This window comes from Aplidium turbinatum, chromosome 1 (genome assembly GCF_918807975.1).
Source record: "Aplidium turbinatum chromosome 1, kaAplTurb1.1, whole genome shotgun sequence".
NCBI lineage: Eukaryota > Metazoa > Chordata > Ascidiacea > Aplousobranchia > Polyclinidae > Aplidium > Aplidium turbinatum.
The window spans coordinates 58381947-58526125 of record NC_137472.1 but is presented as its reverse complement, the minus strand read 5'-3'; the positions used below and the strand labels follow the sequence as shown (position 1 = coordinate 58526125).

General features: G+C 38.3%; 5 protein-coding genes and 1 pseudogene across 5 annotated transcripts in view; 1 reads left to right on the top strand and 5 right to left on the bottom strand.

Moving 5' to 3' along the window:
- The window catches only part of LOC145774661 (uncharacterized), an 11758-nt gene extending 2549 nt beyond the window's left edge, over positions 1-9209 (bottom strand). The window contains exons 1-11 of the mRNA XM_082585959.1: positions 9050-9209; positions 7325-7565; positions 6719-6842; positions 6229-6429; positions 5525-5743; positions 4016-4165; positions 2946-3106; positions 1912-2010; positions 1268-1541; positions 459-768; positions 1-293 (exon numbers count right to left, since the gene is read on the bottom strand). The exon at positions 1-293 is cut by the window's left edge and continues 2549 nt beyond it. Coding sequence (XP_082442085.1) covers positions 1-293; positions 459-768; positions 1268-1541; positions 1912-2010; positions 2946-3106; positions 4016-4165; positions 5525-5743; positions 6229-6429; positions 6719-6842; positions 7325-7565; positions 9050-9209 — 2232 coding nt within the window. The remainder of the gene's footprint in view (positions 294-458; positions 769-1267; positions 1542-1911; positions 2011-2945; positions 3107-4015; positions 4166-5524; positions 5744-6228; positions 6430-6718; positions 6843-7324; positions 7566-9049) is intronic.
- Positions 9210-12281: 3072 nt separating this feature from the next.
- Positions 12282-23750, bottom strand: LOC145773734 (protein YIF1B-like). Its single transcript, XM_082584870.1, has 8 exons — positions 23668-23750; positions 22701-22903; positions 19400-19504; positions 17680-17758; positions 17349-17406; positions 15424-15579; positions 13697-13790; positions 12282-13288 (listed from the first exon to the last, which is right to left on the bottom strand). The coding sequence occupies exons 1-8, from the start codon at positions 23687-23689 to the stop codon at positions 13109-13111; spliced, it is 897 nt and encodes a 298-aa protein (XP_082440996.1). The 5' UTR covers positions 23690-23750; the 3' UTR covers positions 12282-13108.
- Positions 23751-57339: 33589 nt separating this feature from the next.
- LOC145784010 (BRO1 domain-containing protein BROX-like) lies at positions 57340-73619 on the bottom strand. Its single transcript, XM_082595769.1, has 12 exons — positions 72869-73619; positions 71727-71941; positions 68512-68596; positions 67817-67912; positions 67241-67313; positions 66622-66727; positions 66030-66119; positions 65404-65489; positions 64856-64937; positions 64139-64289; positions 63332-63494; positions 57340-62576 (listed from the first exon to the last, which is right to left on the bottom strand). The coding sequence occupies exons 1-12, from the start codon at positions 73150-73152 to the stop codon at positions 62490-62492; spliced, it is 1518 nt and encodes a 505-aa protein (XP_082451895.1). The 5' UTR covers positions 73153-73619; the 3' UTR covers positions 57340-62489.
- A 3237-nt stretch (positions 73620-76856) lies between these two features.
- Positions 76857-76957, top strand: LOC145785270 (U6 spliceosomal RNA; annotated as a pseudogene).
- Positions 76958-78173: 1216 nt separating this feature from the next.
- On the bottom strand, positions 78174-83715 carry LOC145774959 (tRNA (adenine(58)-N(1))-methyltransferase catalytic subunit TRMT61A-like). Its single transcript, XM_082586231.1, has 5 exons — positions 82723-83715; positions 81437-81578; positions 80308-80450; positions 79083-79206; positions 78174-78773 (listed from the first exon to the last, which is right to left on the bottom strand). Exons 1-5 carry the CDS (start codon positions 82903-82905, stop codon positions 78253-78255), a joined length of 1113 nt encoding a protein of 370 aa, XP_082442357.1. The 5' UTR covers positions 82906-83715; the 3' UTR covers positions 78174-78252.
- Positions 83716-83810: 95 nt separating this feature from the next.
- Positions 83811-131828, bottom strand: LOC145784000 (E3 ubiquitin-protein ligase HECTD1-like). The gene is made up of 50 exons (XM_082595759.1): positions 131624-131828; positions 130154-130388; positions 129452-129556; positions 128658-128780; positions 128199-128320; positions 124120-124276; positions 123750-123808; positions 122980-123206; positions 122096-122172; positions 121406-121628; positions 120851-120998; positions 116417-116603; positions 114868-115120; positions 114035-114286; positions 113486-113661; positions 112996-113145; positions 112516-112663; positions 112083-112228; positions 111810-111934; positions 111140-111323; positions 110419-110555; positions 109165-109334; positions 108352-108505; positions 107051-107258; positions 106475-106583; positions 105758-105966; positions 104931-105182; positions 103604-103729; positions 102975-103133; positions 102412-102551; positions 100228-100423; positions 99782-99877; positions 99253-99424; positions 98820-98969; positions 98425-98552; positions 97918-98134; positions 93653-93866; positions 93324-93369; positions 92420-92608; positions 91873-92136; positions 91283-91410; positions 90688-90937; positions 90261-90398; positions 89227-89376; positions 88630-88755; positions 88048-88178; positions 87279-87601; positions 86519-86669; positions 85542-85686; positions 83811-85320 (listed from the first exon to the last, which is right to left on the bottom strand). The coding sequence occupies exons 1-50, from the start codon at positions 131761-131763 to the stop codon at positions 85183-85185; spliced, it is 8253 nt and encodes a 2750-aa protein (XP_082451885.1). The 5' UTR covers positions 131764-131828; the 3' UTR covers positions 83811-85182.
- Between the last annotated feature and the right edge of the window lie 12351 nt (positions 131829-144179).

The window sequence follows — 144179 nt, the reverse complement described above, 5'->3', positions numbered from 1 at the left end:
GGGTGCTTTCGTGGCTTGTTTCTCAACAGAAACTTCCATCGCTTTCGTCTTCGTCATCTCTTCTCCAGAATCTTCTGGTTTCACTTCCATATTAGGATTGTACACATGACGTAAGCTTTTTACTCGAGGCTTCCTGACTGGTTTCACAAGCTGCTCTCCAGGGGAATCCCCTTCCGACGCCGGCGTACTCCGCTCGCAATCTTTAGGAAGTTGGTGCTCATCTAATCTCACAGATGTCACTGGATGCTGATCTCCGGAGCCAACGGCTGGAATATTCTCCTCAGATACGCGACCTAACAATACAAATGATAAGCGTTGAATATGACTATTGCTCCTTGACTAGACATTCGTTCCAGCCGATCAGTCAAGATATAAAGGAGGAGATATAAGAAGCAGATATACTCCGGTTAGCTGAAAAACAGTTTGATCAACTGCAAAAAAGATTACAAACTCCTTACTGCTCCTATCCGGTCTCCTCTCAGAGTCACTTCTGCTATCCGCATTCGGTGATCCGCTGTTTCGACTTGCCATTCTCATCCTTTCTTCAAGAAACGCATCATCCTCATGTAGTTCCGTGGCAGCATGGCTCTCCTCCTGGTGGTCGTTCAATCTCCGTAATGACGGTCGCATGGTGGCGTCGTCGTACGCCTTAAAGGTCATCTTTTTCATTTTTGACCGGGGAGCGTAGAATATCTTACCCCTGTCATCAATGAAACACTCCACAGCTCTACCTTTCAAACGGTCGTTTCTCACCACGGTGTTGTAAGTCTGCGTATATCAAGCACATTAGGTAAAATCACAGACAGCAAAATCCGTCATTTTGATATTGATTCAACGTCTGCAGGCGTTGAATCAATGTAAAAATGGTGGGTTTTGCTGTCTGGGATACTATAGACATAAAAACAATCAGTCTTGTAGAAGCAGCACCTGACGAAGAGAACATTTCTTATTCAACAAAATCCATTTTCAATCACTGAATTACCTCAATCATATTTGGTCTGACTAAAAAAGATCAAAGATGACTTTTAAGATTAAGCGTAATAAACAATATGGCTTATCTGTGAACATTGTTAAATAAATAGCAGTAATAAACTACTTAAACATTCCTGCCAAACGGTAAAACATACGTTTCGTTTTTTAAAGTTTTTTTTTGTTTATTGCTGAAGAAATCCTTTGCAGAGAATCAAAGCATTTTGAATGATCAGTGAAACGTCACCAATCGTAAACCAACAAACCCGCTTTCAATCTGCTCATCCCTTGCACACACCTGACGGAAAGATTTCAACTGGACTTTAGTAAGGAAAAAGAGCTCGCTCGTTTCAGCCTGTTTGCAGACCGTCCACTCCTCTCGCAGGGGCAGCCAGTAGTCGAAGTCATCGTCAGCTTGGGCGTGGTAGCAACAGCAGCATAATGCCTTTGCTGCCACGGGGTAGGCGTGTGCTGTGTATGCGCGCATTTTATGCACGGCCAAGTAATAAGTGCAGCAGAAAATTGATCCAATTATGCACAGGATGAGCTCAGTAGCAAGTAGAGGGTAGTACCTACAAAAAAAGATTGCTCAATAAATTGATTTGCTCAAGGTTGGAACATCAGTCATGCGCTCAATACAAAGAACTATGACTATGTGACAACGACTATGATTATTCCGGCGAACAGAAGCTACAGTGCGTAGCTTGTAGACACAAAAACTTCGAAAAAAAGTACAACAAAAATGCAAAACAAAAAAACGCGATATCAAACCATCACGAATTACACAAAGTGTTGCTTTACAAGAACAAAAAAAAAACTGTTTGAAAGGGCACGGGGTCATCATATTTTACACGGAATTAAAAGTAAAGCCTGGAAACAACCACAATCACTGATGCGATCTTGTTGGACTGCGATCACAATGGAACCTAGAAGTTCACTTACTGGTAAAGGTCCAAGCTCACATCAAATCCGTTCATAGACATGATGATGCCGGGCAGAAGAAACAACACGACGTTCTCTGTCACGTAAACCATGTAGTACCTTGAGTGAAATTGGAAACAAGTTAACAGTGTTTTAGTAGGTGACTTTCAACTACGTAAAGTCAAAGCAACATAAAAATCACGACTGACTATCACCTTTAATGATGTAGCCCGTGTTGCCATTACCAAACATGTGCAGATGGATAGAACGAGATGGAGAAAAGAATCGACCACTCTTACTAGTGGGGACAAAACTGAATTTGGATGATTATGATGATGCAATTTAAAGTTACGTCAAAACATCTATCTCCAAAGCATCTAGGCTGCAAGCCCAACACTAGGCCTAATCTTGTAACAAGCCTAGTAAGGTACCAGTTTGCCAAGGGTTTTTTGTTTTGTGAGCCGGATTAAGAAAAGCACACATTTATTCGTAATTTATTTTCTTGATTTATTTATTTAAAATATTTAGTAATTCTACACTACAGTGTATGGAATTCTCTAAGGACGCAGTTGGTAGTATTAAGAAATACAACACTAGGTGCGATGCAACTCGTACGATACCAAAAGTTATCGAAAAAACAAATTTTGAAAGCAGATTGTGCACGTCATGTCGCCCCGATGGCTGCTCAGTTGGGTGAACAACTTTCAGCACAAAGAAACCTAAAGATCAAGCGGCGCTGGTTCGGTTCTCAGGGAGTGCGTTGGAGCACCGTATTCCATGGACTGCACTCCATTCAGCGGCACCTAGTGGCTGGCATACAACATTTCGACAACTGGAAACTTCACTCTGTGGATCTCGGTAACCGGCCCTGCGTCGGTGGTTCAAAGCCTTTACAAGTATGTAAAACTACCAGGAATAACCTATCAAGGCTTTGTCAGTCCGAGGATAAAGATTCAAAACAAAACCACATTTCGTTGCCATTGATCGTTGTGATCGGTTGTTGTTAACTATTGCATCCGGCTCACAATAAATGAAGTAATTCATTACCACCTCACCAAAACATGAAACAGTAGGGTTGGTCCAGGAAGGTGTGATAGTAAGGACGGACATGGATGAAGATTCCCATCAAACTAGAGAGGAAGACCGACATGAAATCGTGGCTTAGGAAGATGTAGGCGCGGTATTTATAGTCGGCTTGCCGAAGTTGCTTAGTAACCTGTATGGATATGAACATTGAACAAGTCAATTTATGAGCATTCTGCAACCGAAATTATACATTGTGAAATGGCCATAGAAATAATACAAACAAATCTATCTTCACACGAGTCAGTTTAATCATAAATAGCTTAAAACCGATTTCGATCAGCCAGCAGCTAGACTATTTTCATAAGCTTATTGCATAGAATATAGAATTGTTGAACCATAGGCATACGAAGCCGAGCAACGTGATCAAGTTTAACATCTTCAAGTTTATTACATTTACATAAACATAAAACTACGCAACAAATTAAGTATAATATCGAACGTTTTCGACATCACAAGATGTCCTCTTCAGGAATAACATACATACAAATTAACTACATCTGAAAAAAATACAATGGTTAACTAAATCTATAAACAGAAAAAGACAAAAAACTGCACAGTACTTCTGACTAGCTCAAACTAAACGATATAGGCTCCACGAGAATCAAAGGTAACTGCATCAAAAGGTGTTAAACAGGTCACATGATATGGTAAAAAGGCAAGGTGCGAAAAAACTAATTTTAAAATACAGAGAGCAAGAAAGACGAGCCGCAAGCATACAATTGTCTGTTTAAAAGTGGATTGTGACGTTTTATGTACAGGGCTTCCAAGATCTTAGTTTGATACTCAGACCTGCCTCAATATAGAATTGATTAGAAAACTATAAATAAAATTGATTCTATTTGAATAAGTTTGCCTGAAGATAATTCAATTAAAAATGACCAATTTTTTTATGTTGTATAGGACAAATGACCGAAAAGTCTCAAGAGAAAAAAAACAGCCTGTCAGAAGTTATCTCATTTTTATGATTATATATAGTAGTATCTAATATAACATCAATATGTACTACACAACATTAACAATCACATCAAACTATATATACCTTAGCAAAGTCGGGATACCACCGGTATACGAGATAAACCAGTAGCACACCCCAATGCAGTAGTATAGGGACGAGAATGTACCAGGAAAAGTATATCGTGAAATAAACAAAAGCCAATATCCTGGCAGCCAGAAAGCTCCCTTTGTACGTCTGAAATGTGTTTTCAAAACATAACTTGACAAAAATTTGTAATTAGCTGTATTTGTTAAAGATAATAAACCATGGTCGTTCTCGCTGCGGTAAATAGGCTAGTAGGTAAGTAAGGCATATCATATATAGATAAGTATTAAGTAGTATGACTAACATGATTATTGTACCACGAAGCATTCTGAAACACATTGCACATTTTACAAACACATGATACGTCACTAGTAACGCAACCAACCGCGAAACTCTTCAAAAAAAATATCAAAAATTTCAACCAAAAGATACTAAAAGAAAACCAATTTTAAAATTCACAGTGTATTTGAAGGCGTCACTTATCAAGGTGTTAAATCCGATCAACGTCTGTGACCAAAGTGGTTGAAATGAATATCCTTTTCAATTTTTTTTCTTTCTTATTCGTATGAGGGTCGGAGCCACAGGTGGGCATCCGCTTTTTTAAAAGTAGCGCGCTACCCGTTACCACTACTCGGGCTAAAGTAGCGCGCGCCACCCGCTACTTCTCTCGGTACTTTCGCTTGAGGGGGCAGTTCTACTTAGAAAAAAAAGATTTCAATCTATTTTATTTTATTGGGTGTCTCTCTTGTCGGTATCAACGTGGCTTGATGTTTCCGGCAATAGGCGAATGATTTCTGCTTTGATTTTTTCACGCACTGTTTCCACATAAAATCTCCAAAAACGAGTCATATTTTCACTTTAAATTGGAAAGCAGCGGATAGCGGGAGTGCGACTAAAAAAATGTAGCGCCTCTCCGCTATATTAAAAAAATGCAGCGCCACTACTGCAGCCGCTACTCCAAGAAAAATGCTATCGCAACCGCTACTAAAAAAGTAAAGGCGCCACTTCTGGTGGCAGCTGATTTCGTTGACTATGTGATCTTTCGTTGTCATCCTAGTACCAGCACCATATTCAAAGCATTTATTTATGTACCGGTATACACAGTATGTGTAGCTTAACTGATGTATATACCAGTGGCGTACGGTAACCATGATTTAGGTGTTCACTTTTTTTAGAAAGCTTCAAAGACATGTTTGATTGGCATAGTGACTCTTTATATCATAGCCTATTACACCAGTTTATTTTGATACCGTATGATATGAACAGTTATTGAACAAACTGCAAACCTAATGGGTGTTTAAGCCTGCTGAAAAAAACTGAATACCCAAAAAAATGGTCACTGTACGCCACTGATGCATACGTGCTGTATTTAGTATACTAATAAAACCTACTGCTAAAACTAACAAAACTAACATACGAATGTAAAACAAATAAAACAAGAATCTGAATTATAAAAATAAAATCAGCAAATATAACGGTTTGTTGCCACAAAACCTTCAAACCACTCACAGAAATAAGAAGCAGCTGAGGCCACTCCAACCTTGTGTAGAAGGCTCTGGAATGCAACAGGGTTCTGTCTACCATCCACCTGTCTGCTTCATTGTCCTTACGCGTTTTGTCGTAACGGACCACCCCTCCACAAAGCGAGAGGTACGACAAGATGGCGGAAGCATACTGGATACCAGCAGTGTTGGAATGGCGAACGATCAGGTAAAGGTTGAGCAAAAGCTAAGGAAAACATACACAGTGGAAATATTTGCCCACAATGATTCCAAAACGCAAATAACCTGACGTATATGTTATATTGAGAAGATGTTGCCCTTGTCTCAACGAATCGAAGTTAACAATTTCAATCACCTAACCACACAATCCAATTCTTATAACGTCATAGTTTGAACAAAGTTAAGTAGAAACTTCGTTTGGATCCAGATTCGTCTATTATCGTGGCCAGCACTGCAGCCTGGTATACGGTTGTCACTTGATTGAGGAAACGCGGTTGTATGAATTTAAATGTGATTAGTAAGCAATTTTTACCGTAATATGTATATTATGTGTGAAGGGCCGAAGACGTTGAACAGTACAAGTCGATTTTAGTACAAGCGGTAAGATCAAGAATTCGAGATGAAATTTGAAAAACGACTCAAAATCACGAAATAATGCAACAATTTATTAGTAAGAAGACAAACTATAAACTGAACGTCTTGCGGCAATACCTGTGGCAGTGATTCCAACATACTTTCGGATAGTTTCAGCTTATTAAGATGGGAGAGCCACTGTTCCTTGGTCAGGCGTTTCCACCAAGTTGTTTTTTCTTTTGATGATGTTTCTTCATCAATGGCGGCCAAAGAGTGCATGCTTTGGGATAATCCCTGATGACGTGGTCCTCTAGGACTGCTCATCCTATCTTCTTCTACCTGTAAAGAAGATTTTTTTCGTTTCATAGACGCATGACAAACTTTGTTGAATCTTGAACAGCAAAAAGGTTACACACAGCAACCCCAAACACTAGAATCTCAATTGAAAACTTCCGCTCTTAAAAACATAGTCTAGTGATAGTGCAGATGACATAAAAAGTAAACCCAAACATTCAACGTTAGCAATCACTATATAATTATATAAATGTCACATAACTCCCAAATTACATGTAACAAGCATGGTGGTATCAAAGAACATAAGACTTGGAAATACCTCTTCAGTCGGAGCGCTGTGATAGTAATCAAGTTCATTCAAGCTGGACAAAGAAGCACCTCTGGATCGTTCCAGGGTGGTAGGATCGTACCACTGGGAAGTCGATGTGCCTCCCCTTCCATCAGGTTGCTGAACCCCTCTGTAAGAGAAATAATAGAAACATTTTTGTCATTTTAACAAGCCCTTTATAGGTGCCTCATTAACCACAGGACTTGCTTGAAATTGAAACTCTTCCACTTTTGCTACATTCATTAGTATGTTGCGAATTATGGTGGTATATTATACTGCTTGTTGTACATGGCAAAAATAATATGAAATTTATATATATCATGTTTATTTAAGAATGATAAAAAAGTGTCAAAATTGTTTAAAAGCAGTAGAATCTCATTAATGGTATTTGTGCAACCAACATAGCAAATATTTACCTAGTGACAATTTTAACATACCATATATATAATATATATATATATGATTGTTAGCAGTGATCAAAAATATAATCTAAACAAAACATTATTCACACAAGTGGTGTTGATTCATGCAATATTGACTTGAAATATAATGCTGACACAATCATTTACACAGAAATATTAAATGCCACATCATTTAGTTGATGCATCATACCTTATATGGTCTAGCCAGTTCTTTAAAACTGAGTACGTCAGTTGGCAATGATACCATACAACAGTGAGTTGAAATGGGACATTTAAAACTGTCCTAATTGTAATTGTTTTCCAAGAAACTGCTTTTCCATAAGTCCTTCTCAAAAACTGAAACTCCAACACAGCTAGCAATATTGAAGGAAGAACAATAAAAGCAATAGAAAAACCAAATGCGTAGTACCACTCACGTTCGTAGTACATTTCTAGAAAAAAACAGTCAGTCAGTCATGTGATAGTAACATTTGACAAATGACACATATGAACTATAAGTTATAAGTTACAGTAAATTTCACAATCATTCACTTTTGAATCACAGTTTTTAATGACAATATATACAAATGATTATCGCCTAACATCACAGATGCGCTATCTAAATCTCAAGTAAAGTCTATCTAATCAGTAAAATACGCCTAGTACGGTACGCCTAGTTGAAAATCTTCAAATATATAAATATTCCTAGGAGATACTAGACAGCCCCTGCCAAAAATATTCTGGTGAAATATTCAAATATCTATCCTGCATAAGTCCTTTAGGAGATATACAAAACTACTAAAATGTGTTTATCAAAAGGATGTTTCAGTGGTGATAAATGACACTAGTAATTTTGTGGTATTGATGACAATTTTTTTTTTGACAAACAACAATTAAGTGAATGTGATGGTGTGAAGTAAGCACTTGCAATGAAATAATAGGCTAAATAATCCATCAGTGATTTAATCATCATTGGTGGGCCTATCAAGTAAAGATATCATTAATTTAAAAAGAAGTTATATTTAGTGTAACATACATCATAAGCATACAAGTAGGGTGCAACCTAATTCGTACCGTCAGTTTGTACCTTGAAAACATCGAGAGAAAAAATTAAAAAAAGCCGAAGTTGCTGATCGCAGTATTCGCAAACATTTCAAAGGGTTAGGATTAGGGTATCGGAAAATCGGTTAACAGAGTATCGGTTAACGGTATCCGCAAACGAACAAACTAAAAAGATCAAGAGAAAAAAATAGAACATCGCTGATTGCAGTTTCCGTAGTTTCCGCAAACATTTTAAAATTTCTGATAATGATCCTAAGAGTTTGCCGAAGTCGCTGATCGCAGTTTCCGCAAACATTTTAAAAGGGTTAGGGTTGATCGGAGTTTCCGCAAACATTTTAAAAGGTTTAGGGGTTAGGGTTGATCGGAGTTTCCACAAACATTTTTAAATTTCTGGTAATGATCTTAAGAGTTTTTGTTTGTTTGCGGAAAATTTTAAAATGTTTGCGGAAACTGCAATCAGCGACTTCGGCTTTTTTAATTTTTTCTTTCGATCTTTTCAAGGTACAAACTGACGGTACGAATTGTTCATGGTATGAAATAGGTTGCATCTATACAAGTATACTAGAAACACCAATAAACAAACAACACTCATTGATTTACTGGGCCAGTGGTCCACTCGAATAGCCCTTTGAAGCTGTGGCCACCACTGTTTTAAACGCTCTGTAGCCTGCTATACTCTTGGTTGTAACTTTAATCTCAACAAGCAAACCAACTACATACTATACAAATTAAACAGCACAACTTAAAAATTACATAACTTACTCAATGTAATGTTGTTGTTGTTGTTTACAATGTTGTAACTTTAATCTCAACAAGCAAACCAACTACATACTATACAAATTAAACAGCACAACTTAAAAATTACATAACTTACTCAATGTGATGATGTCTGTGACAATATCCGCGAAATATACTACAGTTGTTCCAAACGTAAATGCAAACTCAATAAACAGCAGCCAAGGAGCTGGAATGTCAGGAAAATTGAATGAGCAGCACCTGCTAGCATTCTTCTTTCGGTCACCCTCTTCAGTCATATTTTAAAAAACATGAAGCAGACTAAGCCTACGTAATGTACATCAGTACTCCGACGGCCTGCAGAAGAACAAAGCATATGATAGCGTACAGTAGACAGTCAGACAGGTTGCAAACAAACAGGAAAACAACTAATTCAACCGAGAATCCGAGATCAAGAAAATCATCGTAAGTTCATAAGCTTTGAAGTGTTGCCAGACGCCGCTAAAACCATTTTCCCAAAAACTTTGTGTAAATTGCTAACGCAACTGTACAGTCACAGTGATCATTTTTTTTTGGGTTTCGAGCACATCCTTGATTTGGACGATGAGTTTATATCATATTACATCAGTATATTTTGATATGATTTGAAAAGCTATTAGCTCAGTTGGCTGGCGCAAGACTTCATGAACGAAAAAGCTTCAAAATCAATCGGCACTGATTAGACTTTGATTGATTCTTTATCCTCGGACTGGGAAAGCTTCTTGCAGAGCTTAATCTTGGCAGTTTCGCATGCTTGTAGAGGCTTTGAATCACTGGCGCAGGCCCGGTCACCGAGATTGACAGAGTGAAATTTCCGATTGTTGAAGTGTTGTTGCCGAGGAATTATTCCATCCATTAGGTGCCGCTGAATGGAGAGCAGTCCTCAACATTCCGGTGGGCACTTTTACATCACCCACCCGTCGAAGAGCGCCTGCTTTTCATTGTGAAATTGCTTTGTGTTTTGTTTAGTCACAATTTTCCTTATAAACTCCATTGATTGCAGTCATTAAGATCCTTCTTGCACTCAGTTCAGTTGCAGAAGGAAAAATAGTATTAGCAGAGGGTGGGAATCGAACCCACGAAATCGAAATTAATACTCTTCTGCCCTAACCATTAGGCAACGGTGGTTGTGGCAAAGCATTCAGTTAAATTTCTTTGTATCAAAATTTTTCGATCAGAATATCACATGTCGAGTGACATGACTGAAATCAGCTGAATCGCGAGTGAACATGTCACGCATGATTGCGTACCTCTTCGACGAGTGGGTAATGTTAAAGTGCCTACCCAACATTCCTAGCATTCTCAAGCGCACACCTCCAGAGTCGAACCAGCGCCGCTTGATCTTGAAGCTTCTTCGTTCCAGAAGTCACGCGCTAACTAACTGAGCCATCGGGGTGGGAAGCTAAGCTACCTTTGTCAGTCCGAGGGTAAAGAATCAAACCGGCAGTTGAGCAAACCTAGCAAGCAATGTGTGTTTAACCTTTTAGGAATAATTCGGCAGGAAGAACCAGGGGGTACTTTTGGACTTGGTTGGATTTTAGGGTATCAATAGCCTACCATATCCTTTCTAATATGCCCAGAAACTTGAGACAACTAAGTTAATTGTCTATTCTTTGAATATACAGTAGGCTACGGTAGTCTGTTTTTCTTGAAAGTAGGCTACCTTCATTGGTAGGCTACTGTACCAAAGACTTTATTGGCACAGGACCAAAATATGCTTTCAACGTTCCTGGATATAACTTAGCTTAGGTTTATTCCTATCAACACATCAAACTGCGGCCAGTCGACCCCGAGAAAGCAATAGTTTATTCACTCCTTTATTAGGGGAAAGTGGTGTAATTTGGACCAGTCCCCTAACTCAAAAAATAAAAATTGTTTTTTCAATATTTTTAAACAGTTTGAAAGAAAAAATAATAGCCCGGATGTGAAAAACTCAGCTCATTAGGTTTAGAAACGTGGACGGAAGATTGGAATTTGTGGTTTTGGGTATGCTGATGTTATTTTGGGGAGTTGGTTGCTAAGCGCTGAGGCGTTATTGGCATGACGTTTGAGTCTGATATGATGTTGGTATTATCTTTAACCTATAAGGAGATGTTGTGCTCAATTACAAGACTTGTAACCAAGTGTGGAAGTCATAGTTGGTAATTTTTAACAGTGCATGACAGTGTGTAATTTGGACCAGTCATCTCACCTATGCAGCATCGCGTCAGTTCAAAATTCCCAAAGCTGTAGTGTTAAGACATGTCAATAACAGGCTACCAATAAATATGCTACACAAGTGTCAAAAACCGTTGGTCGACAACTTGATCTTCCCGAAAATATTGAAGATCAACTGGTCAAACATGTTTTGGAAATGGAGTCAAGATTTTATGGTTTAGGGGCCATAGACTTAAGAAAGCTTGCATATGACATTGCGTCTGCCAATAATATCAATACCCGCTTCAACAGTGAAAAGGGTCTGGCTGAAAAAGATTGGCTTAAGGGATTCTTGAACCGTCATCCAGAAATTTCATTGCGAAGACCTCAAGCAACTTCAGTTCAAATTACATACTCCAATGGTCCAAAATACACACCATATGTGTAATTTGGACCATTTTTGAACATTTTTTATTGCTTAATTATTCTGTAATTTTTTTATTGTATGTGATTTATATTTTCTACACTGGTTTGCAAGTACCTAGACTGTATCTAGGTGAAAAATAATACACATTGACCGGAAGTTGTCTGAGTTGTGCTTATTATTCTTTAAGGGGTTCAAAATCCTATTAAGCGAACCCTATTAGACTATAATCAATAATCATTACCGAACCCGATTAGCCGGGAAATTATTCGATTCACTAGGTGCCGCTGAATGGAGAGCAGTCTTGAAATGCGTTGTTCAAGCGCACACCACGAGAGTCGAACCAGCGCAGCGTGATCTTAAGCCAGGCGCGTAACCACTGAGCTAACGGGGCGGACTAATATTAATTGCTTATCTTTGTTATGTCATCTTTAGACTGAATCCAATGCTTTTAGTCGTTTGTGTCCAACAGCTCAACAAATGCCCACATCTCCTTAAAATTTGCGAAGTTATTTTTTTGAATGAACTGAAGTAGCAAAGGGCAGGTTGGCCAATACAAGATTAGCGGAATCAGGCCCGAATTAAGTTATTTTCAAGCAAAAAAAAAGGGTTTGAGTTTAAAAATCGGCCCCTTGTTACAAATTTTGTCTGTAAGCCTACACATGATGGCACACAAATACTGAACAACTACTGATTGTGATATTTCAAATCTTTGCTTTTCCATAACAGCAAGCTTCGCATTGGACAAATGGACACCATTGCAATACACATATGAGAAACAGAGATATTTGGCGTTATCTACATAAATAGATCAAAAAAGAGAAAATAAAAAAACGATTATTCGTTATTAACACGCGTGCTGTCTTTTACAGTTTCAAATACATTATTTCAATAACTTCATTACAGTATAAAAACACATGATATTTCAGCAGTTCTTTGCACCTGCATTAATTGCACCTACAGCCTCTCATGGCAGTTGCAAGCTAACACGCAATTGACGTAAAGCAACTAATATAAAAACAAAAATCTTTAAATAACTTCTTAGATCTTATAAGCGCACCTTATAGCAGACAGAAAATAACACGGCAATAAAGCAAAACACCAAAAACCATGACCCAACCTTTATAATCCTAAACTTTACAAAAGTGATTGCTCCTTCGACTACAGGCGTTGATTTCTCTGATGATTATGAACAGTACGCTGCTCTAGAGAAATTTTTACGACTCTTGTTAGGGCTATGACCTGCTGAAGTGAATAGCATCCTCAGCTAACAAACTAAAACTACCAATCCATCAACCTGACAGTAGTAACGCAAATTACTGGGATAAACATTGCTTCCTAAAAATAACCTAAGCGTCCATGAACTTTAGGCAGGGAAACCATACACCTTGCGAAAGTATGGACTTGTACTTTTAAGATAAGCCAATGCAAGATGCAAACTTATGACAAAGATTAAATTTACCACAAAATTGCATTACAAACTAACTTTCAAGAAACAGGTGAAGATACGCTTTCGCTAAATTCGTATCAAAACATAACGGCATAACGCAAGGCTTTGGAAAAACACCGATAACTCGCATTATTTCATACAAAGTAAACTTAAGTGGTAATATTAGATTTCACATTTAGCATCTGTCCACCCAAATGCCTGGTCAAGCAATACATGAATACAGGCTGAATAAGAGCAATTAAAAAAGTTAAATACATCCTTGGAGACTTGTCTTGTCCAAACCCTTCAGTGGTTGAATGAGGCAATATCTTCATGTTTAAACTTTTGAACTAAAAATATAAAGAAATTGAACAAGTCGTTTTTTGCATTTCATTAAAAACCACAAATAACAAACAGCGACTTCTAAAACTTTTTTTTTCATGAACTGTTCCCAAGCCTCATTGCACGTTAAGGATAGACCACACAATTACCTTATGTTCCACGAAGACACGAATCAAATAAACAATTCTAATACAACAGTCAGTATATCAGGAGCCAACTATCACCTGCCATAATATCAGCACTGTCTCTGCGCTGATAAAATTATTTCAAATTCACAGACCCAACAAGTAAATTAGTTACTTTAGCAATGATTCAACGCCTGCAATCAAGGTTGAATCAGTGCAAAGACAGATTTTATGGTGAAGTATTGCTACAGATTATAGATTATTAAAATGTAGGTAAAATTAAACTATTACCACAAAAAATGTTATAGTTGCACTTGAGTATGCCAAAGCAATCCAATATCCGGTGGAATAGAAGAAAAGAGCGGACGATAGCACCGCTATCATTCTAGAAAACAAAGTCCATTTAAATGTAATCTAAAAGGAAAATTTCAGGCAAGCAGCAACCAGCGATGTCCAAGCATAATAACAGATTTTTGTCGCAACCCGCAACAATCAAGTTTATTTAAAGACATACTAAATGAAATTTTCAAACGGGAATTAAGCATGAAAATGCGTAAACTGAACATTCAAGAATACATTTAAAAAAAAATTACCGAAAAAAATTTGTTTTTAATGGCGCTGGCAAGGCCCAAAGTCCAATGTTTCATTTATTTTCATTTTTTTTTAAATGACCAAAAGTGCAAACACAGCTCGAGAATACGTCACAAAAGACAGCAATAACAAAAACCACGTTACAACATCTGATGTTTTAACATCAGATCTGAGGTTTTGAGCAAACTGTCTGATGTTTTGGCGTTGAAATCTGATGTTTTGATGTGCATACATACATAGCCTTCAGTTAAATCGCCGGCAGTAACAACTGTTGCGTGATCAGCTGATTGCTCGTCTTTTGTTACGTAGACTGTACAGTCGCACGCTTCGCTGCTCAGGCCCATTCTGGTTATGAAAGCTCTGACAAAAGCACGCGCGCAATGATGGTCAGACCGCAATGGGGCAAAATTTTATTGAAAATTGTTTTATGGTAGCAAGTTAAACACAAAGAATGTGGAAAATCGCCAAGTCAGGTTTTTCCTTTAGTATCCCTTTAAGTATAGCCCTACCCATAATCCAAGAGCCTCTATCCAATTTGGCAAGCAGGAGTATCCCTTTCCTAATTAGAGGACATTCGAGATTCAATCAAAGATTCCTAATTATCCTAATTAGAGGACATATGTGTCAGAAGCGTAATGCTTTATGCCAGTGAGACGTGGCCAGTCATTGCGGAGGCCATCAAGCGTTTGAGCCACAATGACAACGCTATGGTGAGGTGGATAATGGATATGCTCAAAGCGACTGGCGGACAAAGTATCACGTGAAGTATTGAGAAAAAGGCTTGGCATATACCAAGCAGAAGAGGTCGTGCGGTGGAGGGGACTCCGTTGGTACGTCCACGTACAACGAATGGAAGAGGACTCCTGGCCTAAGAAGGTTTAGTCGATGAAAGTAGAAGGGCGTAAGCCACGTGGACAACCAAAAAAGTGGTGGTGCGATGACGTGCGGAGCGACCTCCGAAAGGGGAACCTTGTGGCGGTCAATGTTCAAAATAGGAGTGCGGTGGAAAGCCGCCATCAAGCCAGAGAGAAATTTAATGACGTCCAACCCCCACCCAATACGGGAAACGAAGGACGTAAAATCGTGCATTAACTAAATAACTATAGCCTACATTCACTGCAACGTACAAAAAGAAAATATGACAAATCGCATTTACGATTGAATTGTAGTTACACAGTCATGCACTGAAATTTCGTGGCTGACTGAAGCATATTTGACAACTACCCTTTCTGCTGCCAAACTTCTCAAGGTTAAACTTACTCGTCACCATGAGGCAGTTGAAATGTTTTGTGCAAAGAACATACTTAGTACTTACCCTATTTCTATTTGATTCTATTTGAATAAGACCTTCTGATGATCCGTTAGGTGAAACAATTTGTAAAGGCTTCAGATAGTAATAACTATATTTGATTTGATTTAGTACTTACCCTACATATTTATAACCGGAAAACGCAATCACATCCCATGTAGAAAGATTTGTGCGAGCATTCACCAAATACAAAATAAATAAAATAATGGCCACTTCAATTGTCAGCCAGACTAAAGCGCTGCTGGCGTGCATCCCCAGTTCTTCGGGTGAAAATCTGAGAAATAAAGATATCAAAAACACTTATCTTGATATCTTCACATTACTATTTCATATCACGACGCTGAATATCTGCAGTTTGAACTGTGGAGATGCACACAAATAAAGTGCACTAAACAATACAAAACCTACAAAATATCGTGTAGGCCTAAGTGTTTCTATAACCCTTTTGTTGCCTTACAAGTAAGACATATACAACCAAGCAACCACACGGCATTTAACATAATCCATTACAATTGAACATAAACTATAAGCTACAAACGTTTTCGGCCATACACACGTTAGCCCTTATCAAGTAACAAAAAAAAATAACTGCTTATCATATCTACAATGAAAATGAATAACTGATCTAAACACTGAATTGAAAAACAAAATGCCTAAAATGAAACGGCTAAATTGGAACTTTTGCAGTTTTTTCGTAATTTTGCGATTTCAAAGATGAAAAACGTAAAATTATAATTTTAACTTTATTTATGTAATCCTTACAATCTATTTAACATAATTATTCAATATGATGGTGGTCCTTTGCTTCCATAATTTTAGATATTCTCTAGAACAACTTCTCTTCACTTCATCGGTATCGAGATTTCGGAATTGCTTTTGGAATTGCTGCTTTAAGAGAGTTGGGGTTAGAGTGTGGAATTGAGTTAGACTGTCCTTCAATCACGCTGGTGAATAGAAAATAGGCCGATAAGTTCAGATCTGACGAGCCACTAGGCCAAATGTCTTTCGGGACAAACATGGAAGATTCTCTTTCAGATAAGTCCACTTTTTTTGCTTCATGCGCTGGTGCAAAGTCTTGAATAAGCATGACTTTGGTAGCTTCGTAATTTCTACAAATCCAGGGCAGCAAAATATCATTTAGAATTTTCAGATGCTCTGTTGTGTTGATTCTAAGTTCAACTTTGATGAAATGAGGAGGCATCGCCTTGCCATTACTTGCCATGGCTGCAAAAACCATCACAGAAGCAGGATTTTTGCTTTGAATCAGATAAGGAACTTCTGAAGGGTTACAGCCAATAACTCGTGTGTTGTGACGATTGGCAACCTCGTTGACAATGAACTTTTTCTGAACGACAAAAATACGAACATGTCCTCCTTTGTTCTTGAGATGATTGAAAAGCTTTGGACATCTTTCAACCCTGAGTGATCTTAAGCAGGCAGTGAGAAGGTTGCGATGTGTTTTCACATAAGACTTCATCCCAAGGTCTTCATTGGCTGCCCTACTGATGGTTGTGTGAGTGATATGGCGTCTTTCGGCCAGTTTTGTCATCGACTGTGTTGGGTCTGCCTTTACTGATCTTTAAGCCCTTTCAGAAAAGTTTTTGTTCGCTTTCGATCCTTTCGAAGGCTGTGAAAGTTTTTTTCAATTTTTCCTTCGGCATCAAATTTGGCCACAACTTGATAAACCATCGTCTTTGAGTACTGCTACCAAGTGCTCTTAATATCATCTGAAGGAGTGTTCCCAACACATCTCAATTCGCATATAGTTACCCCATTTCATTATTTCTGCTATGTTTAAAGAAGTTTGTCTAAATATTTATACTATCTTTTAAAATACCTTTAAAGGTTATCTGCAAAAATTCTCATCTTGATTAAAGAAATAAAAAAAATATTATAAAAAAAAAATGAAGAAGTCCCAATTTATCTACGGTACCCTGTATAATATATACAAAGTTTATTTAAGATTTGTGGCTTGTGCTTTCTCCATATATGGAAAATTAAATTGATACAATTGCTAAGTGAAGATCCATTCAACCAACTTACTTGTCTTTTAGTCCAAGAGAGATCCCAGATATTAAAATGAAGGTAACATAAGCCATCACTGTAATATATGTTTTCTTAGCATAACACCTGGTCAATACAAAGCACAAAATGCAAAAGTTCATATTCACAATTAACTCACAAAACACTTTGAAAACTACATTGGTATTATATTTGATTGTGACAACCTTTATTATTTACACAAATGAAGTTCTAAATAGAGTTTGGTTATTTTAGTAAACAATAAACATGCAATTATTAAAGAAAGCATACAAACAGACATTTTCAAGTTAGCTTTGACATCTCTAAAATACAAACTTTACAACCATCTTACCAGGAATATATAAATCGGGAGCATTGACATTATATCTTGGAGTTATGGGAGCATCACGGTGATAATCAACACTCCATTTCTGAAATGTTCAATCAAGGAATGTAAAGATCAGGAAGTAAAATCCAAGAATGGCAACTCAGCCAAAAAATATGTCACTTTTAGATCATTCTGACATTGTTCGATGTTTAAACCTTGTAAAAAGGTGACTTTTGTTAGCTTGGAATTATTGCATTGTTAGTTGCAGAAAAAACTAAATTTTTAGATAAAAATGAAAATTACTTCATGTTTGGAATCAACCATACGCGCCGACTTCCAGGGGGGGGGGGGGGCGGGGTCAATTTATGGTTGAGGGGCATAAAAATGGTCATTACAAGCGGTGTTTCAAAGATAAAACACTTCGCAAAAGAGATTTTGATCATTTAAACGGAATAATGCCGAAAGCGAAAAATAGCCTACGTTGCTCTTGCCCGCAATACACGGAATGGCCCGTTTCGGTGAGTCCGATTCGGTGAGTCCGATCCCTTAACGGGGGATTTTTTTAATTTTTTTTAAATTATCGGGTACCGTAGCCTAATTATCATTGCCGTTTTAGGGTTAGGGGTTAGAGGTTAGGAACTCACCGAATCGGACTCACCGAATAGTAGCAGACCCCGCAAAACAGCAGCTGATCGCATGGCTTTCTCATACGGTATAACATGGAAATTGCAAAGTAGATCGTACAGTAACTTACTGTGCTGGAATAGTCAGGTAATAACTATTTACACAATTAAGTAAACTAGCTAAATTTGACGAGCTATTTTCAACGAGGTTTTTCCGTTGTGAGATCAATTATATTCAATTATGATTCAACAAAACGCATTGTTTTGTTGGCAAGGTACGAGAATTAAATCGAAAACCGATAAAAGAAAAGGTGTTTAATGGTCTGGGTCGCAGATATTGCCTACATTAACGACGTCTCTTACCGCTATTATCACCTAACCAACCTGACATCATTGTTTTATGCGGCCGGTAAGGTTTGACATCAACTTCAACAATCATCGCATGTTACATAATTAGAACGATTATATCCTATGCGTAGAAATAAAAAAATGATCTCTTAAATCAGCTCTTTCTGCTGTTTCGTTTCGTGAGCTATGCATATTGCTCAACAAGAGCATAAAGTTTAGAATTGTTAGAATTGTTTTTAAAGTTTAGTTTTGAACCTGTGTTTTTGAGGTGAAAATCACTTGCGAACATCTCAAGTACGGTACATACGGTATTCGATAAAAGACTGTAACGAGCGAAACGAAGCTTATAAAACTGATAGCGGGTTTCCACTCTGCTTGAGATCATGATTTTTTGCGTTTTATTTTGATAACTTCACTGCCTTGATCGTTGTTATTCACTCGCGCGAAAAGGAAATGAATCGGCTTGTTTTCCAACTGTTCTAATTATGAGCTAACAATATCAAAATTTTTACGACTAGGCGTGCTGCATGCGTAAAACTTATCCTTTCAAGCAGCGGATCTAATAAATTCGGTTTGCGACTTAGGTGTCAATATAAACAAGACATTAAGCTTAATCAAAGACTATTTTAATTGAGTAAAATAAAGTTATGGTTATGACGTCATCACTCATCACCTTTCTCGCCCCTAAGGTTTTTTGAAAAGTCGGCACCTATGGAATCAACTGTACAAAAAATAAAAGAAAATGTAAAAAGAAATCCCATCCACCAACTAACCTTGTGTACAAATGGAAAGGAAATAAGAGCAAGCTTTTTCACAACATAACTGGTGTCAACAGCAAAGTAATATTTCAACTTTGACACTGAGATGTATTTGTCTACCTGTGAAAATAAAAATCAGGAAGTATCATAATATATACATTCATCGAGCAGCAATCCTCGAGTGATGAAACTAATTCATTATGATACAAGTAACCCATAAGTTTCACACATCCTATCCAACAGTAATAAGATCATCTTTCATCTTTATAGTTTTCTCCCTGATAGTTGTCAGGCATTATATCCCGTTGACAAAAAATATATAAATATAATAAATACATACAAATACAACCATATAGATATTCATCACACGCTCCATGCAACATGCTTCGTTGATGAGTCAAATCTGACTAATAAACATCTATTTCTTTGAAGCAACTTTACTTTACAAATGCTAGGGGTAGGCAGTACAGGGTGGATTTTAGGCAATAACTTTGGATTTTGCATAGGACTCTTTTTTAGACAATAATATGATATGACAATGCTGAATCAGCAAAAAAAATTGAACTTTAGGCGTTTTTGGCGGTTAGCACCACAAAAAACTGAAAATTGCTTTTTTCAGATTTTAAATTTAACAAAAATCACAATTTTCTGAAATGAATGGTTTTCAGATGTAAAACACTGCATGAACTTGTCGTTTTTTTATGCAAATCAGCTCTGTGAAAATAGAACAATAACTCAAGACTAATTTGGAATAATATTAGTCTAAGAAAAGTCCAAAAAATGGTAAAAAAAGCATAGATATTGAGGCAAAAACACCTAAAATTGAGTTTAATTTCCAAAATATGAAGTAATGATATTTGATACTGCCTGCTATACTTGAGGAATCTTGCAGAAATACTTCTTAATTCCCTTCTTGGGAAACATCCCACTCACCATCAATAACACAGTGTAACAAAACAAGAAAAAAATTTTGTCCTTGAGAAATAATTGCTGTTTTCTGTTTGATTTTGCCAAAAAAATACAAAAAATCTTTATTGTACCACAATAACTTCAGGTTTGTGTTCCTCAGATTAGTTTGAATTTTTCTCATTTCTCATGAAAATAGGCATAGCCTATACATAACGTTGAAAATTTACTGTCAGCTGCTTCCAGCAATAGTTACCTACTAATGTGTATAATTAAGTAACAATTGGATTCTGTTTGCACACAAAGCCTTGCAAGGTTTTACTTTTGTGATGAAACAAAAAGGGCTGAGCATTTTTGCAGTCGCATACCTTACTTGAGCAAGTTATTTAAATTTACTGCTTTGCGAGATGCAACCCCTACACAGTGTGTTTGTCTTGTCTTCAACTCTGAGTTACTGGTGAAAAGCGCCCTTACTATCGCCATTAAAAAGACATAAACGATCATCATCATCAACCAATTTTGATTATACAGGCTATGAATTAATCCTCATGAGGGTGTGGCCTGTCTGTCTGTCAAGAACTAAGTCTTCCCCTCCACACCTCGCGATTTATTGGGTTGGCAGAGTCCATTGTTCAGGGCTACAAGGTCACGTTTTACAAGTTCTTCCCAAGAAAGTTTTGGTCTACCTTGTGTCTTGTGATAGTGTCGGAAAATTGTCATTGATAAAGTCCAATGCTGAGCTACTCATTTTTACAACAGAGCAATGGGACTTATTGGATGACAGTGTTCAACTTATTTCACAAAGAAGCTTTTTAGTGTTCTACACATTTAAAGACGGTTTATGCTACTGCCATGATATAGAAGTCTTTCAGGCTAAATAGGCATTTCCTGCAATCCTTGACTGGAAGCTTTTCATCGACAGCTCATCTAAAATATCACAGCTGGATTGTTGAGTAACGCAGACAAGTGTCCCTCCATTCTTCCGGCTTACTCAGTTTATATAAAGGAAGAATATTAAAACATCAAAATCGTGATGAGTGCATTGAAGTAGGACCTCTACAATTGGGAGGTCGTTGGTGATTTCAAGATGGTGGCTTTCATAATGGTGCTTCCGGGTGGTTCTATCAAGTTTTGATGCTGTCTTTGTCTCTGGGATAACAGAAACACCGTTTTTCACAAGAAGAGGAATTGGCCTCCAAGAACCACCTATGAGATTGGACCTTATAATGTAAAACAACAACCTCCGGTAGATGCAACAAAAATACTGATGTCTTCTCTGCACATAAAACTAGGTCTTAAACAACTCTACAGAGGGTGGAGCGGAGCATTCAAGCAATTAAAGAGCTGTTTTAAAACTTTGCAAGATGCAAAAACCAAAGCTGGAATATTTACGTGATCTGAAGTGAAGCGACTGATAAACTCCATTTACTTTCATGATCGAGATGCTGTCTAAAGTATAACAGACAGCTTGGACCTGTTTCATGTCTGTAGTTAACAGATTTTGGGGCAATCACAAGACAGAGAACTATAGGACAGGGTACTTTTTGATCAACTTAGGGATGCATATTAGAATATGGGATTAATATTATATCATTATTATAATAGGCTATTATATGGGATTATTATTATATGAATTAAGGTATTTACTCGCAGAGTCAGTCATGATGGCGGTCATTTTCTGTCAGTTCAGGTATTTTCCCTCAGCGGCACGACTCTGGAATAAGATACCCAAATCCTTATTTCATCACCCTAACCTCCCCCCCCCCTCTGAGATGCCATCAACAGTTCAAGAAGTCCATTAAATGCATTAACCTCGAAAGCTTCCCCATTTTATACCATAATATTCTTTATCTCTTCTAGTGTCCAGGGTTTTGCAATAGGCCTGTCCTTTTCTGAACACTTTACCATAAAAAAATTGATGCTTTTTTACCATTTATTTGTGTTTTTTTGACTTTTCTTTGACTAATAAAATTCCGAATTAGTTTTGAGTTATTATTCCATCTTCACAGAGCTGATTTGCATAAAAAATGACAAGTTCATGCTGTATTTCACATTTGAAAACCATTTATTCCAAAAAATTGTGATTTTTTGTTAAATTTACAACCCGAAAAAGCAAATTTCAGGTTTTTGTGGTGCTAACCGCCAAAAACGCCTAAAGTTCAAATTTTTTTGCTGATTTTGCATTGTCATATCATACCGTATTATTGTTTAAAAAAGAGTCCTATGTAAAATCTGAATACCTTCATTTTTACTGCCTACCCCTACAAATGCATACATAAATTAAACAGACTTATTTAAATATATACATGTATATATTTAAAATTTTCAAACAAGCACATGTACTTTTAACTTGTTTTAAAAACTGAAAGTTTATAACAAATGAGCAATCGCAATAATTAATATCACTAACATTTTTTTCCAACATTTCTTTTCCTTGGCCAGCCAGTGATTGTCCATACTGCATTGCCATGTTAGCTACTACTGGATCTTGTAGAATCTTGGTACCTGAAAAACCATCAACTACTTGTGCACCCCCGCCATACATCCCCGACTGAGAACCTTGACTTGTGTCTTCAAACAGCTGTGACTCTTGCTGTGGACCTCTCTGCCGTGCTGAAAAAATCAATATGTTGTTAAACTAAGGGCTAGTACTAAGACATAACAAAATCAATAGAAAGACATAAGGAGCTGGTTTCCAAGCAGTTTCCGCAAACATTTTAAAATTTCCGGTAATGATCCTACGACTTTGCCGAAGTCGCTGATCGCAGTTTCCTCAAACATTTTAAAAGGGTTAGGGTTGATTGCAGTTTCCGCAAACATTTTAAAAGGGTTTAGGGTTAGGGTGCTTCGCTGCTTCCGCAAACAAACAAACTGAAAAGATCGAGAGAAAAAATAGAACAAAGCCAAAGTCGCTGATAGCAGTTTTCATTTTTCCGCAGTTTCCGCAAACATTTTAAAATTTCCGGAAATGATCCTAAGAGTTTGCCGAAGTCGCTGATCGCACTTTCCGCAAACAGTTTAAAAGGTTTAGGGGTTAGGGTTGATCAGTGTTCCCGCAAACATTTTAAAATTTCTGGTAATGATCCTAAGAGTTTTTGTTTGTTTGCGGAAACTACGATCAGCGACTTCGGCTTTTTTTAATTTTTTCTCTCGATCTTTTTAAGGTACGAACTGACGGTACGAATTGTTCATGGTACGAATTAGGTTGCATCCTAGAAAAAACACTTCTGTGTTTATCAAATGTTTTGTGGCCTTGCAGGCTTTAAGATTCCAACCACATCACATAAAGGAAAAAAGGCAATATCTCAGGTGATGGTGGCTTAAAATCTATAAAATCTAGAATCTCGTTTAATTTTTCGATAGAAATAAGAACTTACTAAGATCTACAGAGACATCCATGCTTTTTGCTGATTGACGAGCTACTGTACTAATGTTCTGCCAAAAAACGCAGAAAAATAATGCTTTGAATAGAAGGGTTGTTGTAACTTCAACAGAATGCATGAAAAAAAGTAAGAAAAATGTTGATTATTTACTTAATAATACACAAAAGGTCATCTTTTGAACAACGTATTCAAGCTGCAAGGGCCAAATGATGAGAAAAACAATGCAATTTGACACAACATTATGTGCTACTATAAGTTTGGTACAGAGGTTACAGACTCAAGACGTATCAGCAACCCATTCCATCTGTCTATTTTATCTCTGGTTTATCTTGCTACAAATTTAGGATGTGTATCCAAAAAATCTGAAAGTTGAAACTTGGAATTATTTGAAATTGAAAAATAACTCATCAAAATTAATACCGTAGCTACCGGTAGTATTAGCTACATGCGAAAGTTTTTCCCACGGTATCATCAGAATCAGTGTTTCCCAAACTTTTTTTAATAGCGCCCCCTGGACAACGAACAGAGTATCAAAAGCCCCCTTTGACAAAAACAGTAAAACCAAGTTACGACTCAACAAACTTGTAAGACACTGCGAAGCGACGTTGCCAAGATAATTGCCACATATCTACCACAGAGCTCTTATAGTCACCCTTTGCTATTTTATTTCTTTGAAGCGTAGCATGACAAAAAATGCTTTGCAATCCTCTTCTTGTAACTGCCCCGATTTACTCTCACCCAATCACCCACTTTGTAGCCAGTGATCCTTCCTGCTTGTAAACGCCCCAGGGGGCGCTGGCCCTTATTTTGGGAACCACTGATCAGAATGATGTCTTTTCTCTTTTTTTGCAGTTTTCTAGAATTTGATTCTGGGTTTTCATCAATCAATCAATTAATCAATGATTTATTTGCCAGCGACAGGAACAGTAGCCTACATGGTCGAAATATGTAAGTTATATAGCCTATACACTGCAAAAGTGGCACAAGTTCCCATACTAATAGGGAAACAACAAAACAACCATACAGTCTACTAGACTAGTCAATAGACCTTTCCCGCAGCTCTGTGCAATGAAGCGTGACGTTGAAAACAATCACGCTGGCTGCTTCATTGGCAAGCACCAAATTGCTTGTGAATACTTGATAACTTGTTGAGTAGTTAGCAGAATCTTCGTAAAAACATGGTATCAACGTTAAAAAAACAAGGATCTGACTGTTAAATTTTATTCAAGTTACTTTTATATGAAAAACAAGCCAATTGATACAATAATAAGCCACTTATTTAATGGGCTCTTGTAACTGCGCATAAGCTATGGCGCTTGAAGGAACTGCTGGTAGTGTGTTAATGTCTAAGCAAAACGCTGTTGATCTGCAATTCTGATAGACTTCAAATTTCTTTCTGCTTTAGCTAGCCTACTATGTCTTTATAATGATAAGTGTGAATTACTGTCTTATTTGCTACAATAAGTAGGCTAAGTGGGTTTCATTTTGTAGCCTTTTTTTGCTTCTTTACTTGTGAAAGCAATGCAGCTTATCACTTATGGCCTACTTGCACTGAATATGAATCAACTGAAGTAGGCTAATAAGCTGGACTGCCATTCAATCAAAGCCGTAGCCTAACTTCGTCAGTTGGGGCTCCGATACAATCATGAGGCCTCCATTTGCTTCTGTGCTTAGGCTATTATAGAACGTAGAAATGACATATTATGTAAAGCTCGCACGAGCTGCAGACCACGAAACACCGGGTGGGTGTCTAACTGTCTATTGCTATCAATTCTTGCTACAATCAGCTGCTGACAAACGTTTATCGTTACTATAAGCTTATACCTTGTTTTGGCCGCTTTTTGGCTCAATTGCCCAACAGGTCAACCTATTGACGAAGACGTATGGGCACACACTTCGCATTTGCCCAAACTCATGCAATAAAAACTGGATTTCCGCAGAAGTTTGGTGATTACTTTAAATATAGCTTCGGTAGTTACTAGTTTAGATATGTTCGGTAGTTTAGTTTGGTAGTTTATATATTTCGGTACTTTAGATATGAAATCGAAGTTACGTTTTAATCTTTTTTCCGACCACAGAAGGATTTCAATTATTTGTTTGTTTAGCCTACCCAGTTTTATATAAGCCACCCAGTTAAATTGACATGAAGTCCAGTAGGCCAATAGGCTAGCTTAATCACGTTTTTTTGCTCCCATTGCAACAACATATAGAGTACGTAGCCTTCACTGCGATCACAAATGCAACACAATAAGAAGCAACGCAGAGATATATAGCCTATAGTTGTCGAGTCAGCTGCTATCCTTATTTTAGCATGCCGCCTTTGCCGAGACACAACGGCAAATTCTGGAGCGGTGTCGAACCGACGTCCTTTGCGAACGTCGCGCAAACGTTTTCACCACTCAACCATGCAGTTGCTACATGACCATAAATTGTTTGTCTTAGTTGATTAGAGTTTTATAATGTTTAGAATATAATGTTATAGAGTTTTATAATGTAGAGTTTTATAATGTTATAAAGTTTACTAAAATTTTAGACTACAGTTAGTAGGCTAATAATTTAATAAAATTGTATTTTCCTAACCAAAAAGTATGGTATTGGGGATTCCACTTGCGTTGTAGTCCAATTTAAAATGAATGCGTGTGTGTTGCAAACTTGTGATGTGATTATTCCTATTTCGACAGAAAGTAATAATTGCCAAAAATACATAGGCCTATGCTGTCTCATTCTGTGTTAATATATTAGTTCCATAAAAATAAAAGAAGCCGGACCAAACACAAACATTAAGTGACTAGAAACCTGGAGTGACCAAAAGCATAGGGTAAGCTAGGACAAAAACATCAATTAATAAACGGAAATGCTGCACGAAAAAATATAAGTGTAGATTCTAAAAATGAAATGATAATACGTTTAGGCTACCTACTTTAGTTGTTAACTCAAATATTTTTGAAATAAAATTTATCAATGCGATGTTCTTTCCTTCAGTGGTCCCGTGCAGTAGGCTATAGCGCTGTGCCGGCGGTAGTTAGGCCCATGGGCTAAGGCCCTGTACTGTAGTAAATTCAAATATTTTCTGAAAAATAACTTAATTATAATACTCATTTAAAAAAAGTACTTTTAGTACAAAATGTACGACAGCGATGGTTCGACCAAAAATGATCAAAACGTTCAAAAACTGTGCTTCACTACTACGATTGCAGTTCTTGAAGTGGTTTGTTTTCAACGTCACGCTTCATTGGTTGGTTGCGGGAAAGGTCTATTGTCCCCCTATAGAAATGATAATCAGAGAATTTATAGTTCAGTTTGTTTTTATTTCTGAACATCACACTGAAAGACAATATAATTATGACAAACACAGCATAGGTCTAGAAAAAGGTAGGAGCGACAAAACTCGGACGTTATAACGTGCATGGTAGCCTACTAAAGTAGGACAATCAGTTCAAAATATTAAACGGTGGCAACACCTATTCCGCCCCTTTAGCTCAGTGGTTACGAGCCCAACGCAAGGTCAAAGGGCGCTGGTTCGGTTCTCGGGGTGTACGCTTGAGCAAAGTATTTTAGGACTGCTTTAGATTCATCGGCACCCAGTGGATGGAGAAATTCCCCGGTAACAGCATTTCAGCCACTATCAGAAACTCCACTCTGTCAATCTCAGTGACCGCGCCTGCGTCAGTAGTAGGCTACAATGCCTCTACAATTGGCTATGCAAAACTGCCAGAATTAAGCTGTCAAAGAAGTGTGGCGACACGTTGCTTGTTAGCATTCATGCTCCTAGTCTTGTGCAGTCGTCGATGGGACGACAACACTTCTGAGCTTGGTTATGGCGAGCGCAGAGAAGTGATCAGGACACAATGATCTTCATTATTGATACGTTTATTGATTCATTCCAACATAACAAGCTTGACGTTGAACGACAGAAACCAAGCAACAAGAGCACGGAGTGAAAAACGCCGGAACGACTGACAATCTCACCACCAGAAGTCAACACAACGCTTTGTCGTCCTACATTGCCTTGACTTCAAAATTTAAGAGTTTTTCTTGAGTGAATAGAAAAAAAAACAAAAAATGAGTCAGAAATCATGGTTGTAGTTACTTAAAAAGGGCCCTAGTTTTAGTTGGAAAAACGCCACGATAAGTATTGCAATAGGTGCTAAACGCAATCACACAGTGTAACATAACGACAAATAGGCTATACGTGTGTATGAAGCACTAGCCAAAAAGCGATTATGCATTCGTACAAAATTTCAGTGCTTATAATCCCCTAAATTCAATTCCCTAGATTTCTAAGCAAGACTGAAATGCGCTAAAATCGCGGTATTCAGCTTGGCCTAGCGCTTGCATTGTACTCTAACCAGTAGTGGATAGTAGTAGCCTACACTGAGATGTGTAGGGAAGTATAGTCATTTCAATGATGTGGGTTTGATTCCCACCCCTGCCCAACTCTTTTTTCTTCCGTAATTACTAAACAAATTTAAAGCAAAAGATCAACTCTCTGGCTGAGTGCTACAAGGGTCACAATTGGACGGGGGCCACATAAACATGTTTAGATTGGTTGCCGTAATCATTGCAGTCATTGGGATGTGGCAGAATTTTTTCATGTTAAAAGTGGCTTCCTATGACTTTAGTAGTTTATGTCGAGATGAAGCATTGGAACTAAAGGAGGGAGGGGGCCGGGTAAGCTTATTTGGATAGTAGTTTAACCTTCCATAAGCAATCAAAATCATCCCAAAAGCAAATCTTAATTATTTCAGCGATCCTATCTTGGTTCTTAACTTAAAGGAGGAACGAAAAGTTCCATAAAATCGGCGAAGAAATGTGTGTAGCAAAAATGTTTAGGAACCGATGCCCTTGGCTATAAGCCTACTAGTGTTGGCCATAAGGAACATTTTCCCTCATTTTTCTATTAAGGTTAATTTATTTGTTAACTAGTTGAGTTTTTTATTTGTAAAGGTCTGACAGGTAGTGTCCTAACAGTGCAAACAAATATAAAGTTCTATTGTTAAATTAACTTTCTTTGCATCACGTCAGTTTGAAGTTTTTGTGAAAAACGTCGCTTTGTTTTACTTTAAACGTCTTTGTTTTACTTTAAACGTCTTTTTCACATTAACAAACTGTATTTTGGAAGTTAAGCAGCTACGGTACATCCGGTGCTACAAGTCTCCAAGATTAACCGTAACAGGCCATAGCAACGGAAGCACAAATGACATTTTGAACGGTTTGATCTCAGGCCAAATTAAAGTGTAGGGTGTAGGCCTACCATGCTGCCTGATTTGCGTATCGCCACCGGAGATTACCACATTTCCGAAAATCAATTTAGCAAAAAAGACATGAAATATTCGTGTAGGAAGCTGGGTGTTCCACAAACAATTAAGGTTATGCAATATTTTACTTAATGGCTTTTGTACATTATGTAATTGCTTCTTCTCTAGCGACCTCTAAGAAGCATAGATTTTGATTAGTTGATTGTTAGTGACCGTGTTGCGACTGTGCCATATTGTAAACTGATTATTGTCCTGCTTTGGTATCAATATCATGCACGTTATGACGTCCGCATTTTGCCGCTTCTACCCTTTTCTAGACCTCTGCTATGTTTGGCATACATTGCTTTTTCGTTGATGGTCAGAAATTAAAACAAACTCAACTAAAAGGCAATTGTTCAGCAACACATTGCCTGAAGATTATCTTTGAATTGCGGTGTAAAACGCATTCGGAATCTACTTGTAGTTTTATTTGTCTTTGTCTTGTATTTGTCTGAATTATCATCCGATTGAGGGTTGCTCACTTTGTGAAAATAATCACTAGCGCAATTTGATAAACATGCTTAAACACTTAAACAACTCTCTGGTAAACAAGCTAAATTGAAAAGTAAACCCTGGTTGACTTGAGGATTGCTTGTCCTCATACAAAACAAACAAAAGGTGTACAAACTCACTTTCTAATAGGAAGCGAGACAGAAAAATATATTTACAAAAAAATACTCAAATAAACTAAGATTAAAGGTATAGGCTAGCAAAAAAGCAGTATTTTCAAAACTAACTGAACATTAACAATAATGAACCGACAAAAATTGTAGTAAGTTATTATAAATTCTCTTTTGCCCAATAAAAAGAAAACAACCCAAAATGTTAATTGTGTTTGCGTTGATGATAAACTGGAAAGCGATCCAAAAATAATAGGCCTATAGCTGAGAGTTTTAATTCCTTTTTTGTCAGTATCGGAAGCCACCTCGCGGAACGAGTCGAAACTGATAAAACAAAAAATTGTACAGACTTTTGAAGAAATTGTATTTTTTCTTCTATTTTCCTTGACCTACCAGACGTGAACGAAATAATAGAAGAAATACACCATCTAAAATTAAATAAATCAACAGGAAGTGTTGGTATCTCGCCTTATTTTTTTCGAATCGTTTTGATTATCATAGCCTCGCCTCTACCCTTTTCGACCACTCATTTTCAAATGGCTCATTTCCAGTTTGAAAATAGAATATATAGAAAAATTGGAATAATATACTATTTGAAATTCGCAATTCCTCCTTCATAACTTTTAAAAGAATGTACAAAAGAAAGTTATTGACACATATTAGGCAAATGCTAAATTACTAATCAGACTTGCAATTGTAACATAAATCAGCTCAGTGGCCGAGTGGTTTCGCCTTCGGCTCTGGTGCTGGTAGATCTGAGATCGATTCCAGGTCGGGTCAAACCGAAGACTTTAAAAACGGTACCGATTGTGTTCTTTCTTGCATAGCGCAGTGAGAATGAGTCGGGTAATAATGTGATAACATCGTAAACCTGATACAAATTAAAAATGAGCCCTGTCACTAAAAGACCTTAGCTGTTGTAGAGCGACAATAAATAAAACCATAACATTATTATTAATTGTAACACAAGCCCACCTAAACTTTTAATTTCTTATCATCTTGGACAGCTTCACTCTTATTCATTTGTCTCAATTAGTCAATCATAATTATCATTGATGAGTATAGGGGCGGCTGCTTGACTTGAAGACCTTGAATGGTCACTTCGCAGCCTCCCGCTGCTGTGATGCTATTATTATTTTACTTTTTTAATTGTGATCTTTTCAACAATTTTACTGTACCTGTAGCGCACCCAGCATGGGGCTAAGGGGGCTCAAGCCCCCCCCAAACTCGCCTCCAAAAATGAAGTTTTTGTATATTCTTCATTTATACCTTTTGCTTACAGGTTAGATATGAATAAGACACAACAATACAACAGGGCTGAGCATTATAACAATATATTTTACATATTTACAAATAATTTTAACAGTCGAAAGTTTTCGGTTTAACTTAAGCCCTCATCAGAAATTTGAAATTATTTATAAAAATGCAATAAGTTTCAACTTCTAGATTCTAGAAGGTAAAGTTGCATTAGGAAAAGGCAACTACATAAATAGCTACAAAAATATTGTACCACAGGAAACGTGATACCAGTACATCAAGTAGGCCTACATGTTGAGGAGAATGGACGCGCCTCCAGCAAATAATTATTTGTTTAAATTTGGGTTGTAGCGTTTGATTAACAGTGCTTCCTGAATTTTGGTGTCAAATTAAGACTTGCCTTTGCATAAAATTATGATCCAGCAGAGAATTTTCGATCTGTGCAAAAGAACACTCCATGGTATGACATGTAAAACTGCATACGACATTTGAGCTGAAAAGTCCACATCAAATCTAATGTTTACAAAATTAGTGTTTTGTTTCAAACTGTTTTCGTGCTAGTTGTTGTTTTCGCACTTATTTGTGTTGGCAAACGGAAAGCTAATTCTATTTTGTCATACATGACGAAAAAGTCGAGATCTATAAAAGATTGTGAGAGTGGACCTAGGGATGAGGATGCTGATGGTGGTACTGCAGTGGCTCCGAGAGGGGGGGGAAGTCGGGCCAGTTTCCCCCCTAGCAAAATATTGTAAAGGAAAAACGAGTAGTTTTTTGCTTTTGCACTTTTGAGGGGGGCCCATTTTTAGTACTAAAGTAAAAATGTACCAACTAAATAATCAACAAATTCTTAAATGAAGTGCGTAGTTCCAAGTATTTCTCAATCATTGTAAATGTCACTCTCGATGTTTCTCATCAAGAACAAATCATTTTCGTGTTAAGGTGAGCGATGTTGAACAGATTCAAGACGTAAAATCTGAAGCTGAAATGATTTCTGTATCACTGAACGGTTTCGATTGTATTGATAGTGTCAACTTGAAAACTGGTGCTGTCTTAGCTAAGCGGGAACTATTTTTGCTTGACAACTGAACGTTAACTTCAAAATCTGCGTTGGCCAGGCATAGGATGTTGTATCCAACATAAGTTATCTGGGAAAGTTAAAGGTATCAGTCCAAGCACGATTAAAGAAAGTAAATTCTGTATATTTTTTGTTTATGGATCATCATCAGTCATCATCTCCGCACTCCGCCTGCAGCAGATTGCGCATCATGAGTTATTTGCTTCCAAGAGTGGCGATTTTGAGCCAGCTCGCCTTGTGTCGCCAAGTTGAGTCCGGTCCATGATTGGATGTTGTCTTGTCATCGTTTTGGTTGTCTGCCACGTTTCTTTTTTCTTCTACTTTGCCTTCTGTGCAAACTTTGCTGATTCCGAATTGTGATCTTTTAGTGTGGCCGAACAGTTTTAAAACTTTTCATTTTATTAACTTATTGCTGCAATTGGATGTAATTTTGTCATAGTTAAAAGATCTTCTGTTTTCGTGTGGTCAAGTAGCCTTCTGTTGGTCATGCTTCTCATGATGTGATTTTGGAAGGTAGTGAGTTTTTTCTTTATTTGAGTGTTTTGTTTATGGATGTTGTTGCTTAAATCTAGTTGGAATTCATAATGTTGCCTACAGACTGCGTTGTTGAAATGTTTTATCATTTTGGAGTAATTGATTATCTGTAAGCTAGTGGCATCTTTAAAGTTATAGCCCAGTCAGAGGAAAAATTCTGAAAAATCTAAAGAATCTGCTGTCCTATCATCTTGCAAAGAAAATTGATTTCGAGAGGGTAATCAAGGCGTGGTGCAGTCAAAGCCAATGCTTTACAGTACCCTTTTGCAATTGAAGCTCTAAAGACGTTTCTTAAATGCATCGAGTTGGAACCAACAAGAGCTTGATCGGAAGCTGAGTCAATGGTAAAGTAGCCTACAACTAGCAGTTTTAAATTTGTGACTGCTTTTCGTTGTGTGGATTACCGAACGGTCCTAAACAAGATTCACTGATGAATTTAATGAAATTAAAGGAAGATGTAATCTAAGTAAGAGAAAGCTGAGAAGAGTAGGCTACTACTCGCAAGCTAAAGTTGCAGTGGCAATTATAAATTTAAAAGAAAATGATTTTTTTTCCGAGGACAGAACGCTTTTATAACTCCACTTAACTAGCTGAATCATTCGAAGGAAATGTATTCTACCGTAGGCTACATTGCAAAAGATTCGATAGTTGTTGGAATTGGCAAACGTATCAACAAACTCAAACATATCTTCGATGAGTTTGAAGTTCCATGAAAATTTCATCGTATGTCTGTTGTGCATTTGCGGGCATGTGGGACAAGTTTAAACCATTTGTAGGCTACAACAATGACATTTTTCAAGACATTTTGGATGAGTTGGTAGGCTACTTTTGACAGAAAGCCACACAGCAAACTTCAGCTGCAAACCACAAGGAACCACCCCATAATCTCTACACAAGGAATCATTGATTGCAACTTTCGAAAGGTTTTTTCAAATAGTTTTGTGATGACTTTTTTGTGTTCCGGTAGCTACCTCCAATTTTGTGATGACTTTTTTGTGTTCCGGTAGCTACCTCACTAAAGCCACGTTCTCAAAGTTGCGCTTTGAGAACGTGGCTTTAGCAATTACTGAAATTTGTAAAAAATTGTTTGCGCTTCGGTAGGCCTATGACTCAAAACCGATTGAAAAACTTAACTAGGCTTATACACGTTGTGCATCAATTCAGACGTCGCAAAATTTTATCATTTGATGCTGTGATCCGTAACTTTGCATTGCAAAAAGTCCAGAAAGGGTTGAATTAAATCAGGGATGTCCAAGGTCTGAAAGTGAAAGCCCTGAAACGTTTTTGTACGTTTTTGTATGGCCCGCGCCTGTTGTTGTACAATGTGTTATTTTTGGCCTGCAGACACACAAAATTCATATAAATTCAACTTGCAGTTTTCAGAAAAATTATTGTGGCTGTTGGCCTGCGAAGATTTATTATCAAATCTGGCTCGCGTGGAAAAAAGTTTGGACACTCCTGAATTAAATGCTTGGTTGAACTATTTTCGTTGCCTGTAGGTTATAGGCCTATTGTGTGTTTACCAAGCTTTCTAGACAAAATAGTTAGCCTCAATGGCATTTTTGCTGCAAGTGTAATCCAGTGATTATTATGATTGTTACATTGAAGGAAGTTCTTTTCATGCTGAGGAAAGTAGGCTAATTTCAGCTTAACACGAACATGCAACGCAATATTTGCTAACAAATATTATGGGGCCCATTTTTCGTATTGTTTCCCGACCAGTGCTGAATTCTCTCGGAGGCCCTGGGTGGTAGTAGCATGTGGTTCATTAGGCCAACTTCTAATTGGATTGAGAGTACGAATCCTGATGTATCGGCAACCAGAGACGTAGCCAGGGGGGGGGGGGGAGGTTGGGGGTTTCAACCCCCCTTTATAACGCCCTTCTTTATGTCTCTAAAACAAGGTTTGCTTAATTTTAAATAAAACTGCATTAAAAGAGCGAGTTTTGCCAATACCAAACATTCAAATATCTCAGCCAGGAATTAGTAACAAAAAAACATAGAGACTTAGCTTGATTTCAGAAAAATGCGAAAAAAACCACAATGTTATCCTTTTGCTATGCCACCGGACAGCACCAAATATTCATACCCACATTTTTGTTGAAAATGCTCTCAGAATGCACCGAATTCAAAGTAATTTTTCAAAATTTTCTGGGGGACGCTCCCAAGACCTCCACCGCTGGGTGTCGTCTTAGGCAAACGCGCTGTCGGGCTTCGCCCACCAGCTGTCACAATCCCCTCTTTCAAAATTTCTGGCTACGCCTCTGTCGGCAACCGGTGGGTTGTGGGCCGTGAGTGCCTTTAAACATTATTCAAAGGTATGGGCATTGGCCTATTGTCGTAAATCACTCGGCCGACATTTCTGAATTAGCCCCCCCCTAATTTTTTTTCTGGGTGCGCTACTGTACTGTACATTGCGTTTTGATTTATCGCACATCTTTTTCGCAGCAACCAATAAACATCTATCTATCTATTAGCCTACATGTATTTGAAGTACATGATATAAATCACCATCCGAGTTCAGTGATAATTGTATCACGGGATTGTCTGTAATCTCATCTTAGCACCTTTGAAACTGAAAAAATGCTTGACGTATGCCTACCGGTTCACAACCAGTAACAGAAGTTTAACAAAGTCAGCAAATAGGCTTTTTTACATAACGAAGCCTACGTAGACGTTTGTACATAGGTTTACACGTCTGCCAGTAGCGTAGCCAGGAATTTTAAAAGGGGAGGTTTTGACCAGCCAGCGGCGGGGGGTCTGGGAGGCCTCCCCCAGAAAATTTTGAAAAATTACTTTGAATTTGGTGCATTCTGAGTGCATTTTCAACAAAAATGTGGGTACGAATATTCCTGTAAAATGGTGCTGTCCGGTAGCATAGCAAAAGGATAGGATCATGTTTTCTTCGGCATTTTTCGGAAATAAAGCTAAGTCTCTGTGTTTTCTTGTTGCTAATTCTTGGCTGAGATGTTTGAATGTTTGGTATTGGCAAAACTCGCTCTTTTATGCAATTTTGTTTAAAATTAGGCAATTTTTTTTTAGACTGAAAGCATCATTCTCAATATCGTGACGTCACACGCATGCCAAAGGGGGGGGGTTGTAACCCCCAAAACCCCCCCCCCCCCCCCCCCTTGGCTACGCCACTGACGTCTGCACACGTTGAATCAATGCAAGATTGAAATGATTTGCTGGCTGAAAAACCAAAAAGCGGGTGGCTAGCAAACAGCTGGTTCGTTTACATTGTTTCAACGTCTGTAGACTTTCAACATCAACGTAAAAACAACGGACTTTGCTAGATGGGTGGTTTTCAATTGTTCCTTTCCTGGCCTATTTCAAATTACTAAGCAAATTGAAAGACAACAAGTGTTCTGAAAATCTTGAATGAATAATATTTAATGTAAGCAACTACCATTGTAATTAAGATGCACATACGTACATCTAGTACTGTGATCCGGCTAATAATTATAAGTTGGGAAGCATATACATACAAGCAAACGATACAAATTGTGATTAAGAATAAATACAAAAACAGCTCCAAATAAATAAAAAGAAAACAAAACAGCCCGGAACCGAAAAAAAACATATTTACATTTTTTACAAGTAACACTGAGCGATAAAAATACAAAGAAATAGTTCAACTATCATACAATTTACTGTTTTAACGTATAAAAGCAGTGACGATACGTTAGGGGGAAGATGTTGCTCTTGTCCCTTCAGTTACGCAATCTGTAGACTTCAATTCTCTTGTCAAGTCATTTCTCCCAATTTCCGCTAGTGCTTTTTCCAATTGCAGACACATCTCTTCATAAGACTGTGACTGATGAGAACGAACCCAAAACGAAAATACAAATCTCATTTCCTCGCGGAAGTTATCGTAGACGTCATACTCAACGCTTTGAATTATGACGTCACTGACGCCGAGTTCTCTAGCGACCGCACGCCACTCGTGAAGAGCAAGGTGGCTGCAGAGGAAGTCAATTAAACAAGAAGACACCCGAGAAAGTTCAGCTTGATCTTCTTTGCAAAGGTCAGGAAGCAGGTTTGGATATTCCTCGCTCTCTCTCATCGACTGAGTGGACTTGGTGTCTGTAGGAGAAAAGGAATCTTTTGAACACGTGGACCACGCTTCATCGTCGGTTTCTCCTTCCACCCCGCTATCTGTATCGCTCAAATGAGATTCTTTCTTTTCTGAATGGCAGGGGAACGTTTCCTTTGTAACTGGGGTTCCCCCTCTACTAGCTACTTCATTAATAAAGTCACTGTGAAACAATTCGGGAGACGATCGGCCGGAATTTGGGTGTTTGGGGCAAGAATTGTCTTTTGCTTCGTTGGCCTCTTGGCTGCATCTGCATTGATTCATTAGTCGACTTGGGGGTGTGTATGGTCTACTGAGAGGGTTTAGGCCAGAGTGAGGGGCAGATTTCTCTGAAACTTTGACAAAAACCGGGGAAGGGGCTAAAGCAGAGACATAGCCTTGATTAATGCTCATGGCATTATGATTGACTCTCATGGCAAATGGCGCACCAACATTAGCCATAGGTAATGACGTCGCATTTTTCCTGTTGTAGTAGACATACTGAGGCTGAACAGTCGTGTAAGTGTATGCAGGAACATAACGGACCTTGGCTGGTGATGCTGATGTTCTTTCGGTGACTTTCTTTGGTTTGCATTTGACGTACTGGACTGGAGCTTGAACGTAAGGCACTAACACGGGCGACATAACTACATACGCCCCTGGATTATACCCGGACACCTTGGCGCAGGTGGCTATAGGTGTTGTGTCTATACTTTCTCTGTGTTGACTTCTTTGCCTTACCGATGGAGACGTCATAACGTGTGCATATATATTGCAGTTACAAAGATGCGTTTACTACGTTGTACACTTTCTGCAAAAGAAAAAAAACATGTCATTCCACGAAAAAGCAAAATGTGAACTCATATCAAGAAATCCGTCCAACATCAAGCTCACTCAAGTTTGTCGTTACTTGATCCGTGGATTTAACATCTAGAAGATGTCAGTCGTATCAGTTTGACAAAACGTCGAAATAGATGCGGATTATTACTTAAAACATCACGGGTTAGTTTAGCTTATTTTACACCTGAAGAGCGTATCATGCTATTGACTAAATCTTATTTTGCCGTTGTTCAGCGGTTTGTAATTGCAAAATGCAACACAACAAACAAAACACAACAGAATGCAAGTTAATTTGCTGCTTCAAATGTACATTGTTATACTCCGCATTATATCACGGAGGAAGTTTAAGCCAGCGTTGTTTTGTGTGTGTCAACATCGGGTACAGTACGTAAGTAGATGAATGGTAAAAAGGTAAAGGTGAGTCCCATACTTGAATCCAAGCGTCGGGGGATGAGAAGATAAGGTTCTCATTATACTAAGCCATCGGCACTAACGAGAGTAGGGTGACCAACTGACCAGTTCCTTTCTCTCGACCGCCTTTACTTCAGCATATACGCCCACCCAATTTATTACACCCTGGGTAGAGGTGAGCGGTGTTTGTCAACAACCAGCATAAGCGGGGAGTCGAACCAGGATAGCATAGCGCCATACCAGCTGCGCTATTCCACCTAGATGGATTGTAGACCATGCTTTAATTAATATCAATAACATAGAGTTTAGCACAGCTACTTCAGTGAACAAAATTGGTTTGTTTCGTGTTAATTTAAACGTTAAATCAATGTAAAAAGGATCAATATTTCTAGCAGAGACCAGCCACAGTGCAACATTTCTTGCGTAACTGATATAACCTTTCAGTACTTCCTTCAACTCTGCTGATCATCACATAATGCTCGACCAAAGTCCTTTTACATAACGAATTAAACACGAACTATCTGTTCCTGAGCTGGTATGGTGAACACAAGCGCAATACACGTCACTTATACCAACTAATCCAACCAATTGTAGCACAACATGTTGAGGTTGATAACTGTAATTTAGAGCCTTTGCATTCACTGACTATTTAGCATTTATTTCACACTGTCATAAAACTATAACATTCAACCCAGTCACGTGCGCAGACACTCAGAAAAGAAATTATGATGCAACACTCGGTAGTTCCACACAAGCCAGAATGACGCAACGCACAGTTAAATTTATACTGATGTTTTGCTTGGTCAAAAATGCTTTTTCGAAGCTTGCCTACCGCGAAATTTCTTCAGCGAAACAGCTGAAATGGTCCTTGTGATGGCTGATATACATTTCAGAGATTTGTTATGGATACGCAAAAGCGATCTTAAAGCAAAATGCAACCCGATACGTTTTTTCTCGATGGCGTAATTAAATAAGAATGAAGCTTTTTAAAGCTGAGATGGTGTCAAATTATTTATACGGATTGAAGCTAACGTAAATATATACAAAAATCAATGTATTTGTACTGAAAGTATGGGCCAAACAGCTGTCTCTTCCAACATAAAATACGTTAGTCAAAACACTAAAGTAGTGACTGACAATTGACTACAACATACACTGCCGCAAATTCCGAGCTTAAAATTTTTGGCGAGCAAAACAGGGTAGTCAAAATATGAACGGTTTATGTACAATATATTGTTTCTAGCACTAATTACAACGTTCATCTCATGAAAGTAAAAGCAATGACAGACAAGTTGGTTTATGGCTTCACTGACGTTTCGCGCATCATGACAATGCAGCATCCTCCCTGCTCTGAGAATGCGGATTGTCATGGTGCCCGAAACGTCAGTGAAGCCACAAATCAACCTGTTTGTCATTGCTTTTACTTTCATGAGATGAACGTTGCAACCAGTGCTGGCCTGGAAACCATCATTGTTCTGATGAACTCCCAAACTTTTCAGTATTCAGTAGGCCCTACTGTATATTCTTGGAGTCAAAATTGTAAATTGAAGCTAGTTTGTTACATTTGCATTCATAAACAGTGAATTGTAATGTTTTTTCACCTCGCTTGCATATATCTAACAAAAATCACGGCTCAAAAATTTTAGAAATCACAGTTATGACCTTTGTCTTCTACTGCAGCCTGAAACAGTTTCTGATAATATCTCGCAGTCCTTAACGAGTTAACGTAGAGACTTTAGACTGGCTACAAAAGTGAGAAGAGTCACTTACTGGCTCGCAACCATGAAGAAAAAACATTTGAGTAGAGAAAAAGCTGAGCGTAACTGACAGTTCTCAAAACAAAGAATGATCTCAAAACTACAGCACATTTCTACCATGACAACAAAATCTGTCATTTTTACATCGTCTGCAGACGTTGAATCAATGCAAAAATGACAAATATTGCTGTCTGGGTACATCTACCTTGAAAACGAACAAAGTGCCTCACTGCCTCATATATGCTTCAACGTGGCCACAACTTTGCCAAAGGTCCCGTATTGAAATACAATATAACCAGTGGTCTATGACTACAACCGGTTTTTAATTCAACATCAAGCAGGGATCGCCCTGTCGGTGCAATCCGTTCCGAAATTATTGCGCCACAGAAGACTTTCCACTAAATGAGAAAGTTTGGCAGAAGCACTTTTTACTAACACGTTTTTTGTCTAAATCTGTCTTAACTTACTTCTGTACCCTAGGTAATTTCTTTGCTAATATCAGCGCCCATACAACAGGCTCTGTCAGTGATGAGAATTGAAACAATCTAAACTTAGCGCAACAAACATAAAATAGTCTTGTCATATCACTTTGACATCAGGCAACGTTGAAACAACATCAAAGTTAAGTTTTAATGTTACTATCGCCAAGCAGATGCTCTCTGGTTCTTTGGCGGTTTCATGGCCAAGCTTTTTTTAACTATCGAATAAGCCTACGGTTGCCAAGAAATTCTTGAATGAAGAACTTGGCCTGCTTTTCTATGACAAATACATTCCCGCCCCCGTTGTCAACAGATGATTATACAACGGCTACGCATGACTGACCGTGTAAGCCAAGGCTTTACTATTTCTGTTTAATTATTGTCTATGTTTGTAAAACTGGCTATAAAAAACTCTCTAAAATTAACTAGAAAGGTTCATTCTTGTCAGACATCAATCAGGCACCCTCAAACATCACACTGACTGACCAAGCACGCGAACAAAAAGTGTTATTGCGACACTCATCTCGTGATTATATGTATCGCCACGTGGTAGCAATGATGTCATAGACTACTATTGTTTGGATAGTTCCATGTCGCTTCGTGTGTAACCTCATTGTGTGACGTTTTTCCTGTTATGCACTGAAACTAAACCAAAACCAGAGGTATGCCGAAGGACTTCTCGAAAGCTTTCGAGTTACATACCAAGTGTTAAATTTCATTGAAAACAAAACAATGTCAAACAATACTTGCTCTAACTTGCAGACAGCACACGAGTAATGGAGTAGACGCTGATGCTCTTTCAGTTCAGTTGTGTATCAGTTTCTCGATAGTATTGAAAATGAAACGTTACAGAAAAGATCCTTTATTTAGAATAGCAACTAAACGATTAACACTAAACGTTCATTGTGTAAAAACTGAAAACAGTTACATTTTTTATAATGCCAACTGACAAGCAAGGTAATGCATTATTTCTAACTGACTAAGAAAAGAGGAAGTCACCTTCCTCCGGCTAATTGCATCTTTGCAGACTGCCAGAAAGAATTCTATTTTCTACACACTGCCGGTCTTGTGCGTTTGTATGTTTCAGCAATGTATCTGGTGGGCCTGTTTTATGCAACAATTTTAAACTTTTCTGTAATGCCAGAGCCAACTAAGAAGCAAGGCAATGGGTAATAGACTATTTTCAAACCAATGTATGTGCGTTTTCGTCTATCTGTGCGTTCCTCCATCTAATTGTATCTGCTTGTCTTCTTCTGTCAGTATTGTGTTCGATGGAACTGTTTCATCTAATAATTCTAACTTACCTCCCTGTTACTGCCATTAGGTTGTATAACTTCTTAGAACTTCTCGCGTTTGCCTGTTAACAATTTTAATATGCTAGTTAAGAATTTTGCCAAACATACACACAGGCGGTTTCCTATGAAAAAACACCAGCTGACAAAATTGTTCTTTGTTTACATTGGTTCAACTTTTGTTTACATTGGTTCAACTTTTGTTAAATCAATGCGTAAAGGACAATTTTATCATCGCGGATCAAACAGGTGCCTTGTTTCTCATATCCTCTGATGTTGTAAAGGATTTTTTTAATGATTGAATTTAAAAAAAGCACGTGGTCTATTGACTATTCCTGAAATGCGTCACACTTCATGTTTCACTGGATTGAATCATGCCAGTTGTTTTTCCACGTTATCATATTCTCGGCACAGGTTAAACATTTACCTTGCTGATATTCAATTTATCGGAATAGACTAGGCCTACACGCCTCACAACTTGCAATTGATAACAATAAAAGCAGAGGCAGCTGCTTTCCAGCGACATGACAACTTAATAGCGGAAGTATCTTTTTCCGGGCTTGTTTGATGCATTGACGTGTGCGTTGGGAGGCGTGTTAAACCAATTAACTGACATGTGGGCTGCACCAGTTTTGCTGGCGGGTGAACATGTCTTCAATTACACATTAAGAAAATTGGTCCTTTTCACATTGATTCAACATGTGCAGACGTTGAATCAATGTAAAAAGAACCTATTTTGCTACTGGGCAACAAACGTTACCTTTTTGCAGACGCCCAATCGCTATATCACAGTGAGAGTAAGCAAACCATTCCTTTTTTACATTTACGTTTTCTACGTCTCCAGACGTTGAATCAAGATGAAAAACTATTTTTTCTGATTTGCCTTTTGTAAAATTTGTAGGTCATTTTCACGTCATTAACGGGTTGGCTGACAACTGAAAGGTGTGATAAGTGCTCGACAGGCAAAGGCAAAACATCTGACTACTACACTTTTACTGCGTACCCCTGCCTAAACAAACATAAATACGGAGTTTCAAACTTGATAATGATGTTTCAAACTTGTTGAATGCTGTAACTACTAACTGGAACTATCTTATTAATTAAGCATGCGTCCACGATAAAAAATTTGAATGGGAAATGTTATAAGCAAATATAATATAAATCAGAAGCATAGCTAAAGGTTTTGGCCAAGGACTGTGGTGTGGTGACTGTCAAGCATGGGTAAGAGTTGTCTACTGGCTTCACGTTTAAAAAAAATATAGGCTATAAGTAAGTTTTGGGGTCCAGTTTCGGTATTTTGCTTCAAGGAGTTTGGGTCGCATCTCTGGTTGTGACATCCCGACCAATAATCCTACTGCTGCAGCGACCTGATGGGCAAGGCTGGGAAACATAAAATGGCCACACAAATTGTAAGCTACTTTAAACATTGTGAGACCTACTGCTGACCCAGGGGCGCATCCGGCAAGTAGCCTGGGGGGGGGGGGGGAATTTCAACAAAACACAATGATGTGTAGGTCTACATTCATCCCATCTTGCCAATAGTACATCATAAATAAAGTTACTTTTCTGTATTTTAAGGAGGGCGATCCGCGACTGCTGCTAATTAAAACATTTGATTACAGATTTAAAGGTTGTAGTTCAAGCAATTGATTCTTGGTTAACTTACTAATCGGCTGCTTATTAAATCCTCTGTTCGCACATTTAACCCTCATTATGAACACAGCCAATTGTGGTTTGTCATATTTTATCTAATCGATTCATTGTAACAAATCTGATGACAAAAACAGATTTTTCTATAAGCTTTGTGCAATCGCATTGCTCCATTGTTCAGCAGGTCTAACTGTACGTGAATGTAAAATCAATGCATTTAACAAAATCTTTGTCCACGCACAATGTAATTGTTTCTACGGACGCAAGGCCTACCTGAATGTAGACGTGTGGACATTTACACTAGAGCAGTGGTTCTCAACCGGGGGTCCGCGGACCCCAAGGGGTCCGTGAAGCGATTTCCGGAGGTCCGCGAAAGTTTCCGAGTTTTCAACATGACGGATAAATTAAGAAATTTAAAAATTGTTTGTGCTTTGTATATGTATTAGCCTACAGTGATTCTTAAACTGTAAGTCGCAACGCACTGGTGCGTCGTTTGAAATTGCAAAGGACATTGCACAAAGGTTTGGTTTCTTAACTAAAATATCATATAAATTACTTAAACCTTTTAATAAGGCTATGTTGGCTATGTTCAACTAAATTATTTTAAGACAACAGATTGATGATCAATGATTAATTTAGAAATACAAACGTTAGTCAGCAGTCTATCACCACTCACAGTTTTGCAATGACTGTGATTATAACGAATTAATATTGATTTCAAATGAAAAAAGGGAGAAATTCTTTGTAACAGTCGCAAGTATTCTATTAACTTTTGATAAAAGTTATAGAAAAACATCAAATGAGCATATAGCTTACCGATATTTGATCCTGTGTGCCAACATATAGCTCATAAGTCATAACATAATTTCGTCAATCTCATCAATCGTCAAGTGCGTTGCGAATTCAGCAAATTCTTTTAAGTGTGTTGCTTTGAAACTTATGTAACATATGATTCCATAAGGAAACGCGATATACCAAAATTTCAAATTGAAATTTTTAGGGGTCCGCGACCGCTTCGAAGACACCAAAAGGGGTCCACCAAGACAAAAAGGTTGAGAACCACTGCACTAGAGTGTATTTTGATGAGTTTTCTGGTGAGCGTGATCGTTGAATATAACTTTTCTTGCGATCCAGACCAGCACTGTGCGAACTGCTCAAATGATATACTTTGTCTGAACTGAGTTGACAACCTTGGATTCAAGAATTCAAACAAAAAAATCAGTCATTTTTTACATTGATTTAACGTCTGCAACGAATGTAATAAACGACTGACTTGCTGTCTGGGAACCTAAAGCAAAATCTTGGAAAGTCTGCCCGGGTGCTTGGATTCAAGTATGGGTCTCACCTTTAACTTAACTCGTTTTACTGAAAGTATTTGATAGTTCAAATCATGTTGATAAAAAAAGCATTTTGCTAATCTTTAGATTTCTGCAATTTGGGTAGAGATGTTACTTTTTTAAACCATAAACAGACACAACTAAGCAACAACACTACATTTAACATTATAAAAAAACAAAAAAAAACTTTAGACTTCAGCCTGTAATTTACATTCAAATTTGATTTGATGGGCTGGAATTCTGGTTTATTTGATTCTATTTCTAGTCTGAACTAATTTGGCAAATATGCATTATGCAAACACTGAGCTGATCTAAATTTACCTTCACCCGCCGTCGATTCAAAAAGCTACCAAAATATCTTTATTTAAATATGTGTCAAAAACTGTTTAACAATTTCGAATGATTGGTCTACTTCAAGCTGATTGGGTACAAGAGATATTTTAGGAGACGCTGGCTAACTAAAAATAGGCCACAACATCAAATGCTTGCTGAACATTATCAAGCGTTGCAGAATTTGTTTACATCATCAGGCGGAAATCCGTTTGTAGATTTTACCAAGAGAATTATCTCAGCTCTGTACATGACTGGTGAGTACCTGTTTGCTCTCCTGAAGCGTGTAACCTTTTCAGCGCAGCTGTTACAAAATTGTCCAATTTAATCTAAACTTTTTCAATTGAGTTGCAACTTGGAAATAAACATATTTTGCATACAAACTAGTCCCATTTACACATTTCTAAAACAACAAAATATATATAAGACAAAATTCTCCACAAACGCAATAATATTATTGAAAATTTAGATTGTAGCTAAATTTTGCTTCGACAAAAATGTTTTGAACGTCCGCAAACCTGAGTGATTGACAATTAATTCACCAAAAAATATGCAGCACCGATTTTAAATTTTAGGGTGCTTTTTTAGTTCAGGGGCTATCGTGCGTCCTCTTTTGCTGTGTGCACGTTGAACCTTCAAATAGTTAACTTTATTTTCAAGCATACGTTTAGACATAGCCTACCCGAGTTCTTCATATAAAGCTGGCACCAAGAAACAGTTCAACATAAACCCTGATATCTCATGCTATAACTACTAGAAAAGAAACATGTTGAATTATTTCACATTAGTAGACTATATTGTTGAGCACGCATCAGCTTAGCACACTACATCCTTTACAGTGTTTATAAGCAACATTATGCAAACAACTTCCGACAAACTTATCCAAATGCGTTTAAACTTCATACCCAGACCAAAAAATTTGTCATTTTTACATTAATTCAATGTCGAGACATCAAATCAATGTAAAAACTACAAATTTTGTTGTTGGATTTTGATGTCTGGGTAAAAAAAAAAATTGAAGTTTTGGGCAAACGGGGAATCTCAATCGGAAATGCCATGAAAGTGACGTCATCAAACTCTGTCGCGGTCAAACAGCGATCGTTGATGACTCAGACAACCTTCCAACATGTGGCGCTTTTGAATGAGCCTTTCTCATAACTTGTAGTCACAGACGCGATCATCCCCAGTTACAGAGGAAGTATTGAATTCACGCGTTTGCTGACGTTAAATCAATGTAAAAAATAACTGCTATGCTGGCTGGGTTGATTGTGGAAGTGATAGTTGGCTATTTTCAGCCGATCGTTCCAAATTTTCACCTCAAGACTGAATGTGATAAAAAAGATGCTTCGTTAATTAGAAGAAGGTTGTTTTGGAGAGTTGTTGTCGCTTTTACTTATTTCTAAACCACTGCTGTGTCTGGTACTGTACAGTACAGTATATAATTGTTTCCGCTGTGATGATCAGAAATAAAACTAAACTGAAACAAATTGAAAGTTGGGAGAGAAGTAATTTTCGCCTTACATATTAGCCTGTGGCACGAAACAGCTTAATCCGCTTTCGGGATTTTGCTCTATTTCGGTACCACAAACCTAAGTTGTTTCAGGTAGAACACAAAGGTCGACTTGCTTTCGCCGAGCAACCCAACATCGGAGCTCCCAAAAAAGAAAAAAAAATCTTGCATGTTAGGCAACGCCGACCAAGTGGTGTGAGGACTAACGACCTTCCCGGCAAACCGTTCTGATCTGAAAATTAGTCGCTCATCTTCAACACGAGGAAGGGACATGATGATAATCTGAAAACAAATGACGGCAGAAGGACCATTAAGTCGATTGATGATTTATGAAATGTTTCGTGAATTTTTGGTACATTTTGCGCAAAACCCTGTTTTTTTTAAAAAAGCTGGATTAGTTGTAAAAAAACAACAGATGGTAACTTGTGATACAGCACTGATTGCAAAACTAACTGCCATATATGATATAGACAATGGATTGTAAACCGAAATTCTAGTAATAGCCTTATTTTTGAAACTATGTTAAATGAACCGAAATAATGTTTTCTGATTGGCACTTTGAGGTGCAACAGAAATTTTGTGACTATTATAGTAATGCAATATCACATTTTCAGAAGCTGTAGTCTAATCGCTGTTTTTACAACTGATACACGACGAAATAAACTAGGCCTATATACGTTCTAAAGGCTTTCAATGTTATCTTTGATAAACACCTGATCTGTAATATCTTGCTATATGCTGTCATTGGATTTATCCATTTTAGTACGGAAATACCTTAAAGGTGCACTGCAACGAAAATACATGGCTTTTGTATTTGTAGATCTTTCTGAAATAAAACGTTTTTCAACAATTTTTTTATTTTTTGTGTTACTATTAATTAAAAAACATAAAAAAAAACATTTTGAATTGAATTATTCTAATTGGTCAAAAAAATTTATGACGTCATTGGCTGACAAAGCCGTATCCAAGGTCTACTGTTTTGCGTGCAAACACAAGGAACAAATCGCGTAGGCTATCGAAACAGCGAACAATTTTGTGCTAAGGGAGTTTTTACGCCCTTCATATGGTGGCTTCTTGTATGGCTCCCGGTTGTACTAACCGGGGAATCGTCAAAGGGGTATCCTTTCATCGTTTACCTCTGAATAATGACGACAAGCTGGAAATGGATCTCGGCGATGAAACTCAAAGACCCACCTGTAAATAAGCACTGCCGTGTGTGCACCAATCATTTTCTGGCCAGCAATTACCAACGTGATCTACAGACAGAGCTACAAGGCACCAAGTCCAGACACCTGTTCATCCGTGAAGCTGTTTCTTCTGTCTTTGATTTTTCAAGATATGTGAAAGCCACTGTCAATACAGTACAGTGCAGTACCCACAAAACTCGATCGACCTAGGTACAGGTCTGTGAGTACGATCGGGCGTTTGGATCGAATAGCAAAGCGAGAAAACAACAAGACTTTGAAATAGGTCAGTAGGACAGTAAAACATTGGCAGGGTAGGCAACTCTGAATACATAGGCTACTTTTAGTTGATATAAACCACTTGGTTCAAGCAAATTATTTTCCAGCATTTTTTTCAATCCAAATTTTGTCGCAGTCAAGTCGCCGTCTTTTTGGTTCAAAGAGAAATCCTTGTCTTGTTTCAGACATCTTGTTTGTGCTGATCTTCTATTACTCAATATGCAATGACCTATGCGACGTTTCTAAGGCAAATGCATGAAGCTGTTTACTTGGCTGCCCGCCGATGACGTAACAAGACACACATCAGGTGGCCGATTTTCATTTGGTTATGTCTCCCAAACAAAAAGGCATATCAAAAATTTTTTTCGAAAAATATAATACTTAAACACTAAAGGATCACCAAAAAATTTTTAATTTTTCATTTCAGGTCCCCTTTAAGCGTTTTTTTATTTTCGAAGCTTATGTCGAATGGAGATATTTTTGGAGAGGTATAAAACTGTTGCTGTAAGCTGTTTAACTCTCAAGTTGAAATTAGTTTTAAGAGCAATAAAGTACAATTCTTAACTACACCCAGTTCTTTGTGTGTTTGCGACGTAGTTGTTTTCTTACATATTTTTGCGTGGTGATGACTGCTTTATACCATCCCACGGTTCACATGGTAAATACAATGGACTAATTTTCTGAAAACAAACTTTGTTAAGGTTTTAAAAGCGTTTAATTTACAAACATGTTACATCACAAAATGATATGCCAATAAATACAACAGATCTGCTTGAATGACGTCACTGAGTTAAATGTTCCAGCTCACTTAGTTTAATGGCGATTTCACTAATGATCCATCATTAGCAAGCCTCCTTAATTAGTATTTGATAACACCAAAAATTATTGATCGATGACACTTTTGCTTTTCGCTTTCTCCTTTACCACCGTCTCTTGTTCATGTAAAATGCAAACCTTTGCTTTTTCAGCAAACAACTTCTGTGGACTTTAAATCAAAGTACAAAAGCACTGATGCTAAATGGGTGATAATTTTGATCTCAATTAGCTTTTCCGCAATCGGTGACAAAACTTCATTTGATGTTTAACGTTTGCTTCTTTTATAGAACTATCCAAATGATGATGATGGCGTATGAGCGATCTTTCCAGGCTAGATTGGAGGGCAGGAAATTTTCAGCTACTCAGCAGTCTCGTCGTCCAGGACCCTCAGACCATGCGCACCGTGTGGAGGCCGGTGGGTTAAGCAGTGGTGGATGACATGGTCTGCGGTTTGTTCCGTGGCACCACACTCGCATTCTGACCAAATCATTCGCTCTTTTAAAGAACAACTTATTTAAATAGTAATCTTCCAAAAAATACCAGCAAAAATACCGACTTCTTGATACTGAATTAACGTTTCGTAAACCGTTGCGACACTCATCCTTACACACCAGCAAGGTTTGACGTTGTCTTTGAAACTGGTGCAGCATTAAAACTGAAGCAAGTCGCAGTTAAAAGTCGAACTCCACATTACAAGGAATTGTACGCTTCGCTTCTACGGTATCGGTGATCTTAACCCTTAAACGCCTATGTGGGTCTCTAGTGACCCGAGCTGTCTTTACTTCCCCCATATCTCTTGGGACGTCTAGCCATATTCTGTGTGACTTCCAGTATTCTCAAAGCATTTATTCTTCTCCCATTTCACATTTATAATTTTAAAAATATTCCACTGGTAAAATAGTTACTGCTGTTTTAGAAGAAAAAACTTATAGGGTCTCTAGAGACCCATGTTAGGTAATAGTGCAACTTTTTTTGAATAACAGTTTATTTTGCCAGCAGTTACTCTGTGTAGTAGGCTACCACAAACATTAAACTTAATTCGTATAATAAATAAACCATAAAGCAACTTCCTATCTTTTCAATTATTGGTGAAAGTTGTGTATAGTTGAAAATAGGCGAGAACTTCCCGTTGAATTTGCAACAAGAAAGACGAAAAGGGTTGGATCAAGCTTGTTTGGTTTTAGTGACAGGCAAACGTTAGTATCGTATGTGCCAAGGAAAAACAAAGTTGTAGTTTTACTATCAACTATGCATAATGATAGCCAGAGCCGGATTTAGCTGATGGGGGGCCTGGGGAACTTTTAGATTGGGGGGCCCGCGCAAAACAAAACGCCTCTACCTCTACAGTAGCATTAATCCAGCACTGCACTGCACAGCATTTTGAAGAAACTTCAAAGGCTAAAAGAAAAAAAACAAACATAAAATCAAATTTTTTCCACGTAGGGGGGCCCTTCAAAAGTCGGGGGGCCCGGGGCACCTGCACCCTCTGCCCCCCTAAATCCGGGTTTGATGATAGCAAAGTTGATGCAGATAAAGGTTTACCTGACATGATACAAGACTATAATGCTACTAAAGCAGCTGTTGACAAAGTTGACCAACTTTGTCACAACTACAGTGTGCAGAAAAGGGCAACTCGCTGGCCACTTGCCTACTTCTACAACTGCCTCAATATTGCGGGTATCAACAGCATGGTGGTCTTCCGAGCTAAATTTCCAGGAAGGAAAAAAGAAGCAAGTCATCGACGCCGAATATTTCTGGCAAACTTAGGTATGAGTTTGCTTCCTCCATGGCTACAACGTCGAGTGCAAGTAAAACAGTTTCCAAGAGCTGCTAACCTATCGCTGCAAAAATGTGGATACAAAATTGACATCGACTCTTCTCAATCATCAGCTACACATGGGGGTGGAAAGCGTAAAAGACGGCGGTGCCACATCTGTCCATCTTCTCTGGATCGTAAAACACCTCATGTGTGCGAGGAATGTAATGAGCCGTGTTGTATCGATCACCTACCAGTCACGGTTTTATGCCCCTATTGTGCAGCATGATTCTTGTGCTTAGCGTCATCATGGCTAGGCTACCACATTAGAGCACCTAGTAGCCTAGTAGAAAATTGCAATTAATTGCTTTTCTTTCACTAACTTTAGCATTTGTTGAGTTTTGAAGTTATAAGTTATAATATTTGAAGTTACATTATTTCAATTCTTTTCTGTTGTTAACAGTTTGCAGTGTTGATCTTAAATTCGGTTACTTTTGCACCAAAAAAAGAAATGTTACATTTACAATTATTGCAAATTTTGTTAGTTTTTTTCGAAGTAGTATGCTTTGGAATGTATAATAGTGAAATTGCAACACAGTGATTTGTTTCATAACCATATTTAAGAAAGATGTACAAATTGAAAGATAAAGCAATACCCTTTAACAGGCCGGGTCGTTTGAGACCCAGATAGGTAATAACGGTTGGTGAAACACATAGGCGTTTAAGGGTTAAGGGGTCGTAAACATGAAAGAAGCTCGTGAAATGGTTTATCAAATTTTTATCGCCGGCAAAGCAAACCTTTTAATGAAATTTTTGTATGTATTTTTTCGTGATCGATTACCTAATTGGGGTATCTTCCACTCCGAATGGTTTAAGAGAACGAAAATTTAATAGGCTTGGTTTATGACCACATCCTCACTCACACCACTATTCGATGTAATGTTTTTCTTCAACAACTGAATCAACTGTAATTTGAAAAATATATTTTTATGCATTTTCTAAATAAGACAAGCTCAACCCTCCTAAAGCAAAATAAGTGCACAATTGCACAGCCTTGCTTGATGCCCCTAGCGATGTGCCTCCACAGATCAACAGGTAAACACCCAGCACTGCAAACAAAAAACTGGCAAGATCAGAAGACGGCTGTTCAAATCCCGGCGTGAGCAAGTTAGTAAGGCCTCGTACTTCGGACAGCTCTCCTTTTAGCGTCAATAAGTACGCTAACTGAACTCATACACAACTGCTGTCTAAATTCTATGAAAAATTGTAGCAATAGGCTTATAGGTTAGTACAATTTTTGCCGTACTAAATCTGCAATGGTAAAGTGGGGCTACAACACGGGCCCAGTTACATGTATCTGTGGCACCAAACAGCGGATCATCTTCTTGTGTGCTTCCTGCTTACCATCCAGTGTGGAAAGTGTGACCTTTCAATATACAACTCCGTCACACAAGATCGATCTGTGGTGTATCAACCAAATTTAGAAGACCCGATAAAAGAAGAAGTACCGTACATACAAAGCCATTAAACCTGGGTATAGAATGTAAAACAACGTCTTCAGTCTGGCTTATCCCGAAGGATTGCCCTATCGCATTGAATGTTAAAGTCACAAATATATATTTAATTTTCCAAACTTTCTTACCAATGATGATCACACCTTTAACAGTGACTTTTACAGTTTTGTTTCAAACTAGTTCTATTCTTCTGTCATTAGGCAAACGAGAAACCAATTTTAACAGAACAGTGTCGTTATAAAAATCAAACTATTCGTTGGTGGAGATGACTGATAACTGCAGCAATACTCTGTGTCAAATTGTCAACACTACTGCAGTGCAGTATACTGACGACATATTCTAATCGGTTCTCTTTATTTTGTTGTATGCTGATATGATTGTTATAGCTGTTCTATTATTGCATAGCTACAGTCCTCCATTGTTACAATTTGTGTTCCACAGTGTTTGATAACGCGCGCACAATGTTATGCAACGATGAAACAGTGCATCGAAGCGACAATTCTATAATTAAATATTGCTCACCAACGTGAGGTGGCTTAGTCAGCGATTGTTAGAAAAGTTAAGAATATGCTGCAAACCTGGCAATTGTCTTGCCTTGCTAGTTTGTCTTGAACCCAGTCAGCAAATCGGTTCTTTTTATATATTGATATAACGTCTACAGACGTAATGAAAAGAAGGATGATTCGCTGGTTGGGAATTTGACCAACCATCCGGTTCAAACTGGTTTGAAAGATACGTTACATGTGTACAGAATGTAACTGCAAACTGCATGGGAGCAAAACAGACTAAAACAAAAGGCAACCTTTACCGATGGGGGATGACAAACCAACCAAACTGTCCAAAACGCAATGCCCCAAATCATTCCATAGAGTTACACAGTAGACCATCTATACTGGAATGTCCAGTAACCCAGCTTCAAGGTGGATTAAATATCTTGAAGATCAAGATTCCTCATTAAACCTATTCAATGCAACACGTGACGAATGGCCCAAGCATTCTTGAATAAAATGTTAACTGCCAACACCATCAAGCGCTTTTACCAACTTTGCAGAGAGAGAGAGGGAGAGAGAGAGAGAGAGAGAGAGAGAGGGAGAGAGAGGAATGGCTGGAGGGAGATAGAGCACTTTCAAGTTACCAAACAAATGAAACATGTTGATGTTGTTCATTCGAAAGTTATATGACCATTTTCGAAAATAGGCTACGCGTTTTGAAGTATGAATCAGACCGGTTAAAGTTAGTCACTTATTTGTCCCCTGAAATCATTGCGTTGTATTGATGGAGATGTGTGTAGACAACTTGATAGCATTGATGGCAGTGCCAATTAAATGTTATTTGGACAGCTTCCTAATCATTTCCTTCATTATATCATTTCCTAATCCGATGTATTTGAGAACAGATTTTGTAATGTTTTCGAGTCGCTTTAAAATTAAAATATGCAAATGTCTTGATAACTACCACATGTTTTGATCAAAGTTAAATTCTAGCATCGCGCAACCACTTTGTCAAGAATATATGACGTTTGCAGGTGTTGAGACAAGCCAGCAGCTCCAGCATGAAAAAAAATCGTCTATTCAACCACGAAAATAGTGACGTAATGAAAATTTGGGGCTGTGGGAAATATCCTCATCACAAATGATTATTCGAGATTCCAAAAAGAAAATCTACAAATATCTACACAACATGTATGAAAACCTTTGTTAAGTTATTTTCCAAAACGTTTCCTAAGAATTTCTTACAAATATTCAGCAAAATTTAGTTTTCAGAATTAACTTTAAGAGCTTTTTCAACTTTGGTTTTCTTTTCTTTAGGATATTCTGTAAGCCTAAAAACAGTTAAATGCAATGTGCCTGAAAATTATTATAACAACTTTCCTGGGATATTCACTTGCTGCTCGTAACTGAACAAATCCACACGACTAAACTGTTACAATCTACCCTGTGACTAATTTTGCCTAAGTGACACTGCTCCTGATTGCTTATCACCTTTTTCTTTGTAATGCAGCAGGGTATGTTTACATAATTTTGTTTGTTTATGTTATCTGTTGTATCTACTTCAGGTGATGCAAGAGAAACAAAAACAATTAAGAAGTTGTTAGCACGATCGCGATGGAAGTGTGACATCACACCTTTCTCCGGAAACCAACTTTTACTTGATTAGCTCACAGGCTTTTTCACTGAAATATTGGATTAGTAAGAAGCTCAGGATAATAATAAGCACTTGCCTCATGTCATTTGAAGCAAACCAGAAACCAAATTTCATATTACCGCTAAGGGAAACATAGAATTAGGTGTTTGAACTTTAAATTTTACGATGTCCATTGACGACAGGTCTAAAAAAAGTTAATAGCTTATTGTTGGCAGTGACAGAACCAGGGTGGGCGATTGGGGCAATTGGGGCATGTGGGCGATTGGGGAAACCGGCTTCCTAATAGCAAAAAAAGTAACTTACTTTATTCACTGTGTTTTTGCAACGTTGGATTAATAAAGACCCCTACACAGTACACATCATTGTGTTTTGTTTAAATCGACCCCCTCCCCCTACGGTCACTTGCTGGATACGCCCCTGACTGTAGGTATCTTCATAAACATCAGTTTTGTAAAGTTTAATATGTCGGACAAAGAATTTTTTTGATTTTTACAAATTTTTTCTCGCTCTTTATAAGTCAAATAATATTTTTTCTCCGACGTAGATATTGCTTTTGTGCTGGTAGCTACATTGATTGATGGCCAATTGGACACAGTTCTAGTCCGACACTCGAAAGAGCGCGGGTTCAGCACAACTCAAGTACGGTACGCAGCTGTGTCTTTGATTAGACACTTACGTGGCAAAATGTCCTGAAGGCGGACACGAAAATTTTCTTTCTTGTTATTATTTACTTAAACTAAAACTTCAACCAAAACATATGCAACTTCATGCAACAAACAGTGTATTTTACTGCAACTAAGTTACAACTAGGCTGGTTTAATGTTAGTGACTATACCTAAGCAGCGGTAGACGACCGAGCAGTCAAGCACTTCAACTGTTTTGATTGGCAATCTACATAGTCTTCTTTAATTCCTGTATTTAATAATTTCCTACATTTTTCGATACAAAAGCTTGCTATTATTTTTACTAAAGAGACAAAATCGTTTAGCGATTTGCCATTTGTCTTCCGTTTCCATTTTTTGTGCTCATTGCAAAATACAAATCCAAAACAACGACAAAACAGGGCGATCTAGAGTCTCGAGCACTGCTCTCGACCAGAGCGCTAACTCTTATGTGTTTACGGCAGAATGGTGGATAGAGTGCATTTCTAACAAGGCCATTGAAACGAATTAATTTACCTACCTTTGTATAAACGGATGTAAGCTATCTCAGGCATCAGATGAAATCACACATCCTACATACCATAGAAGAAAACCTTTTTGTTTTCATGCAAGAGAGACTATCTGTTCGTAGGCCTGCAAACTGTCTTGTAATAGCCTATTTTTGATACATCACCCTAGCCGGTAGCGATTTTTATATTTTTAAATGGAAAGAGGTGGTGGCTACATGGTCAAAGATGGTGATTTACCACGACAAACCTGTGTTTTTTCTCTTCTCAGAACCATCAACATCCACAGCATAATACGGTAAGCTGTGTTGCAAGCGTATTCAATCGGCTGTTGTATGAACAGATATAATAATCTGAAAGTGAAACTATGACTTCGTAGAGCTAGCACAGACACTGACAGCAAATTAGTAATTTTCCCCACGATGGCTGGTCAACAAGTATTGCGGTTAGAGTTGGAGTGCCGAAAACGATATGAAATACATCAAAATATTTTGTAATTGCTTAATATTGGAAATAAAAGTATGAACAAAGTTCAACATTTTCGGTTTCTTCAGCACTTTGCTTATTATAATTTGCAGATAATTTGCAACAGATTTCATACATTAATTAAATGTGTTCTACTGTTCATCCATGGCCGCCTATCTTTAGGTAGCCATGGTTCATCACATCAACTTTGACAACGTGACTAGTGTTGAACACAATAGTATTGTTTCTTACACCAGTCTATCCATGTAGATTTTAACTTACCGCAGAAATTTCTTCATGATCTGCTAAATAATGTGATCTGGTGTAGCCTAAGTCCTTTGCAAACAGCTGCATCAGGAACAGTGTTCTCTCAATGAACCAAACAACGAAAATATTTTGAAACTAGTTTAGGCTATTTGTAAACCAACCAATCCTACGCTCAGTAGCAGCCTAATTTACATTTCAACTGTATCGAAAGTTCACGACTTGTTGAAATGTGTAAATTGTAGGTCGAAGACAAATGTCTGTTTTATTTTCCTGAAATGCTGACATACATCTGCGCTTACTAATTTTGACCATCAAAAGTTTTTTTCTGTGTATCCTACTGCAACAAAACTCTGCCAATCTCGGTAATCGGCCCTGCGCCAAGAACTTCTACAAGTATGCGAAACTACCAGAAATAACCTATCAAGGCTTTGTCAGTCCGAGGATAAAGATTCAAAACCAACCAACGAAAACATTTCAAACACAGTGAACTTTTCAATGACGACGTAACTGGACATTTGTGCCAGTGCAAGCCTACTGGCTACAATTGGCTACAATGCTGGCTACAACTGGCTACAACAACTGGCACTGGCTACAATTCTTGAGTTAAACATCTTATAAACGTACTGCCTGTTGTTGCCCTTAGCTTACCATGAGATGAGGTATAGCCTACTCTTGGTCATTCACCTATACCCCACTGCAGCAGCAGAAAGAGCATTTAAGAGTTCTTTGGTTTTCAGTGCTTCAAATAAGCTACCAGCTCAGTGGCCGAGTGGTTATCACCTTTGGCTCTGGTGGATCTGAGGTCGGTTCCGTGTCGAGTGATACCGAAAACGCTAAAAACGGCGCCGATTGGGTAACAAGGACAAGTCTGGTAAAATGTGATGACGTTCTAAACCTAACATGAAATTAAAAATGAGCCCTGTCGCTAAAAGACCTTACCACTTGTAAAGCGATAATAAATAACCATAAAATTGTTATTCAAAAAAGCGGATCTTTTATTACTTTTCCTTTCACTTCACCATCTGTTTCCAGAAAACACATAGCCCATGTTTGAAGAAACGTGGCTCTCAATTCGTTTTCCTATAGCTAAATATAGGCTACTGTTAATTTACATAGTTTACAACACGTGAATTTAGGGGTAGTCAATTTGAATTTATCTATAAACAGCAACAGTTGTTGGACAAACAAATGACAATTGCGTGTTTTGGAGTATGTAAATCTAAATTAGGGTACTATGTAAAAGTATTCTTGTTAAGTAGTCGCTGGTACTAATTAGTAAACAAGAAAACAAACCTTTCATTAGTGGATGTAAAAAAACGAATAAGTTGGAAAACATAAACAGTTTTTTAACAAGTGAAACCTACTGTGCACCCTTCCCAAGCCATATAGGCTACCGCCTACCAGAGCCCCTACCACGGCCCGGTATAGGCCTAGTTTGCCGGAGAATCATGCAGGTAGGCTACAAACTTTTGATGACGCGTATATTACTATTCCTCTCAAACATGGTTCAAATGGGGAATAGCATCTTCCTCTTCTTGTAAATGTGGTGCTGAGGTACAGACCGTAGAACACATAATCAATAATAATAATCAAGTTTTTATTTGCGTTCATTGCGATAACATACAGTATAGGCTATACTGCGATCACAGATGCGATACAATAGACAACAGGAAGCAGCGAAGTGACATATAGTCTTCGAGTCAGCTGCTCCCCTCATTTTGGCTTGCCATTATAGTCTTTGACGAGACATAACCGCGTGCTCTAGAGCGGTGCGCTAGAACCCACGTTCTTTCGACTCAACCAAGCGGTGTTTTATGTGTTTTGGATAATGAAACCAAAATCTGGGTGCTTTCCAGTGTAGTTCCGGAGCATCGTGAACCTGAGGTGGTAAATGAATTAAACCTCGGCCCAGAAGCTCCAGCGAAGAAGTTGAGACTAGAAGGGCTACTCCACAAAATTTTGAAACAACAAACTTTCAAAATTGAGCATTGTGAGAATACTTTCAGCCCAAATCAATAGTAAAACTTTGTCAAATGATGCTGCACCCTGGGGTAAAAAGTTGATTAAAGTTGGGTAGGCTACCCATGCATGAAACGAGAACAGCTGTAAGAATAAATAGTGGTTGGTTCAATGGCAGGCTTCAATTTGTCAAATATATTTCGCACAAAATACAACAAAGTGCTTATCTACTGTATGTATCAGGTCTGGGGTGTAGGTTACTTGTTCATTTGGGATTGCTGTTCTGTTTATTTATACCATTGTGAGACTTGACACTGATAGTGTATCAATATCTATAGGCCAATTGCTAAGTCTGTACTTACTGTATATGAAACTATTTCAGGAGGTGGGGCAATGCCCCCTTTGATGATGTGTATGCCTACATTAACCTCAACTTGCAAATGCATTGTGAATAAACTCAATTTTCTGTGTTTTAAGAGGGGGAGCGATTACCCCTCCTGGATCCGTTACTGAACGGAATCGGAAGCTTTTCAAACGCCCTGGGGACTGTGGTGTATTATGCTGTCAATCAATGGTAGCCTATATGCAGCCTTAAGTTAGGGATTAATCAGTCTAAGCAGAAAAGTTATTGTCTGTTATAAATAGATGTTTATCTTTCGCAGGAAAAGAATGTTTTGTTTCCAAGCAACCATGTCAGCTTAACTTGATAGACAAAATATTGTTTTAATCATAGATACCGGAAACAATTTGTTATGAAGAATAAACAATTCGTCACCATCAAGTAGCAAAAGGGCCCAATAGCATTTGCGAATACTCTGCTGATTATATTAACTATAGTCACACTGTGTTTTTACACCACTAGACTTGTTAACTTATGACGAAACTGATGTTTGCCCGCGCAAGACAAAAACATGTCAATCATAGCAATACCTTTTAGAAATGTGCTGACCTAGGTAATACATTTGTGGTAGGCCGACTGTTGGTATTGTAAAAAAATCACACACAATGCATATTAAACGCAGAATGGAACTATTTACCAGGCATTTAATTACTGAACAAAGTTTCTATTGTTATTCTGGTGACTGTCAGATCAGGTGGTGACTTGCAGGTTGCAGACAACAGAAGAGCGCAAGAAATTTTACAACTTTGAAAAGCATTTTGTAATGTAATGGCTCGAAACAGCGAAAATCTGCTTTAAATTACGTCTACAAACGTTGAATCAATAAAAAAACAACGGATTTTGCCGACTGTGTTAGCCTTCCACAAGCCATAAGATAGCATTCCAAGTAAACGAGATTTCTTGGAAACAACGATACGAAATTTGATTAAAAGGTCTCTGTTTTAAAACAAATCAATCACCTGACCTTTTAGCCCAGCCAAATCACTGGCACCAGTGTTGCTACACGTGGGAATTTATCCCCACGGTAGAGATTTTGGGACATATTTAGGGAATTCCAAGGAGATTTTTTACAATATTGTTGCGGTTTTCGTCTTGACACTCACCATAACCAAAGCAAAAGTTAACATTAAAAGAATGATCACATTTAGTTATGAAGGGGAAATTCCCCACACCCAAAATAGTTTGATTGAATATTTCACACTCTGTTACAGCATCATTTAACAAAATTTTGTTATTGATTTAGGCCGAAAATACTCTTAGAATGGTAATTAAGGTTTTATTTGCAAATTTTCCTGGGAGGAACCACACATCCTGTGAAACGCAATGCGGTAGTTTGCATTTATTTCTGTACAACAAAAATATGGTATAATCATATAACAGCGCGGCAGGTACAATAAAAGCCAGTAATTACTTCATGCATCAGCACAACACTTGGTTATATCGGATTAACGTTATAAGACGGGAGCACAATCTCCCATACAATGATAGCAGCCAGCAAACCAGGTCCTTTTTACATTCTGTGAACTTGGAATCACAATAAAAAAGGACTGCTGTGCTTGGACCAGTCTGAGAAGCCGTTCAATCACCATTGCAACTTATACAGACAGATGTACGACTGTACGTATTTCACTGTTAACTTTCGATTTTCTTTTAGAGTCTGTTTAGTTTCCAGAGTTCTCCAACAAGCCGCAGAAATAAGATATCGTAGCCCGTAGGCTACAATAGTCAAATAGAGACATTATTAGTCTAAATAATTAAAAAAATTGAAAGTAATTTTTTTAAGCCATAAAATGGCTGTTTCACAAACAAAGCCTGAAAAACCAGTTGTTTGGCGACAATCTCGCACGAGAGCTCAGTCGAGACTTGTCCAAAACGATACAGGCGTCAAGTTGCAGAAAATTCGACAAGTAAATGCGCTGCATTCGCACGCTGGATGCCAGCCTGCAAACCCAATTGCACAAATGTGATAGTAGTTGACTGCAAATGTGACTGATGACCCTGCCAAGTGCATGAAATACTTTGCTATTATCATTGCATTAATTGCGCCTAGCTACAATGAAGGTTCACCACACACTGACGACAAATCTCATGCTTTCATGGAGCTAATATATGACGACAAGGAACAAAGGAGCTAAGCCAAAACTGCAATGCTATTAAATATCTGCTCCATAACGTTGGAATCTTTGAAATTGAAATAGCATCCCTGATAGCCAAGACCGTGACCAGAGGTAGGACATAACGCAATCATGCGTGAAGTAAACTCAATTGATTGCAGTCATTAAGATCATTCTTGCACTCAGTTCAGTTGCAAAAGAAAAAGAATATTAGTAGAAGGTGGGAATCGAACCCACGCAATCGAAATGACTACTTCTTTGCCCTAACCCATTAGGCCACGCTGGTTGGGGCGATGCATTCAGTTAAATTTCTTTGTATCAAAAATCTTTCGAGAAGAACGATCAGAATATCACGTGCTGAGTCACATGACTGAAACCAGCTGATGCGCACATACGTTACATATGATTGCGTTATTGTTTTCGAAGAGTGGACTACGTTGAAGTGCCTACCATGACCAGAGCTAAGATTAACGGAGCAGAAGATTGTGAGGCTTTCTGTAGGCATGAGCAATGAGCATGACTATCAAATGTTTGCTAACACGAATCTGAGAATGTGGATGAAGTTTAGTCTACGTTACCCCGGACAGGAAAATCCGTCATTTTTATCGATTCAAATAACGGATTTTGCTGTATTGGACGTGTCTAAAAATTACGTAGACATATTGAATGATGTAAAACTACATTGATAAAACGTTTCGTTTTGACTGCACAAGAAAATCAAACCGTTTTCATAGAAACGCTGTTGGATTAATGCAGAGCACGAAGCGACCATTAAAATAGCAAAATGAAACATCATTCTAAAGCAAATACGAATGGCAACCCTGTATCTCATGCGGTCACGTGACGATTACACAAATATAACATTGTCAGTGGTGGAAGGTGCAGCATCAAGACCTGCTCCAACAAACAAACTTTTACATCGCTTCGATGTGCTTCGTGGTTAAAGTGATGCAAAAAAGATCATCTTTGTTGATCAGCGGGAAAGAAATTGTGTAAAATGAATGAAATTATAAATGTTTTTCTTGAAAGTAATAACCGCCTAGGACTCAAACAGCAAAAATCATTTTTTACATTGATTCCACGTCTGTAGACGTTGAATCAATGCAAAAATGAATTTTGTTGATTGGGTATGCTCAAGTGCTGCTGGGAAATTTCTTCAGATTGTGGAAGAGAAAATTCTTGGATTGATTGAATTTGAATTTCTTCCAAGTAAATACAGGCTTGAATAACAACAACAACGATTTGTTAAAACCGCAGAATAAGACGATGTTTACGTTCCAAGCGAGCATAATCCAAACGAGAGAGTTGCTTTTACATTGAATTACAGCAAAAGCAATCATTTTTTTTTGATAAACAGCAAGGCAGTATAAAATGCCTGGCAGCCCTACAATATTACGCAAAACAAACAAGATCAATACAAGAAAAAAAATGTTCTAGCCCAGCTAGCAAAGTTGTCGTCTACGGTTGCATTGCTCATGCAGCCCGGCAACGTTGCATCAATTTCATAAAAAATTGAATGCTAAAAAGGTTTTGTCGTAGCCAACAATACCCAGACAGCATCAGTCGTTTTTTAAATTGGTTCAACGTTTGCAGACGTTCATTCAATGTGAAAAACGACTGATTTGTTGTCTGAGTGGGTGAAGATTTAGATCAAGAGAACGGGAAGGAAACAACTTTATGCATCCAGCTTGGAGCATGTCAGCTCAGGACGCCTTACACGCTCATAGGGCGGAGTGTTAACAACTTCAAGAAGGAATTTGCTGTTGGCTAACCTTCGTGCGTTCCGGAATTGCATGGCGCCACTGATACGCGTTTTACTAGCGGTGGTGTATCAGGTGTCTCTACCATTCTTCTGATAGTTTTCATGAATTTATGCGAAATGCCGCAAGAAAAAATACAAGGGCGCCGGACAGGAGTGGACAAAAATGCACGAAACAAGGAGGCTAACAAGTACTTGTTCAAACCTAATGAATTTTCAAACAAAATATATTTTTTGACCTAATTAGGTTCATTGAAGAGCAGAGAAATACTTTCTGTCACAGTTGGTGTGGAACAAAATAGTTAGGTCAATTTACATCAAAACGTCAAAGGAAAAATGAAAATTGTGCCCACTAGACCCTTGTACTATCGTCGAGGGGTGCCTGAATGTAATCACCCAGCCACTTCTGCAGGCCGATGGGCTGGTTACAATACACAGACCTCACAATTTGTTTCACAGATTACATTGCAAAGACGTAACGTTTCCACAACGTTGTGTAGACAGAAAACAACGTTAGCTCGCAGTTTTCATGAAACGATGCATCCGTTGTCTCTGGTGACTTTGATATCCGGTTCATTGATCGGCTGTACTTCACCGCCCTTAGGCTTCGCATTCTGGAAAGCATTGGTCACTTAAAAGCAGCGGAAATTGTCGTTTATCCGGGTAAGTTTAAAAGCGGAAACGAGATAAATACAACGTATCAGATAGCAGTTTAAGCTTAAACCATGGCGACCTCTATACACAGGCTATGACAACGTGCAGCTTCAAACTTAACTGGAGACAGATCTGTTAGTAGCCAAAATCGCAAGTATAAGTTGATAGTTTGAGTAGTAGTTGATAAATATAGATTTTGTGTATATTTGTGTGACTTTGAGCTACTTTTGTGCTATTGTTGGTACACAAATATGAGACTAAATCTTAGCACTTGAATCGGAAATCTAAAAAGCGTCTGGCAACACAGGTAATAGGAAGAGTTGTCGTTTTTTTTACATAATATTAAGAGTTTTGCAGTGACTTGAGATTCAATGATCACACTTTGGCAATTCGGATTCTCCAAACTATCATTTCAAAGAGATATAAAATAAATTTAAACTACAGTTTAAAACTGAAATTACAGTACATTGGCCTCCAGTTCGCACGTCGACAAGGTCTGCGTAAATAGATCGCTGCAGCATAAAAAAAACTCAACGAAATCTAATCATTACAGATTGCATGGGTCCACTTCTATAGTCAACACCTCTCTAGTGTCATATAGCGGGTATATGTTTCCATAAAACTTGTCCTTTGAAATATTTTAAGTTTTTAGCTGATACCATATTTTTGTTACAGATACCAATGAATTGCCAATGAATAGCGATTTCTGCTTTACCTTTTTATCCTCCTTGACGTTCTTGCTGATGCTGAAGCCAGCATACACTGCGCTTGTCCATTGGTCGCTTGTGGAAGGGACGGAGTAGGGGGTGGGGTCGACCAACCCATGGGTGGCTTGTAGGTTCATACTTGGGGGTACAGCGGGGACTTTTTGGTGATATCTGTAGAAGGGTGAAATTGAATACTATACCACAGCGATGATCAGACAAAGAGCAAATAGACAAATAACAGTTAATGGCTTCAAGGTTTATAATCGAAAGTTAAAGCTTTGGGATAAGTGGACCGTAGGGCAAGAAAGCTATTTTCGCCGTGTCCACTTTAAACCGTGTTATTGAATTTTTTTTAAGAAATAAAAGCTTGCTCTCATCGAGGGTCGAACTCATGCCCTTTCCACTGTAAGATGCTCTCACCACTAAGCCAAGCAACTAAGATGATGACAAAGGATAAAATCGTAAAAGACGTGAAAGAAAGCTTGACTGGCGTTCGATACGAGACATATTAGAGTTAAGAAACCAACTATGCCCGTGCGCTTGAGAGCATGAAATCATCTTTAAGCAGCCAATACGCAGAAGCCAAGGAAAAGCGACACTGAAAAATAAGTATCGGAACATTGATTGATTTTAAATGTTAATAAAGAAGACCTCTGACCACTGAATATGTTTGCATATCTTGTAAGCAGTTATGATTTCATGCTAGTTTCTATGACTCAAAAGAACAAAGAAACATATAGCTGCGAATTAAAACATGCATTTATTAAATGCAACAAAGAACTAATAAAAATCAGCACGCAGTAGAAAACACTCACATGAAGCCGTTCTCTGATTTACTTTTTTCAAATTTCCTGCGAAGATTCTTCTCGAAGTTCTTGTAGAACTCATGCTCGTGAGGGCGAATGGTCGAGCCAGCGCCTCTAGTGGATATGTACTGCTTGCAAAGGGAGCTCGTTTTTTCTAGATCTGCAAATAATTCGATCATAAAAAAATGAAATCAAACTTTTAAAACGCATACAAATCAATTTTTTTATCTCATCAAAGCAGATATTACACGAGGTTTCTTTAACTGCATGAAACATAAATTCCTGCTTTGTAGAAACATATTCAAGAAAGCAAAACAAACCCAAACTGAAGTAGTAAACGTTTTGTTTCATGCACAGAATAAAAAAGAAACACCATTATAAAGCCAGTCAAGAAAATTCTCAAAACAGCTAGTTCTGTTTCCTTCAGATAAGGTTACTGAAAGTAGTTATTGTTGTAATTTTTTCGTTCACGCCAGTCGCTTCTGCACCAAATTTATTAAGAGTTATAATAAATTGATCACGCCACAATATCAACACACTATCGCAACATGGACATAAGCGGAGTATCTGGCTTTCAATCAGAACGAATAAGTTTAACGCGCTGATGCAACCCCAGACAGTAAATAAGTCGTTTATTACATTGATTCAACGTCTACAGACGACTGAAAAACGACTGATTTGCTGTCTTGGACAGTGGCTAGAGTGAATGATAACATTGTCACTTACTTTCCGTGCTATCCTGTAGGCATCTGATTGAGTCCCCACACTTTTCATCAGCGAGCAGTGCCTCTCCGTAGTAACACAATGCCTGGAACAATGTGGTTTGTTCTTATTCAACTGCGATGTTCTTGTAGTCATTTCATAGCAAAGATAGTAACTACCTAGCTTGCAAATCACTTTTTTACATTGATTCAACTCCTGCAAACGTTGCATCAATGTAAAAAAGGAAATGATTTGCCAGCTGGTTAATCCCATGCTAACCAACTACCCAGACAGCAAAATCCGTAATTTATACACTGTCTTGTTTTGTTTCTGTTTGTCGTGTTCAGGCTTATTTAGATTAAATGGACGAGAAGGCAAGGAAGCCAATCTTCGTGACCACCTTCTTCAGGCATGCTTTTAAGTGTCCTACCAAAGACACAGCCGCATGCTCGTGAGCGGTGTCGAACCGGCGCCTTTCGAACGTCGTTGCAGGGCTCTCACCACTCGGCAATGCAGCCGACGGATTTTGCTGTCTGAGTTCATCACAGAACTCCACATGCAAATGATCTTACATATGATTTATAGAAAGCTTCTTTCAACTGCAGATACTTCCTCCATTTCCCGACAATCTCTTGGTCATGTGACTTTAAGTAGTCGTCTGAAAAGTAAAGAATTATTTCATGATGAATAAAGCAGTTTATTTGTAACAGCAAAACAATACGATTTTGACCGCAACATCATTTATGAGGATTGAAAGATATTGTTTCCACGACAAACGAAGCTTCTAACTTACTTGAAGATTCCGAATTTTTTGTTATATAAAAATCGGAGCTGCAAATTCAATCATTTTTTTTGTTAATACTTTTATTATCTTTATTACTTTTGCCATTTTAAATTTCAGATCGAGTTCGCTAATTTCTCATCAAATTTAACAACTCCGTGTTTAACAAAGAACAGTATAGTTTTACGGAAATTTTCCCAACTCCAAATGTTTTCAACGATTTTTCCTTTGACGAGTTCAGTGAAAAAGAGAGAGTTTTTAAGGTTGGATTTTGTAACTTGCACCCAGGCAGCAAAATTCGACAGTAAATCAATCGTTTTTTACATTGATTCAACGTCTGCAGACGCTAAATCAATGTAAAAATAACGGATTTCGCTGACCCGGTACTGACCACCAGAGAAGAAACCAAGCACTTACCAGCCATTTGAAAGTACTTGGAAGTCTCGTTCGCAAGACCAGCTATTAGTCTCGCCTTGTGTTTCTTTTCCACCGCTCTTGCTATGGTCACTGTCAAGTCAGTGAAGCAATGGTTAAACAAGAAACCAAAAAGTGAGCAGGAAGACAAAAGTTAGAACAGATTTACTACACTGTCACTGCTACGCCAACGAGATAGGGGGTTGTGTGGCAATCGCGGACGAGTAATCATTGCAAGGCAGTTTTTAACTGATGAGAAATCCATTTTGGTAAAAGACGATAAAAAATCCTCCAGAAAGAATAACATGGTATACACTACAACATATATAATAATGAGAAAATCGTCTGTGTGGAATAAGACCAAATAAACTACTTTCTACTTGGCTATGCTAAAACTGTATAAAGTACGAAGTGCTGAGAGTATATCTGCGAAAGACAAATCTCTGTATAACAGACACACTATGTACAATTGTACATTCATATTATATGAAATTTATAAGCGTTTAATTTCCTATGAGCTCTTCATTTTTGTTGTTCCCATGCAGGTATAATGAGCTGATGGAGATCCCTTATGAATCTAGGTGATGGCCCTCACCTTCTTGTGCCTCAGCTTGGCAGCACATAATGTAGCATTCAAGCACATTGGGATCCAAATCCGAACATTTCTCTGGAGGATTGGACAATCGGCCAATATGGTTATCCTTCACATAAAAATTTATACTTGCATAGAAAATTCACAATGTCAGCAATGTACTTATGCGAAATCACTACCCCACAAGTAGTTTTCAATACACAAATCAAATTGATCGAGCCATATAAAAATAGCTTAATAAGTTGCCATTCTTGCTTCATTTAGGCACATTATTAGATTGCAATTGGTAAAAAACGTTTCAGGGTAAAAAGATTTTCGGTGCATATCTGCGACACCTACTGCAAGTAATTCCTGAGCAACTAGCAAAACTTGATTAGTGTTTATTCGGAGTCTGCTTCACCGAAAGCTTCCTTGGTCTGTCAGCTTCCAATACGTGCCAGCCGAGTTGTCAAAAGAGTGACAAATTGCATTAATATATGTTCAACTCAACAATCCAACTTTGGTCATAAGACTTTAATGTCTCGTAACATCATGCCCAATACCAATGATTAGACAATAGACATTGCGCAGTAAACTTGCCAAAAAAGAGTATTGATGTCACCAGTCAACATAAGCATCCCACCTTAAATTCTTTGAATATCCCAGCGGCTTTTTTCAAACTCGTGTGAATTTCTTTTGCATCTTCCATGTTTACTCTAAAACAAAAAAAAGTTCTTTAAACACAGAAAAAAACAGTTGATAGCTGGTCTATCTAGAGCAAACGATGGTTCGAAAAAAACTGCAGAAAGAGCCTTCAGGATCTGAAACCTCAACGCACTGAGTATGGTTTTTGTCGTAGCTAGACTTACACCCAGTGGTTGAAGATTTAGATTAAGTGGACGTGAAGACAAGGAAGCCAAACTTCGTGTCCACCTTCAAGCATGCCTTTAAGTGTCCTGCCAAAGACACAGCTGCATGCTCTTGAGCGGTGTTGACAGAATAGCTCGATGGAATGCCTAGTAGATGGGGTAGCTTACTGGATGCAAGCAGACAAACTTGATATAAATCATATGATGAGTCTACCATGCACAAGCTTCAAATGAAGTTTTCTCAGTTTGGTGGTAAATAATCTCTCAGGTATTCATGAAATATCTATCAGATATCAAATAATCCAATGAAGAATCATGGTTAAAGCCAAAAATTGTTTTAAACAACATACTCTGCTTGCGCTGCAAGTTTGGCTGCGTGCTTGGTGTACCACAGGGCTATGTTAACTCCCATGTTGATGAAGTCAAATTCTGCATTGTTCTCAGCCCTGTGAAAAACATCTGTTGTAAATTGACTGTTTCATTAGCAAACCGTTACATAAAGCTCTGGCTGGATACGAATTGCAACCTCACATCTATGGATTGGACTTCCTCTGCGACCTTCTATTAGCTGAAGGACCTAGTTCAGTTGTTCATATTCAATCAGGTTAACCGGTCAAAACGCAAGGTCAATATACGCAAACACGGTTCCATTCAAATAGCAGTTAGAGAATAACAAAGTATCCGATAGTTTTCTAAACTCTCACTGCGCCAAAATGTCACCACAAAATAAGAAAAAACAAAACACTGTTTAATGAAGATCTACGCTACGCTTAGTGCACCAGTTAGTTACGGAAAACACTCACGCAGGCTTGCCCTGGTGGAAAGTACTTTGAAATTGTTGCTCTTGATAGACGATAGTAACTTAACGACCTTTATATGTTTACAACATGTGTGTTGCAATAATGAACCTAGTATTCTGTTCTGTAGGCTTTTGGAGCATGCCCTAAAACGTTGCAAAAGGAAAGACTAGGCATCAATAATACAATGAAAAGCCAAAAATAAATCTATATATAAAATGAAAAGTCACGCCAAGTATGCAACTCACAAAGGAGACTTGCCAACGAATAAGGTCTGGGTCCATTTGAATTGGAAGAATGTTTTGAGGGTTGTAGATGCACCTGCAGGTACGTCTGCAAGGGAAAACAACATTGGTTTTGTAAAAATATTCTAGATAAACTCACAATGTTACAAAAGTAAATAAATTCAATATTGTCCCAAAAGAAGCAGTGAAATAACCAAAAATGCTGTAAACTTTGAATCCTAGTTTTGAATGCAATGTAATTCTTCGAAAGATCTACCGTCGGCCATCGCTATTTGCAGTTCACAATTTGTGCTTTCAATTATTCGAGCTTTTTTCGTCTTATTCTAGTGTTACTAGGCCTAATGGAGACGCATGTATGCTTGTGCTATACCTACCAGCATATTATACATTGTTATACAATGCATTACTAAATAATAAAACATATGTATATTGTACATTTTTAGCAAAATGTCTCTGAAAGTGTTTAGGATGATAGCCTCTGGTGTTGGAAGCTGGGTTTTTTTTTTCGCTGACACTTTTCGGTCATTTGTCCGAAATGACTTGAAAAAATTCGGTCATTTTTTATTTATTTCGGTCATTTTTTTCTGAAGAAAATATTTCCTTTCAAGTAGCTGATACAAACCAAAATTTGCACTTCCTGACTAGCTACAACATAGGCGCCAACTTTTTATGCTGTATTGATACATAAAACAATAGAATAATAGATGAACTAGCGATCGGCAGCAGGACAACATTTTTTGAATGCAAACCGCAACAGCTTCGCGATAAATAATCACTAGAACAAGTAGGATGCTACAATTCCACACCAGACAAAATCTGTCATTTTTACATTGGTTTAACGTCTGCAGACGTTGAATCAATGTAAAAATGACTGATTTTGCTGCCTGCGACATAGCAAAAATCTACCATTTTGTGTCGATTCAATGTCATCAGATGTTGAATGCACCCAAAAACAACATAATTTGCTACGTAGACGGAGCGTGCGTTTAGCTTTACGCGCTTGCAAACAGACTCGATGTTGCTTTCGAAAGTCGAAACCTCTGCAGTGAATTGTCGCGGCACTGAACCGCTCGCTGTGAAAATGAACTTGAAGTCTCGACACGACGTAAACACCAACCAACGCAACAAGGGCTGGTACAAACCGCATTGCGCACATGCGGAATAATCAACGCAACAACGGACTCGCGCAAACTGCATGGCGCACACACGACCGTTGCCATAGAAACCTGATCAAAGACGGGAATATGCGCATCTTTTGTTTCATCTGCAACACGAAAACAGGTTAACCATAAAGTTGAAAGCAGGTCAGTCATAAGTTGCGATATTGTAGTGAAAAGGGAGCTATAATCAAACGTCTCTCCGCAACTATTTTTCAAGAGCTGTTTACGGATGTCAGCAACTTCTAAATTTATTCAAGGTGACGTGCTGTTGAATTGATGTAAACGTGAATGATTTTACTTTCAACAGGTACATTTTCAAGCGTATAATCAAGTTAGTACTTGCATTCCATTTTCACGACATTGTCATTCCATTTACAGTACAGTCAAACTTCGATACTATGCCACCTTGCTATTATGCCACCCTCGCTACTATACCACCTTTAATCGTCACCAGCTGAATTCAATAGAAAATATATTTACTATGCCACCCCTCACCCTCGCTGGTATGCCACATGAGAGTACAGTATTACTGTATTAACGAAACAATTAACGGTACGAACGAAGCGATTAATGTGTTCTCTCAAGTTATCTACTGTAGCTCAGCCCAAAACTATGAGGAATCGTCAGCTGGCGCATGTTCTTTCGGCGAATTTCGCACACCCCGTTGTCTAGCTAGCCGATCACATCACACTGGGCTTCCCGCTTCTCTGCTGCATGAACTTCCAGACAGTGCTCCATGCCCGCTGGGCTTCCTCGAACAAAACGATTTCCTCCTCAACAGTTATCTCATCATCTTCGCTTTCAACCGGCTCCTCGCTGCGCAACATCTCCTTCGCAATCTCATCCAGTGTGAAAGATCCACCAGTCTCGAAGCGCTCATCAGCTTCAAGAAAGTCAGATAGCTCGATCTCTTTGTTCTGGTGCATCTTTTCCTCGGCAGGCAGCGCTTCCCAGATCTCGAGCAGATTAACATCATCTGGCTCAGATTGGATTTCCTCGTACAATTATAATCGTACAACGCAACGTGGCATTACATTGTCACGTCACAAGGCTGGTTTTACAAACACTCGCTACTATGGCACCCTCGCTACTATGCCACTTTCTCTCGGTCCAAAAGGGTGGCATAGTATCGAAGTTTGACTGTATACCTTTTACTTTTTAGTAAACCTTTTCGTCTCTTATTTCATGGTAATAAATCTAATTCGTTGCTAAACTTTATGTTGTGCTCAGCTTAAAGAGTCGCAGTCCATCAACCGCTAGTTTACGCAGACGCATGACATGTGTTTGCTTAACCGCAGTGGTCGAGTTTTGTTTATAATAATTAACGGTACCGGTAGGTCGAACGTAGCGATAACTCCGAGTGTGGCAATAAAAGCAATCCTAGTGTGACGACATAATTATGTCATCCATCTGCGTGACATTTTGCTGAATTTACGTTGCTGCTGATGAAACACGCTTTCGCCCCCACGGCCAAAAAAATAGTTAGGCGCCTATGAGCTACAACATTAAGTTTCGCTGAGAAACGTTGTCGTGTTTTATCTGAGAAAACTTTCTTCAACGTTCATCAGCGAAACTCAACCTTGCAACACCCGAATTGACTATATATTTTTCGGACATTTTGACCGAATTGACTATATTTTTTTCGGACATTTTGCTAAAAAATCGGTCAATGACCGAAAAAAAAAAAACCCAGGTTGGAAGTGACTTCACTTAGACATTAAAATAAGAAGTACCACTACCAATGCATTTTAAACAAAGTTTCTATATACACGGTCGTACTCGTACATAGAGAATCTAGTACAAGAACCTTATCTTTTTATCACTAATGCACAATTTAATAAATATGCAACCACCTTTACCAGACTGGCTAACCTAGCGGAGAAAGTAGAGGCCATGAAGTTAGATACAGAAATGAACATGCATGATGTGCATTTGTTTCGTACAACAAGCAGTTGACCAACTAGAGGAAATTAAAAATCGTTTTTAACAAAAATGCATGGCCAAAGATCTGGGTGTGTTAGCCAAAAGAAACTAAGTAAATAAAAATCAATAAAAAACCTGATTTTTGTTTGTCGTCTTTGCTTTCTTCTTTATTTTCGGCGGCTGTGTCTTGTTGGCTAGTCGATTGCTGATTCTGTAACTGGCCGACAGGAACATTAAATAATCCTTGAATTAGCGCAAAGTATTGAGTGCTAGCTTCTTCCATTTTATCAGGAGACGCAGCCTGGTTGTTGAAAAGGGATAGAAGGGCATTCCGAGCAGTCCTCAAATCACTAAGAACAAATTGAAATCCATAAACACTGTACAAAACTGTAATGAAGTCTGTGAGCCCAATGTGACTAGTCAACAATAATTATGCTATACGAGCAGTCGAGCACACACAACACATTGCTATTGGTGTGACTAGCAACAAGCAATGCTAAAATAGCTGAAAAAAGCTGGAATGGCCCGTTTTGGTGAGTCCGATTCGGTGAGTCCGATCCCTTAACAGGGGATTTTTTCAATTTTTTTTTTTAAATTATCGGGTAGCTTACCGTAGCCTTTATCATTGCCGTTTTAGGGTTAGAGGTTAGGAACTCACCGAATCGGACTCACCGAATAGTAGCAGACCCGAAAAAAGCAGCACCAAAATACACTTTTTTGAACAAAAGAAAGAAATAACGAAAGTGGTGGCTTATAATAGCATCATCAGAGCTTTCATTTTTAACAGTTAACTGCCAATGCACATACAAATTACTAATAAAACAAATTAATATAATTATTTTGTTGGTGAAAGGGAATGAAGAATTGGGAATAAATTTTAGAGAGAAACTTAACAGACAGCATCCTCCAGCCAAACAAAAGAGCCGCATAAAGAATGACTCACTGACTTCAACACCATTCGTCATAGCACACGACTATTGACTAAGGAACTGTGGTCCGAAAGCAATTTGCTATTACCACAGTAAACTCGCAACATCAGGCTAAAACAGGTTGTTAACATCTACATTGTAAAGTAAGCAACGATCATGTTGCTAAAAGCGAACTCAATCTAATTGCAAAGGGAATGAAGTCTGAAAGCATAGCTGTCAGAGATAAAAAGCTGTTGCTACATGAAGGGAAATTAGTTACATTTGAGACATTATAATTGAACAGTCCTGTTTACTATACACTTTTCAACAACAGACAAATCTTTTTGGAACAATAAAAAGTTGCAAAACCTTATGATCTTGTTAAAATCGCTCTTCATAGAAATCTTTCGAACATCAAAGTTTTGAGAATTTGTTGCTTTAAAAGGATTCCGATGAAACCAATGAGCCATAGTGTCGCTAAATGTTAATGAGAAATCAGCAAATATGTAATTTTCTTTAATAATGTTGAATCTGAAAAAGGTAGTGGAAAATAAATACAAATTACACAAATACCAATATAATAACCTTTCCACGATTGAACTGTTAAACTTTCCAACCAGCAAAAGACTCATCTTTTCACATTGATTTAACATATAATATAATATGTAATTAGTCACATCTGTGGAACACAAAAAGTTTCTTAATTTTTTTCCCTGGTCATATATCCAATTTGGCAGATTGTTTCCTTGTTGCCCTAATTTAAATTGGAAATAATACACCAGTCTAGTGTATACACATAGACTCAGTAATTAGATGCTAATTGCTAAGCGACGATATTGTACAACTTTGACAACAAAGACCCAGTAAAAACTGTGGCACAAAAATTTGATTGTAATCCTTCGTCATTATATGTAGAAAAAAATATTGGGTTGGAATAGCGCAGCGGATAAGGCGTTGGCTTTCCAATAATGCAAACCTGGTTCGACTCCAGGCTTAAGCTGGTTGTTAAAAACACCGCCCACCTCTACCTAGGCAAGGGTGATATAAATTGGGGTCTGCTACTATTCGGTGAGTCCGATTCGGTGAGTCCGATTCGGTGAGTCTGATTCGGTGAGTTCCTAACCTGTAACCTGTAACCCCTAACCCTAACCCCAAACCCCTAACCCTAAAACGGCAATGATAATTAGGCTACGGTACCCAATAATTTAAAAAAAAAAATTGAAAAAAATCCCCCGTTAAGGGATCGGACTCACCGAATCAGACTCACCGAAACGGGCCATTCCGTATATATAAATTGGGTTGGCAATATTCCTGAAAAAAAGGTGGCCCAGAGAAGGAAACTGGCTGCCCTACTCTCCTTAGAGTCGAAGGCTTAGGACGATGAGAATCTTATCTTCTCATACCCGACACTAGAATCAAGTATGGGACCACCTTTAATAATTCATCACAAATTAGTAAGGTCTCAATTTGACCACTTAAGGGTCCAAAAGAATTAAAAAGAGTTAATACAAATGACAAAAGTAAACAGTTTTCTATGAAGATAGAAATAAAGCAATGCATAGGCAGTAAGAAATGAAACTTAACATTTCATCATTGTTGCTATATTATATGACTGAAGCTGTCAATGATTCACAGCCCGTCAGCCCAATGCAATAGCTTTTTTTTTTGTTTAGTAGAAATATATATACCACGCCTTAAAAGTTTTCACATTCATTATCACAACCTGTGATTTCAGAAATCGACTAAATGGGCACCAATTTTTTTTCTAATTTAAAAGCGATCAACTAGAAAAATTGCCTCTATCAAACGAACAACATTTAACTTAGATTTATAAAAAACAACCACAGTTTTTGACTTGAAAACTGATTCTTCAAACAGATTTGATGTTATTTCCTTCAGAAGTCTATGACTTTTTGGTATTGCTTTTGATGATACACTCTTTAAATGCTTTCACTTGTGTCTGGCATTTTCTCCAGTCTTTATTTTCAAACATGCAATCCTGCACAGCAAAGTTTTCAGCAGAACAACCAGTTTTTTTAATTGCAACATCAAGTTTATCTTCCTCTTCTTCCTCAGGCACTGGATTTTCTGAATCCATTTCACTTGATATCAGTATAGTTATGAATTAAAATTGCAGTTTACAGAGTCAGTAAGTCTATTGCTAAAATAATTTGCAACAAAAACCTTGGAATGCAAACATAAGACTGTTAATATTTAGCCATTTTTTATTTAGGAAAATATATACGGCGGTAGTATATAGCATCTAGCTATAGCATCTTTTCATGTTTGTGTTTGTGACAAATAAATAAATGAACTAACTAACAGCTAATGTTCCAAGAAGTAAAAATATGGTGAGACAGGTTTAAGGCAACAAGACTTCAACAATCGGAAACTTCACTCTGTCAATCTCGGTGACCGGGCCTGCGTCAGTGATTCAAAGCCTCTACAAGTATGCCAAACTGCCAGGATTAAGCTCTTCAAGAAGCTTTCCCAGTCCGAGGATAAAGATTCCATCAGTCAAGTTTATTATTATATTGGCTGTAGCTATATTTACACTATATAGTGTAATAATAGCCTCAATAGTGTTGCCAGATAAGGAATTCTGCCCTAATTTGAAAAAAGGTTAAAGCAGTTGAAAACAAAAACATGTCTTTTGGAAATTTTTTTAGTCCTGGGCAAAGATCAAAACCCTAATCTTATTCCTAACTCTAACCCTTCCTAACTTAAATCCTAACTCTGGCAACACCTGATTTTAACCATGGCATTAAGTGTGAAAAAATAGCCACTTCCTATTACAGTATATTCCGTACAATGCGTACATGCCTAACTATTTAAGCAAGGTAGCTACAGCATTAGGTTTCAAGGCATCAAAATCTTATTGCATATAACCTAGCACTTTGAATTTCGATCTCCAAGAGCATTTCATCAAGCAACTTTAAAGTAAATCTGCCCAGAGCAGTGAGCACACGCTAAAATATTTCTATAGGCTACAATGAATGTTTGAGCGATTTTTGTTTTTACTTTCCTAGTGCACCTCTCTTAAAGTAATCGTGTTTCTGATGCTCTGGTGACTGGTCTGCCAAAGTTTTTTTTACTGATTCAGCAGCGTTGACAGGTAAAGAAACATGGATGCAACCTAGTTACGAACTAGGTTGCACCCAAGAAACATTGGCCTAGTCCAGTGGTTCTCAACAGGGGTGCCGCGACACCCAAGGGTGCCATTTACGTTTTGCAAGGGTTCTGCAAGTTATTAGAGTAGCGTTATCAAATATGCGCCACGACATTAAAAGGATTTGCGCTAAAACTCAGCACAAACTTTGTTTGAAACGGACTTCATTAAATTGTACATGATATGATATGGAGCTCTAGTTAGTTTTGTTTTTGAGAAAACTTTTTTCAAAATTATTATTATTTAATGCAGAACATTTTTGGTTCGACTGTGTGTGCCGCCAAATTATTTGGTTGTTTGCAGGCTGCCCTAAGCCGAAAAAGTTTGAGAGCCACTGGCCTAGTCTAATAAATTTTCATTTAACAATTGTGCATATTCTACCACAAGGTCTTTCTTTTTCTCTCTCCTTTCTTTGCAGTAAAATTTCAATGTACAGTTGTACACGGTGACACAAGTGTTAGGTATCCAAAGTAACAGTCAAATAGATAGGCTAAACCAGGGGTCACCAACCTTTTTTGCATGCGGGCCACTTTGGCACTAAGGAGAGCTGTGGCGGGCCGCACTAATAAAATGTTAGGTAGGTTGACTCTTATGCTAAAAAAGAACGCATTTCGTACCTTGTATCCAACGTTACATGTTGTTCATATTTATTTTAGAATACCGCAGCAACAAAATTAATTGAACAACGCTACTGCCAGGCCAAGCTCCTTTTACAACATTTTTGACTTTTTTTAACAATGCCTAATAAATGAGGCCACTAGTTTTGCGCACTTATAGCGAGGCGAGCGGTTTCATCAGAATATTCATCGCCAAGCAAGAGTGGTGTAGTCACTTCGCTTCACAAAAGATATCTTGCAATTAACAATTTTAGTAAACAAGGAAATGTTTGACACATCGCAATAGGCTACAGGCAACAATAGTGACCTACAAACATATCAGCGAAAAATAGGCTCCAATAACAGGGAAAAAGAAACCAGGCACCATGAAACAAATGTTTGTAGAAATCACCCAAAAATTGTAATTCTATCGTAATTCATGAACAGTCTTCCCTTTAAAAAAGCAATGAGTTGCTTTTTCATCCTTTTTGTGAGAGTCTATAAAACCGTCTTTCTTTTGTTACAGACAACTGTCACTTGCGGTGCTTATCAGCGTGGCAAGAATTTGTTGATTAACAACATTTTGCAGAACTTGCTTCGGCAGTAGATATACTAAAATTGGAACGATAGAGAAGATCAGCATGGCCCCTGCGCAAGGATGACACGCGAAATCGTGAAGCGTTCCATATTTCTTAAAAAAAAAAAACATTTTGCAGTAGCCTACTAAGCTAAATATTTTCATAATACAATCAGAAAAAGTCTTTAAATTTGGCCAATTTATTATAAATTGAGTTGGCACACCGACCTATTTTGCCAACAAAAACTTGCATAAAGAGAACACTGGTCGTGAAACACAATAACGGTGAAACGCACACTAGTGTTTACATGACATTTGCAAACTTAAAATAAGCAACCCTATGCTCGACATTTTCGAAATTCGAAAACAGACGTTTTAATCAACCACTGGGACAGTGTGGCTGGACATCGCATTGGAATAGCTTTAAGCAACTCCCACCTAGAACTATAATCTGATTGGTCGGTCGGTGGAATCGTATGCAAAGCGAAAATATGCTTCTCGGAAAGTATTTTTTTGCCTGTGTGCTCTTTAACTCCTCAAAAAAAGTATTTTTGGTTATACTTGTACGCTGATACCTTCTGCGGGCCGCAGCGATACAGCGTGGCGGGCCGCATGCGGCCCGCGGGCCGCCATTTGGTGACCCCTGGGCTAAACCATTGATTGTATTCAGCCTAGTCATGTGAGTATGGATCATATTCACGAGATATTTAATTTATCCAAAATTGTTTTTAGCAATTACGTCATTATCAGAGTTTCTGATTAAAATTTGATAAAGACCACTGCTTCGGCAAGCACAAAACGAAGTGGCGTGCAGTAATGTTCCAATAAAACTGATAACAGCTTTGTAAACAAAGATATTTTAAAATCAAAAGCCTCTGCCTCAAAAATGGTTGTCGTTGAGCCATTGGGGTAAAAAGTTTTGCCTTTTTCACCTCAGATTGTCGATTTTTGTACAAACTTCAATCCCCGACTTCAATGTAGGCTACTGGAGAACAGTCAATCTTTGGTACCATCGTCCAAGACACGCTGATCTTGACAAACTAAGCTTAATGTACTGGTTGATGCGATCATATTTGAGTGTGGTTTGTCCCTCAGCACAACACAAAAAGAAAATGTCATTCCCCTTAGCCAAGGACATCCATTGGCGAACAAGGCAGCCGGCTGAAGCTTGCTTTTTATTCATCAGTTTTGTAACTGTTTTAACCAAGCTCAAAAAATCCGTCACAACAGTATACTGTGGGGCTGCTAAAAATGTAGTTACGGTATAAAAAAACAACTTCTTTTGCGTTGACTGTGTCGTATCTGCTTAAAACACAATCAATGGAAATGAGTTCTTTATTTTTCGCCCAAAATAACATTATAAACAAATAACTTACAGACCAACGCAGCAACGCTCATTTGGCTAAGAAAACTAAAGTGGCACGCAAACAGACGGACAGTATGTTGCAAAAGTTAAATAACCAGTGTGTCCATAGATTTCCTTAGGAAGAACGCAAGTCCGACAAGCAAAAGCATGCTTTGTGGCGGCGGGGGCTGTTTTTCCTTTACCAAGTAGACCCCAATCTGGGGTTTTAATTTCGGAATCAGCTGAATCAGTTTTTCTGCGTTTAGAATTTTTATGTGAAGCTTCAATGGTACCAGGGTCAGGCGTTGTCCTGACAACAACATCTCCTAAAGGAAGTTGATCTCCAGTCTCGTAAGCGCACGGAAGGATAGAGGACTCTTTCTTTCCAGGAGATAGAAGACGATCCTTTACTTCAGAATTTCCAAGACCAATGTCTGCTACTGGAACAAATATCCTCTTGACATTGTAAGACCGCCGAACCAGCTCCACAGTCTCAATGTCATAGAAACCACTGCCAGTCTTGTGCAAAGCGGCGCAAGTTCTTTGCGTCTGCTCCATGCAAGGGGAAAATGAACAGAGTCTGCCTCCTGCAAAAACAAATCAAAAGAAAATTGCACTTTCATCAAAATTGAACGGTTTACTAAAAAAAATTCATTGTATTTCAACGCATTGTAGGCCTAATGCAATTCGGATCAAACCTTTTTAAGCACTCTGAAGCTTACACGAAGTGAAACAGAAGGGTTTTAAGGGAATAGAAAGGTAAAAAGCTAGACTACCAAATCTTGTTTTTTCTACTACTTGCATTTCACTAGTACGCTCATCAATAACATGAATCAAAAACTAAAATGTGATAAGTTACTATAACATAAACAGTTGATTACTCAAAAGAAACAAACCAGTTTTCTTGAGAGCTTTGGCTGCCTTCAAAACGGCCTGATCTGGCTGTGGAATGTCAAGAAAAACTGCATCAGCAATGTTTTCAACCGGAAAACCATCATTCAGGACGTCTCTGTGGTATACCTTTGAGGAAAAATAGCATTTGCTGAAAGATCATGATGACAATGCTCAATCAAAAGAACATACAATATTTTTGTAGCAACTTTCAATTTAAAAATAGCGTATAATTATCTTGTTCTTAAAAACTGCTTGCGGTTGACAATGTAAAAGTTTCAATATAAAAAATAGTTTTAAATTCGTCACAAAGCAGAACACTCAATTGATTGATTGATTGAATCTTTATCTTCGGACTGGGAAAGCTTCTTGCAGAGCTTAATCCTGGCTGTTTCGCATACTTGTAGAGGCTTTGAATCACTGACGCAGGCCCGGTCACCGAGATTGACAGAATGAAGTTTCCGATTGCTGAAGTCTTGTTACCGGGGAACTATTCCATCCATTAGATGCTGCTGAATGGAGAGCAGTCCTTAACGTGCGTTGCTCAAGCGCACACCCCGAGAGTCGAACCAGCGCCGCTTGATCTTGAAGCTTTTTCGTTCCAGAAGTGACGCGCTAACCAATTGAGCTATCGGGGCGGAAACTTTGCTTTTTGCTTTTTGAAATTCTACTTTTGAAAATGCTTTTTGAAATTCTACCCTTACTATCTTCTACAACACAAAACGTTTGTATGCGCTTGAGACTAAGCATCATCTGTTTTACACTGCACTTGTGTAATATCGGCCATATAGCAATACAACGTATTACTATGTTGTTTGAACATACAGCAAACACGTTACATCTCAGCAATTGCATTGTACCGAAAGTCCCGGATGTAGCAGGCAGTCTGCCATGCCATAAGCGTTGCAAGAAATAATGATATTTTTGAAAATAGTGCAAACGTTATTTTATCAATCACAGCGACGGAAAAAGTCATTGAAGACGGTGAATTGCAGACTACAGTCGAAAAAGTTGAATGTGCCTGAGGAGGAGTCAAACCTGCCTGCTTAACATGAAGCAAAGATTTTCATCCAAATTTTTTTTTTTAAATTCTAAAAAAAGGGCAAAACTGGAGGACGATTTCTAAGTTGAAAACAGTAAAATACTGTGGAAAAAATTATAGTAATATGTGAATTGGTCTGAATATGTTCGCGCTATAATGCATGCCAGTGTTTTAGGCAGAAAACTCACAGTGACATATTCTGATAGACCGTGTTCCTCAAATTCAGTTTTTGCTCTTTTGTAACGATCAAGATTGAATTCTACTGTATGCAGATGCCCCGTTGGCGCCACTGTTCGAATAAGTGCGTGAGAGAGCGAACCGCTGCCAGTGCCTTGAAGGTAAAAAAATTGTGACTACTTTAACAATACAAGCACCCTCCACAGGTGGAGTCCACACCTAATGGCTTAAATCACAAAGTTTACTGCATGATTGAGTTATTTATGGCTATTGATTTCAAAATCTTCACAATGTTTAAATTTTATTTATCAACAAATTTTAGGATTACTCCTAACCATTAGTTTATGATATTTCTATGAGATTACTGTTATATTGAAAAGTTTGGGTGTTCATCACGAAAAGTATCGTTTCCAGCACTAGTTGCAACGTTCATCTGATGAAAGTGGTAGTAAAAGCAAAGACAGACAAGATGGTTTATTGCTTCACTGACGTTTCGCGCACTATTACAATGCGCATCCTCAGAGCGAATAACATACAAAATAAAACTTACAAAGTCATACACTGCAGTGCGGTTGAAGGCAAGAAGAAAAAGAAGCATACATTATTTAAACGCTAGACCAAAAGATGTGTGAGCGGTTACTTTCATCGATATCAAACGTTAAAACTTCCAACATTAAACATTTTCATAACAATACAAAATATAACGAATAACATACAAAGCCATACAATTTCGAATAACATGCAAAATATAACTTTGTAAGTTTTATTTTGTATGTTATTCGCTCTGAGGATGCGCATTGTAATAGTGCGCGAAATGGCCTTGGAGCAACAAATCAACTTGTTTGTCTTTGCTTTTACTAACACTTTCATCAAATGAACGTTGCAACTAGTGCTAGAAACGAATGCTGTTGATGCGATGCATTTTCTTGTTTGATCACAATCAGTTGCAACAGTGACATGAAACTTCAAATATGATAATATCATAACATTGACATTTCCAAACTGTCGATAATATGGAAAAATAGATAAGACTCTTAGAAATGCCAAAACAAACGAGAAATAATACGAAAATCAATCAATAAAATCTTCGATATTTTTTCACTTCACCCGACATGCTTAAATATCTGAATTAGAACTTACCAGACTCGCAGACCACAGATCCAGGTTTCAATTCAAGTTGTAATGTAATCATCGCTATATCAGTCGAGTACAAGATCTGGGTGCGGTGAGGTAACGACAGGGTCCATAGCTCTGGCGTAGGCTGCAGGACATGCACCCAACCCTGTAATATATATTCGTGTCTAAGTTCCAAGCGCGAGCAAGAAAAGGTTTACGAATTAAAACTACATGGAAATGTGGGAAACACTAGCCATGTTCGCAAGGTAACAAACACGACTTATTGTTGCAATTACCCAGACAGCAAATCTGTCATTTTTTTACATTATCCAACAACAATGTAAAAAACGACCGATTTGCTGTGTAGGTAACATTCAGTTGAAAACGAAGATTCGCTCCTTGAGGATAATCAGTCAATCACACTTACAAGTTGGTTTTGAACAAAAATCTAATCAATGTCGTCAAAGCTCGTAGTCATTACGCTTTAGTTACAATAATGCATCATTCGTTAGCAACCCACTGGTGAGAATACGTCTGGTCATCAAGGAGAGCGTGGTTAGCCTTATATTAGATATTAGCTCAGTGAACGATCGGCGATCCTTACCCAAGCCAGCTGGTACATTTGTTAGCAACCTACTGGTGATATGCTAACATCACGTGACATGTTTTCTAACCTTCTGTACGTTTGTTGTGAACCTGGCTCGTATAAATTCTGACAACATTGTCTACACGAAGTCATGTGATACTTGATCGATCCTTCAGTGTTAAACGAATCCCCACCCAGACAGCAAATCAACCGTTTTTCACATTGATTCAACGCATGCAGACGTCGATTCAATGTAAAAAACGGTTGATTTGCAGTCTGGGCTGCAGACTTCACACAACTTGACTCAAAAACTTTTCAAGTATGTTCAACAATTTACAATAACGCGAAACAATTTGATTTTTCTAATATGCGACTGAATCGTCTACTAAAAAATATTGGGCTAATGAAGCTCAGAAAAGATAGTCCTGTCAGTTTCGTGTACTTGTAAGAAGCTTTGTCCATTGACGCAAGCCTAGCCACCGACATTGGCAGATTGAAGTTCCTGCTTGTTGTTGAAGTGTGGCCTGTGGATTACTCCAACTAGTAGAGGGCAGAGGCAGCTTCCCTTCTAGTGCGTTGCTCAATCACACACCCTAACAGTTGAACTATGTTGCTTAACACTGCAGATGGTTCGTTAACAAAGTTTACCCAAATGAGCTATCGGGAGTGGGGTATTTCTTGCATTAAAAAAATGCAGTCGGTTTGTTTTTAAGCTGCAACTAACCTTTGAACAGGAAAACTTAGTCCCATATTGATGCCCTATTAAATCATCATGCTTCATAGCTCCATACTTGGTCTGTGTTATATCTCCAGGCTTTACTGTGACTGGGAACATGGAGTCGTGGCCCAGGAATACAATGACGACGTCGCCTGTCCGCACGTGAGCGCTGCACTCAACGAAACTCATAATGCAAATGTATCAGTAAATCAATCCACCTAGATGGTCTAAACATACAATTAAATCATTTTAGCGCTCAACAGTTCAATGAATGAAACACAAAGAAACAGCTGAAAGAAGGTTACTGTTCGTAAGGTATTTAGCATGTTAGCGTTTTACCCCATCACTTATAGAATGTTTGCTGGTCTTAGAAAAACCAACACAGATCGTAAATATTTGGAAGCACATTCCGTGATGGAATACGTCTGCAAACGTTAAATCAATGTAAAAGCGACGGGTTTTGCTGTCTGGGACTGTAGATTTCCAATCGTGGCTTTGAGCATAAATGTAATTGGAACAGTATTATATTTTCATCATTAAGTGGAATTGTTTTGAATGGTCAAACGGGGAACAAATTCTTCTCACAAAAATAGGTATTTGCTAACAAGACTATACGCCACAGCGGCGGATCTGCAGTGCAGGTTTACATCACTTTACACCAGGTAGCTTAACTCAATACTTGTTTCCAAACTAGTCCACAAACAGCCTGGTATTCACAATAATTGAGGATTATCACCCTGTGCATTTTGATTATAATCTGATAAAAAAACGCATTTCATTTTCACATGCTTTTTCTTGAAGGGGCGGCAAAATCTGAATCCGCCCCGGGCGGCACATTCCCTAGCTACGCCACTGCCGTGGAGTCATACGAAAATAATGCTCCACGTAGGTTAAGTGTTTTCTTAATTAATATTATTATATTATCAAATAAACGTGTATCTGTTCAACGCGTCAACAAATTAACTGCCGATGGCCCTAGAATGTTTGCTCACAGTTGGAAAGCTGTTCGTCAAGTGATCCAACGAAAGCACGCTTGAGTGAGCAATGATGTCAAAGGTCAGTCAGCTGCACAACACTCATTTCAAACATGGACAAAGAGTGACGTAATGTTGTATTATGCGACGCCAAGCAATGCAATCAAAGAAACCGACGTTTTATGTTGTCACAATGTTGTTAAAAGTTGCGACAACATTTGAAATGCAATTGTTCAAGATACAAACTTGAAAACAATAAAACATTGATCAAACCAAAAAACACAAACAAAAAAATAGCAAAGAATTTTCTCTCGTGATTATTGCTGTATCGACTTTGCCCAGCATTACAAAGGCAATATGAATTACTTGCAAAGGATAAATTGTGCGAGGTGAAAGAGCAAACGTCTCAATTCCAAAAATTGCCAACAATTTTTGCCATGAATTGGAGGCTGCATGCCCATCAGAAAAGACATAAACAGCAATCTTTTTGGGCTCCTTGATGGAGGATTTCGTATTTGCAGTAACATTGCAGAAATTGCCATAATAGTTCAAAATAACTTTCCCAGAACAAAATCTGTCATTTTTATACTGATTCAACGTCTGCAGACGTTGAATTAATGTAAAATGACGGATTTTGCTGTCTGGTTTGTCAGTTTCATGATGAAAATGACATCTTAATTTTGACGGCTTGTATAAACAATCGAAATTTCAGATCCATTAACGTCAAATGACAATGCGTTAAAGTAAAAAAAGCTTTTTTAAGCACAGACGGTACATCAAACGTAACACCGACGCTTTATGGAACTCAAAAAAAAAAATTGGTAAGCTGATCACAACCACCGCAAAACTTCAGAAGTAAAACCACTTTTCCCCATCGTTGTTCCAAGAGCATTGAAGACACCGAGACAACGTTTTGGCGAAAAGTTATCTTAAGTTACAATCAGCCACATAAATAAACCAATAACTTTATTACGTTAGTTTCGGCGGATGTCGATGAAAAGGAAACGCTGATGTAGGAGTAAAACAAGTTTAATGTCAAGTTGTGAATTCGCAGGCTGAACAGAAGCATGCAATCGATCAACAATAGTCGATAATAAATGATAAAATACACTGACGATTATGCCTCAAAGATAGACCAACCAAGCAGATTGAATTCGCCAACTTTTGGTACAGAAATATAGAATACTGTAGTGGAAAAGATTAAACTCTGTTTAGGGTTTCAAAATTTTTAAGTGTCAATATCCACTACCCAGACAGCAAAATCAGTCATTTTTACATTGATTTAAGGTCTGCAGATGTTGAATCAGTGTAAAAATGACGGATTTTGCTGTTTGGATAGTTTTCAAACAGTCGTGTTCATGTTTCAATAATTAAATCAGCCGTTCAGAAAGTCAAACGGATTCAAAACCAACTTTGAACGAAATACAAAATTAACGATTTCAAATAGAGGTTCTTGCCTAGTAGAACCCAACTCGTTGTCAAAACAATTCGATTAATTCAAATGGAAACCCTTCTCAGTGGTTGCCGCAAGAAGTCGCTCTTTAAGAATTTCCTCGCTCGAATAATCAGGAAGTTTGAGGTAATGTACGCAGGTGTTCACAGATGGATAACTGCCGTCACCAGATTCAACCTAACAAATACGTAAAATAACATTAAAATACGCTACAGCAACCTTAACGGTGACCTATAGCAAACTAAAAATTTAGGTTAAAGCTTTCATTAAAGGAATAGTAATTTGTTAGGTACCCGTAGTGAAATAATTGAAATTTTGTAGTTAACATATGAGATTATGTCTGACATGTCAAATTATTATTGCTATAGTAAATCTATCTTAAAAAAGCAATTGCTCACCTTGCGGACAACAGTCAGTCGTGGAGTCAAGTTAGCCAGTCCTCCAGGTGGCAGGGAAGAGCAACCAGTGGTAAACTGAAGGAAGGATTTCCTCTCGTCGCCTGTCAGTTGGCAAATGACGTTGACAAAGCGTACAAATCCAGGGCTGAATATGAGAACACAAAACATTGGAATAACATCAAAATAACGTAATAAAAAGCCATAGAATTGCATTGGTGACGTCTGCAGGCCGATGTTGAGCGGCAATAATCCGTAAAGTAAACGAAATAGTTCACGTTCAAGTTCTTTTATTTTGCATCATCAGGACATGTGAAAAAAAAACGATACAAGATTGTAATGTGAATCAAGTTGTTTGCTGATGATGATGGGAGTGGCAGAAGGACCGAACTGGTCATCAAGTCTGTCACGATTTTTAAGCTTACTTAAGCCGAACTCGGGACCGGACAATTTTTGAATAATTAAGTGGGGAAAGATTCTCTGCCACTCCTATACATGCAGTAATTCCGGAACGGACCAAATTGGGTTTACTAAACAAGTGGGCCTATTAAACGTACGCTTAATTATCGAAACTATTGCAACAAAACCTTATGTTTAAATATTTCAGGGAGTGCCATAGCTGGATGATTGAAGTGAACCAATATCAAGTTCAAAAACGATCAAGTTCGAAAACGATCAAGTTCGAACCGGTAACCGTTGGCTTGAAACTAACGGCCACGGATCTTGCCCCGTGCAGTACATCGCTGTATCTACGAGGCCACCACACTACAATGGTGGACTACAAATATCATGCTGTATTACTTCAAACTCTTCCAATTTATTTGTCACGCTTTCACACTATATCCAACCCGTTTTTATGCAACATTATCATCACCAAGTCATAACATTAATAGAGAAACACAAAATTAAAACATAAAAATGCCATCCAACGAATGGATGATAACCAAGCTAGCAAAACTTTTCAAGTTTACAAGGCCTACCTTTCTTTGGTAAAACCCAGCTTTGGTTCTGTGTAAGCCAGTATGTCTTCTCTGGTCCATGTGGGATGCTGGTCCCCGCATAACAAGAGCTTCAACTCGCTCGGGGTAAAAGACAATAAAGACGACATGGGGAATACCCGATCGAACCCCTCTGCAAGACAAAGCATTGATAAATTTTAACAGCGGCGACTGTTAATTTGTAGTTTGAAAAAAAAATGGCGACAGAACTGTTTTAGGACAATATGTCAAAACAAGCGTGATATCATACAACATGCTACTGAAGCTTTTAGAGCTACTGTTGTGTACCCGCTATCACATAACTACGACTATCTATCAATGTAACAATTCTATTATTCAGAAGAAAGATGTTGCGCAAGGCGTCGTTGCAGAATTCGAAGCCATTTAAGCTTAACCATGGTCATGTAACCATGGCAATCCCACAGTTGCAACGAAGGCGCAATAATCGATTTGGTCATGAAACGATTGAGTTCGACGCCCTGTTAGAACATGTTTGTGGCGCCAGTGAATAATGATCCAGTGAAAATTATTACAAAACTCACCTTACCCTCAGAATTTAATCAACGAGCAAACGGTTTTAAAATGAAACCATCACAAAAGCCAACTGGTGTTCAGCAGCTACTCAAACAGAAAAAAAATCAACCGTTTTCAATCAACGTCTGCAGACGTTGAATTAGTGTAAACAACGGCTGATTTGCTGTCTGGGTAGTCATTCGTCAAAGAATTCCATTGTAATTTTTACCTTTTAAAGCTTCCATTTGCTTACGGATTCCAGAATGCAGACAAAATTCCAACGTTGAGTCAATGTATTCTCGTGCGTTATCAAGAGTTAGTTCAATGCTTTCTCCATTTTCAACCAACGGATACGTTGAATAATCGTAGACAAATGACGATGGCGAATATTCAAACGTTAACCCGAGATCATTGACCTTGCACTTCGTGCCATTGTAATCCAACATGAGGTCATTGACCTTCTGTGATCTCTCATCAGGAGTTAACAAGAGGTCAGATTCAATGGCATCTCTTTGATCGCATAGGTCGGATAGCATGGACAAAAGTTTGTATCTGAAAAGAAAAAAACTTGTATGCATACACCAAAAGAAAGTAACTTTAGCGGGTTTAATTTGCTTTATTACAAATGAAAAAGCTTTGTGATAAAAGAAGTTAAACCCACAAAAGTTACTTTGTTCTGTCTGTCTATGGTTAAACAAAGCAAACTCTCTAACAAAGCTTTATCGCGAAAAGAAACTTTTTGACGACAATGATGTAAAAAAACATCACAGAAAATGCTCGTCTGGCTTCGACACTTGCGAGACAAGCTATGAATGAATAACCTTGAAGCTGTCAGGTTTTATGTTGGTTTTCAGCTTTGGATGCTTTAACTACAGAAGCCTACCAGAGGTTTACCACAGAATTCTTATTTTTCCAAAAAATATTGAAACAATTCCAATTGTTCAATTTAATTCAAATCAACATCAAATCAAAATACAAACAAAACAATATGGTCATACCTTGGTTGGTCAATGACCTCCAAATCTTTGAGATCAAGAACATTAAAGAAATAAGCCGGAGGAAGAGAAGGAAGAGGAGTGAGAGCAAGTTTTTCATCTTTCAGTGAGTCCAAGGAATCGTCCAGTTTTTTCTGCATCATGAAATCAAGGTATTATTCGGCAACAATACTTCCCGGATGAAGAGCAATTCGTGAAATTCAAAAGGTTGGTAAATGTTGCTCAAAAACAAAACCTCACTCACTCTGTCAGTGAAGAATTTGCACGTCACGTAATTTCAAAGTCAAAAACGTGAGCGTATCATACTTGCTAGCAAGCACCGGGGGGATGAGCAGATGCACTAACAAGAGCAGGGTGGACAGTTCCTTTCTGTCGCCCGCCTTTTCCTAATTCCTTCAGCAACTACGCCCACCCAATATGTTACACCCTGGGTAGTGAGCTGTCTTTCTTTAAACAACCAGCATAAGTTTGAACCAATTTCACATGATGGAAAAGCGAGAGTCGTATTTGCTGCGCCATCCCACCGCTTATGGCTACAGTCGGTAATATATGCAATAAAGCTAAGTTGGCAACAAATTACTTCACCTTGTCGACACTTTTCTCGCACGAAGCACTGTTCCCCGCCATGGCAGAGTCAAGCACAGCAGTGGATTCATAACACATCAGCTTAAGGAAAGCAGTGGAGAAGGGAAGATCCACCAGTCTCCCATCCTGAATATGGAACAGACTTAGAAAAAATAATAATGACACCCATGCCTCTCAATTAAGGCCCTGATCAAACGACAATGGAAAACGCCATAGTCGAACAACATATATCGACTTGATTGAATGATTTAAAACTGCACAATATTGAGCAAAATGCAGTTATAACAATTCTATTTGAACGTTTCAACAACCGAGCAGGTAGAATCTTTTTAAGGTATCACTATCACTTGATTAGAACACAAGTGAAACTTACTATTTGAATAATTCGGACGACCTGTATCTCGAATGTATTTTATTATCCAACAGCAAATATCTTGATCTATTTCACACTTTATGATAAAATTACATTGGATAGCGCTCCTTTCCAATGGAGTCAGATAAAAATCTGAAAAATCGGATGTTGCGGAATGCCTTGGATTCCAATTGAGAACAAAACAGGTTCATCAGTAGCTGCCATTGATTCAGGAGAAAACTTACTTGAAGACACTTGGCCAAGAGAGAGCCAAGGAAGCGGAATATGACGGAAGCTCTTTGGGAGTTTGATCCTTGAGGAAGAGGAGCAGGGAAGAGTCCAGAGGATCGTTGGACGTAATATCCGGGAGGTTTCACTCCTTTGCCGATGTCCACCTGAAATTGATCGGTCATCAACTATAAATGCCGAGTCAGCATTACTAACGTTTACACACTGAATACCTTTCAGTCAATATGATCGCATGGATCAAACACTGCATAGGTGGAGACTCCGAACGGCCTTAGATGCCCACACTGCGAGCCCGGCATTAAGTACGTCAATCAGCCAGGATCAAGCCTCGATCAAGGATTGCCCAGCCACCATAACATGGCCTGGCCATCAGCACAGGCATCGCACTACTACTACTACTACAACTGAACAGATGCACCGACGCACTACAAGCGTAGTAACCCAGCGTAATATAAATCTATAGATCGTTCCCCAACATTAACTGATAACCACCTTTCGTTGGAGTACAATACAGCAATGCCAGCTTAGTTTAATCGAGAAAATTCCTTCATCTAACAGCAACCGGATTTTGTTACATCATAATTTCGTTAAACTTTCAAGGTGAAAAGTTCAGGAAACTTGTGTGTAGTTCTGTAAAGTTTAAATCGCCCTTGTTGCAAGTGTTCATTGTACAGTAATTTTCGGCCTATTTTTTCTTTTGTTAAAGAGAGGGATTAGGCTTGTTATGTTTAACTTCAGCTGGTGGTTAAAATTAAAATCACCCTCGTTGCACTGGCAAGTGTTGATTGTAATTGTAGCCCTATTTTTGTAGTATTTTCACAATTTTTTTTATCTTTTTCATCTCTTTTCTAGGTTTGGTGGCTGTGCAAATTACAAACAGTGACATCCAAACACTGTTATTGCATATTTTAAACCTTTTGGTTTTGCCATGTTTCCCTTTTGTTGGTGCCAAATTCGTGTGTTTACTTTGCCGTTCTCTACATGTTCGCGCCAGCAGAAAAATAAATTAAATTTAATTGAACCAACTTACAGGTCTCTGTTCATTGTCGATCAGATTGTCATCTACCAACCAGATACCGAGCGACTTCTTCTGCAGCTCCGCAGCCACCAAAGCATAGAACTCCAAGGTCGGACCTAAACCGGTTCCTTCTTCACCAATGAATTCAACCTGAATACAAAAACGAATCGTTTTTTAAGGAATTAAAAGCAATTTTTGATTAACGTGATGGTTCACAGCACTGGACATTAGAAGGAAATAGTAAATTTTCAAGTGGCTGGTGGCAGATCAAAAATTTGTTCGATCAAAATAAACTTTTTACACAGTGTTGAAAAACCCAATGGCAAGTTTTCCAACCACAAGCTAAGCAAAATGAGGAAAAAATATTTTCAGCCACCTAAATCGATCCACCCTACCGGACAATGGCACGATTCAAAGCAAAGAATAAAAATAATCCTACCTCCAGCACGGACTTCTTGTGAGCGTGGACGGTCAGGATGTTGATCGCCCACTCCAGAAACTTCTCCTCCTCCCTTGTTACTTTCACTCTGTCGTGTCGCAGTCTGCCGAGTTGCACAAGATCCTGAATACTAGAGTCATCTCTGCGGCCAACGGCGGCTGCAACTGCCGCGGCAGCCAGAGCTGAGTGCCGAGGTCCATGGGCGCGGTCAAATTGGGATTCCGTATGGTTTTGAAGCCACACGATAGACCTGAAACAAGAATTTAGTCTAGTGGTGATAACTGAAACTTACAAAATTGTAATTTAAACTATTAAAATTCCACATAAAGATTCACCGCCAGTTGCATAGCCAAGTGGTGAGATCCCTGGAACGGCACTCGAAAGGGCACCTGTTCGACACCGCTCAAGAGCATGCAGCTGTGCCTTTTGCAGGACACTTAAAAGCATGCCTGAAGGTGGACACAAAAGTTGGCTTCCTTCTCTTTCCGTTCACTTAATGAAAGTACTTAACACCCAAGTGGCTCACAATGTTTCCAGGGGTTTGGAAAGAATGTCTTTCATTCCAACCTGCTATTAAATATGAATGGAAACTCACCTGGAAGCACCAAAGGCAACGCAAGAGAAGTATTTCTGTCTGGCATCAAACGGCAGCAGGAAAGGATATTTTTGTACAATGCAGTTACACCAATCGGGCAGGGCTTGGCAGGCAAGGCACAAATAATCCTAAAACGAGAAACATCACACCAATTACTAAATAATCCAACTTAGCAACAGTGTAATCCAAGATGTTTATTATCAGCTGAGTACCTGACTGAGCCGTGCATCTAACCAAATATCCTTTTAAAGTATGTCGTCAGGCATTAATCAACAACATATTCAAACACTCACATGTTTTTAAACACAGGAAAATTTTACTGGAAATTTCAATGGTAAAAATTCGATGCTGCTCCAAGTAGAAATTTATCAGAAGCGAATTTTCAAAAAAATACTTTAGGACTGGAAAATTTTCTTCCCTGTCCATTAAATTGTTGTGCAAAAAGTATAACAGACATGAAACACCAAAAGTAAATAATGCAATATGCAACGAAAAAATCCTTATTTGACAACTTAAGCTAAAGCACAGTTTGGTTGTTCCTGGTTGAGCATGGTGACTACTTAAAAGACGAAGAATCCAAAACCCGATACCTCGATTTGCTGGTGTAGCTTGGTGGTCACTTTCTTGCTGACAAAATCGTCGGTGGACAAATCCACGGCGTCGTCTGTGGCTCCTTGCTGGATGGCCAAACTGTGCAGCCTGTGCAGAAGCTGCAGGATGTCGACGATGTTGGTTGACCCCTGACCTGGGGATTCCCCGCTGCCGTCATGGTTTGTTGGGTTTTGTGAAGCGCAAGAGAGGACGGCTGAGCCACTGTTGCTGCGGTATTGGTAGCAAGGGTTGCTCAGGTACTTCTAGTGATGGCAGAAAAGACAGATTAGAAAATTAGTCACTTGTGTGTACAAAATGTGCAGACGCTACGCCCTTGGCATTGCAATGAAGAATTCGTCATGTTTATTTCACTTTCTTCGAATTTTTGACATTTTTCACTTTCAAATACTTTTTAATTTCAAAAACTTTCTTCCAGCAAAAAAAAAAACATATGCAGGTTAGGGCATAATTTCATACTTTAAACTATTCCTGAAACACACTTTAAAAGCCAAACCTCTTCACTTAACGTGACTGTTCAGTGCTCACCTTATACGCTTCAATAAGCTGGCTACAGTTGGTCGTTCGTTTCACATTCTTGTTGGAGCCTTGCATGTTGCAGGCTTGAAGGAACCTTTCGGTGGCGTTGTGTTGAAAGAAGTCCATCAACTTGGCCTTTGGAAGCTTTTCAGAACCAAGATATTTTGTCACATAAGCCAAGCTCCATTGGTTGGGCTCCTAAAGTGCAACATTGTTATTTTACAGCTCTTTGACGTGAGAACCACGAAACAGGAGTTTGATATTATGATGAATAAATATAAAAAGATAATTATGAATAGTTAGCTTTATTATACCTCGAAGTGACATAGACAAGCATTATGCTGTGTTAACGTTGTTCTTATGCGTACATGCGGGGTTGTTTTTTGAAAAGCCAACTTATCATCGTAGTTACGTCATCAAATAATGTTGTTGTTACGGCTCTACGACGTAAAATAATGACAGCCCTTCATTAGTGTGGTCACAAAGCGCTGAAACTTGAGATGTACATGAGCTGAACCAGGAGCACGTATACTAAAGACACAAATTGTGCTGCGCAAATAGCTGGCGAAAGTATATGAACCTATGGATTTAGAAACTCGACTAGTAATAAACATGAGGATAATGTTGGTTATTCCTGTCAGTACGCAAGCCGGATGATGGTGGCTATCCCTCGTCTTCGAGGATGATGGTTTTCGCAATAGAAAAAATCTAACGGTGAGTTCTTAAATGGTTAAAGAGTTTGAGTGCCTTGCGAAGACGCCTGTGCGTGAGTTGATTAGCGTGGACTTGATGGCGCACACTCAACAAGCACACATAAACTTGACAAGGCCATCAGCTTTGTCTAATGGCAGGGCAAGCCAAGCTTTCTTGACGCAAGCCGGATACAGTCAGTCTGTAAGTAATATGTTCTCACCAATTCGCTTGTATCGTTGCTGTTGTGTTCGTCGGTGTAGATTATCCTGAAAAACAAAACCACTCGATTTCAAAGGCAATGCAATGGTCGCTATGATCAAAATAGAATTATAAGAAAGCAATCTACAGCCGTGGCAGACAAAATTGCAAAGGTCATTTGAGGGAGTGTTCATGTTTCTGACATTAGTAGGCAAATTTACGAAATAGGTTTGTTTAACATTGGTATACTGCATTGCCGTAACTACAAAAACGACTTTGAAGACGTCAACACTGTTTGATAACAACCCACCAAAAACGCCAATATTGCATTACAACAGCAACTCCACATACGTGTATGTAGAATCCCAAAGTTTTTTGAGCTTGTCAGGTTTAGTGGATCCACCGGCGGCAATGGTCAACTTCTGGACGCAGCTGAAGATAGTGGCGTTCCTCTCTAAAGGCATCTCAATCCCGTTCTGGTGGTTCTTCAGATAGAGTCTCAATTTTCCGCTCCCGGAGGAGCTCAGACGGTTCTTTTCCGAGAGGAGTTGTGACTCTGGAGTTCCTGTGATAAGAATGCAAGATATAGAAAACATGAGGTAACCTAACATGTGCATTAGGGTGGGGTGAACCAAAAATTTTGCTTTGTCTCGTTGATATTTCTTGTGGAACAACATAAAACGACCAAAAACCGAATTTGAGGAAATTTTGACCTTGGGAACCTACCCACTTTTTGAGTTGAAAATTCTGCCTTTTTCGAAAAATATGCGAAACATGCTTATGAAAATAGAACTTTAAAGACACTTTTTTTGGCTAGATCTTCAATATACTATTTTGCATTGCACTAATACTGACTTGGACTAGCTTCTAATACAAGTTTTTTTTAGGTTTTGAGATTCGATTGCTTTATTTTTTTTGCAAAAACATGCAATTTTTTCCAAAAATCGAATTGCCTACCATTGCATTTTAAAATCAGTTTTGGGAATACAAAATGATAGACATGCAAAATCAATTGGATTCAACAGTCACTAATTCAATTGTAACACAAATATACTAGCACTTGATTTTAGTGTTAACAGTATCTACAAATGTGCTTGGCTGTAGTGCGCCTTTGTGTCTGCAACAGGAATCAGATTCCTGGAAGCTATACCAGCACGGATGAATCCATGTCTTCAATCAAACCCACACACTTTGTACGATGCATCAGTCACCAATTTCACAATTCTTTCTACTGATTGCGAGTGGTTTGGATAGCTTTTCACTTCTATTTTGCTTTCACGGTACGAGATGATGTCATCAGATGTAATTGTGTTTGTGAAGATAGGTTCATAACATAAATATACGGTGATGTCGGAATAATGGTTGGCCTCATAATTTATCGTTGGAACAACAAACTTCCGAACGGATCTATCACCAATATTTGCCTCATTGCGAATTTTCAATATAGCCATGACTGCATTTTCTCGAACTTCTCTGGAGTCATCAGCAAGCATTGCCATTATCACATTTTCAGAGTGTGCTGCGGTCGTAGAAGTAACTACACTCCGTGCTGGGATGCAGAGTGCGAGCGCCTCTACCAATCTTTTGTTAGCTCTTCAGATGGTCAAACAACACCCTCAGCCGCCAAGGCTCTTCTGGAAAGACTCGATGCAAAAAGAAAAGAACGCTGGACAGAGACCATCCAATCTCTCGCACTCAAGCCGTACAGCGTGGAGCACACTCAATAGCCTAACCTTACCGAACGATCAAGACAATCACCCCGACAATGTCCCATTCCTGCTAATAAGATCGCATCGCAGGTAATAAAAAATGGGAGATATAAGCCGTGTGACCGTACCTCCAATCGGTTTGTTACCAAAGAAGTGACAAAGCTTTGGAAGAACAACACACCCAACCAGGAGAGCATTTCTAGCTCCTTCTCACGGAGCGAATTCAATGCTGCCCTCAAGCACCTAAAACCTGGTAAGGCCCCTGGTCCAGATAGGATATGTCCAGAGCTTATCATGCAAGCTGGTTATGTTCTAAAGTCCTGGTTATGCGATTTCCTGTCGTCCTGCCTGCGCCGCCTCAAGATTCCTAAAGTATGAAGAAGATCTCTGGTCGTCGCAATCTCTAAGCCAAACAAACCACTAGACGATGCAAAGAGCTATCGCCCCATCTCCTAGCTCTGCATCCCTTTCAAGATCCTTGAGAGACTGATCTACGCCCGTGTCGAACCAATAATCGACCCACTGCTTCCCAAAGAACAAGCTGGTTTCCGACACGGAAGGTCAACTGTAGACCAAGTCACACTACTAACTCAGGATATTGAGGAGAATTTCTCGGCATAAAAGAAAGCGGGGGCTGTTTTTATCGACCTAACAGCAGCCTATGACACTGTTTGGCACCGTGGCCTAGTCTACAAGCTACTCCGCCTACTCCCTGACAGGCACATGGTCAAAATGATCATGGAACTTATCCACAACAGGAGTTTTACCCTTACCACCGGAAGCGGAAAACCAAGTAGACTGTGGCGAATCAAAAACGGTGTCCCACAGGGATCAGTCTTGGCTCCCCTCCTTTTCAACGTCTATACGCACGACCTACCATCAACAACATCTGACAAATATGCATATGCTGATGACTTGGCCATCTTGTACTCTGCGAAAGACTGGCAATCATTACAAACGACGTTGAGCCAAGACATGACGACCATATCTGGATACCTTCATCAATAGAAACTGAAACTCAGCGAAAGTAAAGCTGTGACGGCAGCCTTCCATCTCAACAACAGGTAGGCAAAACGTGACCTGAAAGTGACCGTTAACGGCAAAATTCTGCCGCCCTGCCCAGAACCAACATACATTGGGGTTACACTTGACAGGTCACTCACATACCATTTACAGTCACTGTGCAAAAAGCTGACATCTCGCGTCACCCTGCTGAGATGTCTGGTAGGCAAAACTTGGGGTGCAGGTGCTGACACCTTGCGCACTGCAACCCTGGCTCTGGTTCACTCCACTGCTGAATACTGCGCCCCTGCCTGATGCCGCAGTACCCACACCCGCTTCATCGACAGCCCAATCAACGACGCATTGCGAACTGTGACTGAATGCCTGCGCCCAACTCCAACAGAGTAGCCTACTTACCAATCCTTGCAGGCATCCAACCTGCTGAGCTCCGCCGAAAGAGAGCCATCATACACCTGGCTTGCCTGGCGGGGGATCCTAACCACTTGCTCCATGCAAAACTCAACATCTCACCTCAGGAATCTCCCTGGCAACTAAAGTGAAAACACCCTTTTGTGCCAGCTGCTGTTGAATTACTATACATCCATTCAGCGATCATGCCATCAGCGCAGCACACTTCATGGAAGACACTTGGAATGCAGCGTGGTGCGCCACCGACACCAAACTACATGGTTTTATACCCCACCCGGTGGCGCGCCCCCCTGGTATGGACCTGCTTCGGCCGACTTGGGTCAAGCTCAACAGAATCCGAACCGGAGTCGGTCGCTTCCATTCCAACATGCACGAGTGAGGTCTGGCTCCCTCATCGGCCTGCAAATGCGGCGCGAAGGAACAAACTGCTGACCATGTCGTTCTCGAACCAAATGGAACGCATGGCATAGCAACGCTGGACGAAGCTACACTCACCTGGCTCTCCACCACATGCCCGGAAATTTGATCTAGTCTCAAACGAAAGAAGAAGACCGTCTCTATCAAATTGTCAGACAATCACTCAAGGGTAAACGACGCAGAAACTAACCAGACTATTCGACGCAGAAACTATTGACTGCGGGAATTATTGGCCTATACAAAACTAGATACTGTAACTTTTGACTTTGGTAAATTTTTAGAAAAAATCCAAGATTTTTACACTTTTTGTGATTCATTTTCCTACTTTAATTTGCATCTATTGGCCCCTTATTGGGAAAAACACAAAAGTAAACTAATAGTTTTAGGTATAAAAGAAATATTACAATATTATATCAACTTTAAATAATGCGAAAAAAACTTTGAAATTTTAGGGATTTTTTGAAATATTATGAAATTTCAACTCAAAAAGTGGGTAGGTTCCTGTTGTCAAAAATCGCTGAAATTTTTTGTGTGATGTTTTCTCAAACCTCCACAAGAAATATCTGCGAGAGAATGCTCAAATCCAAAATTAGTACTTTTTCACCCCACCCTAATGTGCATTGTGCAATACACTGGGGAGAGTAAAGCGAGGGAAATGGTTTTATATTTGGAGTTTGTCGGCTGGGTAAGCCGTGCTGAGAACCTTTCTGCGACATTCGGAAGAGTCCTGATTGGAGAATTCCCACCAGCACGGCACTTTGCCATAACAAGACATTTAATACAATGCTTGTCGACTTCATTACAAGGATTCCTCTGCCTCATGCTCATCTCAGCCGGTATAGGTTTAGCCGGATGTCAGGGCAACTTTTGATGATGTCAGATAATATTTGACAATGTGACGAGAACATTGTAAGACGCTCGAAAGGACCGTGGTTCGACACCGCTTATGAGCAAGTGACTGTTTCTTGACAAGAAGCTAGAAATTGGCTTTCTTGCTTTCGATTCCACTTAATTTAAATCTTTAACCACTGCGTATAACCCTGGATGCGACAGGAATACCTGGAGGTGGGATTTCAAGGTCCACAGTCTGCTGGACGTTGGTCCTTCCTGGACGAGGATCAAACGCAGGGATGAGAGCTTTTAGGTGATGCTTCACTGTGAAATCATCATCCCATGCGCGAGCGCTGCTGGAGGAATTCTTCTTCGTGTTCAACATGGACCTCTCAACTCCGAGCAAGGCAAAGTTGTTTTCAACATCATTGTCGTAGTCTTGCATCTGGCGAAAATAATAAGGTTTTTAACACAAAACCGACAAAAAAGACCAGTGAGTCCTCACCTGCAACCTCCCAGACAGCAAAAGTCTTATTTTAAACTGATTCAACGCCTGCAGACGTTGAATCAATGTAAAAAGCGACAGATTTGCCATTTGGGATGCCATCATAATGTTTGCTGGCCTAATCATTAAATCTATCCATTCTACGTCGTTTCAGCGTTGCTAGATGTAGTTTACATCAAGTACAGGAAAAGTAGAACCAGCAGTGTAAAATTCTGTTGCATGAAATGTACCATGATGTCTTCGAACTCGTCGTCGTCTTCATTTTCTTCATCTTCATTTCCATCGTCAAGATCGGCAAGAAGAGCAGCCGAAGCAGAGTCAAGACTCGGAAGATCAGCCACCAAGCAACGAAGGAAATCTGTAAAAAAAATGAAGACAATCGCATGTTTGTGGGGTCCATGTAATGTCTCTACAGAACTTTGCATGGTTCACGTTCTTCTCATCCCTCAATGCTTGGAATCAAGTATGAGTTTATCATCATCATTATTATTCTTTATCATCACCCCCCGCTGCCCTGTACAAATGGGCCACGGTGGGTTAAAAACATTGACAGTTAGAAGATGATAAAAAGTGTGAGCTGACTTCACATAAAGACAATAGCCAAGTAAAGGCACAGACGTCTGACCTGACTCGTTTTCACCACTTGACAGAGCGCTTGAGAAAGCCTTCATAAGGAAAGAGTTGGACACAGTGGTTGAGGCGGGCAGTCCTGTGGTTACGGTAACAGGGGAGGAGAGATTAGGGACACTCTGGGCTGTGGTGAGTGGGTTCGACACTGCGAATGAAGATGAGTGATTGGCTGTTTTAGACATAATTTCTATTATTGTAGCATTGGGAGCCAAGTATCAGTCTAACCTTTTTTTAAAGACATTTTTTGTAAAACTAAAAAAGATTTGCATATTTGCATGTTTTCATGATTTCACTATTTGAAAAATCCATATTAGGGTACATAAATTAAACTATAAACATATTGAAATTCTTAATTTCTTTATTTCTCAATACACAAACTCCCAGTGATTTGGAATCACAGGCCACTTGCGAGGAAACAATCAACTTACCAACAACGTCAGGTGTGTCCAGCTGAGCGTTCAAGTTGTTCTCTTCGCTGTTGGAGATGTTATTGACATTGAGAACAGCTGATGCGCGAGTCATGCTCCTCACAAAGCTCTCCATCAGTTGGGATGCCTCCTGGGAGGAGGAGAGGTTCGGGACGGACACACTGGCACTGACCTGGAGGAGTTGAAAAACTAATCAGATAAAAAATAACTGATAGGCTAAACACGAACTGATGAGATGATGATATGAAGAAAATCTCTTGTGCTCTTTGGATGACTGTGAACTAAGTTACAACATCCACAAGATGTTGAAGATAGCCGGCTTTATTTCCGACGTTTCATGAAGCAACTTGAATGTCTTGCTGGTTAACATCTTTAATATTTTGTTTGTGGGAGCGTATCTTACAGTTTCACAACAAAAAACGTAATAAATTTCATAAATAGATGCATGTTGAAAAATCTCATTTTAAACTAAAGCTTTATGACGACATCGGTGACTATTCGATGGCGTAACAAAGCATCGAGGTCTTACCGGTTCACCAGGAGAAGGAAGGAGGTTGCTGGAGGAGCTTCCAGAGGAAACGTCCCGTTGGGATGAAGAAGTCCCGCTAGAAGGCCGAGAGAACTTCTGCAATGTCATCAGTTCAATAAGTTCATCTCGACACACAACATTCTTATTTGATTGTTATTAACCACAACAAGCGAAAGTCATGTACTTCATCCAATTTCTTGCTCTGAAGCGTTCCATAGCGCAAAAAAACAACACGTCCAAAAACAAAAGAGTACGTAAAGGAAACGCACTATTTCGTTACCAATTTAAAACAACAACAGTACAACATAGTTTGTCACTTTACAAACATCTTTAGAGTTGATTCTTTCACAAATGTGACACTCATTTAAAGAAACGTGTCGATGACTTCCTTTGAAGTGAGAGGACAATCCATATTCTTGCAAAATTTTTAAAAAAACGAGACAAACCTTTCCCTCTTCATGAACAGACTCCAAAGAGAGGCTTTTCTGACCAGGGTGTTCTGATGGGTTCTCTGTGGCATCCTTCGGACTGCTGTTCTGCTCCCTCCTCTGCACTATCATGTGAAGGACGTCAAGATCTGTCAAAGAATCGGTGCGGATTGATTCCGTGGATGAAGATGCGACACTGGACACAACACTTTTCCTGCAAAGGTAAAGATATGTAACACATCTACGTTGAAATAACGCAATATGACGTCACAATTACAGTTAAGACTCTTCTGTATGACATACAGAAGTTGGGTACACAACAATGAAGTGAGCTGGATGTGTTTTATACATTTCACTCAACAATGAAGTGAGCTGGATGTGTTTTGAGTAGTTTATACACATACGCGCCGACTTCCGGGGGGGCCGTGCCCCCCGTAAATTTATGGTTGAGGGGCAACAAAAATGGTGATTACAAGTGGTGTTTTAAAGATAAAACACTTCGCAAAAGAGATTTAGATAATTTAAACGGACTTAAAGAATGCCGAAAGCAAGAAAAGCCTACGTTGCTCTTGCCCGCAAAACAGCAGCTGATCGCATGGCTTTCTCATACGGTATTACGGTATGGAAATTTCAAAGTAGATAGTAGAGTAACTTACGCTGCTGGAATACGTAGTCACGTAGCTATTCACGGCAATATTCAGTAAACCAGCTAAATTAGACGCGCTATTTTCAACGAGGTCTTCCCCGCTGTGAGACAATTATGATTCAACAGAACGCATTGTTTTGTTCGCAATGTGTGAGAATTAAATCGAAAACTGATAAAAGAAAAGGTGTTTAATGGTCTTGGTCGCAAATATTGCCTGCATTAACGACGTCTCTTACCGCCATTATCACCTAACCAACCAGACATCATTGTTTTATGCGGCCGGTAAGGTTTGACATCAACTTTAACGATCATGGAATGTGACGTAATAATAAGAACGATTATATCCTACACGCAAAAATAAAAAAATGATCTCTTAAAACAGCTCTTTCTGTTTTGTCTCGTGAGCTTTGCATATTGCTCAACAAGTGCATAAAGTTTAGAATTGACAAGAAATCATTGAATTTGAAAATTAAGTTTGAATCACTGCAAATAAACGTATTCAAAACTTTTACTTAGGCCGACGCGATTTCACACTCCGTAATCTACGTCGACAATGATTTTTAGTACGTTCATTTTGAAAACTGCCGAGCTGGAGACAACAGCATGTCCCGTGTTAGTTGAACTTGCCTTTTTGAGGTGAAAATCACTTGCGAACATCTCGACCTTTACTCGAGTATATAGCCTACTGTATTCAATAAAAGACTATAAAGACTTTCGATAAAAAACAGAAGAGAAAACACTTCGCCGTGTTAACGCTTTGAAAGTAAGTAATTAGCGAAACGAGGTTAATAAAACTGATAGCGGGTTTTCACTCTGCTTGAGATCATGATTTTTTGCGTTTTATTTCGATAACTTCACTGTCTTGATCGTTGTTATTCACTCGCGCGAAAAGGAAACGAATCGTCTTGTTTTCCAACTGTTCCAATTATGAGCTAACAATATCAAAATTTTTACGACTGGGCGTACTGCATGCGTAAAACTAATCCTTTCAAGCAGCGGTTGTAATAAATTCGGTTTGTGACCTATTTGTCAATATAAACAAGACACTAAGCTTAATCAAAGACTATTTTAATTGAGTAAAATAGCGTTACGGTTATGACGTCATCACCTTTCTCGCCCCCCAAGGTTTTTTGAAAAGTCGGCGCCTAGTTTATACATTTCTGATGAATGAGTTTAAGTGCAGAAAGCGTCTGTTAAAACTTGCTGTTATTCTTGGTCATTAAAAATTCACACAACTTAACACATCACATGAGCAGCATTTTTTTTAGAATATATTACATGAGCAGTATTTTTTTTTAGAAAGTATCACATGAGCAGCATTTATTTTAGAAAATATTTTTATCGATAACTAATCTTCCTAACGTCAGAAAATCTTTGTTCTCAAAATAAAGCATTCTTTTATCAAAACCTTCCAGCCTAATATACTTGTAGAATGTAGGTAGATGCCGTAAACTAGTGGTAGGCTCGGCCTCTGAGGTTGACAGTATGAAGTAAACTATACTTCCAATTGTCTTCGATGACACTTTTCTTATTGTCTCCATAGAAAAGATACTCACCAAACATCTTTGAAGGAACTCAGATCGGATGGCTTATTAACTTCATTGGAAGTTTCAGATGTGGACCTACTAAGGGGAGTCTCAGCAGGAGAAGAGTTGGAAGTCGCCACAGCAGTTGCGGGAAGAGAAAGAAGATTTTCCTGCAAAGACGAAAAAACTCATCAGGCAAGGCTGCAATGCAGAGATTCTCAACTGTTTTCTCTCATTTACGCCTTGACGAAGATTCAAAGATAAATTTTTCGTCACAAAGTATTTTCGAACCGAAAACTGGACATTTATCATGCAGTTCATTTTTCCTGCTTTAATAAATGAACTACCTTGCACGTGAAGTTTGCTCCAGGAAGTAAATTTACTTCTGGTTGCTGCAATAACAAATCAAGCTAAAATAAAAAACCATAGGTCCATTCTCATGATAAAATTCCTAAACTGAAAGAGGTGATATGAAGGACTTGCAGGAAGATATGGGAGGATTAAATATCGAAGAGGACTACACGGATGTTGTAACGATGCAGCTGCAGAGATTGCTTTTTAGCTCTATTGTTATGGATGAAGAAGAGAGCTACCTCGCTCATCAGCTTTCGTATCCTCCTTCGAACCAAAGCAGCAGTGGAATCTTTATTCTTCGTCTTGTACGATCCTAAATGGCAAGTTCTCCCATCCAGAAGACCTTTATCGTCTCTATCCAAGGAAGAGTCTTCTTCCAAATAAGGAAAATCGTCACCCTAAACAAGTAAAAAATAGTTGAAATGATGTCAATGCTAAGCTGTGTTTTATGTCAATGGATTGTTTTCAAATAATGCAGCTTAAACATGTAATTTTGGCGTCATAATACGCTTCACTGGCAGGTCGGACTTTAAGCACATGATTTATAATGCAATGAGTTGCAGAGAGATAACCTGTGAGGCTTTACTGGGGTCTTGGCCTAAGCATCGCAATCAAAGGTGATACTCTCCAGCTGAGTTTAACCTCTTCGTGATTACACCTACAGCAACAGTGTGCAAAATCTATGGTTCAGGTGAAGTGACTTCAGTTGGTGGAATACTCAACTTCGAAACTCTTTGTAATTGTTGGGTTTTGGGGAAAAGAAAATCGCCTCCGTTAACTAGGGCTCTCAGCCTATTCTATATGCCGTGGACGTGAAAGTTTATTTTACACCTCAGAGCAAGCCTTGAGAGCACAGCTGTATCCTTACCTCGTATGCGCCATATGACGATGATGACGAACCACTTCCGCTTCGAGGCACGTCGTTAGGTGGCGCTGAGCCGCTTCTTTCCGGTGTAGGTGAGATGGGCGTGGCAGCTTTGCTTTCAGATTTACCCTGAAAGAAAGACAAAACATGTTGACGACAAGGCTTTTATAGGCAAGTGTTGTCACGTGACATACAGCAGGCTACGTTGTCACGTGACATACAGGCCAAAATGGAAATATTCCGTTTTATATTTTCCCGTCCAAAACATCCATGGTTGTCTGGAGTTGATACCTGATTTGTTACTTTTTCAGATTTTATCGACGGCTGTCAACGACCCTGACTACCACTTTTTAACAAACAATGTTTTGTTTTGTCATATTGTTTTTGCCTCTTACAGGTGATCGAACGGCTTACAACATAACCAGTCAGATGAGAAAATCATCATCATAATCCATCGTCGGTTTGTTCCCCACTAGTGGGGGTGGCCGATTGTTTCCGCGCAGCAATTGTTTTAATCCCTTTTCTCCATTTCACCCTGTCCCTTGCATCTTCCTCCTTCATTCCGACTTTTTTAAATTCATCCTTCACTTGTTGTTTCCACGTTCTTCTTGGACGACCGCGTTTCCTCTTCCCATCTACCTTTAGATCTAGTGCCTTTCTAAGAAAACTTCCTTCCTCCTTCCTTATCACATGTCCATACCATCTTACTCCATTTGCCCTTGCCAGTTGGTCTATGGTCTTTCTCATCTCTAGCATATCCAACAATTCTTCAGTCCTTTTTTCCCTTCTCGCTTTCACCCCACACATTGCTCTCACCATTGACCTTTCCGTTCTTCTCAGGATTGCCAGTTCACTCTCTCTCAATACCCATGTCTCGCTACCATATAGCATTGCAGGCCGCACACAGCTCCGATATACTTTTCCTTTCATCCTTAGTGAAACTTTTCTGCCATGCAACATTTCCCCACATTCCCTGAACTTTGCCCAGCCCAATCTTGCCCTTGTTGTCACCGCTGCTTCACATCCACCACTTCCATTTATCCGATCACCCAAATAACAGAAGTCTGTCACTGTTTCGATTCCATGGCAGAACTCATCATCATGGCCTTCCACTTCATTCCTTCCTTTACAGCATTTCCCACAAACAAAACACTTCGCCAATCTTGTTGCGGCTCTCTTGACATTAGAGAGCCGCAAAAATATAATCTTTAGACACTCGAGAATGTCAGCGAAACGTGATAAGCCATATTTTAAGGTAGCCATAAAAGCATCTCTAATTAAACGACAAGTGACACGATCAATTGCATGCAATTCTCAAGAATCAACTCACAGCTAAAGATTTGTTGGAAGACTTTTTGTTGTCCTTGGCATTCCTCAACGCTCTCACCATGGACATGACCGATCTCTGGGGCTTCTGTGTGTCCTGAGACGCATCGCTGGAATCGGAGCGCACGCGGTTCCGTGAGTTCCTCCCATTGTCATTGCGCGACGAGTTGTTCGACAGACGATGAGAGAGAGCGTACCGGTAGCCTCTGTTTGAACTTGTGTTGCTGGGTTCGTTTGAACGTCGGTTGGCCAGAAACTAAAAAAAGCAATAGATTTCAAAGAGTGTTCGGCAACCGAAAGCAACAACAATTGACAGCGATGGACAGTAGGACACAACTGCTTTAGTCATTAGGACGGCCTCAGTATCTCTGCCAGGAGGATGGACACCAACCACATGATTGGAAGATGAAGTTATAATTAAATCAGGCAAACGGTATGTAACAGTGATTATGCGTTTTGAGGGTGTTTGGCTTTCCTTTATCTTCAAAAGGTCGCTTTATCTCCAATTTAAGACAACACCACTTTACAAAGTTTAAGTTGGCATGACCGTCTTCACCTTCAGGCAGCAAAATAACCTTACCTGCTACCATACAAAAACAACGCGTGGAGCGTGAACTGCAAGGTTGTTTTCTAATAGCGTGCAATCCAGACAGCAAATCAGTCGTTGAATCAATGTAAAAAGTGATTGATTTGCTGTCTGGGAAGTGAGGGGTTGAAAATTGTAATATTCTATACTCATAGAATAGTTGTCGAAAGTGGAGATACATATGTTCAGTACGTTAGCGGTCAACGGTTAAAACAAACTTGTCAATCGATGAAACATGACCACACCTGCTCGTAACGGTGGTGTCGACTCGTTCTATTCAACCGATTACTCTTCATCAAAGAGGAAAGAACTCCAGGAGTGCTCAATGGAGAGGTTGGGGAGTCCGAGCTTCGCTTTCCCTCATCCTTGGGACTTAGTTTGAGATCATACTTCCCGTCCGCTCCCATCCGGTACAAGTTGGTGACTCCGTTTGCCCAAGTAACATCCACCCAACCTGGAAAACAAACAAGCTTCTAGAAACAACGTTGGACTTTCTTCAAGCTATTGCCTACATTTCTGAACTCACGTGGACGGCCAAAGAAGAAGTGGTGCGATACCGTGCGGAGAGACCGTAGAAGAGGGAACCTTGTACAGGTCATGGTTTATCATAGCGGTGCTTGGAAAGCCACCATCAAGCGGCATCGAAACTTGCTGACGTATAACCCTCGCACAACGGGGAACAAGGACGGAAAACGTTGAAATAGCTAACTTATTGTTGTAGTTCCTTAACGATTGCACAATGTACATGAACGGATAAGACATACTCTTCACCACTAGGACTTACAGTGATGCAATTGAGGTTTGTATGAAAGAAATACAGAAAAGAGCAAGAAAAATGATGAAAATGTAAGATCTTGAGATGAAAGGAATTAACTATTGTAGTGGAGAAAATAGTGATCTGTGGAGTGTGGATGAAAGAAAAGTGCAGACCTGTCAAACTGCAAGACTAAACAGGAACTTACCATCAGACACAGGGGCATTGATGGTTCCAATGGATCTTCCATCTTGATTCTTCCACTTCCAGTCTGGCCCCCTCATCACCTTCGCCCCCGCCACCATCTGTTTGGATACCTGGGAGTAATTGGGTAACAAAATTATTACGCAGGCTCTAAATTTAAAACGAATCAAGGAAACGAAAAACTGAAAAGGCAAATGATGAAATAAATTCGTGAAGGCCAAATGGGGATTAGAAGCGAAAATACATACATGAAAAAGCAAAACTATAAAGGCAAGTTGAAGAACTATCTAGAAGACGTCATCCACGATACAAATCTTAAGACCCAACATAGCGACAAAAAAAACATGAGTTAGTTTGCATCATCAGTTCGGGTGCAGTTAAAATTTGTGACAAAAACCAATGTCTCTCTGTAGGTACCATGGCTGATGTTCCAGTTTGATCGATCTCGTGCGGTATGCTAAATTTTAGTAGGGTTTTTGATATGTGGTTAAAAATTGTGCAAAAATGTGAATCTTTGAGCTCCTCTTGACCGTTTTTCTAGTATTTTTCCACTTAAAGAAACATCTTCAAGCCAACGTACTTGCGCTTTGAGCAGTTTCCTCTGCTTTCGATGACTTGACCCCGGTTTGTCATCACATACGGCTGTCACTGTTCCATACAATTCGAACCCGGATATGGAGAGGTACGACATCTGCTTGCTGGCGTTCTTGCCGTTTTGCTGAATGCGGAAATGGCGCCAACCTTTGGTCTTGCCTTCTTGAATGAAAATAGGCCAGGTGGCAGTAGAGCTGCACGAAAAAAACAAGAACATTTAGGTTCCATCAGCGAAACACTACTTGTGAGCAACGGTTTGTTCCTTTACATGTAGAATGTAGACGCAGCAAACGTTTACCAAGTATAAAGAAACATTGAAATTACAATTGTGTTTCCACAAAAATTCAAGGCCAAGACTGTGCTGACAACAACTTACTTACTCAATCTTTATAAAAACCCTCGATCCAGTCTTATGCCGCCAAAAGGAATTCGTTTATGCCTTAAAGCTCCTTCGTTAATTTAAATTCTTCTGATTAACCAAATTTACATTTCGTTTTTCTACTATTAATACTTCACCAGATTTAAGTTTATTTTATTCTAACGGAGCTCCCGATGAGTCAGACGAAAATCTGCAGCTTCGAGCTATGTGCAACTTTCTACTCGCAATTTTCAAGTTTTGTACCACCAATTAACTCTTCAACTTACTTTTACTTACCTATATAAACCATTGTATAATATCGTGTATAGTAATTAGTAATGCATACTTCTATAACATACATAACACATGCGCATTTATGCATAAATCTGCATGTCATTTGTATGAGAGATTTGCTCAAGGTTGCGAATGCCAGACTTATTATTATCATGTAAAATAATGAAACAGGCAATATAACGCAAGAGAACAACTGCACGCCCAGCAAGGTGGTGCATAATCCCTCCCTGGCGTTTGTCACTCCGTTTTACTAATGTATGACTTAATTCCCTTCATAATTTACATAATATTGTCACTACTGCTCGCAGACTAAATTTATTTGTTTCTTAGCAACCGAAAAACACTATTGTTGATTTCTTTCTAAACTTAACTGCTGCATTCTTAAACTGACCTACTGAAGATTTTACTATGCCTGTTATAAAGTTGTGCTGAAGAGAATTTAATATTCGAAATCGCGATACACAACAAGATAACTTGACATCAATTGGACTCGTCACACATTTTTCTTGAATTTATTATTCTTATCAGTTCGCTTTTTCTTTCAACTAGAACCTTTACGGCCAGATGTAAATTTAGCTTCAGAAAACTGCCGCTGCAGATGCAACAACGATTTTGAAAACGCAAAATTATCTCACCCTGGTTCGTTGAGAGACGTATCGTCTACGTGAGTGGTCAGGTTGGTCCACGTCTGTCCGTCCTTGGAGCCTTGAAAGAACCAGTTCCTCAAGGCAGACTTATTGTACCCTCTAGAATGGCGGATTGTGTAAGCGGTGGGTAGTATCCACAAGCCTGGAATAGAGATAATTTTTTCTCACACGTCCGGCATGTAAGTAAACACTATTATCGAATATTTGATTGAAAGTACATTGGAATGTTAATGCGAGTTTGGAAATGCTACGATTATTTGCTATATGATGATTTACGATTATTTGCGACGTTGTGGTTATATTATAACCACCAGAGGAGCTTGTGAGCTATTGATACTTCAGAGTAAAATTGACTTTTAGGTATTGTGACTGTGCCAAATTTTAAACTGATCATCCTGCTGTATTTCGATACGAACCACGTTATAACGTTCGCAGATTTGTCGCTTCTACCTTGACATATATTGTCGTTCGCTGTAGTGGTCAGAAAAAAACAAACTGAACTGAATAAAACAATAATTCCAAAGCAAAATAACCGATCATTCAACACAAAATAATCGTCATTGAATTGTCCTAATATTTGAATGGCGCTGTTCTTTTGTAGCACACCACACACTGCGAAGACTTCCGATCATTGTCCAGTCTGGACTATGTTGCGGCCAGTCATCTCGGTACTAAGAAAGGCTAAACTTCATGTTTTTTTTTGTCGTATCCAAGTTTATACCTGGTCGTTGAAGATTTAGATTAAATACGCGGGAAGCTAAGGAAGCCATTGTCGTGTAATTTTAGTTAAAATCTACCCACCGAAGTCCATTGAGATCCACGATTTTCCACCATCGCTCGTGTGGCAGTTCATCGGTGAAGTAGACCGACTAAGCAAGTCTTCCAGCTTCCCATACGGCAGGCTACGACCGTCAGAGGTGGTGATGTAGATCAGGCCATGCAGGGCTGGGTTCGTCCATTCATAAGCACTTCTACGATGCAAATACGTCCAATATTATATCAATGTAAACTTATGGCAATGGACTGAAACTAAATTGCGTTTTTTTTGCATTTGTCTTGTTGAACTGTTGTAATTTACTGGATGGATGATACATGTTCATTGTTCATGTATTTCTTGAATTTTGTACCAGTACATAGTTGAAAATCGTGGCAGAACACCAGTTTCAGATTGAGGCTTGCAGCTTTTGATTTTAATATTATGTAACCATCTATTTAAAATAGAATTTTTATGCATGTTGATAATATCGGAGTTTGCTTTATTTGTTCGTTTTGCATATTTTTCTAATTTTCTTTTTTACATGTGCTAGCTGAAGAATGAAGATGCTATTTTACTATAGCGAAATCGATTCTTAACTTAATAAATTACACTAAGAGGTTAAGATGGTTTGATTGTTGTGCAAATGCCAATATTTGATGAATGCAAAATAGCAGTACCAAAAGTAACATATAAAGAGTATATTGTCAAAGTGTCTACCAACTATGAAACGCATAGAAATCGGTGGTGCATGACCAACATTAGCCACGTGGATCGTGAGTGGGAGCTGAGGAAGTGCCTTGCCAGACCCGTCCTACCACGACATCCGGGAAATGAGAACGAATAAGATCTAACAGTGAGGGTATGGATAATAACAATCTTCGCTGTCTTTTGCGGCCTAATTATGTACATTCTATGTGTTCAGTACAAACTGCAGGAAAGAAATTAAGCAAGCGATTTATATATTGAACATCAAAGCCAAAAAGAGAAGGAAAAAGCCAAACATCAATGAAAAAAATAGTCAAAAATCATGACTATTATAACAGTAAAGCAACTATATTTTTTGTCATATCCAACCTTACGCCGGGGTTTGCAGATTTACAGCTTAATTTAAATCTTCAAAACCCGGCGTTACGTTGATCTATGTGTCCAACTTCAGCCACGTCTTTGAGTGTTCTGCCAGAGACACAGTCGAATGCTCTTGAGCGGTGTCGATCCAGTGCCTTTGAGTGCCACACCAGCGTTCCGATCACTTGGCCAAGCAAACCTGAAATAAAGAACAAAAAACATGTTCTACAAACCTCCCATTGGTTCCAATCCAATAGACAATCCCATTTTCATCAAAGTCGCTCGTGTAGTTCAAAGTGATGCTGCCCTCCCTCGCCTTGCAAATGTAGTTGTGCTGGCTGAAGTCGTGGTCGTACCATTGCTTTGAGACCTGAGATGTTGGAACGACGTTAAAATACGTTACAGTCACAAAAATCCAGTGATCAGGTCTGATTTAATCAAAGATTAGTAAGATTGATTGGTTGCGAAAAAAATGTCCCAGAATTCGCTTATCATTTGAAAGTAAAATAAGACCCTCCATGGCCTGAGTCAACACATGTTGTCGATGTGTGGAGGCTTGCAAGCTCCGAGGAATCTTATCACGCAAGCAAGGCCATGCAACTCCCATACTTGATTTGACTACAGATGAGCTACCAGACCAAGTTTGACCCCACCTTGGCATCACCGCCAAACGAAACTACTACTACTAAAATAAGAACCTTCTGATTATCACAATAAGGGTGACACAACCTGCCAAACAGAAATTTTTTTACATTGATTGTACGATTGCACGTCTGCAGACGTTGAATCAATGTAAAAAATGACTGATTTGCTGCCTGGGCTATTACAGTTTTCAATGAATGATAACTGTTCGCTCTGCTAGGCATTGAACACTTCTTGTAGTATTAATTGTTTAGAAATCTTTACATTTAGAACTCATGCTCATACTTTCACTGATCACATTAGGGAATTTACCATCTTCAACAAGTGGCGCTCCAAATCCTGCACAGTTGCTAAGGTTTCCATCTTCAGGTTTCGACCAGAGTAGTCGATGAGGCCTTTGCTGGCTCGGCGTTCAACAACAAACTTGAGACGGCGACAAATCAGATGCAGACTGCCAGTGAAGCTACCTGGGGTGTCGTAGAGGTAGACAGGAAGCCTGGTAGATGACGTCAGAGTTAGCAACTAACCACAGCAACGAGTGGGTCGTTAGACCACAACCCTCCAACCAAGCATTCCCAGACAGAAAAATCAGCTATTTTTACATTCATTTAACGTCTGCAGACGTTGAATCAATGTAAAAATGACGCATTTTGCTGTCTACGTTTGTACGGAAATTATACTAAAACTTAGCTAATCTAAACAGTACAAAAGTGGATTCAACAAATGGACTAAATTATCTGTATATCCTAGCTTCTGCCACTAAAACATGCCTTCTGTCACCACTGCCAGGACAAATATATAATAAAATCAATAAAAACTTGAACATATGAACGTCTACACAGAACAATATCTTCGTGAGGAAGGTGAAAGTTAACAATTGCTACTGTATTTCGTTCAGCAGTCACTTTCGAATGTAAATGTATCCGTTATTAGCGTCTACACTACAGCCTGGAGGACTACAGTCACATCTTCATCAATTTACCTTTCAATGGACTCGAGCACGGATACTAGCTTCCTTACAAGGAGGCGCACAGGAGAACTTTCCACGTTCAACAACGTATCTTGGAAAATCTTCAACCGCGTCCGCTGGTTCAATGCACTCGATTTCTAGAAGAAAAAGTTTATGTAATTGGCCTCGTTTGAGAGCTAACCAAACTTTTGATTATAAAAAACAAAAAGGAAAACACTGTGGTCCTGAACTGAAAGATTTGTAAGAATCAATCAAAAGTACAAAGCTAATCACCGCATAACTCACATCCTCCGCTAGAGTAGAAAGAAGAGATTGGACCAATCCACTGCTGTAGATGTCGAACGGAGAGAGGGTCTTCTCTTCTGCCAGCAAGGTCTTCAGAGTTGTCAGAGCGTTCTTGTATGTTTGTGCGGCATCCGCGGCACTATGCTCTGAAAGAGAATATAGTCAAAAATAAATATGCAGAAAGTTTGTGACGTTACAATAAACGAATATAAAGCCAGAAATGAAGTCTACAGTCAATTCGAGTTGCATACTGAACGATCGTGCTAAACTAGAGGAACAAACAGATTCGAAGAGTCCAAGCCAAACAATTGATGCAAGTGCAATTGGCATAAAATGTTATCAAAACCGAGTCCAGATTTCCCATTTTGAGGGCTCACTAGCCCAAGCACCAATGAGTCTCGTTAATATTAGTGAGAAAATAAGCATCCCTCACCGAAGTCGCCCGTTCCGCATGACTGGTCAAGCATGTCGACTATCCTGTTGAGTTGTGCAACTACACTTCTAGGAGCGTCACTGATATTCTTGAAGTAGTTGTCGTAAAGATCCAAAGCAAGCTTGCCGATCTTCTCTCTTATTTCGTCCTACACATTCGGAATATCGTTGAAAATTCATCGTGCTGAGTTACTATTTGTCCCAATTGCAAAAAAGCAGGAAAACTGATGATGATCATTTGATATTAATCTGTCCATAAACTGCACTAGCATGGTTGCATCATAGTTTACCAATGCGGAATCACTTTTAAAAATTGTGCTAAGACAACAAGATTCAAGTATGAAAGTGCCACACGAAATTAATACCATTATTAAAAAAAAAAAAACTACAATCCCGTAGCTATATTTTCATCAAAACGATGACTAAAAACACTAAATTTACATTTGAAACTGTGCTTGTTTTCGTTAGAATAAGAGCCCACCTCTTTGGTGATTTGGTTAGCTTGGACTTTTTTGGTGATGGATCCGGTAACAAAGTCCATGGCAAGTCGCACCTCGGGTGTGAAGGAGTGTCTAGTGCCCCGGTTGGATTCGAACATGAAACCATTCATTCCCTTCTTCAAGATGGTGGCCTACACAGTAACCACAGTGAACAAAACGTCTACCGGATAGCAATGAAAGAGGCTGTGAACTAAAAAAGTTTCCAAGCGGGCCTTATTTCTGACATACTACCTTTGTCTTTCTGTTTTAAATATTAACTTTATGTTTCACAGCAATCGTTTGTCAGGTTATTAAAAACCAAAGACGAATAAACAAATGTGGGTGAAGGAATAATTTAAGATTTGAGGTCCTCCAGAACGTCAGACTATCAAGATTTCTGTTTCCAGCCAGAAAATTAACCATTACGTTGAATCACGTTGAATCAATCTAATGTAATGTAAAAACCGGTTGATTTGCTGTTTGGGAAATCACCTGTTGTCCGTCTGTGTTGCAGATCCTAACTTCTTCATCTTTGTTACAACACAACGTCCAATTTCCTATCAAGATCTTGGTCGGGCCAGGCTTGGAGAGAACTGGAACTTTACCGCCATCTAGCGCTGCATCTGCGTAAGCTCGTTGCAGCTTCTCCAAGAATTCGCTTCGACTTTCTGAAGTATTATGAAGAGCACAATAGATTTTCATCGTTTTTTTTATTCCTGCTAGAATCCAATCTCTAAGGTAGCTACACCAGCAGCAGATAAATCACCGATTAAGGAAGTAAGTCCGCAAATTATTATTTTTTTATGTACCAACCAAAATTTGCTGATGAAAATCGACGATTTATTGATGAACGGAGGAACTTCGAGCCAACTGATCCTCTATAACCAATCAGACAAGCTTAATCGGTCTCTTAAAAGATCCCAGTTGGAAACCAACATTAAGTGCTGCTCTTGTGAGAAACAAACGCAACACAATGCGGTACAGCTTGTTAGAACGTCATCGACAACATATTGATAGATGACATTTTCAATCACATCCCACCTGAACTATCACTGCCTCCTTCAGGACTTCCGCTGGAGTACATGGTGGATAACTTGCCATCAAGGATGTACCGGAACCACCCGTTGCTGCCGTTGGATAACTCAATGGCCGCAGCAGCACTCCACAAATAGAGGCAGTCTCTGCCACGGGCCAGTGTCCAGGTATCGCACCAGGCGTAGAGCACACCGGTTTTGATGTACGGAGCATCCGGGAGACCGCTGGAAGATTGGTTGTTTGACGAAGCGATTGAACCTGAGCGCAAGAAAGTATTTATAATTTTACCCTGCACGTTTTTGTTGAGAAAATTGGCAAGATGTTGAGAGAAAATCTTGTTATTCGAACAAACCGGTCAGAGAGCCTTCAAGTGTTTAGAACCACATTCAAGCAGTGGATGTGATTGTAAGGACTATTATAAAGTAATTGCTGTATTGGTTTGATAAATGAATGTAGATCACGCAAACAGAAAAAAAGCGAATGAAAACTTTGCTACACTCTATATATTGTATTTTGAAGTTAAATTATGTTGAATCTTAAAGGGGCTAAATGCTAAAGGGAAGCCGTTTTTACTTCCATGGAAACGAAGGGTTTACAAAAAGGTTTACAAGATATTAATTCGTGCTTACTTTGCGATTTGGCAAATTTGATCGGAATAATACATGCAATGCCAAGGTTATGTGAGCCATCGATGAAATCAATCACTATTGTGCAAACTTAACGTGTGCAAACTCAGAAAACAAAATCCATTACTTTACATTACATTGATTCAACGTCTGCAGACGTTGAATGAATATAAAATGATGGATTTTGCTGGCTGGGAAGCAACCAACGCTCACCTTCGGTTGTTCCACTGCCCCGAGTGGATTCCTCAGTTTTCAAAACTTTCTTGTCCCCATCAGCGGACGGAACTGGGCCAGATCCGGCAGAAATCTCTTTGGACATATCGCTTTTATCTTCGCATTGACTGGCAATGGCCTGCACCTTATTCGTGATCCAGTCGCGCGTCAGAACGTCGACAAACAATATCTTCGATTTGCTCATCAACGCTTGGATGATCTCCAGCGCCGCCATGTGGCCATCATCGTCGCCCTGTTGGAATTGTGCCCCTTCAGTAACCTCAACCGCTTGTTAGCAAGACATCATTTACCGTTAGCGTATTTGTAATCTATAGGTTACTGCAGCAGACGGAGTGTTTTGTCTGGTAGACGTATTGAACATACGGCAATTTTCTTTATAAACCAGCCGACTGTAGTCATTTAGTGTGACCTTTCTAGCACTCAGCCAGAGAGTTGACTCTTACTTTGTTTGGTAATTAAAGAAAAAAGAGCAATGGCAAGAGTGATAATCCAACCCACGTCATCGAAATAGCTACCTTCTTAACCCTAACTCCAAACCCCTAGGCCACGCTGTCGACGGCGAAACGTTCGCTTAATTTAGTTTGTATTAAAAACGTTTCGAGAAAAACGCTCACAATATCACGTGCATGTAACAGTCTATCTGCTACAGCGACCTGCAGATTACAAATACGCTTTTAAACACAAGTTGAGGCAATAGGTAAAAAAATGTACTAGCGCAAGTGACAATAGTGACGTAAGTGAACATACATTACAATGCTAGCCAATAAATTCTCTTAGTTCATAGCACACTTCAAACATGTAGTTCACTTCATATTTGAACTTTTTATCACTTTAAGATCTTAATCTAGTGAATATTTAGATTACGGGGACGCGAAGGAAAAAAAAGTGCGTGTCGTCTTTCTTCGTGGCCACCTTCAGGTGTGTCAACAAGTGTCTTGCCAAAGACACAGCCATGTGCTCTGACTAAACCAAGAGTCTTTCATGTGTCTGCGCATGGCCACCTAAAGATACGGCCTGATTTGTCACATTTTGCAGAAATTTCCAGGTTTTTCTAACTTTGGGCGAACGTTTAAATAAATTTTTCTAAAATTTAGATTTTTACGCTTTCTTTATTCTTTTCCCCAGATGACATAATAGGTTTTAACATTCTCACATGTTGAAAAACAAAGAAAATTTGATTTCGAAGATTTTAGTCAGACTGTTAATTTTCAATAACAGTTTGATTTAGCGTTTTTCAACTTACTTTTTCTCATTTGCTACTGCTTCCCCAAGGCAACAAAAAAGTTTTATGTCATTAGGAAACCGCAAAAAGTAAAAACATCTCAAAAAATGTCAGTAAAGCACTAGCAGTAGCTGTAATCAAAATATGCAAAATGTGACAAATCAGGCCGCATCTCCAGGTGGCCATGGTCTGCGTTATCACAACTCTTCAGCCAACACGTAAGTAACAAATATAAGGATGCAACAAGGTGGAAAAATCGCTCTAACGAAAACACATGACTTCGCAACAAGAAGTGATCAAACAAACCTCGTGGTCTAACGCAGTGGAGACTACGTCAGCAAAACCTTCCACAATATCACTCCTATCCTCGACGGCTTGAGCTATCTGAGCGCTGGTGGCGTAGGTAGTGACGCGACGAAGTAAGGACAGAGCATTGGCGGAAACAGAAGGAGACACGGCAAGCTGGTACTTGTTCAAGAAGAGAGGAAGTAACCTGGAAAAATACTTAACAATGAAAAACAACCGGAGCTAACTGGTTGGAACGCCAGTTCAATTTTATCAAAAAATATAGAGGCCAAAATGTTTGTAGATACTGACATCATGAACATTTATGTTTGCAGCACTGAAGTTGAAAACAATGAAGTTTTCAAAAAGTTTGCTAAATATGAGTTAGTAGAAACAACTTGTTCAACAAGAATACCGACCAAACGGAAGTCGAAGAAGATCAAATTCCTCGAGTAAATGCTTCAAAAACAAAATATGCGTTGAAGAATTTAAGTTTAAACAGTCAAATTTGAGCTTTGTGAATGGTGTGAAATTACTACTCACAGACATCTACTTTCACCACCAGTGGATGTATCAGGGGTCCCACTCAAAAGTTTCCTATTTTTTTTATGATTTTATGCCAAAAAAGTCAAAAATTTTATGATTTTTTATGAATTTTTTTGGTTATTTTATGATTTTTTTATGATTTTTCATCAAAATTTTATGCTTTTTTTATGATTTTACATCAGAGCTCGATGTTTTGTTATATTAAATTTTTTAAAGTATTTCTTTTTACAATTTAAGGATAAAAAGCGATTACGGAAAAACAATCAATGCAAGTCATCACGTCAAACCCAACATAGGCTACAGCTTTTGAGTGGAAGTACAAAACATATAATAATATACTGTAAGCTTGTTATTCTTTACATTATTTCAATATGGTTAAATTGTTTAGCTCAGTTCAGAGCAAGCTGCACTTTAAAAATCAAATCAACGCAACAACAGACTTGCGAAGACATTGGGAATAACCAGTAGGCTACTTCTAGGTTCTGCAGAAATCTAACTTATCATAATTCCTTTGGAACAGACCTGTTAATCAGTATTTGCTGTGGCTTGATCTTTCTAGCATGGCTCATGTAAACCAACTTTTTAGTAACATTACCGGTACTCAAATGGTCAAACTGAATGTCCAGATCACCCTGCTTTGCTGAGTGCCGTAAATCAGTTATTATATTATTATACTCTTACTACAACCAGCCTAAAAAATAAAGAAAATGAATATGTAATGTGTGAAGAAAGTGAAATATGTGATGCAATAGTGCTTTACAATAATTGAAACAACTGTTCAGGAAGCTGCAATACCATAGTGTAGAACATGGCTAGTTGGCTACTATGTCACTTAATTAAATGCAAGAACAGTAGAATACCTAGTTTCAAATAGCTACAGACCTATATTTTAACACTAATAGGGGCTTTTCTAAAATACGAGTGGCCACTATATATGGTTAATGCAACCCAAAGCTGATCTAGCCCTATTTCAGATCTTGAACCGAGTCATGACCTTACTTTAAATAAGTTCAGGCTTAACTCTAAACTTAAAATAAACCTCCATAGGTATCATAACCAATGATCCTTACTCGACTAGTGGCCAAAGTGACCCTATGAAAAACTATAGCGGCCATTCATAGTATAGTGCAGCCTCTTCACAACACTGAATTGAAAAATGATAGGATAATGATGATAAAATTTCTGATAGGATGATGATGATAAAATTTCTGATTCTGAAGTACAAAACACCTAATAAGCCATACTAGATCAAGAAAATGCAAACAAAAACTAAGAGAGATACCGATTGCAAGTCAGCATAATTTAGGCTACTTCACTCTCACAGCAAGGCAGTTGAAACACGAACAAAATAGAAATAAAAGAAATAAGACTGAAAATGGCGTTCGTTCAATTTCAAAGTCAACTTAACTTGTTGAGACAAAGTTAATTGGTAAAGAATTCCCTTTTACGATCTTTTATTTTTAATTTCAGTTTGGAGCCTACAGCATTAGCAAGCACTTTCTCACATTTTCTTTTACGATTACGGCGATGTCAATTCTTGCTTCAGCTGCTTGAAAAACTTTTCGATCCAACGCTTTGTTTGACAATGCCTCCTGAAGCTTTGCATGCCCATCTCCAATAATTTCATCAGCAGCTTTAATGCTTGCTTCAGTTTTTTTTAATTTCATCTTCAATTTTTTCGATTTCCTTTTGTTTTTCTGCCATATTGTTGGCTTCAACAGTAGCCTGAGCACTTTCTTTCTCTTTTCTCAATTTTTCTTCAAGACCTCTTTCCTGCTCAAGGTCAGCCATATACTTTGTATGAGCACCCTTTTAGTTCTGAAACTAGTGTTCTGTTAATGGGAAAGTTTACCTCATCATCATACCGATTTAGTTCACCTTTCACCATTCTCAGTGCAACAATTGTGATTTCTTTAAGAGAACTTCTATGTGAATCAATCAAATGTTTATTAATGGAGAAACTTCTTTCAGGACTGGCATTACCATGACTTAATGTTAGAACATATTTTGCAAGACAAAATAGTTGCGGATATTTTTTTTATCCCAGCATCATTTAACAGGCCTCCAATTTTTGTCCAATAATAGTCAATTCTCTTGTAGGAAGACACTTTTGGTAGGGGTGTTACTGTTAAACCATATTTGATTAGTGCTTGAGTCCAGTAGGAAGATTGGGAATTGGTGTAGCTATTTGTTACTTTCAAGATCAGTCTTTTTGTAAAACTCATCTAGAATATCCTTAGATTGATACCATAACCACTGCAGTCTTGCCTTATCATAAAGCTCTTCTCTTAAAACAGATGTACATCAATTGCAAAAGCATTTGCAGGACACTTTTTAAGGCAATTGGAGACTGTCCAAGTTAGATTGACGATAGAAGTTGTAGCTCCAACATTATTTCATTTTTCTGGGTACAAAAATTGGGTGCAACCTAATTCGTACTCTAAACACTTCGTACCCTCATTTCGTACCCTGAAAAGATCAAGAGAAAAAATTAAAAAAAGCCTAAGTGGCTGATCGCAGTATCGGCAATTTTAAAATTTTCCTCCTGAAAAGATCGAGATTGCATCCCAAAAATTGTGCCTGCTTAAGAACAGATGAATGGAATGACAAATGATGTAAAAGGTAACTTGTAGCAACCACAAAAAAGTTCAGACAGTCAGATTTAAATTTCTTGTCAGCTTCAGTAAGGACTGCAATATCACTGACTAAAATTTTTGCTCGTGTTCCAGCATCAATCAAGTTCAACGGCTTCTGAAGTTCTTTGTGACATCAAGCAAAAGATTTTCTGACTCTGTGGATGATGTTTTTTTGTTGTTGATAAATTTACTAAACAAAGCCGTGATCAGATAGCAGATTGCTGAGTAAAGAATGTGAATCAGTGGCTCTTCACATTGGAATAGGACTAAAAACCGTTCAAAGTCACCAGAAGCAAATGATACAAATGAAATATATTCAATCAAAGGATCTTTTAATGCTTCTGAAATCCTTTTGTATCTCTGGGTGGATGCAATGTTTGACTTGAAGTTTTTTTGCTGAGGCAAAAACTGCAGGAAATAATGTCAGAAGTCCCATTCAAGATTTAAGGACATGTCCGCCATGAATTTCGAGGCCTGAGTAACACATTGCTTGCAAATGGCCTCAATAGTTTCCTTGCCTAACCCTACGCTTTTTCCCAAAACATTGCTGTCAAATTATCCTTTCACCATTCTCCCACAATAACTGCAATGTCTTGAAATCTTGTCAGCGTCTACTTGTCTAGCCTATGTCTAATGACGTTTAAAACATGCAATGAAAGTATCTAGCTACGATCCTTTTCTAATTCCAGCTCCACAGGCAACGCTGGACTTGATTACGCAACCACATGTTATCCTAAATCAGTGCATTCAACAGACGGCGTCACAATCGTTGCACGAATAATTATTCTGTTATCATGGTTGGAACTGTTACACATTACACTATATCAATTTTTTGATTTTTACATGCTCAGTTCTCCATCACAACTAAATTTTATGATTTTTTATGATTGTGTCTAAATTTTATGCTATTTTATGATTTTTACCAAATCAAGCAAAATTTTATGATTTTTTATGATTTTATGCCGAGTGGGACCCCTGATGTATTAACTTTATAAGGCTATACTACGTTTCTAAGTCAATGACGTACTAATATATCGAGAATATTGTTGTTGGTATTTTCTTTTTGTTTATTCTGGGCAAGTTAATGAGTAATGACGGATTGAATCGACATGCAATTCACACAACACTTTCAAGTTAGGACACTTACTTTTTAATCTGGATACTCTCAACTGCGAGAAGCATGGCGAAAGAACTACAAAACTAACGAACACCTGCTAACCGGGACAACCGCCAGGTTTCATCCACTAAAGGGACTAATGGACGACACACTTACTTTTTAAGGTAGACCGGTATCATCTCTGGGTCCCCTTTCGAGTTGGTTTTGTCATCGTCTTTGGCTTTGTTAGCTTCGGCGTTCGCCTTCTTCTCGTCCAATTTCGCTTGTTTCCGTTGGTTCGCCTCATCCGATCGAATCCACTCCTCTGATCATTGAAAGAAGAACAATGCAATGCAAAATATCTACCCATCCTTGAAACTATTGGAATTCGTAATCCTATCTCGCACACTGAAGTAGATTGGTTCAAGTAAGGCCAATTTTGTTGATTAACCTCGAAATAAAAGTGAAATTTGGCATGTTTGCAGCTCATTTATAAAATTGTCTGTAGAATAGTGGCAATGAAAAGAATTCTCGGTGATAAATATTTCTGAATTTACACCACCACTGTGCCAACTACTTCTTGTTCAACAGTTGGAATAGTTGTCACAAAAAAATGGATCACTTCATCCAAGCTACAAGAAGTTGGCAAACTGGTCCTATGCGTGCACAGTAAATTTTAATGACTATTGCTATCTGCATGATCCACCTCACAAAGACAGAAACTTAAGTCACCTGGGTTATCCAGCAATTTCACAACCTCGCGATGACCATCATCGTTCCGTTCTTTTGCTTTCTCAAGGGCTGTCTTGCCTTCTTCATCCTTGAGAGAGCAGTCAGCGTTATGCAGCAGCAGCACTTTGACAACTGATGGTCGGCCAAAGCAGGCGGCATAATGCAAAGATGATGACCTTTGACCCCGGTTGACGTCAGCACCACGATCGCAGAGAAACTCGACCTTGAAAAAGAAAAAAAATTAAATGTTTTGTTTAACAATACACTAGCAATAGATTCAATGCAAAGATCATTGCTGCAGAAGTACGCTGTACATAACACCATGGCCGTTGAGAGGATAAGCTGGGTCCGGTACGCGGTTTTGTAATCTGCAGGTCGCTGCAGCAGATGGAGTGTTTTGATCGGGTCCCACATCGAAACACTTCTGAGAAAAAAAACACAATATCCGAAAAATACAAGTTGGTTTCGTCAAGTTCCCGGGCCCTGAAATCATCCATGGACCCCACTGTCAACGCTACTGCGTAACACTGCGCATACAAAAAAGAAAGATCCCCCTAAAGTATTTTAAAATTGTCTTGAAGAATGAGTCAAAACATAAAAACATTCCCTTTGCAATGACTGAGTGGATTTTCGGCTTCGCATTAACAAAGTTAAAGGCAACGTATCAAGCAATCTATATTAATCACAAACCATCTCTTGTGTTCCAAATGCTGACGCCCAGTTAAGCATAGTCTGGCCTACGTCATCCATAAAATTGACGTCATACGCTGAAACAATACAAACAAGAAACGTCATAAAAGGTTACTTAAAACCGGCGTCTCATATGATGTATTTTGCTTTCGATAAAAGGCCGGGGTTGAAAAGCTATGTTATAAATGTAAGGACAAGGTGTAAGTATCTTTGAAACCTTAGTAAAAATAAGACAAGTTAAAAAAGGACGTCGCAGTCACTTAAACGTTGTTGCCAAACAACTGCTCTATTCTTGTCTTAAAAGTCTTTGGTTGTTATCCAGTAGTGCCACCAGCCTTAAGAAGAAATGAAAGCAAACGATTACAGTATACTTCACAAAATGTTTATTTAAGTACATATCACAATACACTTACTAGAACAATAACTTCATGCATGTAAAGAAATTATTCTAAACCTCGTTATGAAATTTTGCAACATACAAGTAACTCTGGATATAACAGGAAACTTCAGGCAATGATTCAATATAAGCCAGTACCACACTCAAGAGCACAACAGTACAGAGCATAGACTAACGAGGGTGTGGCCGCACAGCACAGTGTCATTGTGCCAGCACAGTGCCAGTGTGGCCGCACAGTGCCATTGAACATTCAATGACTTTTGGTATCGACTAGTCTAGACCAGTATAGTTGATTTTAAAATAAATTTAATTTTGCTTCATTGATCCGCGAACTTTCAAAGGCTGCAGTGAAAACTCAGAGACTGACAAGATATGACATATATAGAAGTATAATAAGCAGATAGACTTGAGGAAAAATTGCCATGTATCCCAACCTGAAATGCAAGAAAAGTGACAATGTATTGCAATCAGACTTGATCTAACTAACCTCCGCTTTCCACAGCATCCACCAAAGTATCAGTTTCCTTGCTCCGAATCCAATCTATGAGTTGCCGATGGGATCGCTCTCCATCAAAAAACTCCAACCTACGGATACCTCCAGTGACATTTCGTCCGGATGCAAATAAGATGTTGCTGTGCTTAGGAAGAGCTTCTCTTCCCTCGTACAAAAGAATTAGAAGAAGATCGCAAAGACGCATGGTGTCCAGACAGCAACTGAAAAGAAACGCAAAAAATAAGATTCTAACAGCTCATGAGCTACAGTCACTATCAAACCATGGAATTTGAAAAAAGGGTTTATGGACGCAGTACGACACGCATCAGTGATGACAACTATAGCAGAATATTAGCCAACCCATGAGCAAAAGTATGCTGGTTCTTTAGCTATTGATAACATGCGACCGTGATACAACTCTGTCTTGGCAGACATTTAAAGGCATGCTTGAGGGTGGAAGATTAATTTTCCTGCCTTCCCGTCCACTTAATCTAACTCTTCAACTAGACTACCGGGCGTAAGCTTGAACAATGGACACGCCGATATAACCAATGGTAATAAATTGCAAGTTTTCCAGATGAAAGATCTACAATCAGTTATTATCTTTCAAGAGAGAGACGACGTTATAGTGGCACCAATAATACTTGGCGCATTAAAAACAGCGCAAACGATACCATGTGTGGAAGCCATAACGTTGTATATTACGGTGCCAGGTAATACCAAGTTTCCCGCAGTACCTAAACTTAAAATTTAGAATAACTTACCGCTCATCCCCTTTCATGGCGTCCTCAACAGCGTCAGGAAGATCTGAGCGGAGTAACTCCTAAAAACACATTAAATTAGTATGACTATGAAGAACAATCAGTCGATCAATGCCTTGCTGTTTAACTCCAGCCAGCGTCGTAAACCAACATCGCCGATCTCGTAATGCGAAAGACCTTCGTCCCAGAAAATCAAACAAGAAACAAACAACTTTAGATTAACGTTTGTTTTTAATGTTTAGGATTAAACGTTGAGTCCGTTTTTATTAATACTTTTGCAAAGTAATAATATGAACTTAGAGCAAACACTCAATGCCAGACCATGCCAATTGCCACTTTAACATAAAACGCAGACAAAACATTCGCCTCTTACATGTGTTATTGAATCTGAGCCTCTGCATAAAGTGGAAAGGAGGCTGATGACTGTTGTGATTCCAAAACTATTCTTCAAATCTGGGGTATTATTCTGGTTCCCCCCTGATGATCCAGAGGTTGGCTTGCTGGAGGGGTTTGCAGAGCCACTGCCACAGCTAAAAAAATGTTTAAGTAAAACGACCGCATTGAGACAAGTCAGGTCTCAGCAAGAATACGATAATAAATAACAATAACTTAATCGAATACACGAGATGGTCATATATTAGGCTATGCTTTATAGTTTAGCCCTACAGTATTCTGAAAGCATTTTAAAGCAATCAAGTTCTACATTAATAAACTAAGACCCACTACAACGCAGTAATGCTATTTAATTATGTTTCCTTGTGCTACATTTCACTTCAAATTAGTGTTAATAAGGCCACAAAGTGTACCGACAAGTTCCGGATTTTTAAGCTGTGTTTAAAAACCAAGCCCGATTCAACTCCAGTAACTAGCCCCATGGCAAAGATCATGGCGCTAAAATAAAAACAACAACAAACGTAATCAAATATACCAATAAGCTACTCACTACACGTAGCATAACCAAGTCCGCTTGAAAAACTCAATAAAATTCCAAAATAAACCGAATTAGCTCACATCAATATGTTTATTAATTGCCTAAGTTTCAGCTGACAAACAAAATTATCACACAAGAAAATGCAAACTAAGAAGGTCAAGTCCCAAGAGAAATTTCTGTTTTAGACAAGCACAAACATAGAAGCAGCTTTTAATGCTGTTGTGTACAAACAAGACTGTGTGTTACGCTAAATCTTAAAGGACATTTCTTCAAAGTCATCAGTTCAACCATCAAGGTAAGATACAAAGCATATTTATTGACAGTGGACAAGGTCAACAGGCTGGCAATCCCTCTAAGCCTGGTTAGTCACATGGATTAAAAAGTAACAAAAGCTTATGCCGCACCAAGGCATCGCACCAAAACATCTATCCAGTCGAGACAACAGCGCGTGATGTTAAAACAATTGTCAATGAAAGACGTTTAAAACACATTGATGCAATGTCATGATGCGTTCTTCTGGTGTAAACGTTTTGTTGTATGTTTAGTTGATTTACAGCAACGTGGTCCTGTGTTTGTCATGCTAAACGGGTAGTCATTACCTGAAGAAGTCAGTCGTGTCTGATTGATAAAACGTCCGAATAAACGCACATCATCATCTTACACATCATCTTGTGATAGTTCAGCTTAGTTTAGATCAGAAAGACGTATCATGTTATCGAACTAAATGCCTGGTGAACATTCTGAACAAGCTCATTCAATTTTTAAGAAATGGTTATATATCATATATATATTTGACTTTCAAAACTTTATGAAACTTTACATGGCAAAACCCTTTTATAAGTGAATGAGAAGTCTGAGACAGCACTTCGCAGACAACCAAGCCTCTGACGTTAAATTTTAATAGCACAAAAACAAGACTAATTGGGTATTTCGAGTGCCATCGTGCTTCCACCAGATCACGTGCAGCCCAGTGATGACGCCACAATGCATAGCGTGGTTTCACTATGGCTTGGTTACTAAAGGATTTGTTGACTCACAAGCCAGGCTATGATGCAACTCTTAATGCAACAGATAGCGCAATAGTTCCAACAGCCTGAAGCAATTTACTGTATGTTTCACTGACCACAAAATCTCACACATAATCCCATGCTCTCCAACAAGTGAAATCATGTGTGTATAACCGTATATATTATACATGTGTGTGACGTGTGTGGTGTGTTTGAAATTGAACAACGTGATCGAACACCATCATCATCAGCTTATCGAATTTGACTAAGTAAACCAAAGTGTGAGACACTGAGACAATGATAATTAATTAACCTAACCATTCACTAGCCTATCAATTAACAAGAGATTAATGTCACAATGTCACTATTAAGTAGAACACATTTAGGAACCTAAAAAGTATCACCACCAGTTATAACATTGAAATATCATAGACAAAATTGAAAGCAACTTGATAGTCCTGATTGAATTGCATAATTCAAAAACAATACATCAATAAAAAGATAACTACATAAATTCGAACGTTTTCAACAAAACTTTCTGCCCTCGTCAGGAACTTAATTATCTTTGAAATAAAACAACAAATATTCGTAAAAGTTAATAATAAATGACTGAAATTAATTACAATCTGCACTGAGCTACGTACAATCACAACTGAAGAACAAACACAAAAGGTGTTTGCCGAAATCGTTCGGATTTACGTATTTATATTTTATTTTATGAATATGTATACAATACATATATATTGTTTTTGAATTATGCAGTTTAATCCCATCAAGTTGCTATCAATTATCTGTCTATGGTATTCAAGAATTATCTTTCTACCAAGGCTATATATACTATATACATTATGATATACAATACATTGAAATATAACATTGAAGGGTCTGCTACTATTCGGTGAGTCCGATTCGGTGAGTTCCTAACCTCTAACCCTTAACCCTAACCCCTAACCCCAAACCCTAAAACGGCAATGATAATTAGGCTACGGTACCCGATAATTTAAAAAAAAAAATAAAAAAATCCCCCTTTAAGGGATCGGACTCACCGAATCGGACTCACCGAAACGGGCCATTCCGAACATTGAAACAGTATATTCATTTTTTAATTCCAACAACCAACAGTTTTGACTACAACACAAACACCCCCAAAGAAGTGCATATTTAAATGTACCGTACTCTAGATAAGATTTCACATATTTATGCTGCTGGTTGACAGAACTCAAACAATCAAGTCTAACCACCACATGTCGGCTGCATAGCCGAGTGGTGAAAACACTGGAACGGCCATCGAAAGGGCGCCGGTTCGACACCGCTCAAGAGCATGCGGCTGTGTCGGTGGCAAGACACTTAAATAAAGGCATGCCTGAAGGTGGACACGGAGATTGGCATCCTTGCCTTCCCGTCCACTTAATCTAAATCTTCAACCACCGGGTGTAAGCCAGGAGACGACAAACAAAAAAACCTGGAGTACATGGTACTGCAATATTATGAATATGAACCATACAAGCTCCCACAACTTCGTATTTTGTTTAAATCAAGCGAATTAAGCCTCGAAACTGTCCTGAAACGTGAATTTTAAATAGAAGGTACAAAGACACAATATCAAACAGCTTAGCAACAATGAATAATTGTGGATTGTGCCCAGTGATTTTGCTAAAAATGATTGCTTGTGAATGGAACGTCTGCCTGTGTATGGTAGCATTAAATTAGCGGATAGTGACAAAATTGGCAAATTAACAGATTTGTTAAATGGTCAATCAGATTTGCTTCGAAAACACAACTGACATTTTACAACTTCTCTCAAGATAGCGCACATCGGAACTCGTGTCAAATTGGCCTTTAAGCCGCAATCAAGCACGTAATCACATGAAACAGTTCTTCTTTTACAACAATATCTAGCACACATAAATGTCACGTTGGCCATGTAAATGCGGACTCAATTGTCTTTAAAAGTTTCTTGTCATTACTAGCCATGTCCATTGTCCATACAAACGTCATGAATTTCCGGACACGTTAAAAATATTGAGATGATAACACTTTTGTTTTTACGTTTAAGCAGCTAAAACAAACGTTAAAAGATGTTATAGAACGCGACAATACGCTAGAACTTTGACGTCATTGAGTAATTGACTTTAGCAGACCCTCATAATAAATGAAGTGATCTGAAGCTTGTCCAACAATTACCACCTTTCGGTGCTACTACAGCATGAGATCTGCTGCTGCATTATCCATCTGCCCGCAGATAACATGCTATTACAACCCTTACATGTTATCATTATTATCTCTAATAATCCATTCCCTTAATTTTACTGTACATGGGCAGATCAGACAGCATATGGCAGTAGATATCACGCCATAGCAACCAAAATGTTCTGTCTTGACAGCACGGCAAGAAAAAACTTTACATTATAACTTGCAAAGTTACAGTAACTACATTCATCAGTTTCACAAATACACTTTCTAAAATTTTGCCAATGATAACAACGGTATTTCAGTGATAATAATGATACTCACCTGGAAAGTCTCTTTATGAGTTCAAAGGTCAGTCCGTGAGCGTTGAGGGGGGCAGGGTCAAGTCCTTTTCGAGTAAAACGGTCCGCGAGGGAAGCAAAACACCTGAGAGCTCCATCGGAGACCTATGGACAATCAGGTCATCTTAGCAGCAATGTAGAGAAAAGGATAAACAAGACCAAATTATTGGCAACTTGAAAGGTGATAATCATCTCCAGTGGTAGCAATGATAGCCTGTGCACTACAGTTTGGAAGCATATGGGTCATGGGAGAAAGTTTGATTGTTTTTAAAGTTAATGGGCAAGTAGTTAACAAAGAAAAAAAACAGAAACAAGCACGTGCTTTCGTGCAAAACACATAAAGTTTGTTCAGTTTCTTTATAATTGGTACTTAAATAATTGTAGAAATTAAAATGCTTACTGCAGTAATTAATTTTTAGATTCTTTCAAAAAATATGCTTACATATGGATCCTCGGACTGCAGCAGCAATGACAAGGACTGAACCGAATCAGGCAGAGTGTCACAATTTAGTTCAATCTTTCCACATAATCTTGTCACAACAGCCATGCATGAATGCAGAGTATCCTTGCAAAAGAATAATGAAGTGTCAGTGCAATGTAAAAATTTAAATTGTTTATGTTCTGCCTTCATAAAGAGACAAAAACTGCACAGTACTTCTGACTAGCTCAAACTCAACGATAGGCTCTACGAGAATCAAAGGTAACTGCATCAAAAGGTATTAAACAGATCACATGATATGGTAGAAAGGCAAAGTGCAAAAAAACTAATTTTAAAATACAGAAAGCAAAAAAGACGAGCCGCAAGCATACATTTGTCTGTTCAAAAGTGGATTGTGATGTTTTATGTACAAGGCTTCCAAGATCTTAGTTTGATACTCAGACCTGCCTCTGGACATGATCTCAAATTGCTTGATAGAAACGTTATTTTGGCATTCTGTACTTTCGATTCTGTACAATCCACTTTTGAACATGAAAAGCTCACAAAACTTTCATCAGAACTTGAACTGCTACACTGAATGAAATTTTAAGCCAATACGGTCCTTCAATAATATTTCACTTGTTTACAATTATATTATTTATTCAAAGTTATTTGTTACAAAGTATATATACATACATCAGTACTATAAAGTTGGTTTATTTAGTACAACACTTAGTATATGGCAATACACTTGTGCCTCATTGGCAAGTTTACTATATTTTACAAAACCACAAAGTAACATTTTGACACATTGATACCTTATGTATGACTTTATCGCAATTGCAAATAAAAGCCAAAATAGAAGACAATCCGCCTGCTTCAAAGACAGCACCTGGTTCCCTCGTGCAAATAAATTCCAAAACCTACATAAAAACGTGAAAAAAATGGTTAGCATTCAACATATTTCATACATCGGCGTGAATTAAATGGATTCCTAATTGTATGTAAAAAGGTAAAGGTAGTCCCATACTATTCAAGTGTCGGGTATGAGAAGACGAAATGGCCCGTTTCGGTGAGTCTGATTCGGTGAGTCCGATCCCTATTTGGTGATTTTTTTAATTTTTTTTTTTAAATTATTGGGTACCGTAGCCTAATTATCATTGCCGTTTTAGGGTTAGGATTAGGGGTTAGAGGTTAGGAACTCACCGATTCGGACTTACCGAATAGTAGCAGACCCATGAGAAGATAAGGTTCTCATTGTACAAAGTCTTCGGCACTAAGGAGAGTAGGGTGACCAGTTCCTTTTTTCGGCTGCCTTTCCTGCAGCAAACATGCCTACCCAATTTATTATACCCCAGGTAGAGGTAAGTGGTGTTTTCAACAACCAGATGAAACCGGGAGTCGAACCATGCTTGCATAATTGGAAAGCAATGCCTTATCAGTTACTCCATCCCACTTATTGTATGTACAAGTATATAAATAGTAAGCACTAGTACCTATAAATACATAGCATATAATACCTTGACACACTGCTCTGACAAATCTCTGCTCGTTCGATCATCAGGGTTAACACATACTAGTCTATTGCATATAGCTTTGATCGCTCCTTCCACAGCAACTATCCTTCTTGTGCATTCAGCGGACACGTCCAAATAGTATGTTACTGCTCGTGCTGTTACTTCAAGTACATTTTCAGGGGCTGAATCATCCAAAAATATTTTGCATAAAGCCGGAAGAAAACTCCGTGGTGGGCACCTTTGTACAAAACAAAAATTGATACTTCAAAAACAGGATTTATAAATATCAGACCAAACCTTATAGAATAACTACCACCTCAGTTTTGCAGAGTAAACTAAAATGCACATATCACTGTACTATACAATGACTTAAAGTTTAAGGGCACTCAATTCGTCACATTTTTTCCAGCGCTTTGTAGAATCAGCAGTAAGTTGTTTGTTCCCCAGGTCTAAATATAAAAATTGAACTCAACAAAAAATTAGGCCTGGAGACATCCCATTTTGAGGAAAATTCAGTAGAAAACTTGTTTGTGGTTAGTTGGATACCAACATGAAGGAAATCAGTGAAAAATTTGAAAAGAAAACGCAATTTAAGGAAGCATGGATTTAGGCAAGCTATAACATTAGTGAAATCGGCAGCTTTTTTTGCTTTATAGAAATCTAAGATCTTCCCATCCAGACGAATTGGTAAAGAAAGCAAAGAAAAGAAAATTTGCAAAACAGCATTTTGCCCTCCTAAATGTTTTGACCACGATAGTTGGCCCAACCTTCATTTTGAACCTCGACCAAGACCCAAAGAATTTTCTATTGTAGCCCAGGCTTGGTGCTCCACTCAGGTCAGGAAACTTATTTATGTATTTGAACTCAAAATTTAGAAGAAAAAGAATCAAGACTGTAATTTTTTGTAAATTGGAACTCTTTTTTGTTTGTTTAAATTTATCTTATTGTACCGAATTTGTGAATCTGTGCATCAGCCTAACTGCATGATTAAGCAGTGCTGCCAGACTTCTGACAAAAATGTATTTGATTTTTGAAAATCCTTTAGGAATTTAAACTGAAATTGATTAATTAAAATTTATTTAAAGAAGTAGTATGGTATGTCTGTATTTAATTGTATCTGTGTATATTTATAATACTTATTTTTTCTAAACTGTGTGGTCACACTGAGCCGGCTTCCTGTAATTTTTACCTTGCTGAGTCTTTTAGACATGACATTTAATTTTTTTAAATGCGTTTAAAGTTTTGCTAAATGAAAAGTTCAGGAAACTTGTCACTTTTTAAATTTCTCTTGTGTGTAGTAAAGTTTAATTCATGTGTTTACTTTGAAGTTTTCTACATGTTTGTGCCAGCAAAGAAAAAGTAAATTGAATTTATTCACAAAGAAATCAAAGGCAAAATCTCATTATATGAAACTCAGGTAAGATTTGAAGACAAAGTTTTTACTTTTTATTCACATTTAGACAAAACTCTTACATTTCAAAGCATCTGTCAACATTATCTGACATAAGCAGCAACATGCAAAGTTGTTCCAAAGCAATCAGTTGCATATCGCGTTCCTCCCCAACTCCCATCTGCAGCCATTCCAATAATGTGTCTGGATCCACATCAGCCATGGTCAATAAACAGGGAAAAATGCGGAAAATATGTGGGTAGAGAAAAATTAAAGTTGCATATTTCTAAGAAGAGCCAAATGACTGATTTGATTTCTCTTATTTTTCAAGGTTCTGAAAAACAAAATTAATAATCTACTTATTTTACGCTTTCACAAGAAAAAAATAAAATCTAAAATAGCCCAGTTTATCGGCAACAAAACAATGTTTAACACTACTAAAAACAAGATAATAATTAGTCGAAATATCTAAAAGAAAAGTATCATAGGCAAAAGCATATTCAGTTGTGGTCCAGGTGTTGCCAGGTTTGGCAAAAATTTAGTTAAACTTTTTTTCAGAAAATAATAAATTTTTAATCTCTCAAAAGGTAATATCGTCAACTGCAATCGTTGATTAATTCATAACAGAAAAATATGCATTAGTTTGAGAACAACAAGTTAATAAACTTAGTTTTAAATTTTCACTTAATTGTATTGTTTGTAAAAGTGCCGGCACCCGGCACTCCTGTCTGACAGTAGCTTTTAGACTGCTCCCTTGCAGCAGTAGTCCAGTAATTACTGTTGTTGTAACTGTGTAAGTACATGACTTAAGTACGTAGTTTCAACACTGGTTTGAAGAAACTTGTAAATTAACAAAAATAAAATAAAATTGCTAGCCTTCAATCAAATTGAAAGTTTGTATAATGTATTAATGATACCGGTACCTATATTAAAGGCAGCTATAGTTCAATCTTTCAAACATTCGAAGCAAAGCAGTGTTTCTTATAAAAAGTTTAAACAAACACAGCAGTCTCTGGGACAAAATTTAGTTTTGATTTTCATCTTTTTAGTTAATTATTTTGTTAGCGTTACACCTGGCAATTCTCATTTGGTAACTTCTGGTCTAGAGGGTTGCTTCTAAACCACATAAAAGCTGTCTGTAAGTTACGGTAACTATTAAACGCAGTAATACCCGGTATGTACCATCAGTATTTGCAGTGAAAAAATTAGATTGCAAGTAAGCAAAATAATTAATTAAACTACCATTCAACGTTTTATAGGCAGAGAAAACTTTTTCTCAAACCATAGAAAATTTCATTATCAGATCACTGCTTCAATGCGTGATGGAAATCTACAGATAAATCTGCATCAAGCATTGCAGAGTGCAAAAAACAGTGTTGCAGAACGCGTTTTCGAATATTAAATTCTCATCAGTGCAACTACGTTTATGAACGCAATAACAACGGTTAAATTTAAACTCAATACAATACATTACAAACATTATAAGGACATATTCTCAGTGTTCAATTGAATATTAATATGGTCCTGTAACCGGTGGTGAAATCTTTCTAAAATGACTGAGACTTTTGATAAATTCTTATTTCTGTTCGAATTAACGTGTACTTTAAAAGGTCGTCGCTAATTAATTGGATACGCTACTGTATTACATTGTATTATAATCACTGAAATCATATTGAATTGATATTAATAACAATACCGTCTATTAATTTTCAGTGCTTATCTAAGTACTGTAAATTAGTATACTTCGGTAGATGTTCATTGTGATGGCTTTTTTGCTTTGAACATTAAGTTTGTTTTAACAAAAAACACCTTAAGCGAGTAATGTCGGTCTGGAATTGCATGCGGGAAGTGATTTTCTGATGTCTCTGGATTTATTAATATTCAATTGAACACTGAGAATATGTCCTTATAATGTTTGTAATGTATTGTATTGAGTTTAAATTTAACCGTTGTTATTGCGTTCATAAACGTAGTTGCACTGATGAGAATTTAATATTCGAAAACGCGTTCTGCAACACTGTTTTTTGCACTCTGCAATGCTTGATGCAGATTTATCTGTAGATTTCCATCACGCATTGAAGCGGTGATCTGATAATGAAATTTTCTACGCTTTGAGAAAAAGTTTTCTCTGCCTATAAAACGTTGAATGGTAGTTTAATTAGTTATTTCTGAAAGTTTCTTGGTTTCATATTATCTGAAGTAAGCAAAAATGGTCAAAAAATATTTAAATTCTACATTTAGCTTTGCAATAATAGCTTTAATTTTGTTATAAATCAATCATTTAATTCTTATGAGCCTCTACAGGGTGCCAGATGTTTCGACCCTACAAGACATCGGCTACTTTGGTGGAATGTACGATAGTGAGAATGGCAAAACACTGCCGAAGGATCTCAGGGACGAAACATCTGGCAAGGGTGCGAGATTGAGATTGGCAAAACACCGCGACCGAAACGAAGTTTTATTCGAAGTCATTTGTGAAGAAGCTGGCGACATTCCAATAAATGTCCAGCTCCTTGATATGGGATGCTTGAAGGGTCGTCAAAGAAAGAAATATGTCGCACTCCATAAGAGGGTATTTCGTTATTTAAATTAAATGTAAAAGTAAATGAATGAAATTTTTCCACTCTCACACTTTCCACCGAAGTAGTAGGGCCGAAACGTCAGGACAAAGCATCTCAGGCATAGGAGTTGACTTTTATTTTTGCACGGGGTGGCGGATAGGGATAGCACAATATGGCAACCTAAAAACTTTCAAACTGTATGTTTTTGTTTGATTTTTACTAAGCGTGTTTCGTAGATGCAATTGTCTTTTCACAACTGATTAGTAGCTCCACAATTTACAAAGCAACTTTAAAACAAAGCACAGAAGGTACGGTATGTCGTGAATTTTATTGTTACGTTGCTGCTCTGACACTTAACATTTGGCAAAAGTATTTTTGCAAACAGCAGCTCTATCAATCCAACTGTTAATCAACTGGTCAAGTTGTAACCGTGAAGCTTCAGCTTGATAAACTTTTAAAATTAGGACGTAGTTCAATCGCTGTTGCGTCATGGTAGATAGCAAGTAGGTTTTTATGTGCCTGAGTGCACTAAACGATTGCTCCGCCTCGCAGGTGGTGGAAGGCAACGCTAAGTATATATTCACAATGCAGACCGCGTTTGGAAGCATTAATGAAATTGTTTCATTGCTTGCAAATAGATCAAGCAGTTGTGACATAGTTGCAAATCGGACAGAATGCTCTATCTTTGCATCTATCATATTCTAGCCACAGGAATTCAGTCTCCCACGATTTTTGACAGCTTCTCCCTTTAACAGCAATTATCCTGCTCGTGCTCGGTTCTTCCACCTCCCTGATCGTGCTAACGCCTTTTGGCAGGGGCATACTTTCGTTTCATTCAGGCGTTTGATCACTTGCATGCTGGCTAAAATCCTGACTAGACGCAACAAAAAATGACTCACTGGAGGGCTGCAATTTTGAACGCTTTTTTGGTGACATCTTTAAGCATAATAAAATTGGAATGTCGGCGAAAAGTTTTACTGGACTACTTTTCGTAATTTTTTCTATGATGTAACAAGCAACTCTTATGTCAGACCAATAAATTCCCGCCTCAGACTTTTACAGGACGACTTTTTGTAATTTTTTCTATGATGTAACAAGCAACTCCTATGTCAGACCAATAGATTCCCGCCTCACAGTTTGTCACGCAATATTACTGCATGAAGTAGATAACAAAGTAGAAATTAAAGCATGAAGTAGATGACAGCACACTCCAATTGAAATCGGAAAATAATTCAAAATGCAAAATCTTGAGTAATTGAAAAAGGTTGCTTTTATTATTGAGAATTGGCAGGGGGTGTACTGTAGCTTTCCTCAAATAGAATCATGTAAACGTATAAATTTGCAGAACGTTAAAAATGCTACTTTACTAAGTGCACTTTTTAAATAAAACTCAAAAAGTTTCAAAAATTACATTTTTTTAATGAAATTTGAAAATAGAATATTAATTTAGGTGGTGGAGCTATCAATCATCGCGATAATTTTATTTCCAAGTATTTTATAGCTGGCATAATTTATTATAGCGATATTATGAGCAGTTTAAAATTTTTGAAAAAAGATTTTTGAGGGAGGCAATGGAAAGATCGTATTTTATTGATTAATAAATCCTATTGTAAACCTAACAAATATAACAATGAATTATGACAAGTAACAAATAAAACGATCGCAACAACAACAAAGAAAACTCGTAGCCACGTGTTGCGTAATCTTCAAGTAGCTTGCTTGATGTTACGCGAGTATCATGCTTGTGACAAAAACAATCATTTTCTTCAAACTGACATTTTGACCGAATTGACTATATTTTTTTCGGACATTTTGCTAAAAAATCGGTCAATGACCGATAAATGACCGAAAAAAAACCCAGGTTCACCTCTTGCTTTACGTTGACTTGAAGCGAAAACCAATTATCAAAAAAAGATTTTAACGTCCGTTTAAATAACATTTATTTGCAGTAAGTAATGTAACTTAAGCGGGGTGGCTGCAACCCCGCCACAGTGGTTACGGGGTGGCGTGGCCACGTAAGTCGGCGCCAGTGATCTCAGGGACGAAACATCCATGGCAAGCCCACTACAATCCCTAAGTTAACCCCTTTTCAACAAATAAAAGATCAGTGACTTTGACGCAGCTCAACTCTTCTAGACAAAATTTTTGCTGAAACTTCAATCAGTGAATTCAGTATTGCATTATTTTTGACCTTGTTCTTTTCAGGGGGATGCCTGACGGCACGTGGAGAATAAATTAGTTTGCATGCCCTCACAATGGTTATTTTTAGGTAATGTACCCAAATGGCAAAGTAAGGAAAGTCTACCGGTGCAGCGGTCCAGAAGTTACCAGGGTTTGCAAACATTTTAATAATAGTTTTTTATAAGGAGTTGCAATCATGCCACATTTTAAACTGATTGTCCTGCTTCAGTATCATGCACGATATAACGTTCGCGTTTTGTCGCTTCTACGTTTTTCTAAACCTCTGCTATGCTTGGCAACATAGGCGTCGATTTTTTCTTAGAAGAGAGGAATTCTAGGTGGGCGAGAGTTTTCAAACAGATTTCATTGAATGTGTATGTTTGCAAATTCGCAATGGTTAGTCTTTCTCACAAAGACTGCGTTTAGCGTCGCTGCAGCAATTAAGCTTTAATAAGTTTGATGTTGTTTTCTTGCGCCTTGCGATCTTATGAGCGCTGCTAAACTAAACAAACTTCTTTTATGTTTTCCTTTAACTTCATTGTCACCTAAAAAGCGCGTGACTCGTGACCTGTTATCTGTAAAGTGGAGCCTTCGAATTTGCCGCAAAATTCGGACAGGTGACTGTGCGGATATTGCGGTTTTGTACTACACCAAGCTTACGTACAATGTGGTCATTCAATCATGCAGCACAAATTCAGTTTTAAAGTAGTCCTGAATAGAAAAAGGTTTATTCAACCAACTTTTTCAGATTCAAAATCATTTTTTAATTGATCACGCTACTTACTGTGCATTTGACGAAAATGTATTCAGAACTTCTGAAATGAAAACAAGATGCAGCGTGACATTATACAAAAAAGCAAACGTAACCAAGACGGAAAAAATGTAACCTGTTGGAAATAGGCGTACATACCCGAAAGCACATGAAATGACAACATCGAGCGGTGCCCCAATTTATACCCAGCAACAAATTTATGAGAAAAGATTTGTAAAAAGCAATTGTTTCAGTGCGTCTTTAGTTTGTATCGGTTATTTTATTGTCATGTTCATTATGATGTCATAATCATATTATAATTCCCTTACGCTCAACCGGAACTGAAATTTGATTCTGACACACTTGTCACCGCAATTTCGATTACCGTACCACGAAAAGCTAGGCCACGTGGATTCTACATGTATTGGCTTTCTGCTCTAGACAGGTTTTCAATGTGCAACGTCCGAAGAGAGAGAGATCAAGTTTAGTTTTACAGCATATTGGCTTGATATCAAATCGTGCCCAAAAGCCTTTTTTTCAACGCAGGGTTGTTGTGAAATTGCTTTGTTTTGTCAGATACCTAGCGAGAGACATGGCGTAAAACAAGAAGTTGCGCTGCAGTTGGTAGAATAATTCAGCGTTTAACAAAAACGAAAATAATTGTAACGAACACTTCATATCATAAGTGTCATAAAAACAGGGTGGGCGAAACATATTTTGCCCACCCTCATTTCACGCCAGAGAGGGCACCGCCCATCCGGCCCACCCTATTTTGACGCCTATGCTTGGTACATATTGTTTTTTGTTGTGATGGTCAGAAATCAAAACAAACTGAACTAAACTTATAAAATAGTTATATTTTTAACCACTCAAAATGTTAAAATGACAATTTTAAGCATCGATTGATCTTCAGTGATAAATTATGCGTTAGTTTATATCTATTCTAAAAGTCAATTAAACTTAGTTTTTTTATAACTTGGGCTTGTAGTACGGTATCATTTGCAGACGTGCCTGGCAGTCCTTGCAACTTCTAGACCGCTACTCCATGGTACCAGTCCAGAAGTTACTGCTATTGTGAGTGGACATTCTATTTCGAAAATGGTTTGAGAAAACTTGAGAATGGGTAGAATAGCCTATTATTCCACTGAAACTATTTTTAAATCTAGACAACAAGGTAAACTGCAAAATTAAGGCTGATTAAGTCATTGGCAATACGGAAAAGTTCAAGAATTTTGCTGACATGATTTTTTCAACAGACTTCTTAAGCATTTCAATAAGTTACTGTACTGTACGGTACCGTACCTTACATTGTTATACTATGTCGATAAGTACCGTATCTTGTCTATGCACACGATAACAAGCAAAATTGATCGAATATACCGTAGCTTATATATAACTTTAGTTTTAACTTTTATGGCAACAAAAATTCATTTTATGGTTAGATTGACCAGTACGTGGTAAACCTATTTTACACATATTATAATTTTTGTTTAAAAAAAAAAAAAAACGTTTTGTTAATAAAAGGCAGTGGCTATTTGACCGGCTCCGGTCTTTGAATCTGAAACACTATTTGACCGGTCATGACGTCACTACATAAGCGCTTTTTTTTTCTCTTTCAAAGCAACAGACGAAAAGCGCCGATATAAGTTCTAACTTCAACACGTATTCTCCAACTCAGTCCGTGGCGCGTGCGATATGTCTCCGGCTGCCAATCTAGAGGGGATGAGTTCGATACCATCCGGAAGCATTCTTTTTTTTCATTTTTTTTTTATCTAAATTTTGATTGACCCGAAGCGCATTTATGTGGTCAATTTTTAATTTGAGTAGCCTACAGTCCAAGTTAGTTAATAGTTCTCAAGTATAGTTCTCAAGTTAGTTATATTCAATACTTCTGTTAAAAGAAATGATAATGGTAAAACCATTTTTTAAAGAAGTATTGTATATAACTAACTTGAGAGAAAAATGTAGGGTCGTTCGGCAACACACGTTCACTTATGACGATCGGAAAATTACCAAGAGAAATTCTCAAATTCCAGCAAATTAAAAAAACTCTAACAGTAGGCTATTACTCACATTTGAAAAGACATAAAAAATGGGCTGTAGGCTACTCAAATTAAAAATTGACCACAAAAATGCGCTTTGGGTCAAAATTTAGATAAAAAAAAAATGAAAAAAAAAGAATGCTTCCGGATGGTATCGAACTCATCCCCTCTAAATTGGCAGCCGGAGACATATCGCACGCGCCACGGACTGAGTTGGAGAATACGTGTTGAAGTTAGAACTTATATCGGCGCTTTTCGTCTGTTGCTTTGAAAGAGAAAAAAAAAAGCGCTTATGTAGTGACGTCATGACCGGTCAAATAGTGTTTCAGATTCAAAGACCGGAGCCGGTCAAATAGCCACTGCCTTAATAAAAACCATAGCAGGCCGTTTTTTTTCTAATTGACCTTATTAACAATCCTGGGTATTACACATTAGGCTATTACACAATCAACAAGAATTGTTGTATATTTCCTGAAAAAAATCAATACTCAAGCCTAATCAGACCTTGTAAGCTTTTTACTGCACAGAAGGGAATGGGACAAAAGCTTTCAACAAATTCAAGGAAGATCAATCTCATTTAATTGTCGGGTATACTAGCTCAATAAGCAATTTCTGAGGAAAAAGTGACTATGAGTAAACCCACTCTACTAGTTAACATTAACAACCTACCGGCTACCACCGCCTGGATCCTTCTAAAATCGATCATAGTTTCTTTTCCACAAAACAGTCTATGACGAAAATGACGCAATGACCGCTCTTTCACGTTGCCTTTTTAAATTTTTACAAATAAATTATTTTAATATTTGCTTCAACATTCAATTCAGTTTTATTTTTGCTGCTGGAGCAAACATGTAGGTTAGAGAACGGCAAAGTAAACACACGAATTAGACACCAACAAAAAAGTAAGATGGCAGAACCCAAAGGTTCAAAATATACATCAATAAAACAATGTTATAAACACTAACTTAAAATTGCACAGCCACTAAGAACTAATCTTAAAACAGAGGTAGAAACAACAAAACTTTTTCAAAATTAACACTTGCAAGTTTAACAAGGGCGGTTTAAACATGATTAGACACAAAAGAAATTCAAAGGGTTAAAAGTTTCCGGAAATTTTTACTTTGAGAATCTTCAACGGCTTTTTAAAATAAAACTACATGTATAAGTAATACGGTTTTGAAGCAGTCCTGTGAAGGTTTCTCTCTCTCTGTGAAGTTGAACAAATTCAAAGCAAGACATGTTAAGTGCACCAATCATAATCATCACTCTTACTGAAATAACATGGCATCTGACATAAGTAGTCAACTAATTCTGAAGCCACTCATTTTTGCCCAGCACATTATTTCCTCAACCTCAAATGAACGACAAATATCGTCAAAAATAAACAGTAAATGAAAGATTTGAAACAACATCTCGTAATACAGTATATGCTGAAACTTTTTTATTGTGCAATAATACCATACATTTTAAGCAGTGATGTTAGTGGGCGTTTGCTTCTCGTGAAAAATTGAACCCACATCACCAAGTGAAACGATAGGTTGTAGGCAGAGATGGGCAAGATCACCAGTAGCCTATTGGTGATCTTGAAGATCAAGATCACCAAGAATAGGTGATCTTGAAGATCAAGATCACCAAACTATGTGATCTTGAAGATCAAGATCGTGATCTTGAAGATCAAGATCACTTTTTGTATACTTGAAAAAAAATGAAGTTTTTGATCAGTGATGTTGCAAAAAATAATTACTATAAGCAACCTGGGTAAAAGTATATAGTTGGTATTGCTAACTTTTAACTATTCGATCGCTGGCCTAAGAATTGTGATAAGTTAGTGACTGTTGCTATTAGGCCTATCAATTGTTGATGTAGTTTGCGTAGAATCGCAACGTCACACCCAAGGCCGAGGTTAATTACAGTAGTTCTGAAAAAGTCGCAAAATTTGCAATTAGTTTTATACGTTTTATTTATAATAAATAAATAAAAATAAACTTTGAACTGCATCATTTTTTAACAAATTTTTGTCTGGTTCATGTGGGAGTTTATATTCGTGTTACTAAGCAGTTTTAACTTTCACTGTATTATGTCAATGTTTATTGCACCATTTACCAATCTGGCAACCTTGATGCTGTTGTCTGCTATCAAAAAAGTTCAGAGGCCTGCGGTCAGACAAACCGCTCCATACTCAGACCCTAAACTGGCTAAACAAGTCTTGGTCTGGTTGATTTGCTGCAATAAACCACTTTACATGACCAAAGTTGGCGTCCTAGAGTCCAAATTTTTTAACGCCGCCATTCTAGAGTTTTGAAACATCTAAAATTGGATCAAAGAAAGAAAACATTTTTTTTAAATTCACACATGGAAATTGTGAACAAAGTTAAATCATTTTTCATTATACGTCAACATAAAGTACACGAAAGTTGACTTCTTTATTACGATCAACACAGAAAACTTTTTCAATTTTGAAATGGCAACACTGACCAGATTAGACGGAGACTAATCGTCTTTTGTTGGACACATATTATATTAACAGTGGCTTAATGTTAGTAGAACTCGTACTGCTTTGTACAGTACGAGTTCTAAAAAAATGCCTCTATTTAGGAAGTAAAATTCAATTTTAAAGTGATCTTGATCTTATTGTTCTTCAAGATCAAGATCACACAAAAAAAGTGATCTTAGATCAAGATCACCAAAAAAAAAGTGATCTTGAAGATCAAGATCACGATCTTCAAGATCACTTGTGGTCTTCAAGAATCAAGCCCATCTCTGGTTGTAGGCTACCTCACCGTAGGCTACTTGGACTATCACAGACCAAGGCATCGAAGTTTAAGAGATGAAACCCAAGGGGATGGTTTACTTTGTTTTTTGAATCTTTATCCTCGGACTGACAAAGCCTTGATAAGTTATTCCTAGTGCTGTAGTTTCGCACAGGCTACTTGTATAGGCTTTTGATGTAGCCTAAGGCCGGTTACCACGATTGGCAGAGTAAAATTTTCTGATTGTTGAAATGTTGTTGTTGTGAGATTATTCCATCCATTAGGTGTAGGCTAGGTGAATGAATAGCAGTCCTTAGAATGCGTTGCTCAAGCGCACAACTTGAGAGTCGAAGCAGCGCCACTTGATCTTGCAGCTTCTTTGTTCACGAAGTCACGCGTAACTAACTGAGCTCTCGTGGCGGACAACTAAGCAATCGGAGTGAAACCAAAGGACACAGTTTGTTCAGAGTTTGTTATAAAGTAAAGATTTTTTAAAACAAAAATTGTCCGAAAGTTCTGTTTTAAAATCTGAAAAAGTTATTTCAAAAATGAACTAAACGAGTTCCAGAAAGCCGAGTGTTAGCAAACAAAAAGAGTGATTCAAATGGTGAAAAATTAATCAAACTCCACTTCTAATAGTGACACAGACTATCTTGACTTCTTTGCATATTGCACCACAGGCGAGCGTTTATGATTGGTCAGTTCAGTTCAGTTGCTTTTTATTTCTGACCATCACAGCAAAAACAATACACGTCAACACAGTAGGCCTAAAGGTCGAGAAAAGGTAGAAGCGACAAAACGAGAAGGTTAAACGTGTTTGAGATCGAAATAAGTTATTAAGTTGAAAGAAATGCTGTGGCACGGTTGCAACACCTTCAGAAAGATTTAAGATAGAAAATAAAATAAAAAGTTAGAAACAAAAATAAAAAAAAAACACAACATGTAGGCTATTCGGGACATAAGCCCGTAGCTGATATTTCCAAGATTCGTATCAATAGACACTTGCTATGAAGATCGGCCATGGTGAGTTATCGAGAGTGCTGATGGTCGTGAGGGAAACACGTCACATCTTGATGCGCTTAACTCATAGCAAAAAAAGAGCAAAACAGGCAAAGAAAAACCCCCAAAGAATTCCTAACTTACCACGGGCAAAACCATTTCAAGCGCAACGCACCAGGCCTTTCACGACTTACAAAATAGTCACAAATTCACGATACAAAACAAGGACAAAAACAAACCAAATACAATAACATCATCTTGCTGAAATCCAGTTACACCCAAGGAAGTCATGTCTTGCAGATATAGCGTGCTGTGGTATAAAGTTACGCCGATAGAGCGATAATTATAAGACCCCAGCCAGAAAAAATCATCACCTCCACACCGACCCAAAGTCAGCAGACGTTGAACGGTTGAATCAATGCAAAAATGACAGGACCCTTTAGCTGGGATGTAGGCCTAGTAACTTAGTGGCATGTCAGAGTAATATAAAAAAAATTGGGTTACCGTATGTTTCACGCGTTCAACACAATATAAAAAAGTAAGCTTACTCCAAATCGGCAAGGCCTAGCCTACTACGTTGTAAAAAGTAGCAGAGAAACAAACAGACAATGGCATGACGATCCGGTCCAAGATATTGATATAAAACAACTGGTTGGATCACATGGCCACTGCTTCACGGAAACATGGCGATTGGTTGAAGAAAATAGAAAAACTTCTGTAGACAAAATAAAAACAGAAGAACCAGATAGCCAGTAGGAGTAGCCTATTTACGATCTTACTTTTTTGCTAATAAATCCACAGTCCACACGCATAGGCCTATCATTGCAGGGCAATGAAATATTAGTAGGCTATGTTTGGTGTATGCAATACTTAAGGAAGATTTAGCTTGTTCATTTTTGATTTAAAGCCTTTCACAGTTTTACATTCATTTCTTATAGTAGTAGTAGGTGGAAGCTTGTTTCAAACAGCAGGCCCTCATGTAGCCTACCGTAGATATAGGCTATATCGCAGTGCGACAAAACTTGTGATAACTTTTTTTTGAGCGTTTGATACGGCATGTTTTTTATAACGTAGACTGAATGTACTTTTAGGAAAGTCATGTATGGCTCGATCTGGATAGGATATAGGCCTACAACCCTGCATTCAACATGGCAGCTAAGGTGATGTTCCAATTCTTCAGTACACTAAAAAATTGTTCGTTTGAAACTACTGTAACTTGTAGGCTAGAACTAAAAAGTTTTGTACTGACGCTGACCCGAGCAAAACTTTTTTTCATCGGTAAATTAAATCTTTAACTAAGTGCTGTGGCGCTTTTAATCAACCGACAAGTATGGGAACGTTCAAATACTACAAAT

Bases quoted from the DNA above. Each gene is read 5' to 3' on its own strand.
- LOC145774959 (XM_082586231.1), bottom strand. From the start codon at position 82,905: ATGAGTTTCGTTGAGTGCAGCGCTCACGTGCGGACAGGCGACGTCGTC. The intron at 81,579-82,722 runs GTTAGTTGCAGC...TATATATTACAG, and splicing joins CTAAGTTTTCCTGTTCAAAG to GGTTGGGTGCATGTCCTGCA. The intron at 79,207-80,307 runs GTGAGTTTTCTG...TTTTCCTCAAAG, and splicing joins GTCTATCAGAATATGTCACT to GTATACCACAGAGACGTCCT.
- LOC145784000 (XM_082595759.1), bottom strand. From the start codon at position 131,763: ATGGCTGATGTGGATCCAGACACATTATTGGAATGGCTGCAGATGGGA. The intron at 107,259-108,351 runs GTGAGATAATTT...TTTTTCGTGCAG, and splicing joins ACGTCTCTCAACGAACCAGG to CTCTACTGCCACCTGGCCTA. The intron at 92,609-93,323 runs GTGAGAACATAT...GTTGCACTTTAG, and splicing joins GCAACGATACAAGCGAATTG to GAGCCCAACCAATGGAGCTT.
- LOC145773734 (XM_082584870.1), bottom strand. From the start codon at position 23,689: ATGGATGTCTCTGTAGATCTTA. The intron at 13,791-15,423 runs GTAAGTACTAAA...TTTGTTTTCTAG, and splicing joins TCCGGTTATAAATATGTAGG to AATGATAGCGGTGCTATCGT. The intron at 13,289-13,696 runs GTAATAGTTTAA...TTATATTTTTAG, and splicing joins CAACTATAACATTTTTTGTG to TTCAAAAGTTTAAACATGAA.
- LOC145784010 (XM_082595769.1), bottom strand. From the start codon at position 73,152: ATGTTAAATCAATGTGAAAAGATGAGTCTTTTGCTGGTTGGAAAGTTT. The intron at 71,942-72,868 runs GTTTTGCAACTT...ATTTGTTCTTAG, and splicing joins GATTTTAACAAGATCATAAG to TGATTTGAGGACTGCTCGGA. The intron at 65,490-66,029 runs GTAAGTGCTTGG...TTTACTTTTCAG, and splicing joins CAAGTACTTTCAAATGGCTG to ACGACTACTTAAAGTCACAT.